The sequence below is a fragment of the Plecotus auritus genome (assembly GCF_963455305.1).
Source record: "Plecotus auritus genome assembly, chromosome: 9".
NCBI classification, from domain to species: domain Eukaryota; kingdom Metazoa; phylum Chordata; class Mammalia; order Chiroptera; family Vespertilionidae; genus Plecotus; species Plecotus auritus.
Window position 1 is genome coordinate 114,731,435 of NC_137783.1, and position 121,896 is coordinate 114,853,330.

The following is a 121,896-nucleotide window of genomic DNA, read 5'->3' on the forward strand; positions in this document are numbered from 1 at the left end:
CTTCCCATCCATTGAGACAGCCACTGTGTATGGAAAAGAAGAGTGCCCTGGGGCTTTGCCAGATCTTAATTAAAGCTGGAGATAAAAGAGATAGAAAAGTATAGTAAAAAATGCAGAGAAGCTTACTAACCATGGAGTGAATTCGAGAGGGCACCATGGAAAGCCTGGGAAGAAGAAACACAATGGCCCTGGTCAGTGTTAGCTGATGGTTAGAGTGTCGATCCCCACACTGAAGGGTTACAGGTTCTATTCCTGGTCAAGGGCACGTACTTGGGTTGCTGTTTTGATTCCTGGCCCAGTTGGGGTGCGTGCAAGAGGCAACCAATTGATTTGTCTCTCTCACATCAATGTTTCTCTCTCCCTCCCTCCCTTCCTCCCTTCTACTCTCTAAAAATCAATGGGAAAAAATATCCTTCGGCCTGGCCAGCATGGCTCAGTGGTTGAGCATCAACCTATGAACCAGAAGGTCATGGTTCAATTCTCGGTCAGGGTACATGCCCAGGTTTCAGGCTTAATCCCTAGTGTGGGGCAGACAGGAGTCAGCCAATCAATGATTCTTTCTCATCATTGATCTTTCTCTCTCTCTCTTTCTCACCCCCTCTCCCTTCCTCTCTGAAATAAATAAAAATATATAATAAATAAATAAATAAATAAATAAATAAATAAATAAATAAATAAAAACTCTAAAATCACCTGGACTCATATATAAAAAATAAAGAGGCAATGTGCAAATTGACCCTCACAAGATTGCTGCCTATGACCAGACCGGCAGGGGGTTAGTGAGGGATGACCAAATGACTGAACAAGCAGGCTGCGTGGGGGGTTAGTGAGGGACAACCAGGCCGGCAGGGGGGGTTAGTGAGGGACAACCAAACGACTGAACAGCAGGCTGCGTGGGGGGTTAGTGAGGGACAACCAGGCCGGCAGGGGGGGTTAGTGAGGGACAACCAAACGACTGAACAGCAGGCTGCGTGAGGCAACCAGGCCGACTGGGGTGGGGCCGTGAGGGATGACCAAACGACTGAACAGTAGGCTGCGTGGGGCAACCAGGCCAGCAAGGGGGGGCTGTGAGGGGCGACCAGGCCAGCAGGGGGGGGCAATTGGGGGCGATCAGGTCAGCAGGGGGGGCAGTTAAGGGAGACCAGGCTGGCAGAGGGGGGAAGTTGGGGGCAACCAGGCTGGCAGAGGGGGGAAATTAGGAGCGACCAGGCCGGCGGGGATGGGGGGGCAGTTAGGAGCGACCAGGCCAGCAGCGGGGGAGCAGTTAGGGGCGACCAGGCAGGCAGGTGAGCAATTAGGAGCCAGCAGTCCAGGATTGTGAGAGGGATGTCCGACTGCTGGTTTAGGCCCGATTCCTGGGATCAGGCCTAAACCGGCAGTTGGACATCCCCCAAGGGGTCCTGGATTGGAGAGGGTTCAGGCTGGGCTGAGGGGACCCCCCCCCCATGCATGAATTTCATGCACCAGGCCTCTAATATATATATATATATATATATATATATATATATATATATATATATATATAATCCTTAAGTGAGGATTAACTAAAAAAAATAGACTCAATGATGAAGGGGGAAAGGGGCCATGGAGCAGTTGGAGGTGAAATTCCTCTCCTTCAAACTCCTATCCAATCCATCAGCAAGTCCTACAGACTCATGTCTTCTCAATATTTTTAATCTGCTCACTTCTCTTTATTTCGATCACCACCCAGTGTCCAGGTCTTCATGATTTACCACCTGGACTACAGCATCAACCTCCTCAGTGGTTTCTCACAGCCACTGTTGTCGGCTTTCACCCAGTATCCACTCTGCAGGAGTCAAAGGAATCTCATCATCCTTGTCTAAAATCCCCCACTAGGTCTCCATTGTCCCAAAGATAGACAAAATCCATGCTTCCTAGCCTGATATGGAACACACACACACACACACACCCATGAGTTGAGAAGCCCCTGCCTCCTTTTGCAGCCTCAGCTCCCACCAGCCCTTCATTCATCCCTAGTTGTGGCTACCTCTTCTCCCCTGGTTTTTCTTTGCTTGTGTTGCCTCCTCTGCCTGTACCGCTCCCTGGCATGGTAGAATTTATATTTGCTAAAGGAATTACATACATTCTACTCATCTTGTACATTTCAGCTCAGGTGTTATGTCATCTATGAGGCCTTTCCTAACCCACTCTCCATTCCAGGTATTACTGGCTCTGCTCTCCTTTGTATATATAGACTTCCACCTTAATGTCTCGCTCACTTATTGCATTTATCTGAAGTCCCCTCCTGACTGTGATAGAGTGGCAGATTCTTGAAAGTAGGCATTGCCCAATTCATCTTGTTACTCTATTACCTGACACAGTGCTCTGCACATGGGAGGTGTTAAGTGAGTGGATGAAAGAAGCATGAATTGAGCCTTTTATGGGAGTTCTTTGGAGACAAGTTAGAGGCTTCCTTGTAACAGAGCAGGTGGCAGAAGAGAAGAAAGAGGAGACGGTGCTCCCCCTTATGAGGAGGAAGTTAACCTTGAGTACCAGAGTTGCTGGATCACTAGAGGTGTTTAGACACCTCTAGACTCCCTAGCATGATGCAGCAATGGCCCAAATGTAGTATATGGACTGAATAAGGCCCAAATCTGAGACTTGGGCCTTGTCCTCACCTCTTAGACTGAAGGAGGAGAACCATCCAGGCACCATCAGGAATGAAGGGGAAAGCTCAAGATACTTCTTGGCAGTGGACCCCACAGCCCTGGTGCCTGGCCTCTAACCTCTGTTCCTAGCTTCAGCCAACCTCAAGTCCTGGGTGGAACCTCTGAGACCTAGTTTCATCCCTGGGTGCCCCCCCCCCCTCCCAACTCATCAAGGCTGGTGAAGGGCCCTTAGGCAGTTCTCCTGAACCAGAGGAGCCTGGTGTTTATCAGGAGCAACTCTATGGCATGGCCTCCCAGTGTAAAGCCCAGTGTATCAGTGGAGCTTGTCAGTGTACCATTCTACCCACAAGTAAGGGGCCACAGGTCAGGAGGGGCTAACTGCAAACCAGATGAGGCCATGGACCAGAGTTTGGGTCTACTTCCAGGGCCCCTTCCTGACAGAATCCAAGGGATGGGTTTGAGTCGATATTCTTTGCCATTGGGATATGAGTAATATTACACCTATTTTATGGATGAGGTCATTGAAGTGAGGATATAAAAAGTCAGAGTAAGGGTCCCCTGCTAGAGTCTGAGACCATTTTTTGAGTCTAAAACAAACTAATTAACCTCTGCTGGCTTGAAAAGGTAGAGGAGGGAAAAGGGTCTTACCTGAGATACAGTTGCCTGTGGTCCAGACACAGTCCCCAGTCAAATGGTTGTCAGTAAGTTTGGAGACTAAAGTCTTGGCCCATTTATGATCAGAAAAGAATCAACAACTATAACCTTTACCAACACTGCACCATCTAGGCCTACATTCATGGAGGCTAAAGGGTAGCCAGCAGGACCACCCAGTGTTCTACAAATGTGTTCATGGTGCCAGATCCCTGAATGGTTCCACCTTCCCTCTCCCCAGCTTGCCTCTGACACACATCTGGCCTCTCCCTGTTTCCCCACCTCAACTTCCCTTTGTTATACCTAACTCATGGCAATGAAAGCCTCATTTTCTGGTGCAGTGCTAGCTGAACCACCTGAAACCACAGTTTGAGGGCTTAAATGGCCCTCAAATGGCAACCTTGAGCCAATCCATTTGGCACATGAATATCTGCCCCCAGCCCTATTTTCCTGATGTCTGGAGGCATGCTGTGGTCAGTTATTAGCAGGCTGGGTCAGAGTCCCTGCACTGCCTCTTACTTGTTGTGTAAGCATACCAGTTCCTTTTCGGACTTGTGGTCCTCTGTTTCCTTCTTTGTTTAATAGTCCAGAAGAAGCCAGTTCAGAATCTGGATTTAGGATCATCTGGGCAGAAATGAGGTTTGTCCCTCAGCCTTTCCCTTCCTTGCCTCCTACAGCCTCATTTGAGCTAGAAAGCCTCAAAGGAAATGTTACTACCTCTCAATTTAAAGAAGGAAATGAGATTGTTCCACAACCAGGGCCCCTTGATTCAAGCCAAGAAGTCCTCTGGTTTTATTGTAAAGAAAATGGGGAGAAGGGTCTGGGCCAGATTCACATCAGAAGCCCTGTCAGTGACTGCAGCCCAGGAGGCTATTCATTCTCTGGGGCTGGGGAAGGGCTTTGGTTGCACTCAGTTCCTCCACATTGCTGTAGCAGTACAAATCGGAGCCATCGATGAGGTACAAGCCGGAGCCATTGGCAGAACATGAATTGGGGCCAAGTGACTTTTCCATGCACAGGGCCCCATCAACCTTCTTATGGGGCCAAGGAAGCTCTGTCCATGTCGCTTGAGCTCCTAACTTCATGTCCAGCCACCACAGCTGTTGTCCTGGGAAGAAGGCACCAGATATAACATGGCTTCCACATCATGGGGATCCTGACCTAACCCTTCTCAGGCCCTGATGGTGATACGTGCTATGGAGAAGTAGTAGAACAAGCCACCCCTTAGCACCAGATGCCCCTCACCTGCCATGACGTGGAGTCGAGAAGATCCAGGACAGATAAAGGCTGCATCCACAGCCAAAAGGCTGATCCCAGGAGGGCTCCCTAATTCCTTCTCCAGCCGTTTTGGATATCCATCTACTAGGGTATAGCCTCCCTTTGTCAGGAAGATATAGATCTGAGTGCCCTGGAGAATAAGAGATGTTAATCAGCATAGAGCTGGATATTCTCCCAGTCTTTGCCTCAAGCCTCTCTCCCTCCTAACACATACCTGGACCAGATAGAGTTTATCATCCCAGGAAAAGGCAGCATCCACTGTTGAAGGACCCTTGGGCCACTGATGGACAATGGGCCAGCTATGCCACCCATCCTTGCTGTTGTCCAAACGCCAGTAGTGGGACCCTGTGGAGTATCAAAGGCACCTGTAGTGCTGGTGGTAAAAGGCCAGGCAGTGAAGAGGCAAGTGACAGATGTAGGGGTGAGTCCTGAGAGGAAGGAGAGAATGCATCCAGAGGCCAAGAGGGAAGAAGACACATAAGAGAAAGTAGAGAAGGACTTGATTGGCAAAATTGGGCATTGTGGCCTGATTGGAACTGGAGTCAGCAGGGGCCTGACAGAAGGGCAAGAATAAAGAACAGTGGCCAAGTTGCCTGGTAAGGCCAATGTCATGGGGTTTGTTGGGGCTTCCTACAAAGCTCAGATGTCCATGTGCAGAGATGTTATAGACAAGGAGAGAGTGACCAGAAGTTAAAAGGGAAGCACCACAGCAAGCTTCCAAACTTCCATGGAGTGTTCTCACTCTGGCTATATTCTCTAATCTGGGGGCGGGGGTAGCAGGGAGAGGATAGTAGGAGAGTGAGGGAGTAGCCAGAGCAGCACTCTAATTTTCTTTTCTCCTTTCCATAGCAACTTACTAAACGACTTGTCTAAGCTCTCATTTACCTTCACTTTCTCAACCTACTTCACTTACACTTCTGTTTCCCTCCTCTGTTGAAATTGTTCAAGGGCACCAGTATCCTCCAACTTGCCAAATCTACTGGTCCATGGTTCATTCTCTATCTCTCAGCAACATTTGACTGTTGACAACTCCTTCTTTAAATATCTTTTTTTAGATCTTGACTCCTGTGATACCAGACTCTCCCATGTTCCTCTTGTCTTGTTGACTATTCTTCTCTTCAGCCTGATGTCTCATACTGAAATCCTCTAGTTTGTCCCTCTTCTCTACACTCACTCTCTTGGTGATTTCACCCAGTCCAAGGCTTTAAATCCATCTACATACTGATGACTTTCAAGCTGTTCTCTTCAGCTCTATAGGACTCTCCTTTGAATGTTAGGTTCAAACATAACTGCCTACTTGACCTGTCCATTTGGGGCCACTAGGCACCAAAAACCAAATATGTCTAAACTGATTGCTGCTCCCACCAAACACACACACACACACACACACACACACACACACACACACACACACTTATTCCTTCCATAATCTTTCCTAATTTTAGAGAAAGGAACCACTAATCACCTAGCTAGTCACAAAAAAACTGTCATTCTTTTAAATAAATTTTTAAATCCTCACCTGAAGATATACTTTCCTTATTTATTTTTAAAGAGAAGATGGAGAGAGATAAAGAAAGAGAGAGAGAGAGAGAGAAACATTGATCAGTTTCCTCCCATACATGTCCCAATCAAGGATGGAAACTGAAACCTAGGGGAACATACCTAATACTGTACTTTTGATTTAGGAGTTCAGCTGCATTCTATTCATAGCCACATGGCCTTAAGGTTCTATGATCTCTCTACATCTGTGTGTGGTCCCTGTGACCCTGTTTTCTCTCTATCTCTCTCTTCGTGTGTGTGTGTGTGTGTGTGTGTGTGTGTGTGTGTGTGTGTGTCCTCCCAGTGGTCCCATGCACTCACCATAGCTGCATGCTCTCCTGATACTTAAGAGGTTTGACTCTGGCATATATTTTCAGTATAGGTCTATATTTTTCACTGCAGGTATGTATTTCATAGTGGATGTATGTTCTCATTACAGCATGCATTCCTGTTGTGATGATATGATCTTGTGACTGTCTTTTTCATTATAGCTTGGTAGTCAAAGTATTTTTGCTCCTCCATGTTCTCACCTCTATTTTATGTTTGTATCTGATCATACATGTGTCTTGGGCTGAGTGTAATGTGGTTGTTTACTCTTTCTCTTGGAACTGTTCTTGAGTGTGGATCAACACCTGTCACTACCTGCCCGACTAACCCCAGAGCATCCCAAGGTATCATTAGATGGCTTTTACCAATTAACGCTGTTAGTCTGGAGAGAGGTTTCTCCATTGGTCACTCTGAGGGGAAACCTCCTTGGGCCAGTGAAGCTATCTCTAAAGGTCTGAGGGACCTAACAGTTCTTGGCTAGTTTTTGGTACTGGAACATCTCATACCCAGGTAATGCTGTTCCCAGAGCCTGGACAGGAGCTTCTGGGAACCTGGAAAAAGATTGAGCTTCTGAAGATAAGCTCAGGGGGCACCAGAGGACCCAGCAAGACATGCAAGGGCAAAGGTAATATGAGGAGTCAAAGGGACCCAGAGAGGTCAGGAGAGGTCACAGGCCTGGGAGTAGATAGGACTGGGTGGCAGAAGTTAGAGGCCTGGGCAATGAGGGGCAAGTTGAACAATATACACCAGAGGAGAAGGGGAAGGAAAAAAGACATGCTAAGGATGGGAGCTGAGGGACAAAGTAAGGGACACAGTGGTGAAAATGAAGGAACTGTATCAGAGATGGCAGACACATGAAAGAAGTGAGAGATGCAGAGGGGAGAGATGGGGGACTTAGGGATATCTCTTACCACTGAAGGCATAGGTGGCACCATGGTTGTCAGACAGCAGTGCAGACAAGACTACATCTGGGTTACAGCGTACCTCCTTATAGCCATGGTGGGTACCATTTCCATGGCCGGTCCTGTTCCTGTGTCCATGGCCTTGAGTAAAAATAGGCAAGGGGAAACAAAGACAGAGGCCAGAGGTCAAAATGAAATCTGAGGTGGAAGAGATGATTGGGGTTAATGGGGTGTAGGCTTCCATCAGATGAGGACAACTGGGAAGAGCCAGGATAGAAATGGGGCTAGGGCAAGGGCCAAGGTCTTACACCACAAAGGTAAGGTGGGAGCTGGGCATATGGATAGATTCCAGTGAGTCCCAGGGGCTGGGGCTTTCTCACCTCTGCCAGGGCAGGGCATAAAGTAGTCTCGGACATCCAGTGGGTACTTCGGAAGCACCTCTCCCGTGACAGGGTTGAAGCGTAGGAATTGGTTACCCCGGAAGCAGAAGTAGCGGCCAATCCATCGAATGGCAGAGGAGCAGTTCCCAACAGCTGGCCAGTCACGTTCCTTTTTGGTTTTTGTAGCCAAGTCCCAGAACCATGTGTGGTTACCTTTGTCCAATCAATCAACAAGCATTTGGTGAGGCCAGCCTGTTCCCTCCTTTATGCTTTACTGGGTTCCAGGGTGGACCAGACATGGTCCTGGCTACATGAAGCTCATAGCCCAGCAAGGAAACAGTTGAAGAGAATGATCATACAGTAAAATTCCACAGCAAAGTGCACATGATCAGCTCAGCAAGGGCAGTGGGAAGGGTCAGGGAAAAATTCCCAGAGGTGATACTTAAACTAAAATCTGATGCAGGAGTTATAAGGCAGACAGGAGGAGGAGACATAACTCCAGATAGAGGAAAGCCTGAAGCACGAAGGAAATTGGGTGTACAGGGAACAGCATGGAGCTTCTGGAGCTTCATATTCAAGGTAAGGGTATGATGAGAGTCAAGGCTGGAGGGTCAATAGGGTCTTGGTCATGGAGAACTTTGTATGTAAGACTCAGGAACATACAAAGATTTGTCTGAAGGGTCATGGGGAACAATGAGTAATTTTTAGTAGAATTTTACCCAGATACCTTCACTAGGATAACTTCCTCTACTTGACCTTTAGATCCTAACTGACCTATTTCATTCCTTCCTTGGGGAGCCATATAGTGAATCCACCACCACCACCACCACTGTTCCTACCACTACCTCTGTCACCACCAACCCACCATTACTCCAGCCTCTCTCATTCTGGACTGACCTTGGAAGAAGAGGATGCCCTCACTGTTGCATTCTCCACGGTGACATTCCACAGCTGCATCCACTGGGGATGGGATTCCAGGAAACTCATCTTGGAGCAACTTTGGGTATTCCTCCTCTTTCTCCTTAGGAGGGTACACCCAGACTTTGTCCCCCTGCATATAAAAGCACTCTTTATTGAACTATGCTCCCCACATACTGCCATCCTGCATTTACACACAGCATCTTTGATCTGTTGCACTTACACAATATCCTCCTGCAGCCCCACACACTTCCAGTCTATCTGTAGATGGACTGTCCCCATACCCATCACTATTACTATAACACACACATCTGGCTTTGTACAACGGACACTCCATGGCACACTTACTTGTAACACCATTAGTGTTGGAAAACATCCAAAATTAGTGATCCTGTAATCACTCATCTATGTATACATGCATTTGTTCATTTATCTATTTATTCAATCATTTATTAATTCAAGAATGACCACAGATATAGGGGGTAAAGGCATGACAAGGCTCTGTCTCTGCCTTCAAGGAGTTCCCTGTACAAGTGCAGAAAAGATCCACCATCCGAGCCATGCAGCCACCAAAGTGGATGTGAAGTGCACTGGGACTATAGGGAGAATGCCTGATCTACCTAGAGAATTCCTGGAAAACTTCACAGAGGAGGACACATTTGGGTCAAGAATTGAAAACTGAGCAGGAATTTTCCAGGTAGACAAGTGTGAAAAGGGTATCGAGCAGCATATACAGAGCATGCTCAGAGAAATACATGTAGTGTCATGAGTCTAGTACAGTGAATGTGGTGGGGATGGGAAATAAACCTGAAAAGATAAACAAGGGCCAGATCCTGAGACCCACATGCACCTGGCTTGCAGGAACCGGCATGTGGTGGTGCCATTTACTGAAATAGGGAACATAGGAGGAGGGGGTCCCTGTGTAAGAAAGATACTAAGTTTAGTTTGGGTGATGCACGTATGGAACTATGTAAGTTGAAGATGTCTGCCATGAAATTGGAAAGACATGCCTGGAGCTCCAGGGAGAAATCCAGATCTGGTGTCCACAACAGCCTCCTCAAAGCCATGGCATTAGTATACATCACCAAGGGAGAGTGTATGGAAGAGTTGGGATGGATCTCTGAGGAACATTTGAGGACTGACTAAGGATAAGAAGCCTGAGAAAGAGCAGGAAAAGAAGCAGGAGGGAAAACAAAGCTGCCAGTGAGGCCCACCCCAACCTCACAGCACCTTTGTGCAAGTGAGGAGAAGATACCCTTTCCTCTGAGCAGACACAGCCTGGGCCAGGGCACATGACTTGGTGAGCACAGTAGGCTGGAGTTCATCCGTCACTCACCCCCTAGGCTGCATTTCATCTGTCACTCACCCTCTAGGCTGGGTCTTATCCGTCACTCACCCTCTGAGTTTCATCTGTCATGCAATTGCGTTGTGTACAACCTAGCCATCATATGAAGAGGCCCAGATGCAGGGTCATGGAAGCCAAGGGAAGAAATTGCCATGAAGGAAAGGATGGCCAAGAGTGTGAGGAGTGGCAAAGAGGTCTGGACGAAAATCAAAACTAAAAAATAGCCTTGGATACAGTACCTTCCAAGCTCACATGCACACACTGCCTTAGCCTGAGCTTTTTCAGGAAGGGAAGGCACAGGGGGAGGAAACCTGGAACTTATTGGTAAGGGCTGCTTGCCAGGGCCACTTGGGGGAAAGTCTCTCATGTAGATTCCAGCACTTCTTGGTCCAGCCCTGACCTTGACCCAGCAGTACCTTGATCACGAAGACACTGTCATGACCAAGGCGAAAGGCGGCATCCACGGAGCTGGTCTTCCACTTCTCTGAAATCAACTCCCAGCCCCAGTGGTGAGCTGTCCACATGTACTCCCCTGAAAAATGCACTCACTGAGAGACCAAGAACAAAGTTTTGGTCTACTGAGATAGTTACAGAGAAGCTGTGGGCGATATTCTCAGGTAATTCCTAAGATCTCCCACGGGTGGATACACCCTTGGTGAAGGGGAGTACCAAGTCTGAGGTCTCAAATGCCCCAACCCCAGCCTCTCCTTACCTTTAAAAAACAGCATGGTCCCATTTTCACTCAGAGTAGTAGCATCAAAGCTCCAGCCATCTGAGCAGAGTTCTGAGGTGGAGGTGGGGAGATGACAAAGTAAAAGACCAGTCAGATGATAAAATGCAGAGACACAGACAAATAGACACACTCAGGGAGTCGGGGCCTCACCAAGCATGTCTGGGACCAGCTGGTTCCTATTCCCACCTTCAGCTCCACTCCCAGAGGCACTAGTCCTAGAGAGAAGGCAGAGAGAGGTCTTTCTTAGCTCCTGACCCCAACTTGCCCAGGCCTAAAACCTGGCTCTGTCCAGCTCTAGCCCAGACCCCAGTCCTCCTTCCCCAGCATCAGCTTTACTCACGAAGTAACAGGGTGGGCAATGGCCAGAGACCAGTATAGGCCCAACAGCCCCAGGGCAACTAGTGTTCCCAGTGCCCGAGCCATGCTGAGCTGGAGAGGCCACAGGACAGCTCTCGTCACCTGGCTGAACCCCCTTTATAGAGATGGCAACAGTACCGCCCCACCTCCAAGCCTGCTGGGAATGAGCTATCTCTAAGGTTTAGGCCAATATTGGCTGATTACATCAGTGTAAATAAGGTCAGGGTCCAGGCAGAAATCTGAGTCCAAGACTAACTGTTCCCGGCAGGAGGCCCCCTCCCCCTCCAATGACTTTTTTAAAAATATATATTTTTACTAGTGACCCAGTGCACAGATTCGTGCACGTTGAAAGGAAATTAATTAGAAGGTGGCCAGTGGGACGGGACTGTGTGAGATGGGCCAGACATGCCCTGGAGCTAACCTCCCTCAGTCCCTCCCTGCCATCTGCAGAGTGATGAGGGTCCCTCCAGCAGGTGGGGTCCCTCAGCCTGGCCTGCAGGGATCGGGCCGAAACCAGCTCTCCATCATCCCCCAAGGGGTCCTGGAGTGCGAGAGAGCACTCTGCAAAGTTGCTGTCATACAGGATGTGGAACGCAAATGCAAGTGTGCAGTAAACCAGATTCAGGGCTGACAGTGCCCCAGCAACAACATAACCCACAGTCAAGGTGAAATCGTGCAGTCCCACAAGGAATCGGGTCCCTCCTCTCTGGTTTTGGGGTGCGTCACCCAAGAACCTCCGCTGCCAAGTCACTGCAGCTCAGCAGCTCCTGCATTGAGCGTCTGCCCCCTGGTGGTCAGTGCACATCATAGCAACCAGTCAGATGGTGGGAGAGACACTTAGCATATTAGCCTTTTATATATGGAGATTGATTTCAGAGAGGAAGGGAAAGGGAGAGAGAGATAGAAACATCAATGATGAGAGAGAATCATTGATTGGTTGCCTCCTGCACATCCCCTACTGGTGATTGAGCCTGCAACCTGGGCTTGTGCCCTTGACTGGAATCAAACCTGGGGCCTCCAGTCCACAGGCTGATGCTCTATCCACTGAGCCAAGCCAGCTATGGCTTCAATGACTTTTGAGCCGTGACTAGCCCATGCCACTGATGCCCAGTTGTGACTCTCATCACCTTGGTGATGGATCTGGTTGCCCATTAGATCAAGGAAGTGGGTAGATTGATTGAAGATCACCTTCTGTGGTTAGATTTACCTCTATAATGGGGAGGAGAGAAGAGGACACTAACATTTTTGTGTACTGGGTGTCAAGCCCTGCTCCAAGACAGCTAAAGACACTGGTACTTATATATACTTAGCAAGCACACGCACAAACATACTTAGAAACGCACAGAGAATAGCTATTTCCAAGTTCCACTAAGGGCCTTTCTGGGGCATTCACAAGCATTATCAGCCTTTTCTTTCCCCTTTTCTTTTCCTTTTGTTTTCTTTTCTGTGCCCCAAACATGAAACAGCTCTGGCCACCAAGACAGGCAACAAACTAGAATGAACTAAGGACTGTACATCTGCTTTGCCCCTGACTAATATAAGAGCACCACCACCAAACAGGTGTCTCCTTGCCCATTGGGTCATCAGCTTTGCCCTTGAAAAGTCATTAAGATTTCACCATCAATGTCCAAGTCCCACCCCGGCCCCACTCCCACTGGCAAAGAACTTTACAAAAAAATCACTGGGAGGGAAGGGGCTGACCGTAATGGGACAGGAAAAGTTGTTTCTCTTCCAGAGAGCACTGCTAGTAATTACTCTTTCTTGGTACTTTTCATAATAAGGGAAAAGTGCTTTATTTGCCCATCATAGAATAAATAGAACTGTCATGGGTTTCACAATATTTACAGCCGATTCTTGCTGAAATGCTATCTTCTCAATGAAGCCCTTCATGACCATCTCATCCAGCCATTTCAAACCCACATTTGTTTCCTTTATGTCACTTATTAAAATTTGAAATTATTTTATCTGTCTACTTATTTGTATACTATTACATTCTCTCCACCACAAATAGTACCTGGCATATAATAGGTGCTCAGTAATATTTGTTGAATGAAAAAAATGGATTTCAAGTACTGACTAGTGTTGCAGCCAAATTTCTGGCAATTTTCCTCCTAGGGTAAGGGGAAATATCAGGGCCTGGGCAGGGGCTGTTATGATGGAAGGCATATTGTGATCGAGGGGTCACAGGTTCCCTTGTCACTGTCTCTAGTCTTATGGTGTAGTTTCTCTTTCCTGTGCACATGTTGGCCATCCTGGTGCTGGTTACGGGGCTCAGTGTCCCAGCCCCACATCCCTCTCTTCCTCTAGTCCTGGGAACTCACCTGGGATCTCTAGGACCTACTGTCTTCAGTACTCCCCAGGGCCTCTCCCAAAGCCTGCCCCATTCCCATCTGAGACTCCCTGCTGAGGCCAAAGACAAATATAAGCAGATCAGCTATGGGCCAGGCTGACTGGTTCCAGGACCCCTATTTCCTTAGTCCAACCCGAAAGGGTCCTGATCCCTTTCAGATGGTCCTGTGCCCTCCTGCCATCACACTATACAACCTTAGCAAAGGTCTCACATCCCTTTTGTACTCTGCAAATGCTCCCCCAACTGGAAAACAAAGATTTCTGGGACCTCTGGAACAACATGTCATCGGCCTCTGCCATCGCACTCAGTGTCCTCTCCAGACTTACAGATGTGCCTTGTTAGCCTCATTCCTCCCCATTGGTTAGTGGACAAAGCTGGACTCCCTAGCCCTTGGCAGCATGGGCAATGCCATGGCTCCTACGGCAGATGCCCAACACCCACTCTCTCCCCTCTGCAGGTTCACCCTGGCTGGACCTGCTCCACCCTGGCAGCTGGGCACCGGGCCCTGGAAACCGCTACTCCCAGGCTCCCCCTCACCTCTTCTTTTACTCTCCGCCTCTAAAATCTTATAGAACTTTCCTGGGACTCTTGCACCTCCTGAGCCCCTTGCACCAGCAACACCCTCAGCAACTGTTTTTAGCTCCAGAACGGTGTCTGTGTGTCCTACAGCTTTCACTGAGCCTCCTTCGGGAGATGGAAGCTTTCACACAGAGTCACTAACAGCACTCCCCTCCCCCCACAAAAAACCCCCCCCACACAGTGAAGGTCTTCAGTAGTCATTTCATCAGGGCCCTGCTCAGACCTGCTGGTGCAGGGGCGCGGCCTCCCCCTGGCCTGGCACAGCTCTTCAAGGGGAGAAAGCACATGCACTGTATGAGGGGTTTTCCACTTGGCCTCTTCCCCACACAGCTCTGGTTCCCTCACCCCTGAACTATCGCAGAAGAGGGCTTTATGTTCTCTTTTCACTGTTTCCTAATTTGCTTGTCTACCCTAAAATGGCTTATATACCAATATATGAGACTTCCTGCCCACCCCAGGAGTAGTTCAGCAGAGATTTCTGCAGGGCAGGCAGCTCAGGGGGAAGCTCAAGTTCTGAGCAGGAGCCAAGAGGCAGAGGACTATCCATTTGGAAACCAAGTTGTGGATATGTTGTCCATCTGGTGCTGGTCACAGGGCACAAGGCAACTCTTCTCAGAGGATCCGAGATTGGGCTGGCCTTGCTTGTCTTCTCGGTTGAGGTGGAATTTATTCTTGTCCTGGAGTCCTTCCCAGCTCTCTGACCTGAGCTGAAGAGAGTGTCCTCACTAGGTCCTGAGCGCCCCCTGGAGGCTGCAGGTGTGTGCGCTCCCACCCTTCAACCGGAGACAGAGCCCAAGAGTTTTTCCTCCCAGAAACGGGCTCTCACGGTCTTTCTCCCTCACTCCCCTCAGTGGCACAACCTCTTCCTCTGCAAATCTCTGCTGCCCAGGGTAGGTTGGGGGCCTTCGGTCTCTTGTTTGATTTTCTGGGCAACTCAAGCCCTGAAAAATCCAACTATCTGCTTTTCCATGTAGTCTTCTCAGTCCTCCTGACTGGTAGCTTTCTGCTTCCCCTATAGAGGGTCTGCACGGACAGAGCTTCCTCTTGCATTGCCAGTGCCACATATAAGCTGGACCCACTGTCCCTTGTAATGGCCACATCCAGCCTGCACTGCTGCTGATCCACACTCTCTGACCCCAGTCATTTCCCCTGGGCTGCTGAGTGCTCGTGTGCTGGCCTGCTGCACGGCTGTGTGCTCCAGGAAGCAGAGACTGGACCCGTCCTTTCTCCAAACTGAGAGAGCTTAGGGGTAAAGTTCCAGGCACCAAAAGAGGTCACTGCTCCCAAATGAGTCTTCCAACATGTGCATTTTTACTGACTCTGTCTATAATCCATTCTTGCTTCTCTATGAATAAATCATTGTAATAATAACTAGTTGACCTGGTGCACGGATTCGTGCACATTTAAAGGAAATTAATTAGAAGGTGGCCGTCAGGATGGGACTGTGTGAGATGGGCCAGATGCGCCCTGGAGCCAACCTCCCTCAGTCCCTCCCTGCCATCTGTAGAGTGAGCGGGGTCCCTCCGGTAGGTGAGGTCCCTCAGCCTGGCCTGCAGGGATCGGCCCAAAACCAGCTCTCTGACATCCCCCAAGGGGTCCTGGAGTGCAAGAGGGCACTCTGCAAAGTTGCTGTCATACAGGATGTGGAACACAAATGCAAGTGTGCAGTAAAACAGATTCGGGGCCGACAGTGCCCCAGCAACAACATACCCCACGGAATCGCATGGCCACATGAGGAATCGGGCTCCCTTCTCTCTGGTTTTGGGATGCATCACCGGAGAACCACTGCTGCCAAGTCACTGCAGCTCAGCAGCTCCTGCATTGAGCGTCTGCCCCCTGGTGGTCAGTGTGCATCATAGCAACCAGTCAGATGGTCAGACACTTAGCATATTAGCCTTTTATATATATAGATTTGCTCATATCTATGGGCACATGTATGTGCCTGGCACTGTGCTAAGCACTTAATAGGGATTATCTCATTACTAGTAAATCACACATACACACACACACACACATATGATAACATTAATCCCACTTTACAAATGAGGACAGACACTGTTATTAGGTATGTTAGCGAAGTCCCTCTGTTATCAAGTGGTAGAGCCACGATGAAGCTCTGCTGCCTGACTCCTGGGAGTGCACTCCACCCTGGCATATTGAGAGGACTCATCTCGGTCAGCCTTTACCTTCGTCCCACCAGTCACGTGACAGATGGTTTCCTTGCCAGAAAGATCGGTAACATGAACAAAGGTGTCATGGAAGTACGTAAAGGCGTGTGCTGGTACATGTTTCAGGGCCAGCTCTCCAGAAGGATAAAGGGCCGGTTTGCAGCATTTGTTAATTTCTGTGGTGTAAATATCACAGCCATCTTCAAGCTACCAACAAGACATCCAAATGGCAGTTGAAAGAAAATGTAGCTCAGTAACATGCTACTTCCGATATAGTATTTCCACCAGGCAGACCCGACAGATGTAAATAAGCTCAAGAGCACAGGTCAGAGTAAAGTGCAGCAAAAAATTAGGAAGTGATAGGTTTTGAGTATTATCTTTTACTTTTTTGTTGTTGTTGTTAATCCCCACCTGAGGATATTTTCCCATTGATTTTTAGAGAGAGTGGGAGGCAGGGAGGGAGAGGGGAGAACATCAATGTGAGAGAGACACATTGATTAGTTGCCTTCTGCATGTGTCGCATCTGGGGCCAGGGATGAACCTGCAACCCAGGTATGTGCCCTTCACCAGGAATAGAACTCACGACCCTTTGGTGTGCAGACCGACACACTAACCACTGAGCCACAAGAGCCATGGCTATTATCTTTGACTTTAACAGACTGTATTTAAGTTTACATAACTCAATTTTTAATAATGGCTGGTTTTCAACAACCAGCTGTCAAAATGCCTGAAAATGTGACGAGCTCTCATAAGCCAGTACAAACCAGCTTCAGCACCCCACTGTCCACCACACTGCCTTAATGAACAGGACAGGATTTTATCTGATTTATTCACTTCTATATCTTTAGTACCTAGCACAATGCCTGAAACACTGTATGTGTTTAATGAGTATTGAATCTTGTTGTTCCTACTTCCTAATTAGACCTAAAATCTGTCCACCTCTCCCTGCCTCCCTCATAGTGCAAACACCATCATTTCTCTTCTAACCACTAAAATAGCCCTGTCTCTCTGCTTCGCCTTCCCCTCTACAATTTATTCTTTGTAGCAACCACGGTCATCTTCAAAAGCATATCTGAAACCATCTTATACTCCTACTTAAAAGACTTCTTTCTTGAAGATAAAAGTCAGTTTTAATTCTACTAACCAGAGGATACCACTATTCACATTTTATCTATTCCAGCCTTTTTCTATTCTTACAACATCCTTTTTAAAAGGAAGATATGAGCCCTAACCAGTTTGGCTCAGTGGATAGAGTGTCAGCCTGCGGACTGAAGGGTCCCAGGTTCGATTCCGGTCAAGGGCATGTACCTTGGTTGTGGGCACATCCCCAGTAGGGAGTGTGCAGGAGGCAGCTGATCGATGTTTCTAACTCTCTATCCCTCTCCCTTCCTCTCTGTAAAAAATCAATAAAATATATTTTAATAAATAAAATGAAGATATGATTTTATAAAACTTCATTGTCTTAACAGTGTATCTCAGATATCAGCATTTTTAAAGGGTACATACAATTCCATTATATGTTTAAGCAAAACTTTATACTAGTATAACCATTTCTAGCAGATGGACATTTAGGCTTTGCGGGGGGGGGCGGGTATTTTACTATTTTAGGTAAAGCTGTAATAAACATGGGTGCATGCACTTTTTTGTGCCTTTGCCCAACTCTTTTCTTGGAAAATATTCCTAGAACTGGAATTCCATAGGTGGTTTTAAGGTATCCACGGTCTTCAAAAGGAGTTTAGAGATGTTCAATTTTCTTATGCTTTTCATCCTCACTTTTTCCCCACCCCACAGAGTCACTGTCTAGCTGCCAGTTCATCCCATTAGGCATCCTTTCATCCTTATCACTCAAACCTTTCCACGGTTTCCTGTTATACTCCAAATCAATCCAAACTTTACCTGAGTTAAATGATCCAACTCAGGCCTGACTCCAAACGGGTTGCTTTTCTTATTCCACTCTCCTTCCTCTCCAATCACCCTGGCCTCCTTTTGGGTCATTCAACACCCAGATCTTGATCCCTCGGGACCTTTGTTCCTGTTCTTCCTTTGTCTGGAAATCTCGACCTCCTTTTTTTTTTTTTTTTTTTTTTTTTTTTTTTTAGCTCATACAAAGGCAATTTATTAACAGAAACCAATAATTTGAAGAGTCCTGTTCACAGTGACATAGGTGACCTGCCTTCCTGTGGGTGCCATTGGAGGGGATGAGTGATATCTTCAATGTGCCATCTTCGTCCTTAGTGGGCAAGGGCTCTGAGAGCTGATTGGGCCCCTGGTCCAGGGGATCCTGGTCCTATTTCCTCCTGTGGCCTGGAGTTCAATGTGGCCAACTCCTTGCACCTCTGGGCCACACCTGGGTAGCCAACAGGGTGGCATATTGAGAGGACTCATCTCGGTCAGCCTTTACCTTCGTCCCACCAGTCACGTGACAGATGGTTTCCTTGCCAGAAAGATCGGTGACATGGACAAAAGTGTCATGGAAGTACGTAAAGATGTGGCAAACACCAAATACATTTTCTCTTTCAGCCACCTAAGACCTGTTCATCCTCCTTTCTCTTCCCCTTGCGAGATGCCATTTCTGCGCATCTTCTCCAGACTCCGCCATTGGAAAGAGAGCTCTAGCTCTTCTTATCACAGCTGGTTCCCTCCCCACCCTGTCTCCCCCAACCTGCAGGTCACTGCTCCAGGAGGCTCTCCTTGCCCACCCTCCTTAACACCATATCCTTTATATTACTTATTGCATCCTATTCCTTCATGGCTTTAACACAACTGTCATTGCACATTTAGTTCCATGTGTTTACTTGGTTGCCTGCCTTCCCCAGTAAATTACAAGCACCAGGCTGGGTGCAGGGGGCAGAAGAATGAGTAAGTGCTGCAACTTACCAGTTAGGCGTACAACAGCTACAGATGCAGGTCTGGGCTCTGCTCTTCATCAGCAACATGCCCTATTTCTCTGAGCCTCAGCCTTTTGTAGAGAGAGAATCATAGTTCCCACCTCCCAAATCAGAGTGCTGGTTATAATTAGCTCTGGAATTGGCAGCCAAACCCTGGCAGACCAGAGCTCAGGAGTTGGTGCTAGAACCCTCATTCCAATGTGGGGAAAGGGCAGCAATCTTGGAATGGAGAGCAGGAGGATGGAACAGGGCTTCAGGGCTTCTGGACCAAGCTCTAAAATTGGCCATGGAGCCTCCCACAGCCAGCTTCCATCTGGGCCAGCCCCAGGTCTCCAACCCAGGCCTGGGCATCAAGGATTGCTGGCATACCAGACTGTTCTTTCTACTGTGTTCAGGGCAAGGACCATTTTCCCAGGCTCCTCTCAGCACCAGGGCAGGGAGACACAGGACTTACTATTTCTACAGAAGATGCAGGGCCTGCGATGGGGATTTGGCAGGTGGCTCAGGCTCCAGGGGTTCACCCTCCCTTGCTCTCCCCTCCTGAAGCTTCAAAACATGAGGACCCATTTAGGAATCTGGGTGCCATGCCTGCCTGCTTGCCTACTTTTTAGTCCAGAGCTAGTCCCGCCATCCCATGCCCTCACAGCCCCACTCCACAAGAAAGCAACAAAACCACGTGGCGAACACATTTATTTAATATGGGGGTGGGGTATTGCTGTCTCTGTCAGTGTGTATGGGTGGTAGGGAGACAACCAGAGGGACTTCTGCCCTGGAGTAAGAGGCGTGCTGGCCCCAGGCTGGGGTTGGGAGCAGACTGAGGGGACGGTGGAGGTGTGTAAAGGGGGGGAGGGTGAAGCTCTGCACACGTCCTTGGAACCACAGTCCAGGCCCACCCAGTCACCAAAGCAAGAACCGAATAAATAAAGTGCAACCGTGGGGGTGGGAGATGGGGAGAGGGAGGGCACCGGGCGCACCCACGCCCACAGCCCACATTCAGTGCTGCCAGGTCTGGCCCAGCTGTGGGCCAGACACTCCTGTCCAATCACCCCTATGTCCGTCCCTCCATGAGCCAGGCAGGGCCCCAGTGCAGCTACTGGAGGTAGCGATAGGCCTTAAAGCAGTGGTTGCCGGCATCGGCCACCACCACGTGGCCATCCGAGGTCAGTGCCAGGCCCTGTGGGCCGTACAGTGGCTCTGCAGATGTGTTGATGTAGGACAGGAAGGAGCCAGAGCTGTCGAATACCTGGGGATGGGTGGAGAATGAGGGAGAGCTGAGATCAGGCTGGTGAGATGCATATTGGGGGGAGGGGGTGTGTGCATGGGGAACAGCCTGAAACCTCACCTTCATGCCATCCCTGGGCTTTACTCACCTGGATGCGGCTGTTGCCCCAGTCAGCCACGATGATGTTCCCATTGGAGTCCACAGCTACTCCCGTGGGAGCATTGAACTGCCCGTTGCCCTCACCATGGGAGCCAAACTTGAAGAGGAACTCTCCGTCGGCACTGTACACCTGGCAGGGCAAAGGCTGGGGACTGGGGACCTGGCCTCAGACAGAGGGCAGGGCCTTTGAGGAGGGTGGGGGAAGCCCCAGGGCTGAGAACCCCCAGGTCTGCAGCTACAGCTCAGTTCTTTCCAGGCTTCCCATCCATGCACCCCACTGCTACTGGACATCTCCAGCTGATGTCCCTCAGACATATCAAATCTAATAGTCCATTTTCCCAGGAAAGCAGTTCTGACTTCTCTTTCAGTGACTGGCAACACCCATTTGGCCATGAGTCATTGTCGACTGCATCGTCTCCTCTGCTCGACAGCCAGTGAATTGACACAATCATTGATTTTACCCCAAGTCTGTATCATATATATATATATATATATATATATATATATATATATATATATGCCATAGCAATGGTCCTTATCTGGATTATTGCGAAGGTAGATCTTCCTGCCTCTAGTCTTGCCCCAGTCAAAATGATCTTTCTAAGACACACAGGATTGTATCACCCCACCTGTCTGCAATCCTCAGTGACTCCCAGAACTCTTAGGAAGAGATCAAGCTCCTTAAAGGCCACACAAGACTCATCCCTGCAAACCCAGTCTGAACTACTTGTAGTTTCTTGAACACACCATAGGGTTCCCAGCTCCAGTTCTCGGCTCCTCTGGTCCCCTTTGCCTCAAATCCTCCTCTCCTTCTCTACCTTCTGGTTAATTCCCACTGGTGCTTTAGGTAATTCTCTCTCACCTGAGCCAAATGCTCCTGCTATGCCCTCACATTTCCCTACACTTCCTTATCACAGAATGTATCACATGAAATTGTAACATGCCAGCTAACTCTTCTCTTCTCTACTAGACTATAATTAAGAAGACAGGGAAAATATTTGCTTGATTCATGACTGTATTCCCATCACTTCTAACATAGTGCCTGGGTCAAAGTAGCCACGCCATAAATGTTTACAGTGCAAATGAATGTTCTGGGGGAAAGGGGTGGGAAGGGAAGACACTGACCTTTACTGAATGGTTATGGAAATCCGTCACTACAATCTCATTCTTGTTGTTCACAGCCACAAAATGGGGCCCTGAAAATATAAAGTGGTCTCTAGGGCAGTAGCTGGGATACTGGGGTGGGAAAGAATACCTGTGATGATAAAGCTGGGGTGTTAAGAGAGGGGTGTGGTCTCTGGGATGATGGTGCTAAGGCCCAATGAAGGGAGGGGGTTCTCTAGGGCCAAGACACAGGAGGAGGGGTCTTTAGAGTTGGGATCCCCCGGGGTTCTCTGGGACTGGGGAATCAGAATAGATGTCTGACTTGTCTCCTCATACCTGCGAAGTGACGGTCAGTGGCTCCACGGCCCCCAAAACGGCCAACCAGCTTTCCATTGGGTTGGAAGGTGAAGACACAGCAAGACTTATTGTCGACCACAATGATATGTCCATTACGGTCTACAGCCACCCCCTTGGGGCCCATGAGGCGGCCAGCTCCAATCTTGGTCTGGAAGGAGATGAGCATTAGGGTCTTTATCCTGCCTGGTGGGGAGAACAGTCCCAGCCTGGCACCAAAGCAGAATCTTGGGCTGGGGATGGACCAATCCTGGCCCAACCACCAGGGGACACTAGAATAGTCACTTCAGCTGATCACCAGGGGTGCAAAGTGTAGTGATAGTAAGTTTCTCACCTTGAACTTGCCCTCAGGGGAGAAGATGCTGACCCAACGGTTGTCATAGTCTGCAACGATAATGTCTCCATTGGTGTCCACTGCCACACCTGTGGGGCGTTGCAGCTGTCCAGGCGAGCGCCCTCGGACCCCAAAGCGGAACTTGAACTGGCCTTCATTGGAGAAAACCTGGAGCACAGGATCAAGGGAGGGAGGGGAAGGAGGGGAGAGACTGTGGGCACAAAGGGAAGGGAGCAGGATCCTGAGGGAGGAGACCCCCATTCATTCAGTCATTCAGCAAGGACTAATGACACCATGTCAGGGTACAGAGAAGAATCAGACATGGCCACAGACCTAGCAGACATGCAGCAGAGGTGTGAATGGGACAGTAGGAATATGAAAGGATTGAGGGGGAGTGACCAGGAAGGGTTCCAGAAGAGGATATCTGAGCTAATAGACAAAATGGGTGCTGACAGATGAACCAAAGTTGGCCAGTAAAGAAGCAGGAGACAAGGCATTTAAGCAGAGTGGACAGTGTGTAAAAGGCACAGAGTCCAGCATGGGTCCTGCTCATCCATGTACAACATAGGTCAGGTTTTATCCTGGATGTAATGGGGATTCACTGAAAATATGTGGGCAGGGAGTGACAAGATGAGATTTGCTTTTGTGGTATAATAAGACATTTATTTGGTCTTTGTCCCCCGTGCCTGTCACAGAGCTCCTCAAAGCCTGGGAATTTCCTGAGTGATAGGATTGTCTTTTGTCATTCATAAGGGGCCCCTTTTGAGCTTAGGCAACTGCAGTGACTTAGGGTGGGGACCCCAGATAGCCTCAGGATAAAGCTGGTCATTAGAAAGACCAAATGATTAAAGGATTGGAATTTACAGCCCTATCCAACCTCTGGGAAGAGTTGTGCTTGTGTGCACACACAAACTAAGCTCTATGAAAACTCCTGAACAACAAGATTTGATGAGCTTATGGGTTGGTACTGAGAGGATGGAGCACCCCAGTTCCACAGAGACAGAAGTTCCTGCACTAGGGACTCTTCTGGACCTCGCCCTCTGTACCTCTTCATCTAGCTGCTCATCTGTGTCCTTGATCAGATCCTTTACAGTAAACTGGTAAACCTAAGCAAATGTTTCTCTGAGTTCTGTGAGCCTATCTAATTAATCGAACCCAAAGAGGGGGTTGTGGGACCTTCCAATTTATAGCAGGTCGGTCAATGCCCAGGTGACAACCTGACTTGCAACTGGTGTCTGAGTGGGTGCAGTCTTATGGGTCTGAGCCCTTAACCTCAGGGATGTAATACTATCTCCTGGTACATAGTGTCAGAATTGAGTTAAATTCAAAGAAAACATGGTCAATGTCCACTGGAATTAGAGAACTGTTTGGTAGTGTTTGGAAAAAACACCTTGGAGTTTGTAAGAAAGAGCACTCTGGTTTCAGGGAGGAGTCAAGACTGGATGCTGGCCAAGCAGTCAGAGGCTGCTGCGGCAGTCCAGGTGTGAAATGATGATGGCTTGACCAGGGCACTGCTAGAGGGCAGCAGATGGACTCAAGAGACATATACCGTAGTAGGTAGATTCAACAAACTTGGTAGCAGACAAGGGAGGGAGGGAGGTGAGGGAAATGGACCAGGATTAGCCCTTCCAGGCTATGGGGCTGACCGGGCAACCTTCCTCCTGGACAGAGTGAACCTTTCAACCTCTCTCACTCTTCTACCTCCTTGACCTCCTTTAATGCTCCTTTCCTCTACAGCTAAGCCTTCCTGCTTCTCCTCCTTTGCAGCCAAGACATTACTCACCACTCACTGCATAAGTCCCACACACTGCTTTGTTATAGGCTCTGGGGACATAAGAGGAATCAGAGCCAGGAGCAGCCTTGGCTAACTCAAGTTCTGGGCCTTGGCCTTAGTTTATCCAAACCTGCTCCCTCCTTAGTGGACTGGGCCCCTGTCCTCACCCCATCCCCATCTCTCAGGCCTGCAGGGCTGTTTGAACTGGTCCCACCAAGAGATATCACTCCCTCCTAATGTAGACCTTCTATTATGCCCTCACCCCTTCTGCTCTAGTCCCCTGCGATGGGACAGCACTTGCTAGCATGAGAAGGGAAGGACCACAGAATGGAGAGCTGATGTGAGAGAGACTAAAAGGTTCTCCCAGATAAGCAGTGAGATTATGCATGTGCCTTCTCCAGTCTGAGAAGCTCAATTTCCAGCTCAAAACTCAGAGGCTTGTGGGGTGTGGGGGACGTCTTACTCTTCCTGTCCTATCCTATCCCACCCCTTACATCTGGCCAACTCCTATTCATCTTTCAATTCTCAGAATTTCCAGGTCACTTCTTCAGAGAAGCCTTTAACGACCAACTCCATCCCCTGAATCAATGTATACACATACAGGTAGGTCTCTGTGATATATGTCTTATAGTTCTCATCATAACAACCATCGCTTCTGTAACTAAATATCTTTGTCCCCTTCTAAGAAAGTTCCAGGCGGGGCAGGAACTGTGTCTGTTCTTTGCTGCTGCATTTGTAGGTAAAGCAATTGGCACATAACAGACATTCAACAAATGAATGAATTCCCCAGCTCAATCTCGGATCACAGCTAGACATCTCCACTTGAATGACACACAGCAATCTCAAACTCAACACGTGCAAAAGGGAATTCATCAACTTATATCTAGACCTGCTCCTGAATGGCAACACCACCGACCCAGTGCACCAAGTCCTGCCCTCCTTCTCCCTTGACATCTGATGGCTCATCAAAACCTGCCATATTTGCTTCCTTAACATCTCTGGAATCTGCTGGTGCCCTAGTTTGGTCTTTAACATATCTCTGCTATATCACAGTAGCACTAAGTAACTTCGGGACCTGAGCCTAGTAGGGGAAAGAGACTAAAACAAAATTAAACAAGCCGGTGATTCTGGTAAAGTCTGAAAGTGTTTATAGCAAAAGGTTGAGGAGCTCAGAGGAGAATGTGATTAATATTCTGCCTGAAGGAAATGAGCTGATAAAATTTCTGGACTAAGACAGTTACTCAAATTGTCAAACCAAACATACAAATTGAATTCTTCACTCAGCCTCCACCATACATGGGTCCAAAGGAGGAAAAGTTCACGCGGAGCCCAATTCTCATGAACTGAGGAGTGCAGGTCACAGTCCATCTGGGGGCTCAGCACATACCAGGCCTGAGGTCCCCAAAGTAAGAGAAGCAGAAACTCCGCTTTAGAATCCAAGTCAGGTTCCTAGCAACTGGGAAGTTGGAGTGCAGGTAGGAGTGGGAGCAAGGGAGACTGCTAGAGGACTATTAAGTGTTTGGAAGGGAGGGGACTACATCAGGCCCTACCTCTCAATTCCCCCCACCCTGAAACAGTGGACAAGCACAGCTCCTCATCAAAGAGACAAAGTGGCACATGTCACTCTGCATGTGAGCACTCGTGTGCACACACAGTAGGGAAGTTTTCCCAAATCTCAGCATTTGTGCCAGAAAGCATCCCTGGCAGAAGGAGCAGGGAAAGAGTTAGAGGGTAGAGGAAGTCACTGAGTAGGGCCTCAGCACCACCCCCACTCCCATCTCCTCTTCACTATCCAGGCTATGTCCAAACACCTCCCTGTGCTGAACTGGGCCCCTCCATTCCTCCGCTCCTAGGAATAGGGTGGGAATAAAGGCTGGCTGGAAATACAGGACTGAGAAAATGGTCATGGAAGAGCTCATGGCACTTGCAGCCTGGTAGGTGGAATGCAGGAGCCAGGTGGGATCTGACATTGAAGCGACAGGCCTTTGGCAGAGCTGGATCTAGGATGGGGTGCTCAGGCTGGGTCAGGAAGAAGTGTAAATTTACAGGTGTTGCGAAGTAAGGATCTTCAGGGAACAGTTTTGCTCTCTGATAAAGTGTTTCCATGAACTGAAGCTCAGGATAGTCACAAACAATCCCATACAGCATAAACTCAATGTGACCTCAGCTACTTGGCTCCTAAGAGTAATCTACCTCCAGCTCCTTTGGGAATCCTTCCAGTTCCCTGTACAACCCCCTCCAGCACTCCCCACCTCCTGGCTTTTGTTGACAGCCGCCACCTGGACAGTGATATTTTTAACTAACATTAGAAGGCTCACTAGGTGTCAGGCACAGTACATTATGCCATTTAATGCTTCCAGCGACCCTCTGAGGTATTCTTTTCCTAATTTTACACATGAGTTAACTGAAGCTGAGAGAGGTCACATGACTTGTCAGTAAGTGGCAGAGCTAGGATTCAAGCCCAGGTGTCTGGTTTCAGAGCCCGAGCTTTTAACTGCTCTGCTGTGTCTACCACACTGGGCTCTGGGTTTACTACAAGGAATAAAAAGAGAAAACCACATTTTCAGGCTTTGAAGAGCTTGAAGTGCAGCAGAGGCCATGTCTATTTGCGTGGCGGATGCCTTAATCAGGTGTGTGAGGGGCTGGGAGGGCCAGGGGCAGCACCACCTGTGAGCGTGCACTGTAGTCTAGCCACTGAAGACACCCCTTTTCACAAGTTAACCCCATTTGACTGTCTAGTCCACCGGATGTTTGCAGAGACTGGTGCAGACAAGATACATTCTGGAACCAGGAAGGTATGTTGGGACACAGCAGGGAAGGGCAGAGCCAGCATCCTGACCACGTGGTGGTGAAAAGGAGAGAAAGTCAGCCAGCCAGGTGGAGGCTCATGAGGAGACAGAGGGGAAGGAAGAATGAGCCTGACCTTTAAGGTCCAGGAGCTGGTCTGGGCTGAACCATGGCCTGGGAGGTGTAAACTGCCAGCACAGTGAACCTTGGTGCCTAACTGTGAACGTGGTTATCCTTGTGGCTAGCGGGGTGAGGTTACAAATGGGTGAGTAAAGGGCGGTGCTATGATTTATTGCTTTTTAAGAAATGGTACTATGTGCAAACCTGTTTTTTAAAGTAAGGCTTTGATTATTGTACATCTTTCAGGAGATCTATATTATATACAGTGTTTTTTGTTTGTTTGTTTCAGGAGGCTGTAGCTGGAGGACCTGTATTTTGGTGGTGTGGGAGCTGGACAAGCGCTCACCTGAATACATTGGTTGTTGCTGTCTGCTACCACTATGCGGCCACTGCTAGCTGCGGACACACCCTGTAAATTGGTGAATTCGCCTTTCTCCCTTCCACGACTGCCTGTGGGAAGGGGATGGGGGGGCGGGGGGAAACAAAAGAATTCACTCGCAGGTCATTTTGAAACTCCCTGCCCTCTCCGCCCGCCTCCTGCCTGAGCCCGCCCCTGCCTGGCTCCGCCCCCGGCCATCAGTACCGACACGGAACACGAGCTCATCCTCAATGGGGTTGTCCTTCCGTTTGCCGCTGGTGCTGTACATGGAGCTGGGCCTCCGCACCGCCTTCTGGCGCACATGGCTGCCCGGGCCGCCAGGGGACTTAACGCGGCGCTTCACGTCGTCTGGGGAAGGTGGTAGGTCCCCGGGACGCAGGGCTCGCACGCGGAAGGGGCTACCGCGCACCGGCTGGCCATAGAGCAGCACGGAGAGGAGCAGCTCGCCCTCGGAGCGCGCCGTGTAGACCAACTCATACGTGCCATTCTTGTGGTCCACCACTGGCACGGGCAGGCGCGTGCCGTCGGGGCCCGTGAGCTCCGCCCGCAGCTCGGCGCTGCCTGTGCGCACCAGCCGCCCATCTTTGTCTTTGGTAGTGACGGTGAGGGAAGCGGTCTGGCCCACCAGCGCCTGGCGCAGGCCTTCGCCCGTGGCCACCGTCTCGTGTGCAGTGGCACTCGTTGTGAGCAGTGCACCCAGATTGAGCACCGATCGGCGCAGCCCGTCGACCTCCAGGACCAGTTCCAGCTGCGCATTCTCGTGTGGCCGCTCTGGGAAGGCCTGCGCCGCCAAGGCGGCCAGGCGCTCTCGCATGTGCTTGCGGACCAGCAACACCTCCGGGGCTGAGCCCAGGCGCAGGGCCTGCTCTGCGAAGCTGCAGCTGCTGCCAATGTGTTCCTGACCCTGGCGCAGTGTGTCTAGCTGGGTCTGCAGCACCTGAGGGGTTAGGGGTGGGGTGGGTGAGAACACTGGCGCAGAGGTGGGTCTCTGTGATTTCTGGTGAATGGCATGAAAGGAATACAAGCGAGGGAGTGTGGAGAAGGGACACAGATGCCCACAGCACCTGCGGGGCCATGTCAGGAGGCAGAAACCGTTGACTAGGGAAAGGGGTGTGCACGTGTGGGAAGCAGGGATACATGGGGGCAATAAGGCAGGGAAGGGTGAACAAATGCACCTTCTGCTTCGCCCCACAAATGGCCTCCAGGTCATTGACCAGCGCCTGCTTGCGCTGCTGCAGCGCTTGCTCCAAGTCCTCGAAGGCTGCGCTGATCTGGGCCAGGGCCTCTGCCTTGCGCTCCTGCAGCTGCTGGCTGATGCCCCCCACTAAGGCGATTGCTGCGGACAGCTGTGGCAGCCTGGGGAGGGAAACAACTCATACCGGAGTGGCTTGAGGCGTCCTTACCAAACCATCCCTTCCACCTACTGCTGCCGTCCAGGAGATCCCCTACCTGAGGCCTCCCTGCTCTCTCACAGTTTTATCTGTACCCTGCCCTGGGTCCCTCCTCTGCCCCCGTTGAAACACCATCTCTGATGGCCCCACCAGCCCAGGTTCCCACCAGCGCCTACCTGCCGCGCACTGCCTCCAGCTGGCGCTGCAGGGCGGCCTTGTGCTGCTCCACCACGTCTCGCAGCAGCACCGTGCCGTGCTCCCGGTGCTCCCCTGCGCGGCACTCGCCGCACATGGCCGTCTCACAGGCCTCACAGTAAAACTCCATCGTCTGGCAGCATAAAGACTCCAGTTAGGCAATGGCTAGACACCACACTTCTTTTCCCCGCCCCTCCCCCACCTGCCCTCCTGTCCCCTCACCTTCCAGGTGTGCCCCCTACCTGGGCCACTTATTCCGAGAAACACCTCTCACCCACAAACACTCGGCCCCCTCCCCCAACCTCTCCCTCCCCTCCACCCCAAGTCCTGGCCTCACTGGGCCTGCTTGGGCCCACCTTGCCTTCATGGTTGGGGCAGGAGAGGGGGCGGCCAGCCACTGCACTGAGGGGGTGGGGGTCCTCCGGGTCGTGGGCCCCATCAGGTGCCTGCTGCATGGCCTCCATGAGGCTGCTGATGAAGAAGTTATTCTGCAGTGCAGAGACGCCCTGCTCAGGGAGGATGGACGTCTGCCGACAGACTGGACAGGACAGCGTCAGGCTCTGGGCAGGGATATAGTTCTGGAGGCATCTGGCCAGAGAGGGAAAGAGGGGGTGGGGCAGCATCAGTACACTCCTCCTCACACTTTCCCTGGGTGCTGATTCCTCTCCTCATAGGGGTGCCATTACACTTCATTTGGAAACCTCTCTGGTTGGCACACACATCTTGTCCTGCCAGCAGGTATAAAAGGCCTCATCTCATTTCTCACAACTGAGTAGAAACACATCCCTGACCTCTCAGAAGAGCTGACATATCCGCATTCCTCACCGTGTGCACAAATACAGGTTCACCTCCACAGGTGTTTACAAAACCTTCTCATAGAAAAATGTGCAACTAGCCCTTACTTTAATTAAACATTTACTGACTGCCTACTCTTGTCAAATTTGTGCCAAGCTCTGGGGATATAAAGATAAAGCACAGTGCATACCTCTAAAATACTTCGAGTCTACCCAGGAGTGTTTATAGAAGTACTGAAGTAGAGAGTCTATAGAAGTAAACAGTGTAATGGTTAAGGGTGTGGACCCTGGAGCTAGGCTGCCCGGGTTCAATCCCAGGTCAGTCATCTATTAAACAGTGACCCCTGACAAGTTACTTAACTTTGATGAGCCAGGGGTTCTTCCTTTGTAAGATGGAGACAGTACAGACTTCACAAAGTGTGAAGGATTAAATGTAAAGGGCTTCTATGCCTAACTCACAGAAAGCACTAAATATTATGGGCTCTGAGTATTTGCCTAACTCACAGAGAGTGCTATATATTGTAGGCTACTATTTGTCATTAATGAAAGGAATACAGTAGATGCACTGATAAGGAAATGCACTGAGGGGCACCTAGCCCAGGGTGGGTAGAGAGGGTAGCCAGGAAAGGCTTCCGAAGAGGTGATGTAAGCTCAATTTTCATAAGTAAATAATGTTAGCCTACCCAAAGGAAGGTGCAGGGGGAGGAGGAAGGGTGTTCCAGACACAGAAGGCATCCAGAAACAGCATAGTGTGGGTAGGGAATTATAAACAGCTCGATATGGCTGGAGAACAAATCCAAGACAAGGAATGGTAACAGGAGTCTGAAGAGAGACAGGAGCCAGTTTATGGAGGGCCTTATGGGCCACACCAAGGAGCTTAGAAGTCATTGCAACAGCCAAAGGGAGCCACTGGAGCATGGGACAGCCAGGTTTCCATTGTATCAAGCTCCTCTTCACTGCCTCTTTGGTGGAGGGCGAAAGAGAATGTGATGAGACAGCTGACGAGGGATTTTAACATCATCATCATCATCATCCAATTACCATTTATTAAGCACCATGTGCCAGGCGCTGTGCTTTACATTTTGTTTATGTATATAGACTCTGAAAGGGTAAGTAGTCCAAGGTAACAAAGCTAGTGAACACTGGAGCCTAGATCCAAATACAAGGCAAAGATACTCTTGCAATCATTTAGGCAAGAGATGAGAAGACCTGGATTTAGGCAGTAGTGATGTAGACTAAGGTGGAATAAATTTGAGAAGTACTGAAGAAGTGTAGCTAGTAGGGGGTACTGTCTGATTAGAAAGGGGGTTGAGAGATGAGTCTTGGTTGACTCCCAGATTCCTAACCTAGAGCACTGAGTGGATAGTAGCGGCATTCACAGGAAGAGGAGTGGTTTCTAAGGAAGTTCAGCTTGACCTGGCTGAGCTTACCGTAACAGTGGACATCCAAGTAGAGGGGACCTGTAGAGAGCTGGGGAGAAGACAGGTTAGAGATATAGATGAGGGTGCCGTCAACATTTACATGGCCTCTATAGCCCTGGGAAAGGATACAGCCAAGAAGGGGTTGGCAGTGGTAAGAGCAGGGCAGAGCACCCAGCAAATACTGAGCGAGGAGCAACAAGAGCCATGGGCAGAGCCAGTGACAGAGCAGCAAAGTGCACAGCGCAGTTCCAGGAGGGAAGGAGTAGTCATCAGTGTCCAAAGCAGCTGAGGAGTCAGGGAACATTAAGGACCAAGAAATGGCCATCAAATTTGGCAAATGTGAGAGTACTTTTGTCTGTAAGTAAAACAGAGACATCAGAGTGGTAGGGGAAGCAAAAACTTGACTGTTGCCAGTTGAAGAGTTAACAGGGGGAGGTTTGATAAAGAAGGGGGTTGAGGGACTGAATGACAGCTATCGGGGACAGAGACACAAACAGTTCTTATCTGTTTGTGATGGGAGCCTTGAGCATGTTTATAAATGGAGGAGCCAGTACAGAAGGAGAGATGGAAGAGACTAGAAGACGTGGGACAAAGTCTAGGGATGGGGAAATGGCTCAGATTGGTCTGAAGAGGAATGAACCATCTCCTCTGACTGAAGGAGGGAAGAGAGAGGTGGATGTACTTGAGCACAGGAGCAAAGTTAGGGAGCCTGTGCCTAACTTGCCTCAGGCAAGATCAGCTGCTGAGTGTGAAGGAGGGAGAGGATTCAGGAGAACAGGAAGGCTGGGATTAGTCACTGAAGGGTGGAGGAGAGGATGCTTACAGACTGACCAGACCACAAATCTGTGGAGGGAATATCTGCATGCTGCAAACTTTCCTATATCTTTGGTCTCTTCTGTTAACGTTCTCGATACCTCTAGATCTGAACTAATTAATTTTATTTATTTAACAAACAGTATATGCCAGGCACGATTCTAGGTGCTTCACAAATATTAACTTATTTGTGACCTAGTTTCTCCTGCAGTCCTCTCAAGTAGAGAGTTTTTTTGTCTCATACTCCACATTCCTTAGGGCCAGAAGGTGGGGTTGAGTCCTCCCCACCCCCAGATGAAACATTTCTAAACTATTCTTTAGCTCCTTGAAAGCTCAAGCCTTCTGTCTACACCACCCCTCCTTTTTATTGTCTCTGCTAACTTAATGGTTGCTTCCCCGGTCACTAAATTCTTTGGTCTGGCTTACTCTCTTCCTCTGCTAACTCCTGACCCATACCACACCCCAACCCCATAAACACACACACTCCGCCCATCAGTTCCAGTGGCTCTGACATCCACCAGGTGACCCATCCACTATCAAGATTTCTTAGTTCCTTGATCTCCTCACCCCAGTGATCTTTCCTTCCACTTCACCTCAGCAGTCCACTCCCATGCTCCCACCACCACCCTTATTATCCCATCACTTATCACTGCATCAAATCTACAATCTGCATTTCTACCATTCTACTCTATTCCCCTGTAGTTCTCTTCCCAGCTCATGGACTCTGGTGTCTCTCCTGCAAAATACCTTCGAACTCATCACGGCCTCCTTCCTTTTGTTGAGCATACGTGACTTACAATAGCTTCCTAACTGGATTCTTGTTTCCATTCTTACTTCTCTAAAATCCATTCTCAGCACAGCAGCCAGAGTGAGCTTTTTAAAATCTAATTTATGTCACATTATTTCCCTGCTAAAATAAATCCTCCAAGGGTATTCCACTGCATTTATAATAAAGTCCAAACACTTTCCTAAAACTGCCAAGCTACCCCATAACTGTCCTGACTCTTGTGCCTCATTTCATCTCACTTTCCTCCTCACTCAGCCACACTGGCTTCTTTTCTGGTCTCTGAACATGCCAGTTTACTCCTTCCTTAAGGCTTTGCATGGCACAATGCAGAGATTTTCCCATTGCCTGGAACTCATCCTCAGGTGTTAGGTCAAATATCACCTCAGCTAAGCCTTTCCTGATGACTCTATGTAGAATAGCCCCTGGCCCAACCACCCCCATTTACTCCCTGTTTATTTCCTGCAAAACACTTAGCACAAGCTGTGACTCACCTGTTTGATTATTTGCTTGCTTATTGTCTTTCATTTCCCACTAGAACGTAAGAGTGAAGACTCTACAGAATACTATACAAATTGGAAAACTTGGAAAAAATGCATAAATTCCTAAAAACACACAACCTTCAAAGGTAAATCATGAAGAAATATAAAATCCGAATAGACTGAGTACAAGTAATAATATTGAATTAGCAATTTACATCCCCCCACCCCCCAAAAAAAAACAAAGCCCAAAACCAGATGGCTTCACATGTGCGTTCTACCAAAGATTTAAAGAAGAGTTAACATCCATCTTTCTCAAATTATTCCAAAAATAATGAAAGAGGAGGAAAAGCTTTCAAACTCATTTTACGAGCCAGCAATACACTGATACCAAAACCAGACAGAAGCCACACACAAAAAGAAAATTATAGGCCAATATCCCTGATGAATATACTAGTAGATGCAAAATTCTCAACAAAATATTAGCAAACCAGATTCAAAACACATTAAACAATAAAAATTATATGTCAATTATATGTCAATATGATGCAGAAAAAGCATCTGACAAAATTCAACATCCATTTATTTATTTAAAAAAAAGTCTCTTGCCCAGCCGGTGTGGCTCAATGGTTGAGCGTCAACCTCTGAACCAGGAGGTCACGGTTCGATTCCTGGTCAGGGCACATGCCCAGGTTGCAGGTTCAATTCCCAGTAGGGGATGTGCAGGAGGCGGCCGATCGATGATTCTCTCTCATCATTGATGTTTCTATCTCTCTCTCCCTCTCCCTTCTTCTCTCTGAAATCAATAAAAACATATATTTTTAAAAAGAATTAAATCTTGACATTTGCAAAAGCATGGATGGACTTTGAGAGTATTATGCTACGTGAAATAAGGCAGAGAAGGACAAACACCATATAATTTCACTTACATGTGGAATCTAAAACACCTAAACAAAACAGAAATACACTCACAGACACAGAAAATAAACTGGTAGTTACCAGATTGTGAAGGGGTTAAAGAGGGAATGAAATAGGTGAAGGAGATTAAAAGGTACAAACTTCCAGTTGTAAAATAAGTCATGGGGATGTAAAGTATAGTATTGGGAATACATTCAATAATATTATAATAACTTTGTATGGTGACAGATAGTAACAAGATTTATTATAGAAATCATTTAGTAATGTATATAAATATTGAATCACTATGATATATACCTGAAACTATAGGATATTGTATGTCAAGTTTACATCAATCAAAACAAAAAGACTGAAGGGTCTGCAGTCAAACCTGGATTCAGACCTTGACTACTAACTGTGGAAACATTTCTTAATTACTTAATGACTCTAAACCCTCGTTTCTCCAAAATGGGGATAATAAAGTATCTATTATAAAGATTAAGTAAATCAATACATGCCAGTCCCTTGCAAATAGTAAATAATCAATACATAGCAGCTATTATTATAATTTCTCAGGCATTGATTTTCTCCAGGAGTATTCAGTGATCTGGGGGTAGGTGAAGGTACAGAGACATCTTACTGATCCAGCAATGAGCTTCTGCCACATGGGTTTAGAAAAGGACAAAGATGTGAGTGGATTGTGGCAGCCAGTCAGATGGACAGCCATAGGATCCAGGATGGGTAGGAAAGAAAGGCAGGCCAGGATGGATCTGGTGGCTGGGAAAAGAGGGAGCTGTCGAAGGGCCTGGATGTCTATAATCAGTCAAAGCTGGTGTAGTGGGAAGAGGGTAACAGGAGCAGGAGTGGGACAGTGGAGTTTATGACCACAGAAGAAGTGGTATTATTCTGGGTGATGGCAAGATGCAGCGCGTTGTTGGGAAAGAGTATGACTGATGTGGTATGGAGGACATCCCAGAGAAACAGACAAGAACCAAGAGGCATAAATGGGTCATAAAGTCATTCAAATTGATGGAAGAACTTGGAAAGGACAGGAGGGTGGAGTCTGTGTCCAGCTGATAAAGGGGAGAGAGCAGTAGAGCTGAAATCTGAAAGAACAGGACTGGAAGGGAAGCAGAGTCCCTGGGGCTGAGCCAGGTTTCAGTGAAGGCAGGAGGCAGAGGGAAGGCATGGGTGGACACAATGGTGAGAAGACCCAGAGACCAGGCCACTCAAGACAGAGCAATGAGGGATGAGGGCCGGAGAGAGAACATTGTCCAAATACAGATGTGATCATGTTTAAAACCCTGCAAAGGCTTCATGTGCAACATTCCCTAACAGGTCCACAAAGTTCCATGTGGTGTGGCCTCAACCTTCCTCTCTAGCTTCATCCCATGCCACTCTCAATCCTGCCTGGCCAGGCCTCCTCTAGGCCCACTGACCTGACACAGTCCCTCATGCCACATGGCTTTTTCCTATGTTCTTCCTTCTGTCTGCAATGCTCTTACCACTTCCTTCATTAGTTAACTCCTATTCATACTCAGCCTCCAGACTACACCTCAAGGAAGCTTTCCCTGATTCTTCAAACTATAAAATCCCATATGCTCAGCTCTCATAGCTTACACTTTATTTGCAGCACTTATTAAAGGTGCAATATTACATTTACCTGTTGCCTGGCTATATGATTATTTGATTACTTTCTCCTTCACTATATTATGAACTCTTTAAAAAAATTTTTTTAATTTATTGATTGATTTTAGAAAGGATGGGAGAGAGAGAGAAAAACATCGATTTGTTGTTTCACTTATTTATGCATTCATTGGTTGATTCTTATATGTGCCCTGACCCGGGATCAAACCCACAACCTTAGCATATTGGGACAATGCTCTAGCCAACTGAGCTACCTGGCCAGGACTATACTGTAAGCTCTTTAAGAACAAAGAGATATCTGCCTTTGTTTGTCACTGCATACAAGTGTAGTTGCTTGTTCATACTAGTGAATATTTGTTGATGAATGAATAATGGATAGAGCCTAGAGGCTGGAAGGGGTTGCCTTTCACTCAGTGCTCCAGGACAACAGGGACAGGCCTAGCTTCAAATATCCTCCCACTGGTCATAAACTTTTCTGGTGCCAGAGCTGGTTAAGAGTCTCAGCTCTATCTGATTTCTCTGATGCTGTGGAAGGCTGTCTTGGGGTTTGGGAAGGGAGCAGAAAAGGGCCTATTCTGGGCAGGGACCGTGGCCCAGTGTTAGGAGCTCCTGGTCCTCTCATGGGTTCTTGCATCAAACCCTCATCTCCTGCAGGGTGGGGTTTACCTGCTCCCCTGCACATGGGTACACAAATCTCCCTCACTTCTTACAGGTTTACACATGCCCCTCCCCTCTCAGGGAGCCCTGCAAGGCCTTCCTCCCTCCCAGGACACACACACCCTCACCTCTCACAGAAGGTATGCAGGCAAGGCAGAACCTTGGGGCACCGGTACCGATCCAGGCAGATGCTGCACACCAGGAACTGCTTGTCCATGGGCTGGACCTCCGGGCCAGGGCTGTCCTGCCTCTTCGCCATGGTGCCCACAGATGGCTCCCGCCACTCACACCAGCCTGTGTATGGAGAAATGGTCAGCAGCAGGGAAGTCAGCACTCCCTCCCCGACCTGATCCTCACCACTCAAATGCCCTGCAGAGAACTAGCCCCATTTCTTCCCTGCCAGGAGCAAGACAAGCAGATGTGAGGGAGCAAGGTGAAGTAGGTGGGCTGAGTAACCCATGGTTAAGAGCACAGACTTAGGGTTAAATTGGGGTCAAACCCAGCTCAGCCTCTTACCAGCTATGTGCCCTTGCATAATTCACAAAACATCTCTGAGCCTCCATTTCCTAATTTGCAATTATGGAAATAGCAATCCCTACTTCAAATGGTTATTCTGAGACTTGCAATAGTGCATGTCACGTGCATGGTACACGGATGCCCATTCTCACTGAGACACTCATCCTTTATCTCCTCTATCTCCCTCAAATCCTCCTCCAGGAGACCTTCCTGATGGAGTGTCTCTCCTCTGACCACCTACAGCCCCTCCTACCTCTGACTCTCCTCTCAGCACAACTGCCCAGGACTGCATTCTTTTCCACATCCAATCAGTAGGTAGGTCTGTGGATTCTGCCTCCTAAATATCTTATCCCCTTTTCGTCATCTACACAGCTACTGCCCCCATCAGGTCACCACCAATTCTCTCCTGAGATGCAGCAATAACCTTCTAACTGGTAGCCTTGTCTCCCCACTTATGCTTCTCCAACACAGATTCCATCTTGTCACTAACTTCCTGTTTAACTTCCTTCAACAGTTATCCATTGTCCAGAGGACAAAGTCCAAACTTCTTAAATTTGCCAACATGGCATAGCTTTGCCCACACCTCATGTCTTATGATTCTACAATTAGTAACACTGTCCTTTCTGTTCCTGGAAAACTCCTTCTTCTCTTTTACTACTGGGCAGTCACACATTCTATTCCTTCTGCCTAAGATCCTCTTCCAAGCTCCCCTTTGCCTGACTGACTCCCAATCGTCTTTCCAGTCACTATGTAAATGTCACTTCCTCCAGAAGGCCTTCCCTGATTTCTTGAAGTCTAGGTAAGGTGCTCCACCTTTGTGTCCCACTGCACCGTGTATTTCCTCCATCTTAACCCTTATGCCATACTATAATGTTCTTGTATAATAGCACAGAGCCTAACATAGGATCAATCTATATTTATTGAATTAATTCAATAATTCAACAAATATTTATTAAGTGCCTACTTTGTACAGATAAACAAATCAGACTAATGAACAAATCAGATATAGTCACTATAGTCACTATCCTTGTGGTAGAGAGGTGGTGACAGGTATTTTTTAAGTAAATAAACAAATAATTACAAATTGGGAGAGGGGCATGCTATAAAGAAGAAAAGGATGCTATGAAGAACACTTTTCTTACTGGTGATCAGGGAAGGCCTCTCCACGCAGGTGACTTTTAAGCAGAACTCTGAAAGATGGAAGGAAAATGGGAGGGATGAGGGTGGGAGCATCAGAGAGTGAGAGAGGGAAGTCATTCTGGGCTAAAGGAACAGCATGAATGAAATTCTTAGACAGAGGGCTCATTGAGAAATGGAAAGGACCATGTGGTGAGAGCAAAGTGAATAAAAGGCAAGCGGTGAGCTTGGGAAGGTGAACTTGGGAATAATATCAAGAAGGACCTTGATGTTAAGAATCTGGATTTTCTCCTAAATTGGGTGAGAAATGATACAATTTAGAAAAAAATAGAAATAAATTAAAAAGCTACTTTGGCAGCTATGAGGATTGAAGAGAAGTAAGTAGGAGAAGGGACACCAGTTAGGAGGCTACCCCAGTTCTTGTAAGATATTGGTTATTAGCAGAGCTATAGGTAAGAAGGTGGATTGATTTGGTAAATACTCTTGAGGTTGAATCAGAAGAACATCATTATGGATTCGATGTGAGAGGGGAAAGGAATGCCAATAATAATAACACCTCTCTCCCCACCCCCACCCCCACCCCCACCCATTTTCTCCCTTGAGCAAATGGTGGGCCATGTACAGAGACAGTGGGAGCTGATTTTGGACATTCTGTTTTATTTTATTTTTTTAAATATATTTTTATTGTTGTTAGAGAGGAAGGGAGAGAGATAGAAACATCAATGATGAGAGAATCATTGATTGGCTGTCTCCTGCATGTCCCCTACTGGGGATCGAGCCTGCAACCCAGGCATGTGCCCTTGGCCGGAATCAAACCTGGGACCCTTCAGTCCGCAGGCCGACACTCTATCCACTGAGCCAAACAGGCTAGAGCTGGACTTTCTGTTTTAGATACATTAAGTTTGAGGCGCCTGTGTGATATTCAGGTAGAGATGTCAAGTAAGGAATAGAATACAGGTGCTCAAGGGAGAAGTCTGCGCTGGTTATTAATTTAGAAACACTGGCATGACTTAAAGTAACAAGCAATGAGAATGGATGAGACCACCTAGGGAGAGAGAGTGGAGAGTGGAGAACCCAGAGCAAAGGGAAGAAAACCAGGGGAGTGTGTGATCAAGGGAATCAAGAGGAGGGAGTGGTTCAAGAAAGGAGTGGTGAGATAAGATGAAGACTGAAGAGCGTCCACCAGATTTGATTGTGGACAGGGGCAGAAGCCATGTTAGCGTGACTAAAGAATGAATGGAGGTGGCGAAATTAACACCGCAGATGTAGACAATTAATGAGAGAAATCTTGCCATGAAGAGAAGCGAAAGATAGCTGGAGTACTTCAAAACAGGCAGTGGCTAGGAGCAAGTCAACACTTTCTGTGCCTGCATCATGGGTCTCTCTACAGACAACATATGAACGAATGTTTATATGCATGCAGTGGGGCCAGTCCAGAGACTTCTCTGGGCTTGAGGAGGGACCAGAGAGAGGTTAGGCTGTATGTGCCTTCTGTTTGAGTGCGGGAGGCATGGGAAGCCTAGGAAGGGCATGGCTGAGAGCATTCTCTCCTGGTGTGGACACTGGGGTTCTGAGGTTCTCTCTAGAAGTGATGGGTTCTGAATCTGGAAACTTAATACAAGGACAACATAGCAGGAGGGAGGACAGATTGAGGGTTGGTGTAAGAAACAGGAGGCCAGAGCCAAGCTGAAGCTTCAGTCTGGTGAAGGGGAGGGCGGGAGGAAGAGTAGGAGTGGTCTACTGGGCAGCTGATGTCAGGCTCCGCCTCTCTCCAAGCCCAAGGGTCTCTCCCAGCCTGTTAGAAAGGGGCAGGGATTGGGCTACATCCCAGGTCTCACAGCTCCTCCCTCCCTTCCCCTTCCTGCTTCAGTTCCCCACCCAGGCTTGCCTGACAGGCAGCCTCTGAGGCCACAACCTTGCCTGGATAGCTCGATGCCCTTCTCCTAGATTTCTACTTCCAGCCCCCCATCCCACTGCGCCCTACAGATCTGCCCCCAAGGTCATATAGTCAATGGTTTAAGTGGACTGTTTATCACAGCAGACACTGGAGGACCTTGAACTCAGAGCTGAGATTTCACCCTCTTTCCTATTGCCATCCTGTATGCTTATGCCCGCCTCTGTTGTATGGCTCAGTTCGAAAGGCATCTCATTTCCTATTCAGCATTTCTTCAACAACTCTGCTAGGCCTGGGAATACAAAGATAAATAGTCACAGCTCAGCCTTCCTGGATTCCATAATCTAATAAATAGATCACTGTAGTGCAATATGGTGAGGGCTATGATGGGGAAGCACAGATTGCTCCAGGAGCACAGAGGTCACCTAACCTAGACTTGGGGTCAGGGATACTGGAAGTTGGAGGACAAGGAAATTCTCCTGAAGCAAGTGTCACTCAAGCTGAGATTTCCAGGGTGAATGAGAGTTACAGAGAGCATGGTGCCTCTGTATCAGGAAACTGAATCATACACTGGGACAGGGGAGGACAGTTAAGAAACAAGATGGGTTGGTAAGCAGGAACTAGATCACGCAATGCATTGCTGGCCTTATTAAGCAGTGTAGACTTTACCCTTCCCTTCTAAGGGATTAAGGCTTTATCCAAAGAGCAAAGGAAACATTTCTTGGGGGGTGGGAGATTCAAGTATAGAGTGATAGAGCCACAATAGTAAATTTTCTACTGCTGCGTGGAAAATAGTTTAGAGGGGACACAAGTGGAAAGTTAAGAGACTGCTGATATTCCAGAGGAGAGATGATAATGGTATTGACTAGCGAAGTAGCAAAGAGAAGGTTGAGAGAAGGGGATTTCATAGGGAGGAATCAATAGAACTTGATGGCTAGATGATTTGATGTGAAGAGTAGAGGGAGAAGAAAGAATTAGAGATGATTCCTAGTTTTCTTGCTTGAAAACTCTGGAAGAAGAGCAGTTTGGATGAGAGGGTGGTAAATTCAGTGTTTAATAAAATGACTCTGAGGTGCCTATGGGAGAGGTCCAGCTGGCAGTTGGAAAGATAGGCTGGAGCCTAGGAAAGGCGTCTGGCCTGGAGATAAAGATTTGGGATGGTGCCTGAAGCCATGGAAGTGGATGACATCACCCAGAGATGAGAAAGGAGACCCTGTGACTGTGTCCCAAGGAACCTCAACATTTAAGGGATAGGCCCAGGAAGCAAAGCCTGCAAGAAATGGAAAAGGTGTGGCCAGAGAGGCAGGAGAAGCAAAAAAGAGGGAGACTGCGAAGGCCAAGGGAGAATAAAGCTTCATGGACAAGGAAACGGTCTCATTGTGAAATGCTGGAGAAAGGTCCCATGATTTAAAGCCCAGGAGAAGCTGTGATTAACTTCAGAGAGTGTGGTTTCCAAGGGCCAGAGGAGAGGAAGCCAATCCCAGGGGCTGAGGAGGAAGTTGACTGTGAGCAAAGGAAGACAGCCAGTGCTGCTGACTCCACTAGATCCTTGTCATCTGCAAAGGATGTGTTTCAAGGCTTTTCAGTTTCTCCAAATTCTCAAACAGCATCTAATTTCCCCCATGACTTCCTCCTACAACCCCAGGAGAGTCCCAGATTTACACAGCTGTGAGTGGAGATAGGTAACCAAGGCATTGTTAAAAAGTGGATGCAAGAGGTCATCTAGGCTCACTTGCTTCCTAAGATGACTCACTCCTGTTCACTAGCCTCCAGGTGTATGTGATTATTTGAGGCCTCAGCAAAATGTCAAATGACTGCACAGTATAGTCTTTGAGGTTCCCCTGGAACAGATGAAGCATAGGAGAGGGTAAAGTCCTCAAAGTCAAAGAATCCTTTTCAGTAAGGTTGGCAAGGAAGGAAAGTGAAGAAATTCACAGTACCATCTCCCCCACCATTGCCAGACTGAGTAGATGAGTGAACTATTCGATCAGCTGATCAACCTACCAATCGAACTTCGCTGGGCATACTCTGGACCAGGCCCTTTAACTTAGAGCTGGAGATGCAAAGCTGAAAGAGATATATTACCGTCCTTCCAAGCTCTCAGACAAGTGTAGAAATGGATATGGAAATACATAACTACAATGTGATAAGTGTCCTGATATTGACATATTCAAACTGCTGTGGCAGCAAAGAGAAGGAAGTCTCTGAGTCAGAAGGTGGTGAAGGAGAATGAACAGGCCTCCAGAGGAAGGGATATCTGAGCTGGTTCTTATAGGACCAATAGGAGTATGATAGATACATTGGGAAAGCTGAGCAAAGGAACAGAAGCATGAAAAATTAAGAAACATGGACCAGATGGGCCAAAGAGCAAGACTCAAAAGGGTAGATAGAGGCTGTACCCAATGCTTTCATGAAAACTGAATTTGAGTTCTCCACTTGCTCCTTGGTTGCTCGGTCACTGCCCATTCCTTAAATGTCTAGTTCCCCAGGGCTTTGTTCTAGGGCCCTTCTCTCACTTTCATATTCTGCCAGGGAAATCTCATCATCTGCCAGGGTTTAGTTACTAACCACTTACTAACGACTCCCAGATCCTTATCTCCGGTGCAGAAAACTTTCTTGAGCCCCAGCCCTGTATATCCAACTGTATCTTGGACACGTCTACATGGGAGATGATTGGAGACTAACCTAAAACTGAATTCATTTTCCCCTGCGTTTCTCATCTCAAAAAAAGGGCACCATCATCCATCTAACCACACCAACCCTAGGAGTCCTCTCAGCTCATTCACCTTTCAGATACAAGCTATGACTATCCTTGATTCCGCCTCTGAAATGTGTCTAGGTTAGAAAAAGGTCAGGAGATCTAGAAGCTATTCTTGACTGACACTAATTTCACAAATGCAAGGTAAGATTGGGCAAGTTCCTACTCCATCCCCCCCCCCTTACTTGTAAACTGTGTGTGTGTGTGGGGGGGGTCCTTTTATTCCCCAAATCTGAGATGCCCAAGATTCTCTTTCCAGCCAAAAGTCCCTACAGATTGTAATATATGCCCATGCTTAATCCCCATCTTGTACTACCCTGAGGATTTGATTGTTGGTTTCCATGGTAAGGCTAGATGTGTTAGAGGGTGGTTGCAGTTGCCCCCACCTCCCTTCCAAAATAATGTTTGCTGAGTTTAGGGAACCCACGACACTCCCTCCTATCCTAGCCATATGGTTTTTCTCTGTCTTTCTGAACACAGGCTGTAATCCCAACTATGGGCCTTGGCTCAAGCTCTTCTCTCATCAAGAATGCCATTGTCCCCTAAGTGGCTGAGGCAGCACCTGACACACAGAGGGTGCTCAGTATACATCAGTGACAGGCGAGCCATGTTTAAATCACTGCAGTTTCCTCTCACCAGACAGAGACGCAAAAGCAAAGGTAATAAGGTAAGTGAACAAAGCTCCGAGGAAAAAGACCTCCACTTAACATAAAGAAGCTTTCCCACAGCATAAGGGAGTAAGTGCTCTGTCACTGGAGGCATACAAGACAAGAAAGGCAGGGCACCTGTCAGCCCTGCAGCTCTGATTCCAATTCCGCAGTAAATCAGAGCCCTGCTTAAGGGTTGAATGGGCACTGGTGAGCTGGACAGATAGGCAGGGACAGACCTGTGAAAAAGACCGCACCTGTTCCAACTTCCCAGACCTCATCTTCCTACTGGGGTCAATCCTCACTCCACCTGAGAGGACCGCCCCCCCCCCCCCCACACACACACACACCAGGAACAAGCCCAGGGCTGCCTTCCGTCAGAATGACCTCCCTGGGGTGCAGCCTGCCCCTCCAACCTGCAACCATCTGTCCCTGCAGGTTTGCAGCCCAGGATCTGTAGCCAAGTGGAGAGGGGAGGAGGCCAGACCAGGGAGGGGCCTGGGGTCCTCTAGGCAGGGCACAGGCTGCAAGGGAACGGCGGGGGGCGGAGGGGGGGGGGAGTCCTTTCCTACAAGAAACAGCCTCCGGATAGGGCTTCCTGTCCAGGGAGCAGTGCTAGAGGAGGAAAGTGTCCTCCATCCTGACCGGTGGGGCTTTTGGTGCCTGAGGAGGATGAAGGGGGTGGGGGTGGGGGGTAGGAGGGTGGGGGGAGCAAGGGGTAGAAGTGTTGGCACCAGGGAGAAAGGAACCCTTCAGACAGGCTGGGCCACAAGATTCCAGAGTCTCACTCAGCAACCCCACCCGCCCCCCTCCACCGCCACCGCCACCGCCCGCAGCGATCGACTCCCTCCGCCAACATACACAAGCTCCCAAACCCCGCGCTCCTCCGAGGAACCATCACCCATCCACCCGCGCCTGCCCCCCTCAAACATGGACCTCACGTGAGAGCCACAGCCCAAAGAATGCCCCCGCTGCTCCCACGGACATGGACACGCCTCACTTGCACGGAGGCAGTCACAGCTTTGGAAAGCATCTGTGCCCCCACCCACAGACGCTCCACAGACCCTCTGCCGCTCGGACCCGGCCCCAGACCAGGGCAGACAGGGATACAAACGCACCCCTGGGGACCGCCCGTCACACTCACCGCAGCGGAGCAGGATGGGAGGGCCAAGGCCCGGACTGAGGCCACTCCGAGGGGCCCGCGGCGCTGCCCGCGCTGCCCCCGCTGCCAGCGCCCGTCCGCCCGGCCCTGCCCGCGGCGCCGCCCCACGTCCCTCGCCTCCGCGGGTCCTCGCGCCGGCGCCGCCGCCGGACCCCGCCGCACAGGCCGGAGGGAGGGGCCGGGGCGGGGCTGCGGACCAGCCGGGGGAGGGGGCGGATCCAGGACTGAAGACCCACCCACGCCCCGCCCGCCCAGGGCAGGCCCCGCCTCCCCGCCCCGCCTGTCCCTGCTCCGAGCCTCTGGCAAGAACTGCCTCGCTTGCGGACTGGGGCACCCGAGAGCCGGATCCCGGATCCCGGATCCTCAGTCCCGGATCCTCGGCCCCAGGTCCCCGCCAGCTGCCTCAGGCTCCCAGCGGCTCCAGGGCAGGCGGCACAGTGGGTCTCAGAGACCGGAGGAGGCTCGGTCAAGAAAAGACAAGCTGGACAGCAGAGATTTCGGACTCTGGGAGCCGGTTCGGGCTGCCTCCTGGGGGTTCCCTGCCCGGCTTTCTCGGGGGGCTCCTACGGAATATGCTAGTGTGGTCCCCGTTGATCATGGGAGACAGGACTCATCCTGTACCTCGACACGGATCTCTGGGCGGCGAAGGGACCCAAGGTGCAAGGGCAGGACCCAGAGCTCTGGAAGGGGGTGACGGGGTAGGAAAGTGGGGGGACTTGATCCGGCTCTAGCTGCCTGGCTCTCCCTGAGGAGCACCCTGGCGAGGAAATTACGGTTCCAATCATCCAGCGACTCCCTTCCACACTCCAAAGACCAGAGCAATTCTCAGAATCATCGCATTGGGGAAAAGCTGCCCCCGTGGAAAATAATAAAAAATTATAACAACAGTTAACAGGGACTGAGTGCTTATATTGTGCCAGACACATAACGAACCTCTTTACATATATTATCTCTTTTAATACTCATATTGTTAATAGGTAGCTTCTTTTATAAGCCGTGTTATACAATGTAAGAAACCGAGGGCCCGGCTCCCTAGAATTAACCCTCATCACTCAGCTAGAAGGTGGTGTAACCAACGTTTGAGCTCTGTGAGAAGGTCCTGCCTCCTGTCACTTGGAGATTCATCAGTATCTTTCATGTTCAAAAATCCCCAGTGTTTCATAAAGTGGGGGTCACCCCTCCCTAATAATCAAGCTCCAGTCAGCTGATTGCAGGCTGACCAAAGCCCAGGAAGCCTGCCTGGAAGCTGCAGTATCTGTGACAAAGGGCGAAGTCGGCTGCACCTGGATCTCTGTGCTGGGAGAATCTGCTGACTGGGGTGTCCCCCCTTCCTCCAGCCCTCCACGCAGGTAGGGGAGTGTTGAAACATTCTGGGGCTCTCCTTAGCCAAGGAGCAGAGGTGATGGCACCTGAGCTCTGTAAAGTGCTGCTGGAGAGCTTTCCTGCCTCAGATTTTGGGCTCAACAGGGGCCCTGGAAACTGCCTCAACCTCTCATCCACCTGAGTTCAGGCCTCCAGCACAGGTGTTCCAGCGCTGTGATGCGCCTCAGGCAGGGCTCATGCTTGCTTTGGAGACTGGGCCAGAGGTACTGACTATCGACTACGAGGGAACTGGGGTCTGTGTTACACTAGTTTAAGCTTCACAAGGACTACTTTCCTCAACCCTAGACTTCTCCTATGCCATCAAACTTCTGCCAAAAAGGCCTCATGGTTCCTCTTCTCCAAAGGGCGAAAGTCTTTAATCAGCCTGAAGAAGCAGGCCTACCCTGATCTCTTATACCTTACCTCTATAGTCTTCCTCCAGCCACTCCCCTTCAGTTTCACCCAGTGAAACTCCATTAATTCCTCCAGATTCCTACTCAGGGCCTTCACATATTGGCCTCTCAGCCTATGATGCTCTTTCCTCTACTCTTCCTGGCTGTCTGAATACCCTTTGTCTCAGCTTTCAGAATGACATGCCCATCTCCACTCCAGTCTAGGAGTGAGGCCCCTCCTCTGTGCTCCCATAGCTCCCTGAACTTCTGTATCCTAGTACTTATCACCGTATTGTAGTTGCCTGGTTACTTGTCTCTATTCCTCACTAGACCATAAGCACTGTGGGAAGGGACTGTGCTTCATTCACTGATGTTTCCCCAGGGGCTAGGGCAGTGCCAGGCAAGTAAAAGCACTCAGTAAATATTTGCTGTATAAATGAATGCATGATGGTCAGCGGGCCCAACCCCCCTTGGGCCCTGTGCTCTTAAGATCCTTAGCTATCTTGGTGCTGGCCTAAAGGGCAAATGAAGCTTTTGCTCAAACTGGGTCTGGGGGAGGAGAGTGGGTCCTCAGACTGTTCTTGAAACCTCTGACTTCAGTTGTCTGTCCCCAGCTCTTCTGACTTGATAGGATTTTGGTGCATTAGACTGAGCATTTCTCTACCCAGCCCACCCTCCTAGAGTCCCCCACAAATTGACCTCACTGGGCCTGCTTTTATGAAAGGTTTATTCCTAGTGCTAGGTCCCAAACTTCCAGGGCTCTAAGCACAATTAAACTGGGTGGATAGGTGAGGGGATGCCCATTCTGATGCAGGGCCAGAAATGGGGCTCTCCATTATTCCCACCCCTTTGGTCCCAGTCCCTTTCTCTGCAATGGGCACGCATAGAGGAGGGACAAAGGGTATTGGAGGCAACATCATTGGCCCAGGGGAGCCCAAGAAGAGCTGCCTTTGGCTGACAGGGCCTTTTGAGGCTCTGCCATTGGTCGGGGGCACACCCCAGGAGCTGGGGATAGGCCTGAGCAATACCATTGGCCAGGGAGTAGTTTTGTCATAGCCTTTGGCTGTGGAGTGGAAGGAAAAGATCTGGGAACAAAGCCCAGTGGCCAGGAAGATAAGGGACAGGGCAGCTGCTGCTGGGCCTGCAGGCCCCATCCCTACCCACAGCAATGTGGGCAAAACTGGTATCAGTCCCCAGCAAGGAGAAAGGAGCCCACGCCTGAGGGCAGGTGGCAAGGGATGTCCCATGTCCGATCTCCCCCACCCTGGGACTGCCCCTCCCAGTGTCTTTATGATAGCCAGGTTGGTCTGGGAGCGGCTCACTGCTCCTCTAGCCAGGAGGGCTTCTCAGCTCCTGGAGGCCTCAGCTTGATGTTGAACTGCTGCAGGGTCTGCTCCAGTTGTTTCTGGTTCCCAGCAAAGTAGGCGGACACAGCATTGTGGAAGAGCAGCAGCTGCTTGTGCATCACCTTGATCTGGGGGTCCAGAGGGTCAGCTGAGGCTGGACTCAGATGCCCTTCTTGAGGGGCTGAGCCTGAGACCAGACCAGGGGCACATGCATTCTGCTCTGATGGTGCTTTGGGGGTGGGGTTTGAACTCCTCCAAGGGAATCAAAGGAGAAAGGTTAAGCTGATGGGAGAAACCTGACTTGATTTGCTGGGGCTGGGTTTCTGGTACCACAACTCAGGGTGTGATTTTTCTGTCATGATCCTAGGACCAGCAGTCAATTCTTCAACAGAAAAGGGCCAGGGATTGGAAGGAGGGAGACCCGGAAAGGTCCAGGGGTTAAGGGGGCTAAGAGAAGATCCCACTCCTTAGTCAGACTGCATTACTCCATCCAACGATGGGCAGGGTCTGGGGGGAGGGTCAGTGTTACAGAGGGGAAGATGGGCTGGGGTCAAAGGGATGGGGTTGGCACCTTGTTTTCTTCCAGGAACTTGAGCTTGATGGCCACATCTCCCCGCAGCTTCTCATATTTGTCCCGATGGGCCTGGAAAGTGGCCTGGGCATTCTCAAGTCGACCACGCGTCCCTGCATCCCGAGGGCCTAGGCTCAGCTCCTCTAAGTCTGTACGGTAGGCATCATATTCCAGCCTGGGGAGGGGGTGATATAGGCTCATCTCCACCCCTTTGTCCTCCACACTCTCCTTTCCTTCCTGAATTCTTATGACCCTAACCTCAAATTTCCACCCAAGCCAGCCAACTCCCAAAGCCCTAGGCCCTGCCAGTGCCCACACCTGGCAGCCTCATACTGTTTGACAGTCATGAGTGTGTCTTCCATGGTCTTGGTGACCAATGTGTTGATGCTAGAGACAAAGAAGTTCACAGCCCCTAGTAGTGTCTCTCCATTCTTGCACAGCAGCTTCTGTGTCTCTGCATTGTAGCCAAATTCCTCCTGAGGGCAGAAGGGAGGGACAGGCCTTAAGAAAGAGTCCCTACCTGACTGGAGCTGTAGGGCCCTTCATCCCCTCTTCCCCAGGGAGGAAGCAGCCATCAACTCTGAAACAACCAAGGTCTGCCTCCAGCAAGGCTCTCTTAGCCAGAAAGTTAGTGGGGCCACCCTGGGGATGCCTGGGGTGGGAATGTGGGGGTGGGGTTCTCAGATAAGTTCACAGGACTAGAACAGAGAAAGCTAGTGCAGCAGGCAAGGGAGGGGCTCGGATTAGGCTGAGCATCAAAGGCATTCTCACAAATGCAGAGAAGGGTTACTGGTGAGGCACCTAGTGTGCCGCCTCCCACAGCCCCTCCAACTTCTGGACCTCTGTACAAACCCTTAAGCTGCCTCCACAGGTGAGTGCTGCTGGGGGCAGGGCTGGGCCCACCCTGTAGGGGTTCTCCCTCTGGGCTGCAGGAGGGAGGGAGGGAGGCTGAGGGGTGACTGCCTGGGAGGGCCTGGGCCCAGTCCCCCCACCCTCGTTGGCCTGGCCGAGGCACCTGAAGCTCTGGGGACTTCTGGCTGAGGTCAGCAAAGGCGTCACCTAGTGCATGCTGGGTCTGCAGCAGGCTGTAGAGGTGGGCTGTCAGTGCCCGGCCCAGCTGCAGGACACTCTCATACTTGCGCTTCGTCTCACGCAGCAACTCAATCTGCAGCTCTAGCTCCAGGTCCACAGTCCGAGAGCCTCGGCCAAATCGTTCTGATAACAGCTGCTTTGTGCACTGATTGGGAAGTGGGGGAATCAGTCAGAGACCCTAACACCCTGCCCCCACAACAGGTATGTACCCCAGTATACCCAGACTCCTAGTCTCAGACATAGATGGAATATTAGGATCTGGGAGAAGGGGAAAGGTACCCATGGGGAGTTTGGGGGAAGGGAGAGGTGCTTGAATCCCACCTTATATGTGTTGATGCCCCATTTCTTGACGATGTCAAACTTCTCTCCAGCGATGCCCCGAGCCACCTCATCTCCGGGGCCAGCAGGAGTGGCACTGTGAGATGGATGGCGGCCAGACCCTAAAGGACCAAGTTCTCTGACACCAGCCTCTCTCAGTTACAACCAGACACCTCTGTGGCTCCACCCATACTTCCCTCCCAGCACCTGAAAAGGACTTTCCGGAAGAAGCAGAAGCTAGAGACAATTAGATTCTCCTACTCACTAGAAGGAACTCATGTCTTGTGCCCTGAAACCCAAATCCCAATATACATCTGGCCTCCTTCAAGAGGTGGTGGTGGGGATTAGAGGGGGAGGGAGGAGGGAGCTTCTGGTGGATAGGGGCAGAGGAAACAGAAGGAAATACACAGAGCGTGGGCTAGGAAGTCAAGGATGATGGGCCCTGATAACAGGAAACCTGGTTGACATTCCCATGTGGTATCACAGTCTGTGTGAGATTCAGGGCTATTTATTCCTCTAAATTTTAGAGTCTAAAGTAAAACTCTGAGAAGCCTCATAAAGATCCAAATCAGCATCAAGCTCTAGAGCAGGGGGAACTTCTGTGGAAGCATCCTTAATGTGACTCGGGTGGTGGCAGGAGAGAAAAAGGCTGCACCTCAGGGGAAATGGTAAATGGGAGCAGTTGGACAACCCTGGGAACTGGCCTTGGGGTGAGGACTCCATAGGGTTCATACTAGCAGGAGTTTCCAAGATCTCTAGAGATAATTCAAGTTTTCTTAGACATATCCTATGCTCCCCAGAACCATTCCTCTCCCCATCCTCACTCAAGTTTCCTGTCCTGTTCTGATCATTCATACCTGTGGGGATGAGTCCATCACCAGAGCCCCCATAGCCACCAGACACAACGCTGGTTTCATTGAGGTTGGGTCCTGACACCATCACCTGCTGGAGGTCCTATAGGCCAGAGAAGAGGGGGGCTTCAGGAACATAGGGGCAGCTGAAGCATTTTGGGGGTGAGAACAAGCTTGGATTGAAGCATCATAGAGAGAGCACACAAGGGAAGTCTGCACAGAATCAGAACGAAAATTTGTAAAAAGATTGAAGGGAGTTAGATAAGTTAGGGAAGGCGACTAAAATAGGGAGCCCAGGGTTTATGAGTTGGGATTCCTAAAATGAGACAATAAGGAGAAAAATCAAACAGAAGCACCTGCTCCAGCCCATCATCTTCAGGAAGCTGCCCAGCTTCGCCATTCCCATGGATGGGGATCTCCATTGTGGCTGCCTTCCCTAGGATCCCGTCCGTCATGGCTAGGGAAGGGACCGGAGTCAATGTCTCCACCCCAGCGCCCTGCAAAGCCCAACACAGACAGTTCTGGAAACTGGCCAGGGCTCCAGAAGAGAAAGGTCCCCCCTACCATTTCTGAGGTTTTAGATGTTTTCCCAGGGTTTGAGTGTCCTGATTTGGCTACCACTCCTTTCGTTAAGTAGCATATGTATCTCTCCCCTCCAAGGTGCATAGTTTTACACATGCACACCCAGGCCTCAGGTGTCTTCTCATGACTCTCCAAACCCACCAGGACTCCGTGATCATTCATGCATTCAATCATTCAATAGACACTGACTGAGTACCTACTATGTGCCATGCACTAGTTGAGGCCCTGGAAATACAGCAGTGAACAAAATAGATAAAGTCTGTATTCTCTTGGAGCTTATTCCCATGCAGGTGTTTCTCCCCATCAGGAGATGAACACCTTTCCAGGGCTCAGGTATGGCACCCAGGGCTTGATCTTGCACACTGCTTTGGTGTGTCTCCCCCTTCCCTTCAAGTGATCTCCCCCTCTCTACCCCATGCACCTTCTCTTCCTCGCCCTCTCCACCAGGCCTTAGTTGAATCAGTTGGTATATGTTCTCGGCCTCTGGGAAAAGCCTCTTTTTCCCAGGATAGAGTTGAACCCTTCCAAAGTCAGTTATGTCTCCCCAGGTGTGTTTCCCTATCCCCCCTACCCCCACCCCCACCCATACACCTGGGCATCAGGTGTGTCCTCATCCTTCCCTGAGCTCAGAGGTATCTTGCCCTCAGGACAGGTTCATGCGTTCAACTTCCACTTGACTAAGCATGCCCCTCTCACCTTGAGCTGGGCTGCTCTTCCCCTCCGGGCGCCAGGCCCGGTCCGCGCGGGGACCTCGGGCTCCAGTTCCCGTCGCGATCCTAGCAGCAGGTCAGGGATTCGGCGGAAGTGACGTCCCCACCCGGGCAGAAGAAGCCGGCCACGTCGCAGTTTGTAAGGGCGGAAGTGACATTAGAGCTGGGGGCATGGCGATCCTTGAACCAACCCTTCAGTTCTCGGGGAAATCTACCAGAGATTACTTCCGGGGCGTGACCGAGAAGCTGTAACGGAAGTAAGGGCGGGCTTGCTCTCGGGGCGGGATGGAGCAGCAGCAGCAGCAGCTGAGAAACGTGAGTAGCAGCTAGAAGTGGCTTCGGGAATTTACGTTCAGCTCGCATCCCCGTCCGCAGGGCGGGACCCCAGAGAGCCAGGGGTCCAAGGACTGGGGACATGGGCTGGGTGCGCGGTCCTGGGAAACGCCGAGGCGGCGCGGCCCGGCCCAGAATTGAGGTGTGAGCCCCCTTATCGCTGAGTCCTTGGTCCCCTTCTCTTCCAGTTGCGGGACTTCCTGTTGGTCTACAATCGGATGACGGAACTCTGCTTCCAGCGCTGCGTGCCCAGCCTGCACCACCGAGCTCTGGATGCTGAGGAGGTGGGGAACCGAGTAGGGAGCTACTCTTCCTCAGAGTTAGCCGCAGACTGCCTTCCTCCTCCCCCCGACTTCTTCCCTTAAACCTTTGTCCGAGTCTTTCCTTTACCCTCACCCCTAGGCTGGGAATGGGACGACAGGAGACGCACCTGACAGGCCACCTTTGGCCTCTACCTTCACCCTGTCTTTCCTCCAGGAGGCCTGTCTGCACAGCTGTGCTGGGAAGCTGATCCATTCCAGCCACCGCCTCATGGCCGCCTATGTGCAGCTCATGCCTGCCCTGGTGCAGCGCCGCATCGCAGACTATGAGGCTGCCTCAGCTGGGCTAGGTGCTGCTGCTGAACAGCCGGGAAACTCACCAACAGGCAGCTAGCCATCCCCAGCCCAGGAAGGGAGGCACTGGATGGACCCTCACATTGAAGGAGCCAGTGGACCTTGGGCTGGGTGCAGCCTGTATATAGAGTGAGGAGTTGCCTGAGAGCTGGGTACTGTTGCTCCTTTTTCTGGAGCTAATAAACCCGCTTTTATTCTGTTTGGTTTATGTTCTGGGCGGAGAAGCTTTGCCCACTTTATTAGCACCATCCTTTATTTGTCAGTGCATATCTGCTGGCTTCAACCCTGACAGCAGAGAAATGGCCTTCTATGTGTAGAAGGAAAACCTTAGCATTCATTCCCAGGCACCTGGTTAAACCAAGGTGTGTGGATGTAGTTTTTTAAGGTTGGTAATAGCAACGGGAAGGTGATTCCTGGCCAGATGACAGAAAGTAGGAGCTCTGTCTAGCTGTCAAATAAAATCTGTCTGACTTTAATGGCTCACTTGTGAGCTGGATATGCATTCATTCATAACTTTTTGTGTGTGTGGACTGTGTCTTGCAAGAGGGAATTCTGCTAGATTTAGAGAAAAGGGGACATCTAAGGACAACCTATCAAGAAATCGCAGGGTTTTGGGGGACTACCTCCTTATAAATCATTAACTCCAGAACAGATGAAACCTATAAGAATTCTGAATGTTCTGAAACTTCAACCATATCCCCAAGTTGTTACTTCTTTACTATTTTCTGTCTTCTTGAATGAGCAGTAAAACTTTAAGCACAGAAGGTCTTTTTTGCTTCAGGGACGATCAGAAAGGGGAAACTCGGGGGACCATATTCTGCAATATGGTCAGGCTTGAGAGAAGTGATGGTGGTGGTTGTGGAAAAGAAGAGATAAGCAAAATCTTCGGGATTTCTTTAATGTTACTTCCTGTCTCACTACTTATTTGTAATCTAATTCCAGCTCTTCCATCTTTACCCCATGTTCCCACTCTGCCTGTTCTATGATTTCTATTTCCAGCCTATCCATTCTTTTTATTTCCTCCCTGTTGTGGAATTTACTTCTGCTTTCAGCAGTGTGAATGACCTATCACACCATCACCACATTTTCTTGCTGCTCTTTTGTCCTTTTATATCATTCCAGCTGTTTAATCTTTTCTGTTCCTCCATTCAAACTGCTAGAGGAAAACAGCTATGTAATGAATGTCACTAAGTATTTAAGGTTCCAACCTCAACCAAGCCATCATTACCAACAAGCAAACCCTTTGTGGGTTCCTGGTTTATTCACTGTCCTTAACATGGCAGTTATTTACACCTTACTGCTCTCCTTACTCCTTCACCTCACCTTCAAGTATTCCCCATCAGCTGACCATGTTTCATTTTTTTTTTTTTTTTTACAGTGGAAATGGAAGCTCGTAGACATTGGTTCCCACAATAATAGAAATAACTTCCTACAACCACCCACAAAGCACACAGTTTTCTCCCTTGTGTAGCTCAGGAGTTTGAAATTCTCAATAGTAGACCCTGCATTAAAATAGAGATCTGACTTGCCCTGGCCAGATAGCTCAGTTGGTTAGAGCGTTGTGCTTGAAATATCACATGTGCTCATTATGCCAATGGCAAGACCTGAGGGAGACTCTAGCGATGATGTTCCAAGGTGGAGATGCAATCCTGAGTCAGGGCACATATAAGAATTAACCATGAGTGCATAAATATGTGGAACAACAAATCAGTGTTTCTCCTTTCTCTAAAATAAAAAAACAAACAGATCTGACTTTAAAATCCATGTTTTTGTTTTTATACTATAACAGGCTACCTCAAAAAAAAAAAAAATACCTATTGAGCCCCTACTTTGTATAGGTTCTGATGTTGATATATGTCATGCTTTATCTTAGTTAATCTTTATGACAAAAGTACAAGTAAAAGTGGCTCCTGTTAGCTTTGTGTCTTTTAGCTAGCTGCTGTCCCTTGAACAAATCTTGAATAGGTTTATTAGAAAGTAAAAGTTGCTGACCAGCAACATCCTTACCAAGTGGCTTCATACCTACCCAATAAAATTCTTTTCTTGGAAAGTATAAATGCAGGTAATCAGCTTGTGCACTTCCCAATTTCCAGATACAAGGAGATGGGGACCCAGGATATTGTACTGCTGGTGGAAGGATTTTTCCACATCAACATTTTTGGGTGTCCTTGCAACAAACTTCCATGTAATTACACTGCCAGATGATTGTGAATGATCTGTGTTTCCAAGTCATGTAATTAATAATTACTGGAGAAGGGCTAGAAACATAGAAGGCCTTTGAACTTCAGAGCTTCTATTTGCTTATTCATCTGCACCAAACCTCTCCCCAGGCATGGAGTAACAAGTGTCCCTCATTCTGATCCATCAATTAGTCCCTTAAATTTCCATTCTCTTCTGTCCTGGTTCTGTTAATATTTATAAGAACCTTATTCCTACCATCCATCTTCCATTATTGCTGGAGTCTCCCTCAGGTCTTGCCATTGGCATAATGAGCATATGTGATGTTTCAAGCACAATGAGAATAAAGGTTGACAAAACTATCTGATTACTACAGACACTGGAGAGAGGGTTAGTGTTCCTGTCATTCTGGCTTCAGAGCATACCTGACCATTCCTTTGCAAAGTCTGATTTCTTTGAGGCTATTCAAGTGTACCACCCTCTCGTTATTTGTCCTTAGTAACTACCACTCTCCTACATTCCTCTCAGGAGCTACCCCTTAGTCTTCCTATCTGCTCATTGATACTTTTATGTTTATGTGGACACTCCAATATTTTGATCTCTTAGTTCTCTGACACAATCTAGCGATTTCCACTTTCTTGGGCATCCACTCCCATAGTTATGTCCTGGCCATTGTCTTCACCCCCAACTGCTCTTATCTTCAAAACACTATTACTTGCATCTTATTCACTGACTATATTACTTTCACTTGATTGAACTATTCCTCTATTATCATTCTTGGATTCACTGGAGCAGTCAGGCCATTGCTTCTGCCTTCTCTTGATTACTATGGAGCTTAAATTCTAGTGATTCTCTTGGAATAGACTGTGTTTCCTTACCTTTCATCTCTTGGATGCATAGATAAAATGAAACATTTGTCTGTCTGCATTTGGTCACCCAATGAAATCACTATAAAGCAGATTTATATTACTATAGATCCATAGTTACCAACTTCAAATGGAGTCTGAGCCCCTATAATCCCACTGGATTTTTCCAGTCATCTCTGCTGCGTAAAGCTGTCAGTTGAGAACTCTCACATCTGGTCACCCACCTACATCTGCATCATTCTCCTCTGAACTATCTAAACAGGCCTAGCATTCTTCTAAAGGCCAGTGCCTATTCCTGTGCCCTGAATCCTAGTCCTTCCTTCTTTGGGAATGGCTGACTTTTCCCCACTTTACTAAATTCTCATCAGTGTTTAAACATGCTAAACACTCCCCTGATAGAAAACCAAACCACTCCGTACCTCATTTCCTCTCCAGCTACCAACCTGTTTTTCCACTTTATACTGAAAGCAGTTGAATACTTTGGCTCTCTCCATCCCATTCCTCCACCCAGTCTGGTGTTTGTTTTTTGTTAATCCTCATCTGAGGATATTTTTCCCATTGATTTTTAGAGAGAGTGGAAGGAAGGGAGGCGAAGAGAGAGAGAAACAAAGATTAGTTGCCTCCTGCACATGCCCCAACTGGGGCTCGGGATCAAACCTGCAACCCAGGTATGTGCCCTTGACTGGGAATTGAACCCATGACCCTTAGGTGCTCTGTCAACTGAGTCACATTGGCCAGGGCCACCCAGTCTGTTTTGACTTCTACAACCTTTATTCTATTGAAATAGTTCATACTGAGGTCACACTGGCTCACCACATGACCTTCACATTCCTAAACTCAGTGGCTATTTCCCAGTCCTCAGCTTACTTCCCTTCTCAGTAGCATCTGGTAGTATTGACTAGTTTCTCATCAACAGTCTTCCCCTAGCATCTGCGATTCCACTCACATACTTTAACTACTACCTCTTTGGCTGCAGCTTCTTAGCCTCCTTTGCAGGCTCACCCCTCATCAGCCTTTAAATCTAAAAGTTTCTCTGGGTCCTATTCTTTCTCAGCCTATTTTTTCTAGGATTATTTCATCCCCACTCTGAGCTTTGGTTACTGATGACTCCCATATCCCTTCTCCGAGCCACTTGATTGACCTCTCCACTTAGGTATTTCAAAAACATCCTTGCCCTACCTAGCCGGTTTGGCTCAGTGGATAGAGTTGTCTGCCTGCAGACTGAAAGGTCCTGGGTTCAGTTCAGGTCAAGGGCACATGCCCAGGTTGCGGGCTCCATCCCCAGTAGGGGGCGTGCGGGAGGCAGCCGATCAATGATTCTTTCTCATCACTGATGTTTTTATATCTCTCTCCCTTTCCCTTCCTCTTTGAAATGAATAAAAATATATATTTTTAAAAATCCTCAGCTCTACATATTTCCTCATAAACTTTTCTCCTGTGCCTGGAAGAAAGAGTCCTTCAGTTGCAGAAGCTAGAAACCTAACTCATCCCTTCATTCAATTGACAAATCCTATTTCTAAATATCCCTGGATTCTGTCTGTTTCTCTCCATCTTCACAGTCTCCCACCAGGATTATTGCAATTGCTGCTTCTCCCTATATCCACTTTTGCACCCCTCCAATAGACCAGAAAACACAAACTGATGCTTAAAACTTGGCAATAGCTTCCCATTCTTAGGATAAAAACTGACATTCTGCACATGACTTACAAGGCCCTGCATGATCTAGCTCCTGCCCCCCTCAGCTGTGTCTTATCAGTGACTCAAACACTGGACTGTCAATATTGTTTGTTGAATTGGACTAAAACCACACCTCACTCTCTCCTCTCTGCTCTAACCACACTGGCCTTTTGATTCCTCTTACAACTCAAGGCCTTTGTACCTGCTGTTTTCTGGCTTGCAATGCTTTCCCTCCACCTACTGAATTACTCATTCTTGAGTACCTAATTCAAATACTCTTTCCTCAAAGAACTCTTTCCAGACTGCAGCTCCCATAATTCCTCATGTTTTTGGCATGCACTTCTATCAGTTGCTCATGCGGTCAGAGTCCATGTTTGTATTATTCACCATTGCTTTCTTATCACAGTTCCCGGCACATAATAAATGCTTGACAAATATTTGTTGGATGAACATCTTTCAGTCTCCTCCCAGCTCAATCTACTATTCATATAACAAAAGGAAGACTTTTTATTAGAAGAGACAGAAGTGAATCTGAATTTAACCTCTGCTCTATTTTTTCCATAGTGTTATCATGCTATCACGTATATAGTTTACTCATTTTGTTTATTATTTATTACTTGTGTCCTCCACTAGAATGTAAGCTTCATAATTCAGTTTTTGTCAATGTTAGCATTTTGTACACTGAGATAACCACCTAAAATAGTGTCCAACACAGTTGATGCTCAGTAAATATTTGTTTGTTGAATGAAGGAAGAGAGAATAGTTACAGAGCAAAGGTTTAGAGCTTGGCTTTAGGGAGGGAAAGAATGTGAAATGGATGAAAGCAGATCTAAGTAGTTTTTGATATAATTTTGGGAGATTGAGAGTTCCTTGTAAATAGCATGTGTGATGGCTAGTTTTACATGTCAACTTGACTAAGTTATAGTACCCAGTTACTTCATCAAACACGATTCTAGGTATTGCCGTGAAAGTATTTTATAGATGTGATTAAAATCTACAATTGATTGACTTTAAGTAAAAGAAATTACCCTTAATAATGTGGGTGGGCTTCACCCAATCAGTTGAAGGCCTTAAAAGTAAAAACTGAGATTTCCCTGAGAAGAAATTGTGCCTCAAGATTGAGGCATTAACTCCTACTTGAGTTCCTAGCATGCTGACCTACCCTACAGAATTTGGACTTGCCAGCCCCAAACAATCATTTGAGCCCATTCCTTAAAATAAGTCTCTGTATACCTGTATCCTATTGGTTCTGTTTCTCTGGAGAACCCTGATTGATATAGCATCTGTTCTTTTTTTTTTTTTTTTTTTTTTTTTTTTTTTAATAGGAGCTGAAGTTATCAGAGAGTAAAATAGAAGAAAATGGAAGATGAGAGAGTGCAGGAGGTTAGAATGTTTGAGATAGTCTTTGCACAAAATGAAAGAATGAACTGACAAAAGAAACAAGTAGAATTTTAGGTGAAGCTGAGGGCTCAGTAGAGGTTACTGAACAGAATTCCCTTCTGTCCTTGTCTATCTGGAAAACCAGTGTGTGTGTGTGTGTGTGTGTGTGTGTGTGTGTGTGTGTTTATTAATCCTCATTGGAGGATATTTTTTCCATTGATTTTTAGAGAGAGTGGAAGGGAGTGGAAAAGACAGAAACAGTGATGGGTTGCCTCCCACACCCGCCTCTGCAACCAAGGTACATGCCCTTGACTGGAATCAAACCTGCAACCTCAGTCCACGGGCCGACATTCTAATCACTGGGCGAAACTAGCTAGCGCTGGAAAACCATTGTTTTAAGGCCTTCAGCTTTAAGGCCTACCGCAACTCTGTGACTCTGTCCTGTCCAGAAGGGTTGCCTGTACCCTTATTTAAGCTATCACTGAACCCTATTATGGCTTGTTCATCATTATGGCAACAGCACTTTTTAGGGTGCCATAAACAACAACAAAAACACACAGCTAACACATATCATTACATCAAGTGGTTATTATCCACCAGGCTCTGTCTGAGCATTGTATACACATTAACTCATTTAGGCTCACAACAAACCTACAGGTAGATACTGTTATTATCATCTTCATTTTACAAAAAAATGAAACAGGTAAAACATCCCACAACTAGTAAGTGGTGGAGTCAGGTGTTCAATCCAGGCATCTGACTCGAATCTATCCTTTCTCACTTATGAAGATTGCTATACATTTATGCATTTGTTCCACAAATATTTTCTGATCACCTACTCATGGTGCCTAGTACGGGGGCTGGAGAGAGCAGAGAGCAATCAGAATCTGCCACCATGGAGGTGATTTTTTAGTCAGGGAAACAGATAGCAAGCAATTAAATATTTATATGGGATGGTAATAAGTGCTATGGAAAAAACTAATGCAGGGTAAGAAGGATAAGGAAGGTGGGGAGAGTCGTTTTATATTATATTAGGTGGTCAGAGAAGAACTCAATAATATGTTCTCTGAGCAGAGACTTGAAAGGAGGGAATAAGCCTCATGTACATCTGGACGAAGAATGTTCACTGTAGTTTAAGCCTCTAGTTGTCCCCAGTATCCATTGTCCCCTTCTTTCTTTACTAGTAGAACCCCTGACTTTTCCAAGCACATGGCATTTGAAAATAAAGATTTATAATTAACAAAATAAACTGAGGTGGGGGCAGGCTAGAAGGGGTAAGTTGGGGGGCGGGAAGGAGGACATATGTAGTACTTTCAACAATAAAGATTTTTTTAAAAATAAAATACTTAGATTTTTGCAGCTTTCCTTGAAGTTAGGTGTGTCTGTGTGATTGAGTGATGTGTGCATTGCCAGATTGTGCTCTTAAAAGGGCATTTTCTCCTTTCTCTATTCCCCCATCTCACTAGTTGGGATGGGCCTAGCAGATGTGGTGGTAAACTCTCTTGGACCTTGCAGACCAGGACTATTTCTTTGGAGAAGCAGAACAATTAACTAAAAGGCTGACATATTAGTCCTGATTATACTTGGACAGTTATGTGAGAGAGAAAAAATGAACTATCATATCTAAGTAATTGTATATTTTGGTCTTTTTGTTATTATAGTATATGTGTGGTAGGAAGAATTTTAAGATGGTCCACAAGGCCCTACCTGGTTTGGCTCAGTAAATAGAGCATCAGCCTATAGACTGAAGGGTCCCAGGTTCGATTCCAGTCAAGGGCACATGCTGGGGTTGTGGGCTCAAACCCTAATAGGAGATGTGCAGGAGGCAGCCAATCAATGATTCTCTCTCATCATTGATGTTTCTATCTTTCCCTCTCCCTTTCTCTCTGAAATCAATTAAAAAAAAAAAAAAAGATGGTCCATAAGATTTCCCACTCCCTGGGTACATACCCTACCCTGCATAATCCCTAGAACTTTGAATCTGATAGAGTTTACTTCTGTAATTAGTTTATATTATATGGCATACTTGACTATAAGAAAGGGAGATTATCTGGTGGGCCTGACCTAATCACATGAACTTTTAAGAGCAGGAAGTATTCTTTGGCTGGTTGCAGAAGAGGACATCAAAAATATTTGAAGCATGAGAAGTGCTTGAAGAACTGTTGCTGGCTTAAACATGGAGGGGGCATATAGCAAGCCTGTAGGACTTGAGAGTGGCCCCTGGCTAATGGCCAGGAGGGAACCTGGGACCTCAGTCCTACAACCACAAGGAAATGAATCCTGTCAACAACAGGAATGATCTTAGACGAAGGTTGTAGCACTTAAAGTAGTGAGAAGCAGTTGGATTCTGGTATTTTTTAGGTGATAGCCAACAAGATTTGCTCAAGGATAAGACATGAGATGTGGAGATTGGAGGGGGAGAGAGGGAGAGAAGTCAAAGGTGACTCCAAGGTTTTAATCTGAGCAACTGGAAAAATTGCCTTACCATTTACTGAGATGGGGAAGACAGTGAAAGAAACAGCAGATTTCTTTGGGGCAGGGGGAGAAAGAGTAGGAAGCAGTTAGGAGTCTGGTTTTGGACATTTTAAGTTTTTAAATTTGAGAAACTCATCAGACATCCAAGCGGAGACATTTAAAATAGCACTATTTTTGTTTTAATCATTCAGCCCCAGCCCCACCCCCTATTTTGAGCTTATTGTGATCAAGACTTTTGTCTTGCTAGGAGTTGGGGGTGGGTGGGTCGGTGGGGTAGGTGGATATGGCGGAGGTGGGGTGCGGGGGTTGGGAGGGTCTCAAAGACAGGTCGTTGGTGCCTGGCGCTGGTTTAGCCGCTCGGTGAACAAACAGGCGCAAGGATTACACCAGCCACGCTGACCCTCCAAGCGGTGCAGGCAGCCAGCACGTTCGGCCTGGCCCTGCCCCCTCATCTCTGCGTAACCGACCTGGGACCCCATCCTCCTGGGCGCTCCAGGCGGCAGCGCTGAGCCTCACGCGAGGGATCTAGTAACCGTTCTAACCCCTGTGAGGAGACGGACCGCTTCCCTTCCCCCGGGGGGACCACTCTTGGGCTGTCCCCTGGGAGGCCCCCTCCTCACACGCTCCCAAGGATCCCTCCTTCCTTCTCTCCCCCCTCCTCCCGCCCTCCCGACAAGCAGTTCTCTGTGGCCACTCCTGCCCCGTCCTCAGCGGCCCCTCCGGTGCAGATAGGACTGGGCTTTGCTGCCTCCCGTGGCGACCCGCTCCCCCTCCTCAGAAGGTCGCAGGCTGCACCCCCAGGGACGGCTCCTCAGTTACCGGGTTCTCTGGGCGGGTTTTCCGTGTGTGTATCCGTTGGCCTCTGCAGAGGTCACAGGCTTGTCCGTCTGCCAGTCTCTCTGCGTGCGGGTGGCTGTGAGCAGTGGTCTGTGCCCGGGAGCCAACTCCAAGTTCGTCCATTTGCCCAACAGGTGCTCCCTGATGAAACCTCATCGGCAGATCTATCTCCCTTCCCTTACCTTGCCTCCTATACCCTTCCGGCCAGGTGAGGGGGCAGTGGCCTGGCTGGTGGGAAGGAACCTGTGCAGGGAGGGCTCCCACCTCTGTCCTGGGGGGTGAGGGGCCTTCTTACCAGAGTCTCTGCAGAGGCTGTCGGTAGGGTTGAGGGTCCCAGGAAAGGCCCTCTGCTGGCCTGACTCTGCCCTGCAGCTCCCATTTCCCTGTCCTAAGTCCCTCCTCTCTTCCTTCCCCAATCCCTTGACCCTGACCATCCCTTGACCAGAGCCTAAGGCCCCCTTCTCTTGCTCCTTTCCTGGGCTGGGCCAAGCAGGTGAGGCCCAGCAGCCAGGAACCTGGAACTGGCAGTCGGAGCCTGGGCAGTGGGCTAGGTCGGTTCGCCAGCAGTTGGATGCCCAGCTCCGCGTGGTCCTGGAGACGAGGGTAGACTCATCTCCCAGAGATGTATCATATGATGCCCTGGAGTCTCAGCACCAGCAGAGGCTACAGAGGCAGTTCCTGCAGGCACTGACTCAGGCACTGCCAGGCCTGCGGCGCCTGGTCACTGAGCTCCGCACTCTGTTCTCAGCTGTGCTCCAGGACGGCAGCCTTGCGGCCTGGCACTACCTGCACGCAGTGCTGCGCCTGCTGCCTCCATACCGCACACTGCTAGTGGGCCACCTGGACTTGCTGCCCTTCCTGGAGCAGCTGTACCGCTGGGCACCCTGGGTCCAAACCCAACTCCAGCTGGACCTGCTCAATGCCATAGACCAGGCCTTTCCCCGAGACACCTCTTTGTTAGAGAGCGCCTCCCATGTTGACTGCTGTCTTCAGAAGCAGAGGTTCCGGCATGGGCCCCCACTCCCAGCATGCCCTTTTGTGCGGGCCAGGAGGAGTGGGCAGCAAGGAGAGGAAAAGTTAGCCACGTGGCTGCGACCACTGACTCTGCCTGAGCTGCAGCACAGCCTGGGCATTGTGGGTGCCGAGGTGGCTCTGGATGAGGCACAGTGGCGAGATGGCCTTGGCCTCCTGCCCTTGGCACTGGCAACGGACATCCCAGTACAGTACGAAAGCGATGGCACTGATGACGCAGAGGAGGAGCCTGTTGGAAGAAGAAAGACTAAGTAAGTGAGGGACCCAGTCTGGGGTTCTGAGCGGAGCAGAGAAAGAAGCCAGTTTATGGGTACCTCCTGGGGGGTTTGGTTGTCAAAAGGCAGCTCTCTATTGATTTTAGTGATTAGCCTAACCCCAAACCAACCCGGTGTGAGGCTGCTCCTCTCCTTTTTAAAAAAAATATATATTTTTTTTATTGATTTCAGAGAGGAAGGGAGAGGGATAGAGAGATAGAAACATCAATGATGAGAGCCAATCATTGATCGGCTGCCTCCTGCATGCCCCCTACTGGGGATCAAGCCTGCAACCCAGGCATGTGCCCTTGGCTGGAATCGAACCTGGGACCCTTCAGTCCACAGGCTGATGCTCTAGCCACTGAGCAAAACCAGCTAGGACTCCTCTCTTCCTTTTTGCTGCAAAATTAACCCAGTGGTCTTAGTATTAATTCCCACAGGAAAATGCAGAAACATGAAAATCAAGTCATGAGGAAGCCAAAGCTTCAGAGGACAGCTTGAGTTTCCAGACTTTTTTCTCAGATGGTGCTGGAAGCCTCCTTAGTTTTTTTCTCACTCATTCATAATCCCTGAGCCTCACCTCTGGACTGCCCTAGTGCTGGGTGCTAGATGCTGGGTACAGGTCTTCCCCTCAGGATGTTTCTGGGTGAATGCTTGTCTGGAGGCCTTTCCAATCAGGTCAGCATGAGCTAAGCCATCTCCAGGGCAGCTTCAAGTTGCCAGCACTGCCGGAGGGGACTTTTATGATCCTCCCAGGGTCTTCTTTCTGCCTTGCCAGTGTGGGTATCCTGGCCCCTCTAGTGATGACCCCTCTCCTGCCTCCCCCGAATCTGGCTCTTATTGTTTTCTTCAGGATTTCAGAATGCCAACAGAGACCTCCTTTTCTGAGAGCTCTCTAACTCTAGTCTTGGAATTCCTCCCCAATTCTCTGGATTAATTTTCTTGGATATATATCTATATATATAAAAGCCTAAGTGACCGTTAGGACTGGACGATCAGAAGACTGGCTGGTGCACTGACTACCAGGGTGCAGACGCTCAATGCAGGAGCTGCCCCCTGGTGGTCAGTGTGCTCTCACAGTGAACCTCCCATGGTCCCTCCCCATGGCCGGTCCCATCAGGACTGGGGGAAATGGCCCAATTGGCCCTGATCGCCGGCCAGGCCGAGGGACCCCACCCATGCACAAATTCATGCACTGAACCTCCTGGTTCATAGGTTAATGCTCAATCCCTGAGCCATGCCGGCTGGTCATGGGTTGATTTTCTAAGTGCTTTGCAGCTTATGTGTGACACATTCATGATCTGGTTAGTTTTACCTTTAATCTAGCTCGACTTTGTCAGTTTTTGCTCTAAGGTAATAGCTGGGTCAAGTTTTCCCTGAAGCCTTAGAGCCCTAATGGTGGACAGAGAGGCAGGCTCCTGGAGGCTCTGATGGCAGGTGGCCAGCACCTACAATTTATGCCTTCAATAACCCCAGCCGGCTTCCTTTTACACTGTGCCCCTGTGTAAGTTTCCTTTCCTGGGGGAACTTAACTGAAGTGAAAATGGGCTGAGATGTAAGGAAGGAATCAAGTTTTCTCTGCCCTCTTTGGACTTGGCTGCAAACCTCTGAGGCCTAGCTAATGTGGCTTAATTTGCATGAAGTTTTCCAGGACTGATCTCTAAGGCATTCATTCATTCAGTAAGTATTATGGATGTTTAATATATAGTAGGAGCTGCTAGATGCTGAGGATACAAAAGTGAACAAAATGGACTCCATCTCCTCCCTTGAGTCTTATAGCTTAGTTAGGGGGATAAATGTTATATAAGTTGATACAAGGAACATATAATTACAAATTGTGCTAAGCGCTATAAAATCTGGCTGCTCCTCTAGTGTGTGTGTGTGTACAGTCAGGGGAAAGCACATCAGAGAAGGAGGAGGTTGGTGAGAGCCCTTTCAGTGGGATTGCGTGAGGAGGAAGCCAGACTGTAATGCATTCAGGAGTGAATGGGAGATGAAGTAGAAATCACATTTTACTATTCTGTCATGATGTTTGGCTTGAAAGGGAGAGAGAGATACAGTAGGACAGAAGATTGAAAGAAGAGTAGTGTCTGGGCTGAACTCTTAAAAAAAAATGGGGGGGGGATGGAGAGATGTTCATAGCCCTTAAGAAAGTGCTTGAGAAGTGGGTGTTCGATAAATACATGTAGAGCAAATGAATAAATATAGGCTAATGATAAGGAGAACAGATTGAAAATTCCTCATGAAGAGGGGATAGGGGATCCAGAGGGACTGGCCTTGTAAGAGAAGAAAGGACACCCCTTCCTCTCAAATTGGGGGACAAGTTTAACATGGGAGCACATACAGATAAATATGCGGGAAGTTAGTCCATGGCTGAAAGCCTCAGTTTTCTCTGGGCAGAGAGGGGAGGGGCTGGGCAGCGTTGGGCATAGGGTGGGGGTTGGTGGAGGCCTGGCCAGCAGCTGAGGACACAGAAAGAGTCAGCTGGCTGAGGGCCGGTCCTAAGACATCAGAGCAGAGTGAGCCCACAGTGGAGATTGGACACCAGAAACAGAGAAAGGAGCCAATATTCCTGGTTCTGTGATCTTCTGAACCTACTTAGATCACAGAGGACTTTAATTGTTAAGGAAGTGAACCTTCAATAGCAGTTACACCATTGCAAGGATGTCCTGATCCAACCTCAAGGTCATAAACCCTATGGTTGATATGAACTTTAGAATAGGATGGTACTGTGTTTGGGTCAATTAGCAACACTGGTATACTTTGACTGGTTAAGTCTAAGTTTAATTATTCAGAGGGGTGTATGTGTGTGTGTGTGCGCGCGCGCGCCCTCGAGGTCACTCCAACCAAAACTATTAGTGCAGGTAAAATTTTTCATATCCATTCTGTTGACTGGTGTGGTAGAAGTGTAAGAAGAGTGAGGGGGGTTGAAGGATGCACCATTGGGTCCTGGCTGGAATGGAAAGGATGTGAAGCTAGAGGTTGGGAAGAGCAAGAAAGAGTCACAGGCATGGAGATCAGGTAGGGTTGGAAAGCAGGGAGGTATAAAGGGAGCAAAGATAGGAGGTCTAGAAGGTTAGGAATTCTGCCAGAGAGGAGAAATCCAGGGCTTGGGTCTGCAAGGCGATGAGCTGGGAAAATAAAAGTACTCCCCTTACTTTTACTCAGTACTACAAAATACCTACTTCACAGGAAATGCAATCAATCTGGAGTGACGAGTCATTTATCAGAGAGGAAGGAGTTGTCCGTGCACACATCTGTGTGAACGTAGTTGCCATGGACTGGGTATGCTCGCATAGGTGGCAGAAAGGCTCAGACAGTGCCACACCAGGTCCTCTCAGCACCAGGCTGACCCAGCTCCTCCTCTCACAGCCAACAGTGGCATCCTGACCCCTTTGCTCTGCCTCATCTCCCCTGACTTTTTCTCATCCAGGTCTCGGCTTGACTCTGAAGTTTCTGGAAAGACCCTCAAAAAGAGCAGCACTGGCGGCTTCCCTCCGACTTCCCTCCTGGGTAGCCAGGCGATGGCCATTCTGAAGACAGAGAGATACCTGAAGAAGATCCACTTCCTCTACCTCAATGTGGCTCCTAGCCGGTACTTTAGGTAAGAGCCTAACCCTAGACCTCATCTCCTTCCACTCCCTGGTTTCCTCCCATGTTCTCTCTCCATCCTCTCTGCTCTCCTGCACTTTCTCCCCCCCCCCCCCGCCCCCAACCACCCCCATTTCTCCTGTCTCCCAGTATCCCGCCCCCTTCCCTTCACCTCAGCCTCACAGCCTTTTGTCTGAGTCATCCTTTTCCACCTTTGGCTCTGTCTGCTTTATTCTATCCTTGAATGATAGAAGCGTTCAGTCATTACCTCAGAAAGGAATTTAATGGTGACCTCTCCAAACTCCAGTGCATGAATCGGGTGTTTGTTTAAATCTTTATAGTGTCAGGGAAGTTTTATGTTTCCCAAAGCATCCTGCTCCTTAGACTGAACCAAAATCTGCTCTCTTGTAACAATTACCTCTCAGTCCTAGTTTGATCTCTGAGGCTATAAAAACGAGTCTCCTCCTCCCGCATGACTCCAGAGGCATTCATTCACTTTCTTCCATTAGATCCAAATCTTACATATTTTCAAAAGCCCTGTTCAAGTCCCATCTCTTCTCAGAAGTAATAATAATAATTACCATTAATTGAGCTTTCCTGTATACCAGGCATTCTGTTAACAAGCCCATGAGATGTGTTATTTAATCCTCACCATATTATTTCCATATATGAAATGAGTAGACTGATATATAGGGAGGTTAAGTGACTTGTCCAAAAAGCCACAGTGGTGGAAACAGGACTTACGCCTAGGACTGTCTTAATTTATTTATTTTTAATATATTTTTATTGATTTCAGAAAGGAAGGGATAGGGAGAGATAGAAACATCAATGATGAGAAAGAATCTGATTGGCTGCCTTCTGCATGCCCCACCCTGGAGATCGAGCCCGCAACCTAGGCATGTGCCCTGACTGGGAATTGAACTGTGACCCCTTGGTTCGTAGGCCAACCACTGAGCCACACGGGCCGGGCTGGACTGGCTCATGCTTTTAAGCAGTATCTGAGCGTCTTATTTCCATATACACTGATCTCTTTCTCCTGAACTTACATAGCACTATTGATCTGTATCATCCATTCATTTACTGATCAATTCATTAACAAACGTTCACTGAGAACATTGTGCCAGTTATTAAGCAGTTGTGTCTTGGTTCTCATTTTACTCTTCTCTCTCTGCTTTGTGATACTTGGGCTGAGACTGTGAGCTTCATTTCTTATTTTTCAGCTGGCCTCCTGTTAGGCTTGATTAAAGGGGGTGCTAGGAGGAGGCTGAACCGCAGGATAAGAGGAGAAGGGCCTTTCTCCTTCCTTTGCTTGCTCTTCCTGTCAGCATTGCACCAAGCTGCTTCACCCTGACAGCAGCCGGCACTTTCTGCATCAGCCTCTTTGTGATCCTGGGAGGTACCAATGCCAGCCAGGTGGTACCTTCCCAACAGAATTCCAAGTCGCAACTCTGCAAGGCCCCTCCTCCAAAATACTTAGGTACTGGTAGCAGCCAGGAAATTCAACTTCTAACTCTATAACCCCTCCTCTAAGCTCACAGCTTCTAGGACCCCAAACATCTTTCCTTTGCTCCTCTACTTCTGGCGCTGGCATCCATTTCCTGCAGTTATGATCTCTCTGTTACCTTAGTGTTCCTTTTTAGCTTTCTCAATTCTCTGATACTAAAAATCACATTCTCACCCTGGCCGATGTGGCTCAATGGTTGGAGCATCTGCCCACACACCAAAGGGTCTTGGGTTCAATTCCCAATCAAGGGCACATACCTGGGTTTCAGGTTCAATTCCCAACCCCAGTCAGGGCACATGAGGGAGGCAGCTGATCAATGTGTTTCATTTACATCAATGTTTCTTTCTCTCTCTCCTCCCCCTTCTATTTTCTCTACAAAATCAATGGGAAAAATGCCCTCATATGAGGATTAAAAAACAAAACAAAACAAACACACACACACAAAAACACATTCTCTCGATTGGATTCACTTTGTTGTACTGTCTACTGTGGTTTCGGTTTTTCTGATGGGACCCTGAAAGATACAGTACTTGGTATCATGAGTAGTTCCAGGAAATGAGCTCCTTGCCAATGGGAAATACTAGTGGGATACTAGTAATCCATGGCATGTAGTGCCATCACAAATAATTAAAATGATCACTTTTGGTGGAATGTGATGAGCTACCTACTGCCACCTAGTGGCGGATACACATGATTGTCTGGCAGTAATGTTAGTAATGGTAATGATGTGGGATGAGATGCCAGTTGGCCATGGTGGAAAGCTAACTAGTTTACTGCAACAAGATAGAGCTGTTATATAGCTACATATAAGTTGTTTTGAAGGTGGAATGTAGGTGCATTTCTCTGCAGTAAGAGGAGCTAGTGGGATTGTAAGATAGCTCTGGAGGTGCCCTGTTCACGAGGTGGCAGTTTTCCTCTTTTTGGCCTGTGTCTAGTCTTCTCATGGTCCCTGCGTTTCCCCATTCTCAATTACTCCAAGTGGCGTTCCGTGATTATCTCTGATGTTATTTCAGTGTCTAGAGATTTATGAATTTTATCATTTCCAAGCTGCACATTTTTTTTCCCCACATTTCGACACCTCTGAAATTGCAAAGTATCTTACAGATCGATGGAGTATCATATTGGGAGCATTTTTTTTTTCATTAAAAAATGCTGCATCTTACAATGAATGGCTATCTTATATCTGATGGGATGTAAGGTATCCATGTCCGGAGATATGAACTTGGAATTGTCTAGGTGCCTCTCTTTTTCTTTCCATCTATCCTTGGCTTCTATTTATTCTTAATAATAGTTGATCCTTCTGTCTATTTTGAAGATCATTCTGCTATTTTACCCCTCTGCCCTCTCCTACAGCTTTCTTTCCTGCCTCCTTAAAAAAAAAAAAATCTCCCCTCCCTTCTTTTGTCCCTTCCTGAAGCCTGTACAAGTTCCCAGGGCTCCCACTGATCAGAGCCACTTTTTAAAGGCCCTACAGCCTGGTGGTGGTGCCACCAAATAAGGTGAATCCTGAGCACTACATCTTCTCGCCCTTTGGGATCCTGCATGTACACCCTGAGGAGGCCACCGAGACAATGACGCTGGGTACCTGGCACCGCCACTTCGTCCTCTGGCAACAGCTCCAGCTCATTCCATTCTTCAAGTATTGCCTCTTACGCAAGGCCTGGGCCTGGTAGGCGACGATGGGTGTGGGATTGGGGGGAAGTGTTGCAGAGAGCAAGCTGCATGTCGCCATTCCCTCTGATCCGTAGCTGGAGGAAGACCGTGAAGTTTCAGGGGCTGCACCGGTGCCGGACTTTCCTGGGGAGGCATCTGCTCTTTGCCGTGCCCCACTTTGGAGTGGCGCTGCTCCACATCAGCAGGTGAGGTCTTCAAAACACAGCTTCAGTGGACTTTTAAAAATCATTTTTAGATAAAGGAATAACATGTTCCTTGTAGAAATTTTGGAAAATACAAAGAAGCACGAAGGAAAATCAGTTTTAATCCCTCCACCCATAAGTAACCACTATGAACATTTTGTTGCATATTCTTCTCTTTTTTCTATCACACATACAATTGTGATCAGACTTTACATATTGTTAAGTAACCCGTTGTTTGTTTTACCCCTGGATAACATATTCTGAACATATCACTGTGTACTTGTGCATTCCTACATCAGGTTACCCCAGATCACACAATTATTAAGTATCACATCTGGGGACCTAGCTCAGGTGTTTGACTCCACAGTATTACTTGGGTTCTTTCTTTGGGAAAGCTTAGTTGTCTCCATTTTGAGTACACTCGTGCGTTCTCTGCTCTCCTCAGCCACTCCAATTATCTTCTGTGACAGGAGTTGCAATCTCAAATGCCTAGGGCCCCAAACAGGAGCTATGGAAGAAATGCAGTGGGTTAGATGCAAGACATGACAAATTGTGGGGACTGGAATCTGGAGATGGCATTGGAAGAGAACAGTCATGCTCGGTTCTCATGGACTGTTGCCATTGGGAACAGAGGTCCAGCATGTCAGCCACCTTATTTTTCAGGATTTCCTGGAAATCCACATTTTGTTGTAAAATTTCTTAATTTTACCTGGTTAGCTCAAATTTTTATTAAAACACCATTTCAGTTGGAATGTGGCCCGTGGGCTGCCAGTTTGTAACCTATACGCTGGGCATCCTCCAGCCTAGCCTAATCATCATGTTGTTAATTAACAGCAGAAGGGCTTGGAGGCTGGACTGATCTGAATTTAAATCCTGAACACTAGCAAGGGGCTTGACTCTTTGAACCTCAGTTTCCTGACCTGAATAGCGATAAAGATTTCTGCTACACAGCTGTAGTGAGAATTAAATGAGATTGCGAATATAAAATACCATGTTCAGTGCCTCATAATAGGTACCGAATAAATGACACTCATTAGGATCATCCTCTGCTCATTGGAGGTCTTTCTCTCTCTCTCTCTCTCTCTCTCTCTCTCTCTCTCTCTCTCTCTGTCTCTCTCTCTCTCTCTCTCTGTCTCTCTCGTCTCTTCTAAGGATGTTTAGAGATGTGGTATTTTCAGGGTGGGTGGTGGGGAATGGGTAACAGAAGTGCGATTCCTCAGGGATAGTCAGCCTATAGGGGAGTGGCAGGTCCATCACCTTTGATCTTTAAACTCCCTATCCATTTAGACTTTTAGGGCCCTCAGCTTCCCCTAGTCCAAGGAGGAAGCCTCTGCAGTCTCTCCTTCTAAGTCGGACCTTGGGCTCTATTTGACCCTTTCTCCTGGCAGAAAGGTCACTCAGGGTAAACATTTGCACATGCCCCAGGCCTCTCCCAAAGAATTCCCCAGCCAGCAACTTCCTGGGCTTGGATTCTTCCAAAGAATTCTCAAGAGGGAGCTGTGGCTGTCCGTCACTGGGATATTATAATCTTTCTAAACCTTTGCTCATTCTGAGGTGAGCTGAGCTAGTAAGAGGTCAAATATGTCCAAGGAGAGAGGGCTGAGAAGTGGCTCTGACCAGAGTGGCCCTTGATTCCAGGCTTCTGCAGGAGCTGCACTCTGTGTCCTGGCTCCCCCAGGAGCCAGACCAGTGCTATGAGCTGCTGGACCTGCAGCGGGCTCTAACCCAGGAGAACCAGAGGGCCCTGAAGCTGCTTTCTCGCTGCCTGCACCTCTGCAAGTCCATCCTTGACATGGTAAGAGGCTCCAGTGTATTGTGACCCCTTTCTCCAAGCTGAGCTGTCAGAGTTCCAGCCCCCTCTTGGCTTGAGCTTCTCCTGGGATCCCCTGGGTGGCCTGGGCTCTGCAGTTGGTTCAGCCATTGTTCTGCCCAGCAACAGCAGCCTCTGCCCCGGGCTGGCTGGATCAGTAACAGGTGGGCAGAGACTTGGACTCAGCCTTTCCCTAAGGGTTGGTCCTGGCCTTGAGCAGGGAGGAGAAGGAACATAACAACATCTATTTTTCAGTTGTTTATGCCAGGGGCACTAGGAAATTTGAGAGTTGGAATCCTGATCTTTCATACTGCGAGGCTTATCTTTGAACCAATCTTGCAACTTTGGCAGGTGCTGTGGCTAGTAGAAGCACCCAAAGACAGCATCCTTCCTAACTTTGCCTACTTTGCATCTGCGGTGCATGCCCCCTGCCAAGGGGCCTGGGAGGCCCTGCTGTGTACTTGCCTCTTCCCCATGACCTATCATCATGTTTTTTTTGTCTGTCAGGTGGGGCTGGATGATTTACAAAGTTCTCCAGCTAATCACCATCTATAGATAGTCCAGTTCTGAGAGAGAGGGCCCACCCAGATTTTGTGAAAATGAGAAATGATGTGAAGGAGGCCCTTGGTACATTCATACAGGGAAATGGTCTTTAGCCTCCTGACAACAATAGCTGGACCTGGCATTGCACTGAACTGAATGGGGCGAAAGGCAGGGGTGAGGTGCTCCATGGCCTTTCCCTGCCTCCAGTTCCTAATTCTACCTTTGTTTTAATGTTATGAAACTAGTTATAACTTTCCTATAGTCAGTAGTTTATACATAGATATATAGATATAGATATAGATTTATTTATTTATTTATTTTTCACCCAAGGATATTTTCTCCACTGATTTTTAGAGAGAGTGTAAGGGAGGGAGAGACAGAGAGAGAGATAAACATTGATGTGAGAGAGACACATCAATCGGTTGCCTCCCACACACACCCTGGCAGGGATTGAGCCCGTAACCAAGGTATGTGCCCTGGACCAGAATTGAACCCAGAACCCTTCAGTCCCGGGCCCTAGTGCTTATTATAGGTTATGCTGTATAGTAGGTGCTCAGTGAGTATTTTTTGAATGAATGAATAAATGTCAAGTGTGAATTTGTATCCATATCTTTCTCCCAAGCAATATAAGAACCTTAGCACTCTCCTAATTTCCTTCCTCTCTTCTTTCTCTCTTCACCATCTATCCTTTCTATTGTGCTCATATTAATATCTCTTGGGAATTTAAATTGATTTCTTATGAACATTCTTGTTTTACAGCCTACCCATTTAGAATTAACAATATGTTTCACAAATTTCTGTGCTCATTAAATCTACTCATAGACCATTTCATCCTCTTGTATTCATTTATTTCTCTGTCAGAAATATACTATTGTTATTGGGTTTGGTTGTTTCTTTAAGAGAAAATCTGTAAATAGTAAATGAGTGGAGTGTTTATATATCTAAAAATGTCTTTACATTCTCAAACATCAGTGATACTGAGGCTAGATTCAGAATTCCAGGTTTAAAAATGTCCTCAGAACTTTGAAGATACTGCCCCTAGTGGTGAGGTTTTAAATTGTGTTCTGATTATGTTGTGTTGTAATAAATACTGTTCGTCTGGTTTTATCTGAACGGGCACTCAGCGAGCTCTTTAATGCAAGGTGACAGATTTCTTTCACAAATATTTACTGTGGAACTGCCAGTGCCCAGCACTGGGTTAAGGCTTAAGCAATAGAGAAGTAAAATGTGTGCCGGAGGCCTCCTCCTCAAAGATTTTACAGTGCCACGGGCGAGTCACACAAGTAACTAGATAATGAAGACGCATTGGACTCGGGGCCCTGAAGTGGGAAGCACTTGGCACTGAGAGCACTTTTTTCTTCATGTTCAATTTTGTTTGTTTGTTTGTTGAAACTATTACATGTCTCCTTTTTTCCCCGATTAACACCCCCGCCCCCCGTCACTCCCACCCCCAAAGGCAAGCCCCTACCACCCCGGTGTCTGTGTCCATTGGTCATGCTAATATGCATGCATACGAGTCCTTTGGTTGATCTCTAATCCCCACCCCCCCACCCCGCTTTCTCCCCAAGGTTTGACGTCTACTCAGTGCCACCTTGTCTCTGGATCCATTTTTGTTCATCAGTTTATGTTGATCATTATATCCCACATATAAGTGAGATCATGTGATATTTATCTTTCTCTGACTGGCTTATTTCACTTAGCATAATGCTTTGAGAGCATTTAAAAAAAATATATTTTTTTATTGATTTCAGGGAGAGGGAGAGAATGATGAGAGAGAATCATTGATCAGCTGCCTCCTGTACACCCCCTACTGGGGATCAAGTCCAGTAGCTCTGACCAGGAATGGAACCCTGACCTCCTGGTTCATGGATCGATGCTCAACCACTGAGCACACTGGCCGAGCGGTATTCAGAGTATTGCTGGAGCACAGAAGAGGCTGTCTCGCCAAGTCTGAGGGCACGTGTGTGTGATATGCCCAGCTTAAGCCTCAACTGCCTATGTCTGGGTCTCAAAATACTTGGATTTGAGCTCAGGATTAGCAGAAAACAGTTCATAGTCACCAGTTCGTGTTTTTTTTTTTGTTTGTTTGTTTGTTTTTTTAATATATTTTATTGATTTTTTTACAGAGAGAAAGGAAGAGGGATAGAGAGTTAGAAACATCGATCAGCTGCCTCTTGCACACCTCCAACTGGGGATGTGCCCGCAACCAAGTTACTTGCCCTTGACCGGAATCGAACCTGGGACCTTTCAGTCCACAGGCTGATGCTCTATCCACTGAGCCAAACCGGTTTTAGCACCAGTTCGTTTTAATTACAAGCTCTATGGAGCATCAAAAAGGACAAGAGAGCAACAAGGACAAAATGTCCATTCGGCCAAGAATATCTTTCTGGTATCTCCCCTCTGCTCCTCAACAGGATGGGCCCCAAGAGGTGGTACCTGTCAGCAGCCTTTGTAGAATGAGGCCCCTCCCAGATGTGAGAAGAACCCACAGAGAAGCTCCCAGACTTTTTTTTTTTTTTAAATATATTTTATTGATTTTTTTACAGAGAGGAAAGGAGAGGGATAGAAAGCTAGAAACATCGATGAGAGAGAAACATCGATCAGCTGCCTCCTGCACACCTCCCACCGGGGATGTGCCCGCAACCAAGGTACATGCCCTTGACCGGAATCAAACCTGGGCCCTTTCAGTCCGCAGGCCGACGCTCTATCCACTGAGCCAAACCGGTTTCGGCGAAGCTCCCAGACTTTTATCTCACATACCCCCACCTCCCACAGAAAGTCTGAGTCGGTACACAAAGACAGCTTCTGCTCTCACATAAGGCAGTGTTCTGCTGGTCAACAGGCCACACCACCCAGCCCAGTGATTAGAGTCTATCTCCTGGAATTATTGTGGCCTTACCAACCTTTCTCTTTTTTTGTCTCATCTGTGCCATGAGGAACTCTCTGTTTACACATGCACAAATTGTCCTACTTGAGTTCCTCCCTCGGGGCTTTTAGTAGACAGGCCTGACCTATCAAAATAATACATTGTGGCCTCTCAATATATATTCTCAATTTCACTTCTTCCCTGGTCACTTAAAGATGTCTGGGGCTATCTCCACTAAAAAGCAGCCCTCTGTGTGTAAATGTAGGTCTTAGGGTTCTGGCTCCAAGACCTGAGCATTTTTTTTTTAATTTCTTTATTGATTAAGGTATCACATATTTGTCCTCATCCCCCCATTCCCATCCCAAACCCCTCCCCACACATGCTCCCACCCCCCTGTTGTCCGTGACCACTGGTTAGGCTTCTATGCATGTATACAAGTCCTTTGGTTGATCTCTCCCCCTTACCCCCACCCTCCCCTACCTTCCCCTGAGGTTTGACAGTCTGATCGATGCTTCCCTGTCTCCGGGTCTATTTTTGTTCATCAGTTTATGTTCATTATTTCCCTTAGATGAGTGAGATCATGTGATACTAGAAATACACATATAAGAACAGAAAATGAGACAAGCAATAATGGTTATGCTGAGAGGCAAATGAATCAGTCTGTAGTGAGTTTCTTTCTGGGCCAACAGTTCTTTTGAGTTCCAATTTCAATGTCAAACAGTTCCTTATGTGTACATGTCAGCAATGATATTTCAGTTCTGGATGGTGGACAAATGGTGGTAATGTAGGTCCGACCCTCTCTAGTTTGGTCCTGGGCAACCTGCAGCAACGCACAGCTGCTGACTGCTAGTATGGCAAGGCGTCATCAGCGTCTTCCATCTCTGGACTGTTTCTCTTCTCTCTTCATGGCTGGAGCAGTCCTGTCTATTCCTCTCGGTTGCAGGAATCCACATGGTCTTGGAGTTGTTTTCTGAAAATATACAAACATATTCTCAACCAAAAGTTAATAAAGGAATCTTTTCTATAAATTTGACTTGGGATCCTCTTTCATTTTTTGCCCAAATGATTTTCCTTTGGCTTGTTTTGACACCATGTGTATTTTTCATGGGTGTCTTGCTGTTAAGACCTGAGCATTTTGCACAGACCAGTGGGTCACCAGTTTGCTCTTTATCCCTCATTCTTTTTCTTTTTTTAATAAATATTTATTGTTCAGATTATTACAATTGTTCCTCTTTTTTCCCCCCATAGCTCCCCTCCACCCGGTTCCCACCCCACCCTCTGCCCTTACCCACCCCCCCGCACTGTCCTCATCCATAGGTGTACAATTTTTGTCCAGTCTCTTCCTGAACCCCCCATACCCCTTTCCCCCTGAGAATTATCAGTCCACTCCCTTTCTATGCCCCTGATTCTATTATATTCACCAGTTTATTCTGTTCCTCAGGTTATTTATTCACTTGATTTTTAGATTCACTTGTTGATAGATATGTATTTGTTGTTCATAATTTTTATCTTTACCTTTTTCTTCTCCCTCTTCTTAAAGAATACCTTTCAGCATTTCATATAATACTGGTTTGGCAGTGATGAACTCCTTTAGCTTTTTCTTATCTGTGAAGCTCTTTATCTGACCTTCAATTCTGAATGACAGCTTTGCTGGATAGAGTAATCTTGGTTGTAGGTTCTTTCTATTCATCACTTTGAATATTTCTTGCCACTCCCGTCTGGCCTGCATAGTTTCTGTTGAGAAATCAGCTGACAATCTTATGGGTACTCCCTTGTAGGTAACTAATTGTTTTTCTCTTGCGGCTTTTAATATTCTCTCTTTGTCTTTTGCTCTTGGCATTTTAATTATGATGTGTCTTAGTGTGGTCCTCTGGATTCCTTTTGTTTGGGATTCTCTGCACTTCCTGGACTTGTAAGTCTATTTCTTTCACCAGGTGGGGGAAGTTTTCTGTCATTATTTCTTCAAATAGGTTTTCAATATCTTGCTCTCTCTCTTCTTCTGGCACCCCCATAATTCAGATGTTGGTATGCTTGAAGTTGTCCCAGAGGCTCCTTACACTAGCTTCATATTTTTGCATTCTTTTCTATTTTTGCTTTTCCGGTTGGGTGTTTTTTGCTTCTTCGCATTTCAAATCTTTGACTTGACTCTTGTGATCCTTTAGTCTGCTGTTGGATCTCTGTATATTATTTTTTATTTCAGTCAGTGTATGCTTAATTTCTAGTTGGTCCTTTTTCATATCCTTGAGGGTCTCACTAAATTTATTGGCCTTTTCTAGAAAATTCTTGACAAACCTTATAACCGTGGTTTTGAACTCTATATCCAGTAGTTTGCTTTCCTCCATTTCTTTCATTTGTGACCTGTTTCTTTGTCTCCGCATTTTGGCTGCTTCCCTGAGTTGATAGAGTGGCTATGTGTGCTAGGTGTCCTATAGGGCCCAGTGGCTTAGCCTCCCCAGTTACCTGAGGTGGACACTCTTGGTGCACCCCTTTGTGGGCTGTGTGCACAGTCTTGTTGTAGTTAAGTCTTGATTGTTGTTGGTATCCCTGGGAGGAATTGACCTCCAGGCCAGTTGGCTGTGAGGATCAGCTGTGTCTACGATGGGAGAACTTCTGTGCTGGAGACACCCTTATGAGGCAAGACTTGCTTCAGTGGGGCTTTGGTGCTCACTGAGTCTGCCCCTGAGTGTGCCCCTTATGGATCTGAGGAGTTGTAATCTGGATGGTCCTACTCTGACCTCTGGGTACACTGGCTTTTGGATCTCCAAGGAGGTGCTAATTTAGTCTCTGCCTGAGGCCACCCAGCAGGAGCTAAGGAGAGATCTGCAGATTCCTCTTCTTTGTTTGGGTTTTGGAGGTGCCCAGATGAGGCCCAGCTGTGAAGCAATGCAAACTGCTACGGGACCTTGGGCCTTCTTTTGGATGTTCTGGGTCTTTCTTTTTTTTTTTTTTTTTAATAAATCTTTATTCAGATTATTACAATTGTTTCTCCTTTTTCCCCCCATAGCTCCCCTCCACCCGGTTCCCACCCCACCTTCTGCCCTTACCTCCCCCCCCCCACTGTCCTCATCCATAGGTGTATGATTTTTGTCCAGTCTCTTCCTGAACCCCCCATACCCCTTTCCCCCTGAGAATTATCAGTCCACTCCCTTTCTATGCCCCTGATTCTATTATATTCACCAGATTATTCTGTTCCTCAGGTTTTTAATTCACTTGATTTTTAGGTTCACTTGTTGATAGATATGTATTTGTTGTTCATAATTTTTATCTTTACCTTTTTCTTCTCCCTCTTCTTTAAGAATACCTTTCAGCATTTCATATAATACTGGTTTGGTGGTGATGAACTCCTTTAGCTTTTTCTTATCTGTGAAGCTCTTTATCTGCCCTTCAATTCTGAATGATAGCTTTGCTGGGTAGAGTAATCTTGGTTGTAGGTTCTTGCTATTCATCACATTGAAAATTTCTTGCCACTCCCGTCTGGCCTGCATAGTTTCTGTTGAGAAATCAGCTGACAGTCGTATGGGTGCTCCCTTGTAGGTAATTAACTATTTTTCTCTTGCTGCTTTTAATATTCTCTCTTTGTCTTTTGCTCTTGGCATTTTAATTATGATGTGTCTTGGTGTGGTCCTCTTTGGATTCCTTTTGTTTGGGGTTCTGTGTGCTTCCTGGACTTGTAAGTCTATTTCTTTCACCAGGTGGGGGAAGTTTTCGGTCATTATTTCTTCAAATAGGTTTTCAGTATCTTGCTCTCTCTCTTCTTCTGGCACCCCCATAATTCTGATGTTGGTACGCTTGAAGTTGTCCCAGAGTCTTCTTACACTATCTTCAACTTTTTGGATTTTTTTTTTTGCTTTTTGCTTTTTCGGTTGAGTGTTTTTTGCTTCTTTGTATTTTAATTCTTTGACTTGATTCTTGTGTTCCTCTAGTCTGTTTTTGGGTCTCTGTATAATATTTTTTATTTCAGTCAGTGTATGTTTAATTTCTAGTTGGTCCTTTTTCATATCTTCGAGGGTCTCGTTATATTTATCGGCCTTTTCTAGGATATTCTTGAAAAGCCTTATAACCGTGGTTTTGAATTCTATATCCAGTCGTTTGTTTTCCTCCATTTCTTTCGTTTGTGATCTGTTTCTTTGACGCCGCATTTTCACTGCTTCACTGAGTTGGTAGAATAAATTTGTGTGCTAGGTTTCCTAGATGGCCCAGTGGGTCGGCCTCCCCAGTTAACCTGAGGTGGACACTCTTGGTGCACCCCTTTGTGGACTGTGTGTACAGCCTTGTTGTAATTAAGTCTTGATTGTTGTTGGTATCACTGGGAGGAATTGACTTCCAGGCCAGTTGGCTGTAAGGATCAGCTGTGTCTATGCTGGGAGAAGTTCGGTGCTGGAGACAGCCTTATAGGATTAGACTTGCCAAATTGCAATAGCCTCTGTGCTCAGCTTGGATGGGGTGGAGTCTCAGGGCGGAGCAGACAGTCTTGGCTTCTAGTCAGCCTTGCCCTTGTGCGCACGCGTAGACCTCTGCCTTCCCCAGCTCCCGAGTCTCCGCCCAAGAGTCCAGACTCCCCCCACAAGAGCGTGGGTCCCCAGGGGCTCGCCTGGAACCGGGGTTCAGTGCAGTCAGAACTGGGGCCCAGTGCAGTCAGGAGCCTCTGACTCCCTTCCACTAGGGAAAGCCTGTGGCAACCTCCGCAGCCTTTGTGTGCACTGGCACACGTGCTCCTTCAGACCTCTGCCTTCCCCAGCTCCGGAGTCTCCGCCCGAGAGTCCAGACTCCCCCTGTAAGAGCATGGGTCCCCAGGGGCTCGCCCGGAACTGGGGTTCAGTGCAGTCAGAACTGAGGTTCAGTGTGGTCGGGGCTTCCTTCCCCCTTCCGCCAGAGAAAGTCAGCCAGGCTCTCAGCCGCCCTTCCTCTCTGTGCGCACAAAGACCCTTTGCCGTACCTCCAATTCTCTGTGAGCTTTTCTCTTTCCTTCTAGTTGTAGAATTTTCACTCAGCCAGCTTTCCTGTGGTTCTGGATGGTGTCCGTTCTGTCTTTTAGTTGTAGTTTTTAAATTGTTGTGCGAGGCAGCAGTTTAGGTGCTTACCTATGCCGCCATCTTGGTTTCTCTGTTCTGGGTCTTTCTGACTCAGCTGCAGTTTGATACGTAAGTTTAGATTTCAAAGGACCAGGCCATTCATATGCAAAAGCCTCTGCGCACAGCTTGCATGGGGCGGAGTCTCAGGGTAGAGCATACAGTAATGGCTTCCCGTCAGCCCTGCCCTAAGAGGCCCCCAGGTCTCAGTGTCCCTTGGTAATCACTGCAAGCACCTCTGAGAGAAAGCCTCTCTTGAGTTCCACCCACTGCCAGACAGTCCAGTATCTCCCCGTATGGGTCTGGGTCCCCAGAGTCTTGTCCGGAACAGGAGTTCAGAGCAGTCGGGAGCTTTTGTCTCCCTCCCAATTGAGAAAGCCAGCCACGTACTCAGATGCCAGCCCTCTCCACATGCACGCGTGCGCACCTCCATACCTTTGCCTTTACTTCCACAGCTCCTCTGAGTATCAGTGTGCTTTTCTCTTTCCTTCTAGTTGTAGAATTTCCACTTAGCCAGCCTTTCTGTGGTTCTGGATGATGTCCGTTTTGTCTTTAAGTTGTAGTTTTGAAGTTGTTGTGCAAGGCAGCCATTCAGGTGTTTACCTATGTCGCCATCTTGGTTTCTCTATCCCTCATTCTTATCTTTAAATTTTTTTTTAATTGATTTCAGAGAGGAAGGGAAAAAGGGAGAGACAGATAGAAACATCGATGATGAGACAGAATCATTGATTGGCTGCCTCCTACATGCCCCCCACGCGGGATCAAGATCTCAACCTAGGCGTATGCCCTGACCCAGGAATAGAACCCTGACCTCCTGTTTCAGCCACTAAGCCACCCCAGCTGGCCCATCCCTCTTTCTCCAGTGAGTTTTCCACTCTCTGTGCTGGCAGGTTCATGAGGATACATATCAAATGCAACAGGGCCTGCAGGAGCGAGTGAGGAACTGCGAGAGGGTCAGAACAGACCAAGGCTCCATATACCTGCAGAAGGTTCAGGGCCAGCAGCTGGAGCAGAAGCTGAAGCGAGTAGAGACCTGGCTGCTGCAGCTGGGACAGCTGGCCCGCCTGGTGCACTACATGATTTGCCAGAAGCTCGTGTCTATCATAGAGGAGAAGATAACCTCCTTTGTGGCCAACATCCTGAAAGTGAGGTGGTGGTGGCATGTGTGGAGGGGACCGACAGTCGAGGGCCAACTGGTGGGGAGTGGATACTGACATCTAGCCCCATGACCTCTCCTGACCCTTCTTTATAGGCCCCGAGGCAGAATCCCTTTCTCTTGGCCCAGCTGGTCTTTGACAGTTGTGGCCAGCTGTCTCATGAGCCCTGTATTGAAGACATAATCCAGATTATAACTGGGGGCCTACAGTTTGTCAAGGCTTCTGCTCTGAAGGTGTGCTGGTTGGGCAAGGGGCCGGCTGTAGGAATTCCCAAATTTTATCCTCTATAATCGGAAGCTTTCAGCCTGGTTCTAACCCTCATTGTTTTCCATTTCTGCCCCTTCACCATATGGTGACATGCAGGTAATGAAGTCTACAGACCTGAAGAGCTCTGAGGATTCCCTGAATTCTGAAGGTATTTAAGGAGACTTAGGCCGAGGGTAGGAAGAGGGGAAGAAGGGGGGAGGGCACATGCAGCATGCTAATGGCATTGCCAGAGAGTCAGGCCTTGGGTGTGGATGGAGCATTTCTAACCTGAGCACTTCCTTACCTGTAAGAGGGGTCAAACAATGAAAATAAGAAGTCACAAGGTAGGTGCTTCCAGGCTAGGTCCAGTGGCTCAAAAACACCAGCAAAAAGTACCAGGCTCTTTATATCCTTCCCCAACTCCTTCCTGGGTTTAGCTATAGGTGAGGGCAGATCTGCTTAGAGGCGTGTGTGTGGTAAGAGAGGCTTCAATCACAAACGTCTTTTCATCCTCTGGCTTACTGCCACGTAACTGCAAGATGAGCAGCAGTTCTAAGCATCCCATCCTCAAGCAAAATCAGGGGAAAGGGGGAGGCAAGGGAGAGAGACAAGAGCCGAAGTAGGGAGGTGAGGTAGAAGAGTATTGCCAACAAGACAATGAGATTTGATGGGCTGGGCAGAGGGGCAGGCAGTGGTAGAGATGGAGAGAATGGGTTGGATTCTGGATATATTTTTAATGTAGAGCCAACGGGATTTTGTGATAGCTGGGTGTGTGTTGAGAGAGGGAAGAGTCAAAGACTAAAATTTCTGACTGGAGCAACTGGGAGAATGGAGTTCCCATTTGCTGAGGTTGGAAGACTGCAGGAAGAGCAGTTTTGGGAGGGAGAAATCAGAGCTCATTTTTGGTCCTATTTGAGGTACATATTAGACATCCAAGTGGAGAGGTAGAGTAGGCAGTTGTTTACACGGGATTGGCATTCAGGGAGAGATCTGAGCTAAAGATAAATTTGGAAGCCAATAGATGGTATTTAAAACCATGACACTGGATGAGCTCACTTAAAAAGTGAGTACAGATAAGAGATCTGAGCACCGTGTGTGGGGGGCAGGGGCGGGGGGGAGAAGGCACTATAATGTTACGTGTTGCTAGTAAGGATCTAATTTATAAACATTTTGATGCTTTTCCCCCCTTTTTAATAACGTTTTTTGTTGTTGTTAATCCTTACCTGAGGATATTTTTTCCCCACTGATTTTTAGAGAGAGTGGAAGACAGGGGGAGAAACAGAGAGAAATATCTATGTGAAAGAGACACATCGATTGGTTGCCTCAGCACAGGGCTGGAGATTGAGCCTGCAACTGAGGTGTGCCCTTGAGCAGAATCAAACCCTAGACCCTTCAGTTGGTGGGCCGATGTTCTAACCACTGAGCAAACCACTAGGGCTAAAGTTTTAATGCAAATACAGACTTTGTCAATTAACCAGTTCCTAAGAAGTTACAAGGGAGGCCAGGTTTAAGGATCCTTGAGGAGGATGAGTACTGACACGCTCAACATCCTTTCCCACCTCCTCCTACAAACTGCACTTCCCAGACCCCCTTGCAGCCAGTGTTTTTCAGCTCTTCTGTGTATTCACAACCCACTTAGTGTTCTATAATATCCTTCCCGCTTACACTAGCTGGAGTAACTCTCTTCTCTCCACCTGAACCCTAACTAATGAATTCCTCCTTGGGTCTGGTGCACTGTTTGTAATATAGTCACTCATGAGCAGGGTGTGTGTGTGTGTGGACACATTTTAGAGAGAGAGGTCGTGTGGGGGCCCTGGAGGGCACTCACGGACAATTGTGGCATGTGTCCCACTAGAAGAAGAAGAAGAAGAGGGCTCGAACACAGAAATCCTGATGCCCAGGTCCCAGGGTGATGCCGTGCAGATCTTCTGTGGCCCGAATGTGGGATTGGTGTGGCCCTGGAAGTCTCACACAATCACTGAAGCACTGGAGGTCCGTGGGTACCGGCTGCGGAGCCAGTACTTGCCCCCCAATTACAAGCAGCTGCAAGAGGACCTGAATAACAACCCTCGAATCCAGCAGGCACTGGCTGTAAAACAGGCCCTGCTGGAGGTGAGAACAGAGACATAAGAAGTGGGAGGATGCCTGCCAAGCCCCATCACAGTCACCCGCCTCTGCCCTAAGCACCTTGTCTGCCCCTAGGACATGCTGTGGGAGGTGCAGGAATTCTGCAGGGAATATCACTGGATGACAGGCATTTATAAGTTTCTGCAAGCCTGGGGGCCTCAGAAGCTGGAGTCTATGAGAGGTTGTCCTATCAGCAACTATGAGATGCTGGTGAGCCACCTGGACGTTTGGCAGGCCCGTGTCTCCCGTATACCTACCGAGTTGATCACAAAAGGCAAGTTGCTGCTGCTGAGCTGCCGCGATATACAGGCCGACCTGGGTGAGTGCCGCTCCCCCTCCCTCCTTTTCCTTCCGCCTCCTTACCTCATTCACGTGGTGTTCCTGGTGTCTGGAATGTCCGCCAGGGACCTTAGCTGCAGGCCCCTCATTGGAGCTGCAGAGCTTCCCAGAGCCCCAGGTCCCAGCCCCTTCCCTGTGCAACTGCAGGTGTGACCCCTGAAGAGGACAGCCTCTCCATCTGTTTTGGCTCTGCCCCTTCCCCATTCTCCTTCGGAACCACGGAACCACGTTCCTGTCACCTGATGCTTTCTGTTCTTATGGTGTGGAGTTCAACCAAATGCAACTGAGAAAAATCTTAGTGTCCACTTCCTGCAGGGACGAGATAATATCGGACCTATGCTTTCTCTGTGAAGGTGGGAGGCCATGGAGCTGGGGCCTGAAAGAGTTTGCCTGAAAGTACTTGCCTGCCCTGCCCTCCCTGCCTTTGCTCTTCAACCGATGAAGCACTTGCCTAAAGTGCTCCCCTCCCCCACTCCCCCTGTCCTAAATGTACAGGGGGTTAAGCTGGCAGGGAAGGAACAGGGAGGGCCTGTGATTGGCCTGCTTTTGTTCTGACCCTGTTCGGGGCAACCTTTGCTCCACTGTTACTTGGAGAGCCTGTGTCCTTTCTAGTTTGTTAGCTTCTTGATTCTCAGTCCAGAATCAACTGGCTTCTTCAAAAAGAGCGGATGGAGAGAGAAAGCATGGGGTTCAGAATCCTGGCTCTGTTTTCCACTGCTGTGTGGGACATCAGGTCACTGAGCCTCAGAGTTATTTGTAACATGGGCAAAATAATGAGTCACTCCCAGGGTCACGGCAGGGAAGATTGAACGAGATATCATGTGTGATATTCCCAGCATTGAGTATGGCATGCAGTGGGTGCTTAATTTTTTCATGTCACCTTATCCTCTTCTGTCTGCTCTAATCCTTCTGGCTGAATTTACCTTTTTATCCTCCCACTCTGCTCCTCTTCTCACTGGGCTCCCTTGAACAGTGGATGATATAATTACCCACTATGGTGAGTTGTTCTTATCAAAAATTTAACTTCATCCTTTACTCTTTCCTTTCCCTAACTCCACCACATCCAACCTGTCACCAAATCATTTCTGTTCTTCTGTCTCCTAAATACCTCTCAAATCAGTTTTCCCCATCCATTTCCAACTTTAGCCTAAAGAACCGTGGCACTTTATTAGTCCATTGCTCCTTTGTGCCACACCGTGTCGCTGTTGAGCTCCCCTCTGCCTTCACTGCCTGATGCTGCAGGTCCAAAAGCAGCACCATTGCCAAAACCGGTTTGGCTCAGTGGATAGAGCGTTGGCCTGTGGACTGAAAGGTCCCGGGTTCAATTCCGGTCAAGGGCATGTACCTTGGTTGCAGGCACATCCTCAGTGGGAGGTGTGCAGGAGGCAGCTGATCGATGTTTCTCTCTCATCGATGTTTCTAGCTCTCTATCCCTCTCCCTTCCTCTCTGTGAAATATCAATAAAATATATTTAAAAAAAAAAAAAAAAAAAAAAAAAGCAGCACCATGGCAATGGCCTAGCTCCTGTCATAGGCCAGAGGGATAGTTTGAAAAGGATCAGTTTGCATCCTTGTGTTCTCTTCTACCTTGGGTGCTCCTCAATAGTTCCCTTTCTCTTGGTTTTCTCAGCTCTTGGTACCCAGTCCTCTTGGTTACATCCTCCAAGACTCCAAAAGGGCCATTCCCAGTATATCTCTTTTTTTTGTTTTTGTTAAAAAATATATTTTATTGATTTTTTATAGAGAGGAAGGGAGAGGGATAGAGAGTTAGAAACATCGATGAGAGAAAAACATCAATCAGCTGCCTCCTGCACACCCCCTACTGGGGATGTGCCCGCAACCAAGGTACATTCCCTTGACTGGAATCGAACCTGGGACCTTTCAGTCCGCAGGCCGACACTGTATCCACTGAGCCAAACCAGCTAAGGCATTCCCAGTATATATCTCAATTATGTGTCCCTGGAACTCACGGTCCCCCTTTGCAGTGGGAGAGATGCTCATAGGGCAGTGGTCAGCAAACTCATTAGTCAACAGAGCCAAATATCAACAGTACAAAGATTGAAATTTCTTTTGAGAGCCAAATTTTTTTAACTTAAACTTCTTCTAAAGCCACTTCTTCAAAATAGACTCGCCCAGGCCGTGGTATTTTGTGGAAGAGCCACACTCAAGGGGCCAAAGAGCCGCATGTGGCTTGCGAGCCGCGGTTTGCCAACCACTGTCATAGGGGATAAGCTGATTTACTTTTCACCCCTCAAAACAAAATAATATATAACAGAGTGGAGCCAGGCTGCCTGAGTTTGAATCCTTGCGCTGCCACTGTGTGATGTTGATAGTTACTTAACCACTCTGAGCCTCAGTTTGCTTATCTGTAAGATAGGGACAATAATAGTATATACCTCAAAGGGGTTTTTGTGAGGATTAAATGGGTTAAAACAGGTAAAGTAGTTGACATTGTATCTGGCATGTAGTGATACTGTATTTTGTGGTATAGTTTATACCATATTTCTATGTTCTTCTGTGCATTATTTTAACATCTCTGAACTTAAGGGGTATATTAAGATGGATGGCATGTCAGAGTTTAGATGGCATCACTTTTTTCTTTTTTGTGGTCTATAAAATAATGGTGCCTCCTACAATTGGTAGTATCTTAGATTTGATGAGGTCCCATCTTGATATTATTCATGCCCTCAAAAAAATAGGCTTGTTCATAGCCCCATATCTTCTTTCCTTACACCCTTAAAAACAAAAGGCAGATTACCCACTCCTCTCACCATCTCTTCTATCAGAGCAGAAGCAGTAAGACTCCCCAGGCAGAAGGCCCGTGTCTGTGGTAGGGCATTCTGCTATTCACGATCATGTCATCCCCATGCCTTTGCACATGTTTCATCTGTGTGCTGTGCCTTTGCCCCTTGGAGCATGAACTGCTTAACACATTCAGCTCCAATGTCCCCCTCTCTGAGGAGGTTTTTCCCAGCCTCCTCAGGCCTTGCCTCTCACTATGCCAGGTTGAGGACTCATGGGCACTTATCACAGTGGTTTTTGATTATCTGTTTATATATCTGTCTCTGCCACCATACTGTAAGCTTCCTTGGCTGGAAACCCTTTCTGTCTCACTCACTCACGCACTCACTCACTCATTCTTGGTGTACCCGGGCCCAGCACAGGCCCCGGTGCATAGCAGGGCTCTAGTAAGTGTTCAGTGAGTGAGGGAATGAATTCATGGTCTGGCATCCCCTTCCCACTCCCACTCTGGGCCCACAGCACTCCCTCAGCACCCCTTTTGCTGTGCACCCTTTAACACCTCACCCTCCTTTGTGTTCAGAATCCAAGCTGGAGAACATCAGGAAGGAAATTCTTGAGCATGTCCAGGGTGAGAGCTGGAGCCGCAGCCAGCAACTGATGAAGGAGCTCACAGATTTCATTGAGGCCTTCCAAACCATCAACTCCGACATTCACACCATTGCCCGGTGCTCCCAGAAGGTGGGCCCTCCCGCTCCTTCCTTCCCAGCATACAGGGGCCCATCCAGCTCAAACGCTCAGCAGGACTCAGCTGAGCTCCCAGCAGGGCCCAATGCTCTTAGACTGCGCTCACATGGGTGACCTGCCCCTGCTACCTCTCGCCCTGCTCTCCTGGCTCAGTTTCCCCAGGGCAGGGGGAGGCCCCCAGGAGAAGAGAGAGACACTGCCCTGCTTTCAGAGAAAAGGTCTGCTCCTGTCCAGTCAGATAGGGATCGGTTGCCCTGTCGCAGGGTAATGATGTGAAGGGGGAGGAGCCGTGCTGTCTGCAGAGAGGCCTGGCTGAGACGGGGCGTGACCTCAGACTGCCCCTGCTCCCAGTCTGGAGCCTCCAGCAGGTGGGCGTGCCCCTCGGGGTGCTGCAGGGTTGTGGCGAGGGTGCCGGCCTCATGCTGCGGCCCCTGCAGTTGAACAAGGCCCATGAGCAGTACAGCGAGTTGGAGGAGCGGATGGAATACATACGGGCCCTCCACGAGCTCATCCGCAACCACTTCAGCCTCTTCAGTGCGGAGACCGAGACGCTGGACATCTCGGTGAGAAGGCAACTCCGGGAGTCACCCCTCCCTCCCGGCTCTCCTCCCCCACAAGCACGCGGACCTGACTGCCCTCTGCTTGCCCCCCAGCTCCTGGATCTGTGGGAGGCATTTCAGTTTGAGAGAAGCCAGGCCTCGGAGTTCCTGCTCAGCAAGCGACATGCCATCGTGCCCAAGCTGCAGCAGCTGATGGCGGCAGCGCTGGCCGAGCTGGAAGGGCTGATTGGGAAGGCCCTGTCCAGCCCCTTCATGGACCCTGCACAGGAGCAGAAGAGCATGGAGAACCAGCTCATCGCCCTGGGGCATCAGTTCCAGGACACCACCAGCTACCTCAGCGAACTGCACCACGCCTACACCACCTTCACTGGTACCCAGGTTTCCCACTCCCTCCACCCCACCCTGTGAGCAACCCCCAGCTGATAGAAGGGGTTGGACTCAAGGTCCTGTGTCCTGCGTGCCCCTAAGCAAGTTCCAGGGATCTCACACCTTTATCGGTCTCTTATATATGAAAATTGCAGGATAGAATCTTCATACAATGGATACAGTGCAGTGCTTACGGTGGGGAGATGGGACTCCCAGTCTGGGAGGGCAGACAGACTGGAGAATGTTCCGTTAGGATGTGATGGGGTCAGAGGGCTAAACCTGTGCAGGAGAATGCGAAGGTGTCCCTATTGTAGTACCAGCCTTTGTGTAGCCCTGTTCAACCCAGCCCCACACTGGGCAGCAGGCCCCAGGGAACATGGTCTTCATGCTTCCAGCCAGTGTGGTGCAGTCAGCTGCTGGGCCTCATTAGCCCACAGCACAGAACTACTGGTCTTAACGTCTTCCATGCAGCGGCGCCGCTCCTTCCCTTCTGCCTGTAAAGAAAAGTGTGGGCTCAAGTTCTTTTTGTCCTCAGGTGCAGTCACTTCTATCAGTCACTTCTGTCCATTCAAAGGCACATTGCTTCTCAGTTGCATCTTGGCCAACCTCACTATGACCACCTCTCCCTGTGGTCCTCCCAAGTTCAGGGCTGTCGGCCAAGTGTGAGATGTTGGACACTGGGACCATCCTCAAGCAAGGGGCTTTTCCTTTAGCTAAGTATTGGGAGACCCTCATCCTCTACTCTGACCTTGACCGCGGACCTTGACCTTTCCTGCTAGGTTTGGAGATGTTTGTGAAAAAGCACAGCAGTGGATGCAGGCCCTGTAGTGTGAGGCCCAGGAAACCCCACAGCATGGCTTTTACTTCTTTCTTCCCTCCCTGTCTCCTCACCAGACTCCCAGGTTTTGTTAAAATAATCTGGGGTCGCCCTAACCAGTTTGGCTCAGTGGATAGAGCCTCGGCCTGCAGACTGAAGGGTCCCAGGTTTGATTCCGGTCAAGGGCATGTACCATGGTTGTGGGCACATCCCCAGTGGGAGGTGTGCAGGAGGCAGCTGATCGATGTTTCTCTCTCATCGATGTTTCTAACTCTCTATCCCTCTCCCTTCCTCTCTGTAAAAAATCAATAAAATATATATTTTTAAAAAATCATCTGGGGTCTTAGATCTAGATAATTAAAACTACCTTTATTTTTCATTATGCATCTTTTACTCTTTACTTTTGACCTTTGCTTTGTTGTATAACCATGTTAACACCTATTTTGACATCTAAGGATTCCTGGTTTTTATGAATTACCATTTTTAAAAACACCACATCTTTTCATTATTTTTATTCTTTCTTTGGATGGCTGTCATGTTTGAGGTGTTTTTTTTTTTTCTAAGAAGAAAATTAGAGGGGTTAACATTTCTAAGTTTCTATGTTGAAAATGTTCTTTCTAATTGTCCTTATCTAACAGCTTGGCTAAATATTGAATTCTGAGGTTTTCCTCAAATTTGGTATCACATCACTGTCTTCAACATGTAGCATTGTGGACAAATCTGATATCAATCTGACTTCCCACTTCTTAGATGATATGTTTATCGATTACTTGAAATGGTTCTTATGTTTGCTCTGGACTCCTTCCAGAATTCTTATTTGTATATTGGATTTTCTGGATCTCTCCTCCATTTTTTATCTTCTTTATCATCACCTCTTCCTTCCTTCCTTCCTTCCTTCCTTCCTTCCTTCCTTCCTTCCTTCCTTTCTTTCTTTCTTTCTTTCTTTCTTTCCTTCTTTCTTTCTTTAGTTCTGGGGAAATATTGTGACCTTGTCTTATAAGATTCCACTTTCTGTACTATCTACTCTATAATTTCCATTGCATTTTAAAACACATTCACATGTTGCATGTGTGTGCGTGTTTATGTGCACATGAACAAGGATATAAGCGTGTGTCCATAATAGCAAGGTACCACACTGTGCCCGGTCGTGGTTTCTAATATTGCCGTAGAAAGGAACCAGGGCTCCTCAGGGAATGGATGATCCCAGGGCTGTGACAGGGCAGGTATAAGATGAGCCTGGAATATCTTTTAAACCAGAAAGTAAGGAAATGTTAGCTTCTTTTAAAAAGTGATGGGAGAATGTCACAAGGACACAGAAGGGATACCAACTGGCCAAATCTGGGACAATTTGATCACCAAAGTTCAAATTAAACGACTGGAAAAAACGGAATGTATTATCCACACTAATAATAAGAAAGGCTGTGGGGAATGTTCTTAAAGGGGTGGGCTGCCTAGGTCTCATTAAGGAGAGTTCTGAGTAAGGACTTGAATTTGGTGAGCACAGGAGCACCTGGTTTTCTGAGGGAACAGTGCTCCAGAATGATCTGTCAGTCAAGGACCCTCAGCAGGAGGGAGCACCTGGGTACCTGAGCCACAGTAAGGAGCCTGCTGTGGCCTGAGTGGGGTGAATGAGATGGAGACTAATGGAAGAGGAGCCCTTCCCTTGTACTGCCATTGGGTTGTCTTAGATAGCCTATCCTTGGGACAACTGTCCCTTGGATTGTCCCCACCTCCATTGTTCTACTAAACAATTTTGGACCCCCCCATCCTGACACTTTTGGGACCTACCTTCTGTCATCATGGGCTCTTGACTGACCATCCCCCACCAGGCCCCCGCCCCTGCCCCCACACATATCTGAGGCCTCAGCCAGCCCTGTCTCACAGGGGATGAGAGTCCTGTGCCCTTGCCAATCTGTGGGATCCATCCTATCCTGCAGCAGCAGAGCATCTGGCACCTGTACCGAGTCATCTCTGAACACATCAGTGATTGGAAGTGCATGGCTTTTGCCAAGGTGCTGACACCCTTCCTTGGAGCTCCTGCCTAGGAACGGAGAGCCTGCAGGGGGGTGGGGTGGGGGAGGGTCTCCAGCTGACACTGAGCCCTTCTCCCTACAGTTCAGCCTGCCTATGGCCCAGGAGAAGATAGAGGGCTGGCTGACAGAGGCAGCCCAGATAAATGCCACCGTGGGCCTGCACAGCCCGGTCCTACAGTACTGCATACGCATTCTGGAGGAGTTTCGCAGCTACCTGCCCTTGCTTACCAAGCTGAGCAGCCTCCAGCTGCATGGCCTCAACTTCCAAGGCCTCGTTCGAGGTGTGTTTATAAGGAGAGTCAGAGAGAGGAGGGGAAGGGAAGGACATAGGAGTTAGAACAATGCAACAGCTCAATCACTCTTGTTGGGAACATCTTCCCTCCCTGGGTTGCTCCCTGCCACCCCCAAAGCACCATGTGGGTCCTTCCTGCTAACCTGGGCTGGCTCAGGCTGGAGTCTGAGCTCTGGGCTCCGCACTGTGCGCTGGACTTTGGGTTCGGGGTTCTTGGCTCTATATTGCACTCAGATCTGCCGTCTGGGAGCTGGGCTGGGCTGGGCTGGGCTCTGGGTCCCGGACCTGCCATGTACTGGTGTTGCTCTGACTTGTTGTCCCTTCTACCTCTAGCCTTAGGGCTGGGCAGTCTCAACGTAGAACTCCTAACACTGGGCCAGCTGCTCACTTGTCCACTGCTGGACTTTGCAGATCAAATCAATCAGGTGGGGGCCCCTGGAGGGAGGGAGGTGGTCCCAGGTTCTGTTTGCTAAGCTCTAATAGAGTTAAGGTCCCCTTGAGACAAGGGGGTAATAGATACTGGCTTGTGGGTGGGTGGGGTTGGGAGTGAGATTGATGGCCTGCCTGGAGCATATGGGGATCTGATGGGCGGTTCAGACTCTGTGAGACTGAGAGTATGCACCAGCCCCACCAGGGGAAAGAAGTAGGTGGCAGCCCCAAAGTTGTGGGCACACAGGATGGCAGATGACCCCCAACACTTACTCTGCCCCAAAAGAGCACGAGAACCAGCTGGAGTCTTGCAACATAGTGGGCTTCAGGGCAGCAGCCTAGGTCAGAGTGTGCTGCTGATGGCCCGTCTCTGAAGCCTGCTGGTCCCACTCTCCGTCTCTGAGACCTGCACACCCTGAGCCTGGCCCTTGAGTCCCAGCTCCAGTGCTATTCCCTGAGCCCTTGCCCAGTCCTGGTTTCTGAGTCCCAGCTCTTGCAGATCTGGCGGAATGAAAACGAACACATTCATGCCCAAGAGGCCCTGCAGCAGCTGCAGCAGGTCTGGGAAGCGCGACAGCTGCGCCTGCTCAACTTCATCCTGCACGTGCCCTGCGAGCCCTCCGCCCCGGGGCGCTCCAAGAGGCAAATGCTCCGCAGGGACATAATGGCCCAGGATAGTGGCACCTTCATCCTTTCAGGTGAGACCCAGCCCTTGTGGCCCGGTGAGAGTCCCCCGCTGGGGGCCATATTCATCCACCACATCCACCGAGCCCGGCCAGATCTGGCTTCTCTAGCCCAGGTCCCCATCCTTGCTGGAACGCCTGCGACATCATTCTGTTCTGAGACAATGTCTTTCATGGAGCTCCCAGCCCCTCACTCCCAAGCAACGCCTGGCTTCTTCAGCAGAGATCCTCCCCTTTCTGAGTGAATTAAGAAACGCCTCATGGTCATGTCTCTCCACCTTTCCATCTTCTGTCCTCTAGCATGTGCCCTGCTGTCTGACCTTGTGCCCTGCTGTCTGACCTTGTGTCCTGCTGTCTGACCTTGTGCCCTGCTGTCTGACCTTGTGTCCTGCTGTCTGACCTTGTGCCCTGCTGTCTGACCTTGTGCCCTGCTCACTCATTCCTTTTTCACTTCCTCATCAAACCCACCTGCCTCCGCTGAACCAAACACAGGAGACCCTGAGATTTCCAGACAGAAGTCCTGTCTCTTAGGAGCTCCCAGTCCAGTGAGAGAGAGAGAGAGAGAGAGAGAGCAGAGAGAGGTGCATGGTGGAGCACCTAACTGAGGGCAGTCGAATCTCAGAAAGCAGCTTCAAAGGACCAGGGAGAGTCAGAGAAACTCCCCTTCCCTTAGGGCAGCAGTTCTCAACCTGTGGGTTGCAACCCCTTTGGGGGTCGAACAACCCTTTCACAGGGGTCGCCTAAGACCATCGGAAAACACAGATATTTACATTATGATTCATAACAGTAGCAAAATTACAGTTATGAAGTACCAATGAAAATAATTTTATGTTTGGGGGTCACCACAACATGAGGAACTGTATTAAAGGGTCACGGCATTAGAAAGGTTGAGAACCACTGCCTTAGGGGGAGGCCTTTTGCTGACTTTTGAAGGAGGAGGAGTTTTCTCAAATTGCAAGGGGAGAAAGGCATGCCAGGGAGAGGGAACAGCATGGGTACAGACACTCAAGGTGGTATTAGTTAGGGAATTGGCAGAAGTCTCTCACTTCCTTTCTTGCACTCATGCATTGTCTACTATTTCCAGTTTCAGTTTCTTTGTAAAGTTGAGCAATGCCATGAAGACATTTGTGAAGTTACCTGAGACCAGAACTTTTCTAGATTTTTATTATAATTTCCCAGTTTTTGAAAATTGGCTGGCCTATACCTAATACGTTATCAACTCACCTTTCCTGAAGCCTTCCATGGTTTCCATAGAACCAATAGCTCTTTTCCCCACCCATATATCTCAGTGGTTAACATGATATTAGATTAAATTCTGTAATTGAAATTATAACTCACATAAGCAGGTTTTCCAACACACTGTGGCTCTTGGTGAGCCTACAGCTCAACTAGTGGCAGAAAAGAAATGGTTGGGTCTTCTAGAAAATAGCTGGAGATCTGTGACCGTGAATTTGGGGCCTTAGCCACTCCTGCCCTTGCCTCATCTGACTGCCAGCTCAGCTCAGCTGAGCCCACCCTTTCTTAGATTACAACAGCCTGCAGGATTCTGCCCAGGAGAGTCTTCAGGTGTTGTTCAAGATCCTGGCCATCCAGAAGTCAGGAGACCTTTACCAAAGAGCTGTGGAGTGGATGACCATCTTGCATGACTTGAGTGAGTGCAGGCTTCTAGCTGGGCTTATGTGTGGGACCTGCAGTGGGATGGCCCAGAGGGGATGGGGCGAGAGGTGGGGACTGGGTGGGGAAGATCTGAAAGGCAGAGTGAGGACCTCCTTCAGGGCTACTGCATGGGCCGAGGGGACCGCATCTTTATTCACAGTGAAAGTTTTCTCTCCTCCTCCAGGTGAGGTCCTTGGGTCCTGCTGAGTAGAATATTTTGGGGTGGGGCAACCTGAGAGGTCAGGAACAGGCTGGACCCCATTGCCACAACCCTAGTATTCCCCCAGCATTGCTCTGGCTGCTCACACAGGTGACATACTGGAGGTGTGGGTGACTTTCCAGCAGAAGTGGATTTTTCTGAATAAAGTTCTGCATGAGTTGAAGATCCAGTTTCCCAGTTCTGATCTGGTAGGGAAGGGGAGTGAGCAGAGTGGATAGAGGCTGCTGAGCAGTGGGATGCAGTGGTGGGGGGGAAGTGCCTCTTCACATCCGCCCTCACTTTTACCCTTTCCCTCACCACAGAACTCCCGTTTCAATGCCATGGATGATCAGTATCGGACCCTGATGCAGACCTCTGTGGCTGACCCCCTGGTTCTGTCACTCGTAGTGCCCAGTGGCCAGCGGAACTCTTCCTTCCAAGGCCAGAAGCTGCAACAGATGCTGCAAGCAGGCTCAGTGGAGCTGGAGTGCATCATTACGGCTATGAAGAGCGTGCTCTATGAGTTCTGTGTTCATTTCCCCCGCCTTTTCTTCCTCAGTGACAGTGAGCTGGTGGATCTCCTGGTCGCCCGACTGGAGCCAGGTGAGGCCCAGATATGGGTACGACGCTGTTTTCCTCACGTGCTGGCTGTGAGCTTCCAGTCCAGCCTGACTGGTGAGCACATGGATGCCCCGGAGTCAAGGCCATGCCTACAGACTCAGGTGGAGGGCCTTGCAGTACTCGGCGCCGGTGGGGAGAAGGTGAAGCTGCAGCAGCCCCTTCTTCTGCATCCGGATCTCCCCAGGTGGCTGGCCTCTCTGGAGAAGGGTCTGCGTTTGGCACTGGTGCATATGCTGCAGGGCTGTGTGGCTGCCCGTCTGCAGCGCAGTGTGGCTCTGGCTCCATCCCTAGACAAGGAGCTGCCCCAGCGAAGCCAGTTGTCCTCACAAATGTATGTCTACCACTGGCTGGATTTAGTCAAGGCCTTCCCATGGCAGTGTGTGCTGGTGGCAGAGGAGGTAGTATGGCGGGCCGAGATGGAGGAGGCTTTGCTTGAGGGGCAGACCCTGACCATGGTGCACACACATGTGTGCAAGCTGGAGGTACTGGTGCATTTTGTACGGACCCAGAAGGCCTCCCAGGGTGGGCAGCCCCTGCCCTCTGTCCGCGAGACCAGCCTGCTCAGTGCCCTAGTGGCCATGGCCGTGACTCACCGGGATATAGCACAGCTGCTGAAGGAGCACGAGGTCAGTGATCTGGCAGACTTCCACTGGGCCCGCCAACTCAAGTACCACCTGGGTTCATCTCACATCATCTCCCAAAGCCCCTTACAAAGTCTCAGGACCATTGCATCTACAGACACCTCTCTGTCACCAGCTGCATGCTGGATAGATGTGCTGGGCCGGTCCTTCCTGTACAATTATGAGTACCTGGGTCCCAGGCTGGGGTCTCTGCCCAGCTTGCTGCCTGAGTGGCCAGCCCTGGCACTATTATTGGCCCTGGAGGAGGTGGCCTGTGGGACCCTACTGGGACCTGATGGCATGGGCAAGGCAGCCATGGTGAAGAGCCTGGCACAGGCCCTGGGGCGCCAGCTGGTGATGATACCCTGCTTGCCTCAGATAGGGGCCCAAAGTCTGAGCAACTACCTGAACGGCGCCCTGCAGGGTGGCGCCTGGCTGCTGCTGGAGGCCGCTCAGCACCTGCCGCTCGGCTTGCTCTCTGCCCTGGGCCAGCGCCTGGCTGAGCTGCACAGCCTCTATGCCCCGCTGTACCGGCAGGTTTCCCGAAGCACCAGTACCATCGACCCAACCCACCCCCGGCTCCTTGGCAGGGGTTTCTTTGAGAAAAACCACGTGGACATGCGCCTTGGCTATGGCTGTCTCCTGACGCTACGTTCCCTGAGCCCTGCTGTGCCTGCCAACCTGCGCCTGCTGCTGCGGCCTGTGGCACTGACGCTGCCGAACCTACAGCAAGTGGCAGAGCTGACTCTGCTGGGCGCAGGGATGCGGGAGGCCTCCCTCCTGGCTACCCGCCTATCCAAATTCTTCTCCCTGGAGCGTGAGCTGGTGTCTGGGCCCCTGCCCTGCCGCTTGCCACTGCTCAAGCGGGTCCTTGCAGACACGGTACAGGCTCTAAATGTGGCCAAGGAGGAGCCCAAGCCCCAGCTGCCCCTCAGCCTTGCTGCTGCCCAGGAGAGGACCCTACTGCGTGCCCTGCTACGCTCACCTCTGTTTAGCATCGTCGACGGGGTCCGCCTTCACCACCTCCGAGAGCTGCTCTGTGGGACCTTCCCCAGAGCCAGACAAGTGCTGGCAGAGCCCGTGACCCCCAGGCTGAGGAAGCCACTGCTGGTGGAGGAATTGCAGCAGGCGGGCTTGCATCCCAGCACTGATATTTTGGGTTCCCTGGAGCAGCTGAGCCAGGCCCTGGGCCAGACCTCGGGCATTTTGCTCCTGGGCCCTGCAGGCTGCGGCAAGACCACTTGCTGGCACAGCCTGTTTACGATTCAGAATCGGCTGGCGGCCATGGAGGACACCTCAACACAGGGCTGTCTGCCTGTGGAAATTACACACCTGTATCCCAGTGTCCTCAGCCCCGAGGAGTTCCTGGGATGGTCAGAGGGCCCCTGCTGGCACCAAGGCATCCTCCCCAGGCTGCTTCGTGCAACCAGTCAGTGCAGGATTGTGGACCCAAAGAGCAAGGCCCGGGGATCGGTGAGGACCCAGCACTGGGTAATATGTGATGGGGTCTCCAGTGCTGCTTGGCTGGACTCTGTCACTTGCCTGCTGCGTGACCCCCCCCAGCTTATCCTCCCCAGTGGTCAGCAGGTAGAACGACCCCCGGATACTTTTCTCCTGATGGAGGTGGGAGATGCCACAGGAATGCCCCCCGCAGTGGTGGGCCGCTGTGCCCTAGTCTGGTGTGGTGGGGAGCAGACGTGGAAGGGGATGCTTAAAGCCCTGATGGCAGCCCTGCCCCAGGAGTACTGCCTGCAACCCCAGACGGTCACCGAACTCAACCACCTGGCTGAAGTGCTGGTGCCTGCAACGTTCCGATTCCTCACCCGCCAGGGTGCCAGCTCCGTGCTGCAGGCACATGGGCAGAAGGCTGTTTGCCCGGGTGTGGCTGAAATCACCAGCCTGGCTCGCCTCTTGCGTTGCCTGCTTGACCCCCATCTACCAGGTGAAGAGACACATGTCCCAGGTGAAGGGAAGGGAAAGAGAGGGCTGGCTTGAGATCTCTGAGGCCTGGAGGTTAGATGGCATATGGCTGGAGCCTGCGGGGGTGGGGTCTTTGGTGGACTTGGGCTTGGGGACCAAAAGTGAGAAGTAATCGAGCCAACTCTCCTCCCCATCCCCACTTCTTACTGGGGCTCCTATTCTGGCCACAGTGAACTTTGCAGAAGACCTCAGTCATAGTGATTCTGGAACCCCGAGCTTCAAGTCCTCGAAAAGCAGCTCTCTGACCCGGTCCCAGGCTGACAGCAGTGATGTGCCTAATAAGCGCAGGGAGCACTTGCTGGTGGTCAGCAGCTTTCTCTTTGCCTTGATCTGGGGCTTTGGAGCCCACCTTCCCTCCAGGTATCTACAGGGATGGGGAGTGGTGGATGCAGAGGGCTGAGATGGACTGGCCGGTCAGAGTCAAACCCAGGGAATCACTGTCCGGGAGGGTGGAGTGTGTCACAAATGGAGATGTTGTAACTCTCTGACACTTCTGCCTGTGTGTCCCTCTGAGCAGGCTCTGGTCCGTCTTTGATACCTTCCTGAGGGATTCTATTAGTTACCTCCCCAACTATCCCGAGCCATCGCCCTCAGCCTCGGTGTTTGATCTTCATTTATGCCCTGAAGATGGGACACTGGTCCCCTTCACCGGGCAATACGTGGGCAGCCGCATCAAGGGATCTCTGGGCACCTTCAGTCCTTCTCCCCAGGTGTGAGGACAGTGGCTGGGGTTGGGGCTTAAGGGGCTCTCCTGGGAGAGTCCACGTTCTAGGCCCAGCTGAGGCCTATTTGCTCCCTTTCTTGGCTATGTTTTCACACTTGCAAGAATACACGAAGTATTATGCAAGTAGAGCTTTAAGACAAGATCCCTAGACCTTTCCTTTCAGCTGGATTACTGTCCGGAGCTGCCACAGTAAGCCCTGCTCCTGTCCTGCAGATTGAACGACTCTTGTATGTGGTGGACCTGCTTCTGACAGAGGGACACCCAGTGCTGCTGGCTGGAGAGGCAGCAACAGGGAAGTCAGCCTTTGTGGAGGTGCTAGTGGAACCACATCACCCTTACATCTACACCCCCATCCACCCTGCCTTCAGTACCACCCACCTTCGCCTTCTGCTGAGCCGAGGGGTCCAGAGCCAATCACGAACCAGCCTGAGGTCTGGGCAGCACCTGAATGCTAAAGGCTCCCTCCTCTTCCTGCTGGAGGATCTGCACCTGGCTGCTTCTGGTGAGGAGCTGGGAGGAGGGAAAGGAGGCAATATCTCCAGGAAGCCTGAACCTCCAGGCATAAAAACTGATAAATAGGTCATTGCAATAGAATAGAGATCCAAGAAATAAATCCTCACTTATATTGTCAATTAATTTATGACAAAGGAGGGAAAGATATACAATGGTGTAAAGACATTCTCTTTGATAAGTAGTATTTATTGCCCAAACTGGACAGATACATGCCATAGACAGAAAATATTCATGATACACATATCTGACAAAGAACTTAAATTCAGAATATATAAAATAATGTACAACTCAATAAGAAAACAAACGCCATTTTTAAAAATGTACAAAAGAACAGACACTTCCTTCACGAAAGAAAGATATGGCACCAATTAGCACATGAAAAGATTCTCCATGCTATTAGGCATCAGTGAACTGCAAATTAAAACCACCATGAGATAGTAGTTCAAACCTTCTAGAAAGAGTACAGTTAGAAAGACTGAGAATAGAAAGTGTTGGGAAATGCAGAGCAACTAAAACTCTCACACTTTGTTGATGGGACTGTAAAATGATATAACCACTATGAAAAGAGTGTGGCAGTTCCTTATCAAATTAAATATATACTTACCATAAGACCCAGCAATTCTATTTGTAAGTATTTACTCAAGTGAAATAAAATCATATTTATGTTCTCAAACGTATACGTGAATGTTCAAAGCAGCATTATCCTGAATAGTCAAAATGCAGAAACCTAAATGCCCTCAATATGTCTGTCAATGGATTTACAAATTGTGGTATTTTCTTTTCTTTTTTTAAAATATATTTTATTGATTTTTCACAGAGAGGAAGGGAGAGGGATAGAGAGTTAGAAACATCGATGAGAGAGAAACATCGATCAGCTGCCTCCTGCACACCCACTACTGGGGATGTGCTCGCAACCAAGGTACATGCCCTTGACCGAAATCGAACCTGGGACCCTTCAGTCTGCAGGCCGATGCTCTATCCACTGAGCCAAACCAGTTAGGGCCAAATTGTGGTATTTTCATAGTAGACTACTACTCAGCAACCAAATGGAACAATCTACTGGTACACACAAAACATGAATGAATCTCAGAATCATGCTGAGCAAAAGAAGCCAGAATGGTAAATTGCATATAGTGTATGATTCCCCTTATATGAAGTTCTAGAATAGGTAAACTAATCTATAGTGATAGAAATTAGATCAGATAGAAATTCCTGGGACAGTGAGGTGGGGGGATTGACTGCAAGGGGCATGAAGGAACTTCTGGGGTGGTAAAAATGTTCTAAATATCATCAGGTTGGTGGTTACACAGGTACATACATTTGTCAAAGTTCATTGAACTATACTTTTAAAATAACTACATTTTATTTTATACTAGAGGCCTGGTGCATGAATTTGTACAAGGGTAGGGTCCCTAGGCCTGGCCGGCAATCAGAGCCAATCAGGGCCTTCCCACTGCCAGTTGGGGCCTCCCTTCCCCAGCTGCGGGCCACCAGCTGGGCCTTCCTTCATTCTGTGCCATCCCCTGGTGGTCAGTTCACATCATAGTGAGTGATCGGTCTCCCAGTCAAACTCCTGTGGGGACAATTTGCATATTAGGCTTTTATATATATACTAGAGGCCCGGTGCACAAAATTCATGCACGGGGGAGTGTGTCCCTCAGCCCAGGCTGCACCCTCTCCAATCTGGGACCCTTTGAGGGATGTCTGACTGCCCGTTTAGGCCCGATCCTACGTGGATCCTACGTGGATCGGGCCTAATGGGCATTCGGACATCCCTCTCACAATCCAGGACTGCTGGCTCCCAACTGCTCGCCTACCTGCCTTCCTGATTGCCCCTAACCACTTCTGCCTGCCAGCCTGATCACCCCCTAACCACTCCTCTGCCAGCCTGATTGATGCCTAACTGCTCCCCTGCCAGCCTGTTTGCCCCTAACTGCTCTCCCCTGCAGGTCTGGTCACCCCTAACTGCCCTCCCTTGCAGGCCTGGTCCCCCCCAACTGCTCTCCCCTGAAGGCCTGGGTCCCCCCGCAACTGCCCTTCCCTGTGGGTCCGGTCGCCCCCAACTTCCCTCCTCTGCCGGCCTGGTCACCCCTAACTGCCCTCCCCTGCAGGCTTGATCACCCCCAATTGCCCTCCCTTGCAGGCCTGGTCCCTCCCAACTGCCCTCCCCTGCCGGCCATCTTGTGGCAGTCATCTTTGACCACATGGGGGCAGCCATCTTGTGTGTTGGAGTGATCGTCAATTTGCATATTATTCTTTTTTTAGATAGGATAGAGGCCTGGTGCATGGGTGGGGGCTGGTTGGTTTGCCCTGAAGGGTGTACCGGATCAGGGTGGGGGTTCCCTTGGGGCATGGGGTGGCCTGGGCAAGGGGCCTGTGATGGTTTGCAGGCCAGCCACGCCCCCCGGCGACCCAAGCGGAGGCCCTGGGATCTAGGATTTCTTTTTCTTCTATAATTGAAACTCTGTAGCCTTGAGCGGAGGCCTGGGCCCGCTAGGGCAGGTGGAAAGTTGGCTCCCTCCATTGCCAGGGAAACCCAAGCCTCCTGCTCTCTCCGTGGCCGCAGCCATCTTGGTTGGGTTAATTTGCATACTTGGTCCTGATTGGCTGGTGGGTGTGGCTTGTGGGTGTAGTGGAGGTACGGTCGATTTGCATATTACTCTTTTATTAGATAGGACTAGAGACCCAGTGCATGACAATTCGTGCACCGCCCCCCCCCCCCCCGGGGGGAGCCTTCAGCCCAGCCTGCGCCCTCTTGCAGTCCGGGAGCCCTTGCTCCTTACCGCCTGCCTGCTCACTGCTCTTTACTGCTCAGCACCCTGCTCCTTAGTGCTGCCTCGGAGGTGGGAGAGGCTCCCGCCACCGCTACTGCGCTCGCCTGGCTTCTGTCTATGGCATGTATCTGGTGGTCAGTATGCGTCGTAGTGACTGGCCGTTCAGTCGATTTGCAAATTACCCTTTTATTATATAGGGTACCTATATTTTAATCGTATTTTAATAAAGTTGATTTTATGAAAGTGTGCATGTGCTATAACTCCACACTCTCTGTGATGACTGCATTTCCCCACTGCCCCCCACTAATTTGGTCAGATTAGGTTTACAACCATCTCAGCTTCCAAACTTGCCTATTCATTAATCTTCAGTTAATGAATAATTGGCCATAAAGGTAGGATTTGGGGGAGAAGAGAGAAGAAATTACTCACTTTTAGGGAAAGTGTGTGGGAGAGAGAACAACTTAGACATGACCAAACCCCAGCACATCAGATGCACAAAATTCCTTCAGAATCCTATGTATTCAGAAGTAAACTGAGTGAGGCAGAGATAGAGGAACAGGGTGACACTGCCATATGGACTTAAGCATGTCCTCACTGTTATTCTTAATGTTCCACAGACCCAGAGAAGAGCTGTCAGCCAGTGTTGGAGACTCTACGCCAGGCCATGAATGGCACTGTGTGTGCCCACAACACCTTGGAACTGCAGACACTACAGCCTATAGTCAACTTCCTTGCCACAGCTACAGTGCCAGGCTTTTGTGAGTGCCCACTGTGTCCCCGCCTCTTTCGACTGTTTACAGTGCTGGCCCTGGCCGACATGACTCAGGCCATGCTGCTGAGCAGGCACACACCTATCATCCAGGCCTGGCTTGAACGCTTCCCCTGTGTGGAGCGGGAGGGTGTTTTAGCAAGAGCCCTCATCTGTGCCTCCATGGAGGCCTGGGAGATTGTGAGCAGATGTTTTTTGCCTTCACCACTCCACCCACATTACCGCTTTTCCCTGCACTCTGTGAGCCAACTACTGGGAAGCCTGCAGCTGCTGCCAACCAGAACAGGCTCCCGAGGTTTTCTGGATTATCCCAACCACCAGGAGCATTTGCGCCGGGTGTCAGGCTTGCGTGGTACCCGCCTGATGACTATGATGGCCATGCGCAACATGGTGCGCCTTTGGCTGCATGAGGCACAGAGAACCTTCTGTGATAGGCTGGACAGCCCTAGGGAACGTGACTACTGTGCCAAGCTACTCCTAGAAGTAGCTCAGAGTGTCTTCTGCTGTGGGCCAGTGCCCCAAAGCCTGGACAAGGGCTATGAAGAGGAGGAGGAGAGGGTGCCTGAAGTGGAGTCTGAAGGGGAGTTGGCTCAGTGGGAGGACTTAAGCAATAGCAGCAGTGAGACAGAAGAGGAGGACACTTATGACCTTTGGGTCACCATAGGCCCACCCTCCAGTGATTCAAGTCGTGCATCATCCATTGCCCCAGTAGAGAGGGAGAGCACAGAGAACATAAGTCAAAAGATAAATCAGGAGGAAGACACAAGGGCCTCCAGTTACAAACTTCAAATAAAGAGATCCAAGAATTGGTGGCAGAAGACATCCCAGTTGGACCTGGACTCACCCCTATTGCTACCAGTGCTACTACTCTGTCCCCAGGAAAAGCCCTCAGACCTGATCTTCAGTCAGGAGCTGATAGTGGGTTCCAACTCTGAGTGCCCCAACATGTACCTGGAACGGCAGTGGGAGAACCTGGAGGAGCAGCTGGCCACATCAGCCGCTCAGCTAAAGCTGAGTCCCCACCTTGCCCGGTGCCACTCAATGGCCCAGCATGTGGCCCGCCTGGTCCGGGTGCTGGCCAGGCCCCGGCAGCATGGCCTTCTGCTCTCAGAGGCTCTGGGCACTGGGCGCTGTACTGCCATCATTCTGGCAGCTAACATTTGTCAGGCCCGTATCTTCTATCTGCCATGTCAGTCAGAGAAGGCCATTCTCCAGTGTCTATGGGATGCCAGCTGGCATGCTGGCATGTTAGGTCAGCCAGTGGCCCTTCTGGTGCCCAACGGTGTGGATCTTACCACTCTTCATCGTCTGTTGGCCTTGGCAAGCTCAGGCAGTTTCCCTGACCAGTACACAGAAGCACATCTGGAAAAAATTGAAGAACATCTCCTCAGAGATGTCAAGCAGACCATCAGGAAGGAAATGCTTTTGCAGAGGTGAGGCCAAGAGCCCCATTCTAGGGGCTGCTCTGCTCTTTCTCCATTCTGGCCAAAAGGCCAAAAAAAGAAAAGTAGGGGTTGCTGTGAGGGCTCAGAAGGTCAGAGCTAAGGGTTCAGGATTGGGACTGGGGCATGCATGGGCAAATAGAGATAAAGGGGAGGACAGTATCTGAGCTCCTGGCCCACAGGTTCTACCAGCAAGTGTGCAGCCACCTGCACATGTTCATCCTGATCGGAGATGACCAAGCCCACAAACAACTGCCCTCCACCCTTTTCTGGAGACTCCTTCAACTGGCCATCACCAGCATTGATCACTATGAACCCTGGGACCAAGACTCCCTGATCAGTGTGGCTCGGCACCATCTGGACAGTGCTCAGAATCTACCGCTTGGTGATGGTGAGCACTTTCTACCTGTCTGTGCCTCATCTCAACCAGACTCTGTAGAGGATTATTACTTAGCGCTCTCTCTCTCTCTCTCTCTCTCTCTCTCTCTCTCTCTCTCATCTAGTGAATCCCCTTCACCTTTTCTGCCCTCTTGTCTGAGCCAGGAGAGGGTCCCTTTCTTTTCCTATTCCTCTAAAAGCTCACTAGCCCAGGCTAAAGTCATGCCTGTTGCAGATACCTTGAAGTACCCAGACCTCCAGGCCTCAATTCCCAGTGTAGCCAAAGCCATGGCTTTCATCCACCTTTCGGCTGCCAGCTACCATGGGCACCTGTGCCCTGAATTGCCACTCGTCACCCCCAAGACCTTCTTAGACTTCCTGGAGACCTTCATGCTGCTGCAACAACAGATGATCCTACAGATGAAGAACAAGGCTCAGAGGTGAGTGGTCCTATTCCCTGCCCTGTACTTCCTTCTGCTCCCTCAGATACACTGATTGGGTCACTGTATCTCCAGGTTCAACAATGCCCTGGGGAATCTGACAACAATATTTGAGCAACACAGTATCCAAACCAACCAGGTCTCCAACTTGAAACAGGAGATGATAGACTCCCACAAGGTAAGAGGGGAAGACTATGGTCCAAAGCAGAAGCCCGAAAGGGGACTTTGGAGGAACCAACCAAACTGAACCTTAGTTCTTGACTCTGGAGTCCCCCTTCCGCCATAAGGTCTCTCTGATCCATGCTGCCTCCTCCTTTAGAATTTAGACTCAAAACTCCCCATAACACATCTGAGACCTGGCTGATTCTTCTAAACACATGAAACCCAAGTGTAGCTTCTGGTTTCCCCTAGTAGCTTGACAGTGTGAAGTTCAGAATGCTCCCCAAGGTCTCTGTAGATTTCATCAGGAATGGGGCAGGGATTACAGTCTCATGGTCACCTCTCCCTCTGAACCTCCTCTTTTCCTGAATGCTCTATCAGTGTCAGATCTCTTGCTCATTCACTCAACAGCCATGATAAGTGTGTGCTTCTCTCAATATTCCCCACCCCAGGAAATGGCACTATCATTCACTTAGCCACTTAAGCCAAATCCCGGAAGGTATTCTGGACAACTCTATCTCTTTTCTCTCTCATATTCAGTTGGTTCATTTATTCATTACTGTACTCAACAAAAATTAATTGAAGTCCACATTTTTTTTTGTCCAGGCATTCATTAATATTTATGTCTATGTCTACATCTACATATTATGTTTACATCTAGATGGATGGATAGATAGATAAATAGGTAGGTAGGTAGATAGATAGATAGATAGATAGATAGATAGATAGAATCCTTGCCACAAGTTTCTGAGGTGGCTATTTTCCCCCCCATTTTACAGATGAGAAAACGGAAATCTAGAGAGCTTTAGAATGAGCATTAAATAAGATCTTACATGTAAAGCATTTAAAAATGCTGGCACATAGTAAGAGTTTCAATAAATGTTAACTACTATTATTAATATTAGGTTAGAGTGCCTCCTAATAAGAAAGATAAGGCAGTCCTTGCTTTTATGGTGCCGAGTTTACTAGAAGATATAAATGAGTCCAAGCAATTAAAACAGTGTGTAATGACAGAGTAAGTCCAGGATACTCTGAAGTATCAAGAAAGACTTTCTAAAGAAAGCATAGTGCCACAGTAGGCACTCAAAAACATTCTTTAAATATGTAAACAAATGAATGAAGTACATCAAAGTTGATAGCTGAAGATTAAGTAAGATTTTGCATAAATGGGGGTGGAGAGGAAGAATGTCACAGGCTGAAGTAACAGCATATGCAAAGGCCCAGAAGCAAAAGAATGTGTGCCACATTGGAGGAACTGAGAGTCAGGAATGGCCTGGAGAGTAGTGTAATGGGAAAGGAAAAGGTGAAGTTGGAAAGATGAGTAGAGGCTTTCTGGTCATGGAGGCATTGTAAACCAAATGAAAGAATGGCAGGTGTGGTAAGGGACATGATGATGACGATATTTGGTTTTTAGAAAACCAGTCAGGCTCCAGCATGGAAAATGATTAGAGGAGGGGATTAAGAGTAGAAGCCAGAATAGCAGGTCAGAGTAAAGAGAGCATAGGCATAAGTGATGGGTATTGGGGATGGGAGTAGACATGAGCGACGTTAGGAGGTATAATTGAAAGGGAATGCGCTGGGTTTGAGGGGAAGGGAAGAGATGGAGTCAGGGTAGCAATTAGGTTTGGGAAACTTGGGTGTATTTTGCCACAATTCTAAGAAAAAGAACACATGAATGGATGAGTAAGATTGCAAGAAATCTGAGCAGGCCAATATATACATTTTTCGACATGTGGAGTCTGAGGGGCCTGTGAGACAATGAAGAGGAAGTTTCTACTAAGCACATGGATACAAGGGTGAAGGGTTTCGAGGGGGGGGGGGCGGAATCTGGCTAGAGATAGAGACTTGGGAGTTGTTAAAATATAAATGGTAATAAAAGCCATGAGATTAGGGAGGACACATTGAAATAGGGGGTGAGGAGAGAAGGGGACCTGTAAAAATTTGCTGAGGAATATTTAAGGGATGACAGAGGAAAAGACTGAGAAAGAGCAGCCACAGAAGTTAGAGAAAGCTAAAGGAGAGCATGGTATCATGAAACTCAGGGAGGAAAATGTTTCAAGAGGAAGGGTACTGCCTCTGTGACAAATGCCACTAATGGGTCTAGTAAGAGAAAAGGTTAGCATAATGGTGAACCATGTAGGCGTCGAATTCAGATTGCCTGGATCTGTATGGCAGGTCAGGAGAAGCAACCACCAACTTGGGGCTGCATCATCACTCACAGACCAGGAAGTGACAGCTCCAGAGCTCAGTCTATATCAGTGGCTTACTTGGAGTTCAACTTGATCACTCTGACTATTAAGTGAAGTGTATGCTGGAGTTCCAAGCCCATGGAGTCTTCCCTGGGGTAATTCCACCTGGTCTAGGATCTGGAGTTGCAGCCTGGGTCTCTGTTCACAGAAACTGAGCATATTGCGTCAGCAACTAGAGCAAAGCAAGATCCTGCACAAGCGGCAACTAGCAGAGTGTCGGCAGCAGGAGACCCTCATTAGGAACCTGACCAAGCAGTGGGATGCCCTGCGGGCTCAGCATGAGGCTTTCCTGGAGCAGGTGGGCTCTTCCTGTCGCCTGGCCTGAACTGCTCTTTTCTTGGGAGAGGACAGCTCCTGATAGGATGCCCAGAGGAGAGGATGGGGTGATTTGTCATGGAGTCTCCTGGGGGAGGGGACAACAGTAATAAGATGGCTTGAGGAACGGCCCCTTTATGGGGACTCCTAAGAGGAGATGATCCCTCTTGACAATGCCTTGAACAAAGAGGGCATTTTAAGAGCTCACTTCAAGAGTGAATTTGTCCTCATTTAGATGGGCAAGGCATTTCTTGGGCCCCTGAGCCAGCTGAAGGTGACTGATTTTGAGGAGATACGAAGCTATCGAGCACCACCAGAATCTGTGATCCAGGTGACCAATGCACTGTGTGACCTGTTCCACCGTGAAAGAGGCTGGGCCAGTGCCAAGCAGCTGTTATGCACCGAAGATTTTTATCAGGTAGGGAATGTGGGGCATAATGGATGAGGAGAGCAGAGACGTAAAAGGGACACTAGACAAGGTAAGAATGTTGGAGTAAGGTTCCGAGCATCTATGTCATCTCTCCCCCCCCTCCCCATTCCTTTTAACATAAACTCTCCCAGGAGCTGGTGTTCTTCCCCAAGGAGAAGATGACGGACTCAGAGATAATAAACTTAAGCGTTGCTCTGAAGGCTCCAGGTATGAGTGACGCAGCTTTGCGGGCAGTAAGCACACCTGCAGCAAGCCTGGCAGCCTGGCTCTGGGCTGTTCTGCGCTATAGGCTGGCACAACACCGAGGACTGCCCACCGGCCTGCTGCTGCGGCAGGTAGAGGCAACACTGGCTCGGGAGCAGGCCCAACTGGCCTACTACCAGTTCCAGGCTAAGGAGATCCTGGAGCGCAATTTGGCCCTGACTAAGCAGCTGGAAGATATCCAGGCTTCCCACAACCATCTGGTAGAGAGTCTCAGTTGGACTCAGACTGACCAGTATCACACGTGGCCCATAAAGACTGCATTGCTCACGCCCATGCATTCCTGGACTGCAGAGCTCCAGGTAACCAGCCCCTCCCAGATTTCCCCCCAAAGTTCATTTCTGCACCACTGCCCGCATTCCTCCTCCTCTCAGTGCCCTCAATGCCTCCCTCTGTCCCACTCTGCCCCCTTGCTCCCTATCTGCTAGACCCTCTGCCTCTACCATCCTCACTGGCCTGCACACCCTCTCGTCTTCCCTTCCACACCAGAAGTTGAAGAGGCAGTGCATGACTGTGTTTGGCGATGCCCTCCTGTGTTCAGCTGCCATCGTTTACCTGGGTCCCTTCCCACCATTACGGCGCCAGGAGCTACTGGCAAAGTGGCTGGCTCTGTGTAAGGGCTTTCAGGAGACTCTGGGCCCAGATGATGTGGCACAGGCCCTGAAGCAGAATCAGAAATCTGTCATCACACCACCAAAAAAGCCCCTGCTCTCCACGTGCTCTCCCTTTAGCCTTCTGTCCTTACTGAGCTCTGAATCCGAACAGTTCCAGTGGGACCGAGACCTGAAGCCCCAGGCAAAGTCAGCTCGCCTGGCAGGCCTGCTTCTGCGAAGTTGCACCCACTACTTCAGTTGCCGTTGGCCTCTGGTTCTTGACCCCAGCAAGCAGGCCCTCATCTGGCTGAACCCACTGCCTCTGGAACATACTAGATGGATGGCCCCAGTTCCCACCAAGGACAGAGGTAAAGCCAGGGATAATAATCATAGTGTTTCTCGGGTGTCTGAAATGCCTGGCACCGGAGCCATAGTGATATTCCCTTTCATAATTACATTTTTGTGGCCAAGGAATCTCAGATTTCACCAGCCTATTAAATCAGGTCACATTTACATCTTTTGGCCCAAATGGCAATGATTCTGAATCTATGTGTCTGAGCATCCATGATCTTCCACTTCCCTGGTCTGCTTAGCACTACTGGAAACTTGGCTAACAACTTAGAGCTTTACAACCCAAATTTGTCCCTGTGTCCAGGAATTCTGGGGAAGTATTTCTCTTGGTTCTGCTTGGATCGGAGAGCCATCTGAGTGGAGTATGAGAAGGAACATTTTCTAAGGGAGGGAGGGAGGGAGGGTGTTTATTTCCCAGAAAAAAAGAGTTAAGGATGAGAATAGCAGATATCTCTAATGGAAGGTGTATGATAAAGGGGTCTGTAACATAGGCTCTATAATCAGACTATCTGGGTAAATCATTTGTCCCTTGCTAGCTTTTGACCTAAGGAAAGTTACTTAATCTCTCTAAGTCTGTTTATTTGGCAATAAATTGAGGGTCTTAGTTATACCCATCTCATAGTGTTGTGAGTATTAAGTATGGTAATTCATATAAAAGGGATTCGCACAGTGCCTAATATACAGGGTGTCCCCGCAAAATGTACATACACTTTATTTATTTTATTTTATTTTATTTTTTAAAATATCTTTTTATTGATTTCAGAGAGAAAGGGAGAGGGAGAGAGAGATAGAAACATCAATGATGAGAGAGAATCATTGATTGGCTGCCTCCTGCACACCCTCCACTGGGGATCGAGCCCGCAACCTGGGCATATGTGCCTGACCAGGAATCGAACCGGTGACCTCTTGGTTCTTGAGTCGATGCTCAACTGCTGAGCAGCTGGGCATAATGTACAAACACTTTAACAGTTGATAGCTCAATTTTTAAAATGAAATGTATTTTAATAAACACTGCCTTTAGAATTATGCTAAGTGTGTGTATACATTAGTATACATTTTTGGGGGGAACACTCTATATAATAAGTTCTCTAAAATGTTAGTCTTCATTACTACTAATATATTACTGCTACCATTATTACAGTCCATCCCTTGGCTATTCAGCATTATTTTCCATTGTGCCCTTGCACCATTATAAAACTTCCCATTATAGAACAATCACATGTGTAACTCTAATGAATTCACCACCTAACAGACACTCTTTTGCATACAATTCTGAGTCCAGGAACTCTGAATGGTATTCATTGCTCTTGATTAGATCTGGATGTGGATCCTTGTGATTTCTTAACCTATGATAGATTACATGCCATCTCACCAAACCAACATACCTGATATACAAAGTGAAGCAAAATCAAATCAAGATAGCTACTATAAACTTCCTGCTTAGAAACTGGGCAAGGGTAAGAAACACTCTATATTAGTCTCTAGCTTGTACTGTATATCAGATAGAGAGATAGTAAGGCAAATAATTAGCATTATTTCACTGGCTATGGAATTCTTGGACAGCCTGGTCAGCTGCCCTGGGTTCTGATAACTAGTATAATTTTTTTTGCCCATTGCCCTCAGGGCTACCTATGAAAGGAAAGTTGAGTAAGAAGTCCCCCGTTTGTAGCTGGTTTGCCTTAAATGTATGGGAACTTAGGATTTGCCTTAAAATTATGCAGACCCAGATCACTTGTTACCAGATGGGAGATTTTTCTGGCTAACCCCCTTAAATATCTCATCTTTTTACTACAGATTTCATTCGTAATGACTCTATTAGCTATTAGAGAATGCAAGAAGCCTTGGTACATTCTCAGTCTTGAATTTAAACCATACCTTCCAACTTCTGTCTCTTAACATTGGTTCTGGGGGCTCCACCAATTTCACTAAGCCTTGGTATAATTGTCATCCATCTAAATCTCGGCCTTGACCTCAGAGTTGTAAGTAAGAAAATAGTCTGAGTAGTGAGCTGAGCCTGGTTGGCCATGGAATTTAGCCCCTATTACTTTGGGCTGTATCCAGATCCAAAGGATTTATCTTTGTCAAGCAGGGAGTGCATAGAGAGAAGTACTTGGGATGGACCTAGAGAATCAGGAAGCCCATAATATCCTATTCCATGCAACATGAGTTAGAGGATCATTTTTACAACTCAGCCAGAGGTATGACTATCTTATCATCTGTGGTCTGAAATTGCTTGCTTTGAGCAGAAAGTAATTTCCTTAAAGTTTCTCTCATGTAAGTAGAGAAGTAACCAGCACACTCCAATATCTTCTAATAAATCCACTAAAGTTCAGTGAGCACATAGTCTAAGTCTCATGAGATAAACCAGCCTCTTACCTACCACATAGCCCAGCCACCTTCCCAGTAGGAAAAAGAAAAACCCTCATTGCTTCCTCCAACCCCCATCTTGCTGTATCAGTTAGGAATGCTATCACTGCCAATAACAAAAACCCAACTTACCATGGCTTAATAGGGATTTGTTTAACTCACATTATAATAAGTATGAGATAAGTACAGGGCTTCCGTGTTGCCTTCAAGCACCCAAATTCTTCCATCTTTCTGCTCTATGATCTTTAGCATGTTGGCTTATCACATTGTAGTGGATTGAATGGTGGACCCCCAAAATATATATCCACATCCTAACCCCTGGAACCTATAAAAGTGACCTTATTTGGAAAAAGAGTATTTGCAGATATAGTTAAGAACTTTGAAATGAAACCACTCTAGACTGAGTTGACCATATATGTAATGACAAGTATCCTTATAAGAGACAGAAGAGCCCGGCCGGCATGGCTCGGTGGTTAAGCGTTGACCTATGAACCAGGAGGTCATGGTTTGATTCCCAGTCAGGGCACATGCCTGGGTTTCGGGCTCTGTCCCCAGTATGGGGCATGCAGGAGGCAGCCAATGAATGATTCTCTCTCATTACTGTTGTTTCAATCTCTCTATAACTCTCCCTTCCTCTCTGAAATAAATAAAAAGTAACATTTTAAAGAAAAAAAGAGACAGAAGAGAAGGCATAAGTACACAGAGGGAAAGCCATGTGAAGATGGAGACAAATAGTGGTGTTATGTAGCTACAAGCCAAGGAACTCCTGAAGCCACTGGAAGCTGGAGGAGGCAAGGAAGGAGTTTCCCTTAAAGCCTTCAGAGGGAGGGCAGTCTTGCCAATGCCTTGATTTTGGACTTCTGGCTCCCAGAACTATGAGAGAATAAGTTTCTGTTGTTTTAAGCCACTGTATTTGTGGTAATCTGTTACCTAGTTGGCTGCTATCCCTCTAAGCATCATGTCAGAATCGCTGATAGTCATTCCATTTGTCAGGAAAACAAAACATCTTTCAGAAGTCTGAATAGCCAGATGTGATAGGCAGAATTTGGGCTCTCATGACCTTTGCCCCTCCCCCACCCCCCGGTGTTACACTCATAATTATGTTCTGTTACATGGCAAGAGAGACTGTGCAGATGTAATTAAGGTTACTAGTCAATCAACTTTAAGACAGAGATATTATCCTGGATTATCTCTCGGTTGCCTCAATGTAAACACTTGTGCCCTTCAAAGAAAAAAGGAGCAAAGAAGAGAAAGAAAGATCTGAAACACAAGAAGGATTGAACGAACCGTTGCTGCCTTGAAGGTGCAGTGGGCTACTGGGAAAGAGTGGGAAGGAAACCATAAGCCTGGAAGAGGCCCAAGTCCCAGATGAGAACTCCAGTTAAATACCTTGATTTTAGCCCAGTGTAACCCTGAGCATCCAGCCATGTTGTGCTGGGCTTCTAACCTACAGAACTGAGATAATAAACAGGTATTGTTTTTGTTTGTTTGGAGAGAGAGAAAGAAACATCCATGTGAGAAAGAAACATCCATTTGGTTACCGCCCATACATACCCTGACCAGGGATCAAACCTGCAATCCAGGTATGTACCCTGACCGGAAATTGATCCCACAACCTTTCAGTTCATGAGACAATGCTTCCACCAACTGAGCCACATTGGCCAGGGCACAGGTGTCTTTTTAAGCTGCTAAGTTTGTGGTCATTTGTTAAGCAATAGAAAATAAATATACCCAACTGTAGACCTGGCAACCTCCACCTGCCCGCTTCTTAAATGTGTGATACTTTAAAAAAAATCTTAAATTTCTTAATAGTTAAAAAATAATAAGTATTCTTTTTTTCCAGCCCCTGCAGTAGGGGAGGCAAAGGAGACAGGTTTGGGATGGCTGTTGGCTAGCCAAATGTCTGTGTCCACCACACTGCCCATGACTTGGCTAATTCCGCAGTTAATGGCCTTTAACTTACAAGCACTGATTTCTGTATTAGTGACAACTCTTCTGGTTGTTAGTCACAGATTAGCTTTGGCAAAAAGGGGAATGCACTGGCTCTTCTACCCACAGAAGGGCAGAGATGGGTCAATTTCAGGACTGACCAGAATCCCTCCCTGGAATTTTAGAGTACCAATAACCATAGCTAACATTTATTGACTGCTTACGAGGTGCCAGCTAAGTGCTTCCTATGTGTTATTTCATGTCATCTTCACAGTAACCTTTTAGGGCTCCCTGATAGCAACCCCATTTTGCAGATAAGGAAACTGAGTCCCAAGGAACCTAAGTGATGTCCCTCATGAGATGGAGCCCTTGGGTGGAAAGTGCTGCCTAGCAGGTTAATTCCTCCTCTGAGAAAAGCTCCTCTGCATCTTTCTGCACAGGGAAGGGCGACAGAAGTCAAGAAAAAGTGTATAAAGAGGATGCAGAGGAGGAAGATAACGATAGTGAAAAGAGTCCCAAGGCTAAAGAGCAGAAGGCAGAGGAAAAGGGAAAGGAGGAGGTGATAGACAAGGAAGAGAAGCAAGAGCAAGAGAACAAGGAGGATGAGACAGAGAGGCAGGAGTCAAGGCCAGCCTCTGAGACCCAGTCTCCGCCCTTTCCCTACCTCAGTGTACTCTCAGGCTCTGACCCAGACCTGGGTCCTCAGCTCCTAGAGGCAGCTGCCAAAGGTAAGAACTGGTCCCTGCCCACCACGTCTCCCTTCTGTCCTCCCCCAACTCTGTGGACCCACAGGCTTCTCATAGCCCAGTCTGACCTTAGCTCCCACTTTCATCCTGGACACTAACTCTGTTCAAGAGCCCTGAGGGAACCCCTGCTCAGTCAGAGGGGAGCTCATCAGAGCCAGATTTTGCACATGGGGGGCCTACGTGCTGGCATGGTGGGTAGAGAGTCCTTGCTTCCCCCTCACAGGCCTGCCTGTGCTACTGACCAATGTGGAGCTGGGACTAGGGTGCCAAGAACTGCCATGGCTACTGCAGCGGGAGCAGCTGAGCCCACCCCAGGTGCAGCCTGGCTTCTGTCTCTATCTGAGCACCACCCTCCCCCTTGGTGCCTTGAAAAAAGGTGAGGGCCAGTGGGTAAGTTGCTAGCACAGCTTTGTGGACATACTAGGCCCCCAGCTTCACTCAATCTGGCCCAGAACCGGCTCAGGACTATAGCAGGGAACCACACTCTCTGTGCATCCCATCCTCTCTGCCAAGGGGAAGGGTTAAGGGTCTCCCATATCACCCCAAGTGCTAGGTTGTGAACTGCTCAAAGTGCTGAATGTGCTGGATCTGGGTCTGAACATGGACATCCTAGAAGAACAGATGCTGCATGAAATCCTGTGCACGGAGTGTCCCAAGTTCGAGAGCCGCTGGCAGAACCTCCAGATGAGAGCCTTGGATACCCTCGAAGCTGTGGAGGCTGCTGAGGTGCTCAGGGGACCGCTATATGGGCTGGGATGAGCTTTGCAGGGGCCCAGGTATGGGGGTGGGGAAGAGTGGAGACCACCGGGGACTGTGGGGGAAAGGGACAAATCCATGCAATGACTGTGTGCAGGAGCGGCTCCTGCTGAGGCTGCTGTCCAAGAACCCAACTAATCACCATCTAGCCAAGTTCCTGCGGGACATGGTAAGGAACCAGGCAGAACTATGTCAGCTGCTTGCCTACCGTGAGGAGCTAGAAGACCGGAGGCTGCAGGAGATGGTACAGTGGGCACCCTATCAGCATGTGGTCCAGCATGGGATAGCCATTATCAGGGCCCTTAGCCCACTGCAAGACCTGCTGCCACCTTTCCGTATGAGCCCAGAGAACTGGCTGGCAGCCACCAAGCGGGCTCTGAACAGCATGAAGCAGTGTGAGAATCATCCAGGGAAGGACTTAAACAGCCACCTGCTACAGCTGAAGACACAGCTGACCCGCCAGCTGCTGGGAAGCACCGTGGCTGCACTGGGCCTGACCCACATGCCCTTGGTAGGTGCCTTGGGTGCCTTGGCTCTGCTGTGTGAGACAAGGAAGGCACCACTTCTGGAGAGGCTGGCACTCTGCCCTGGACTGGAAGCCTCTCCCAGCATAGGCTCTAGCAAGCCAGTCCCAGGTGTGGTTCGACCAGCCTGGCTGGGGCTGAGAGCCTGGCACGAATGTGGAATGTTAGAGCTGCTGCCCCCATTTTCGGGGCTGCGTGTATCCCTGGCAGGCCACTCCAGCATTTGGCAGTCTTACCTGTCCCTGTCATCCACAGTGCTGGGGCCTGCACCTGGGCCTGGGCCCAATCTACTCAGCCTCCTCCAGAAGCTGATCCTGTGGCGTGTGCTGAGACCTGAGTGCCTTGCAGGTGCCTTGGCAGACTTCACCACCAGCCTCCTGGGCCGGCCCCTGGATGAGAACCTGAGTCCTTCCACCATACCCTTTGAACACAGTCAGGCTACTCAGCCCCTGCTGGTCTTGTTGCCACCACCTGGTCACCCCACAGCCACTTTGCATCCCCTGGCTGTCATCCAGAAACTGGCTGCCCAGCATGAGCAGGTTTGAACCAACCTCTTGGCCACAAAGCAACCAGGCTCCTATGGGCTAGGATGGGTTGGGGTGGGGCATCCCAACATTCTCATGGATCTTTCTGGATTACTCAGAGACTTTGGGGGTCATTGTGGCATTACTCAGAGTCCCTTGGGGCACCCCAGTATCACCTGGAGTTGTTCTGACATCTCTCTGTGGTTCTCAGGGGCAGAAGCATCTGGAGGTGATAGCCTTGGGCTCTGAGGCCTGGAACCCGGTCTCCGTTGTGGTCAGCACTCTATGCCAGGCTATGTACAAAGGGCACTGGCTGGTGCTGGAGAACTGTCACCTGATGCCTCACTGGCCAAAAGAACTGCTACAGCCCTTGCTGGGACTGCTGGATGGAGCCGAGGGTGAGTTTGTTGCTGAGAGATCATTCTTAGGACCCTTTCCTACACTTGGGCCTAAGCTTGAACTCTCAGGTCTCATGACCAATCCCTAGCTTCAAGCCTGTCCCCTGTATCTGACTCCTGAACCCTTAGCCTCAAGTCCAATCTCTAGACTTGTCTGACCCTCTTTACTCAGTGATTAATTTCAGTCCCATGTCTGACCCTTAGTAGTTTCAGACCTGGAGTTAGAACTGCTTTTAGCCCCATCTGCAAGCAGGAATATGGTCCACAAAGACTTCCGTCTTTGGCTTATTGTGTCTGCAGAATCTATTGCTTCCTTACCAGGTGAGGAGCCCTGCCCCAAAGGCTCTCAGATGGAAGGGGAGAGGGCAATTGTGCTGTGCTGACTCAGCACTCTCCTTCCTCTCCAGCTATGCTGACTCAGCACTGCATGCCTGTTTTCTGGGAGCAGTCCCTGGAACTGGGCCATGTCTTGCTTGACAATGTGGAGCTAGCCCAGCAAGAACTCTGTGTGCAACCCCTTACCAGGACGATGCCTCTGCTCCTCTTACATGGCCTCCTGCTACACCGGCAGCTCTATGGAATGAAGCTGCAGGCACACAGGGGCCACTGGTGAGCACCCCACCCATTCTGCTCAGTCAGTCCCGAAGCTGCGGGTCTATGTTTCTCGGCATCTAGAAGGGTTTCAGGAATCTGGAGAAGGGCTGCTGTAAATTATTAAAGAATTTAGAGATGAAACATAATTTTGGAAGGCATTTTGGGGGGCCAGAGAAGACTTAGCTAAAGAAACCAAGTCCAAGTCTTTCTGTCTCTCTGGACCCCTTGCTTTTTATTAACACAAATTGTCCTAAGGCAAAGTAGATATACAAATCAAAGGCAAGGTTTAGTATACAGAATCCATTGTCAGATTGGGGGAACTGCCTATGGCTGTTCAGGTGTTTGGCCAGTAGGAGGCAATAACATGTAGATTAAAATGCCTTTGGCTGTCTGGCAGCAAGCAATCATCTATGCAAATCTTTAGGTGTAGGGAAATGCCCTTAGCCACTTCCAGCAGGCAATCCTCAAGGTTCCATCAACCTTTTGATGAAACTTCTTGCATTTATGACATGCTGGAATTAGCTCCCAGCAGAAGCAAACATTGTTTTCCCACAGGCTGGATTCACCTCTGGGGAGCACCAAAGTGTGAGGGCAGGGGGAAGCCAAGGAAAGCTTCTCCAAGGACTTGGGGATCTCACTTTGATTTGAGTCTTATAAGCAGAGGAAGATTAAGTGGAGATGGGCTTTTCTGAGCAGAGGGAACTAAGCTCAGCAGGAGGGAGAAGACAACAGTGTGCCTACGGTGGACATGCTGGGGGTTGAGTGGGAGAGGTGAGGCTTGTAGTAAAGCGTCTTTAAGACCATGGCAAGGGGACTGATTTTATACTGAGGACAGTAGGAAACCACTGAAGGGTTTTAAGTAGGAGAAGAAATACAACCCTACTTGTCTGTTGGAAAGATCACTCTGGCTTCATTGTAGGGATGGGCCAGACAGGACTGTGCTGGAGGCAAGCAGAATAGCTTTAGAAGGCTCTGGAAGTCTCGAGGAAAGAGATCATGGTGGTAGGACTAGGGTAGTCATAGCAGTGGTAGAGAGTATATATTGGGTGAGGAAGAGAAGTAGTCAAAGGATGGCTCTCAGATTTCTGCCTTGAACAATTGGGTGGTGGGTGTGGAGGGAAATGATTTCTACTGAAAGCAAGTTGTATTTGAGTTGCCAAGTGGCAATGACTAGTGAGCCCGCATGAGTCAGGAGCTCAGGAGAGAGGAAAGATGTGAGTCCTCAGAATATAAATAGTTTTGAAACCCTACTTCCTTCTCCCCTCCCCCAGGAATCAAGTGACCCTGACCCAGGTCCTTCAGATGCAAGACCAGCTGTGGGCCAGCCTTAGCAATCCCCATGCTGCCATGGAGGAGTTGGCTGGTGAGACCCTTCCTGTCCCCCATGTAGTCATCTGCCCCCAGGACAGCTCTGGAAAGGGGTGGAGGTGGGAGTACTGAGACTGGCACATCATTTATAGTTTTGGTTTGGGAAGTGGTTGAAACTGGAGGGTCTGGAACTGAGGGCTCTACCCTCATCTTCAGCTTCGGTTTTCTATGGGGGTCCTGTGGGAGACAACAAGGACAGGGAGGCCCTGATTAGCCTCATACATGCCTGCCTGAGACCCAGCAGGGGGAGTTGGGACCAACCACACACACCCCAGTATCTGCTGGCCACTCTGATACCCAGCCCAGGTAAGCTCTATCAGGTATCTGTGTTGGGGTGGGGAAAGGCAGTGTAGTGCCATCCTCCTGGGAATGTGAACAGCATGGCAACAAAGGAGTAGGAGGGGGCGGTATTCATATAGTTGTGGGGAGATGGCTGAACCTATCAGAGGAAGGCCTACTCCCTTGGGTCTGGGGTGGGTTGAGACCACCTTGTCTCTCACTCCTTACCTCCATCTCCAAGATCTAGAGGAGCTGGATGCTATGTCAGAATGCAAGGCCCAGATGCACCAACTGCCCACACCACCTGAACCCAGGACCTGTGGACTGAGTGCTGGACCCCAGGCCTGGCTGTTGCGACGCCGGAGTCGCGCTCTCCTGCGTGCCCTGCAACAGTGTTCACTCACTTGGGTGTGTGCGCCAGATGACTCCAGACACACCGAAAGGCAAAGGCGGCTGCGGCAGCGCCTGGTTCTAGCCAAGCAGACATTGGAGTCGCTGCAGGCTCTGCTGACCCAGACCACTCGCCAAGAGTCTGGTGCCTCTGGTGCCAGGTGGTTGGAGATGGGGTCCAATGCGGGGCGGGCCGTGGAAGGCTTCCTTCAGATAGAAGTGCAGGAACTGAGCCAGCTGGTGAGCATGCTGCAGGAGGACTTCAACTGCCTGTTACAACAGCTGGAAGGAGCACCCCCGTGCCTCTCCCAACGCTGTGTAGCGGTGGCCAATGCTCTATGGACTGGCCGCCTACCCCTACCTTGGAGACGCCATGCACCTGCCTGGCTGCAGCCGCCCTGGCACTGGCTGCGACAGCTGTCGCGCCGTGGGCAGCTGCTAGTTCGCTACCTGGGCGTGGGCACTGCAGCACCAAAGCGCAGCTTTCACCTATCAGCCTTTCGCCACCCACACCGCCTGCTGCTGTCACTGCGCTGGGAGGCTGCCTTTGCTATGGTCCCCCTTGACCACAATGTGCCCGGCTCGAATGTGCCTGGTGACGAAGGCCTCAGTTCTAGGCATTTTCGCCATAAACATCAGGAGCTGAACAGCAACCCTTTGCACCTTCAGGTATCTTCCAGCAGCCCCTTCATTTCTAATTCCGCCCCCTCAACCTTCCTGATTACACTTGGAAGCTAACTTACTTTGCCTCTTGGTGATCCTGTCCCCTCAGTGGCCCCATCTGCTTCCCTGATCCCACTCTAGGAAAACCCCTTAGCTTCCTAGCCTTGCCTGACCAGCTTCTGGTGTCCCCAGGTGGTGAGCAGCCCAAAGCCCACGGTTCCAGAGACAGGAACCGTGCTGCTGATTGGGCTACAGCTCTGGAATGCCCAGTGGGATCCACTAGCAGGAGCTTTGAAGGATGGTCCCACCAGCCAGCCCAGTCCTCTGCCTCCAGTCAGCGTCAGTACCCAGGCCCGGGACACTAATGACCTGCCACCCACCGCCGGCCTGGCTGTATATTCCTGTCCTGTGTACATGGAAGGGCCCCTGGGCACTGCTAGGCTGCATAGCAAGAACATCCTGATGTACCTGCCCATGCCCACAAAGCTCAGCCCCGCCATCTGTGTTCAACGGAGAGTCCATGTGTGCAGCCCACCCTTATCCTGAGCCCTCAACCAAAATAAAGTTGAAGTAATTCAGTGAGAGTTGAGATTTATATGAGTGTCTGTGTATACACACTGAGGGTGTGACACATGAGGGTGTGGCACACTGAGGGCAAAGCAGTGTGCACAACAGAGGCGAGATGTGCTCACACAGAAGGTAGAAGAAAGAGGGTGTGTGCCTGGCAACAGGGAGGGTAGTGTGGGGACTATGTAGAGTCCTTGCCCAGCTCTCTACTGTGGTCTCAGCACTTGTGCTAAATCCACAAAGGGTACTTTTAAAGGTATGACATTAGAACTCAAAATTATTTATTATGGCACTTAGTGATATTATTGGGACAGCCCCAATCCTGCCCTACCAGTCATCCCTTCCTCTACAATGGATTCTCTGAGTGAGCCATACACCCAAAAAACAAGCAAAATAAGATACAAGGTCCTACATCCGTTCAACAATTATTTGTTGAGTGCCCCTTTGAACCAGGTGCTCTTCCAGGCACTAATGAGGTTGTTCTAATAGAGACTGACAATGAAAGGCCAACATAGGCTGGCCCGTGTGGCTCAGTGGTTGAACATCAACCCATGCACTAAGAGGTCACCAGTTCAATTCCCGGTCAGGTTGTGCCCAGGAGGCAGCTGATAGATGTTACTTTCTCATCAATGTTTCTCTCCCTCTCTCCCCTTCCCTTCTTTTCTCTAAAAATCAATAAAACATTAAAAAAAAAAAAGGGCTAACATTTAAATAAGTTGAATTTGATGATTTTTAAGTTCTATAAGGAAAATAAAATAGGCTGGTATGTTAGAGGGTGATTAGAGGGGAGCAGTTAATACAGTTTGGGTGGTATATTTGAAAGGAAGGAGTATTTCTGGTACAGTGCTCAGTAGGTACAAAGGTTGTTTTTTCTTTAAATGTCTTTTTAAAAATATATTTTTATTGATTTCAGAGAGTAAGGGAAAGGGGGAGAGAGAGATAGAAACATCAATGATGAGAGAGAATCATCGATCGGCTGCCTCCTGCACACCCCACACTGGGGATCGAGCCTGCAACGTGGGCACATGTCCTGACCAGGAATTGAACTGCAACCTCCCGGTTCTTAGGTTGACACTCAATCACTGAGCCACACCGGCTGGGCAGGTACAAAGGTCTTGAGGCAAAGCAAGCCTGGGGTGTTCAAGGACCAGAACGTGTAGCTGGAGCATGGTCAGTGAGAGTCAAGAGGATGGAGAGGTATGGA

At 48.8% G+C, this 121,896-nt stretch overlaps 5 protein-coding genes across 6 annotated transcripts; 2 read left to right on the top strand and 3 right to left on the bottom strand.

Annotated features, from left to right (window-relative positions):
* Positions 1 to 3,104: 3,104 nt before the first annotated feature.
* On the bottom strand, positions 3,105 to 11,272 carry HPX (hemopexin). The gene is made up of 10 exons (XM_080642422.1): positions 11,044 to 11,272; positions 10,854 to 10,918; positions 10,683 to 10,754; positions 10,387 to 10,502; positions 8,605 to 8,758; positions 7,708 to 7,920; positions 7,337 to 7,468; positions 4,774 to 4,904; positions 4,527 to 4,689; positions 3,105 to 4,389 (listed from the first exon to the last, which is right to left on the bottom strand). Exons 1-10 carry the CDS (start codon positions 11,124 to 11,126, stop codon positions 4,130 to 4,132), a joined length of 1,389 nt encoding a protein of 462 aa, XP_080498548.1. The 5' UTR covers positions 11,127 to 11,272; the 3' UTR covers positions 3,105 to 4,129.
* An 8,446-nt stretch (positions 11,273 to 19,718) lies between these two features.
* On the bottom strand, positions 19,719 to 44,579 carry TRIM3 (tripartite motif containing 3). Its single transcript, XM_080642414.1, has 12 exons — positions 44,453 to 44,579; positions 36,485 to 36,650; positions 29,221 to 29,452; positions 28,846 to 28,997; positions 28,454 to 28,634; positions 27,483 to 28,215; positions 27,246 to 27,349; positions 22,219 to 22,386; positions 21,867 to 22,035; positions 21,552 to 21,622; positions 20,416 to 20,556; positions 19,719 to 20,288 (listed from the first exon to the last, which is right to left on the bottom strand). Exons 2-12 carry the CDS (start codon positions 36,613 to 36,615, stop codon positions 20,136 to 20,138), a joined length of 2,235 nt encoding a protein of 744 aa, XP_080498540.1. The 5' UTR covers positions 36,616 to 36,650; positions 44,453 to 44,579; the 3' UTR covers positions 19,719 to 20,135.
* A 2,355-nt stretch (positions 44,580 to 46,934) lies between these two features.
* Positions 46,935 to 51,796, bottom strand: ARFIP2 (ARF interacting protein 2). Of its 2 annotated transcripts, none has more exons than XM_080642424.1 (8): positions 51,681 to 51,796; positions 50,759 to 50,899; positions 50,409 to 50,615; positions 49,555 to 49,673; positions 49,157 to 49,378; positions 48,460 to 48,617; positions 48,142 to 48,316; positions 46,935 to 47,698 (listed from the first exon to the last, which is right to left on the bottom strand). In XM_080642424.1, the coding sequence occupies exons 3-8, from the start codon at positions 50,488 to 50,490 to the stop codon at positions 47,543 to 47,545; spliced, it is 912 nt and encodes a 303-aa protein (XP_080498550.1). In that variant the 5' UTR covers positions 50,491 to 50,615; positions 50,759 to 50,899; positions 51,681 to 51,796; the 3' UTR covers positions 46,935 to 47,542. The 2 variants fall into 2 exon arrangements, with proteins under 2 accessions (XP_080498550.1, XP_080498549.1); XM_080642423.1 differs by having other exon boundaries at positions 50,409 to 50,505; positions 51,681 to 51,793.
* Positions 51,797 to 51,920: 124 nt separating this feature from the next.
* TIMM10B (translocase of inner mitochondrial membrane 10B) lies at positions 51,921 to 54,438 on the top strand. Its single transcript, XM_080687810.1, has 3 exons — positions 51,921 to 52,009; positions 52,216 to 52,311; positions 52,505 to 54,438. Exons 1-3 carry the CDS (start codon positions 51,980 to 51,982, stop codon positions 52,679 to 52,681), a joined length of 303 nt encoding a protein of 100 aa, XP_080543936.1. The 5' UTR covers positions 51,921 to 51,979; the 3' UTR covers positions 52,682 to 54,438.
* Positions 54,439 to 61,500: 7,062 nt separating this feature from the next.
* On the top strand, positions 61,501 to 120,698 carry DNHD1 (dynein heavy chain domain 1; the record flags this gene model as incomplete). Its single annotated transcript, XM_080640658.1, has 43 exons — positions 61,501 to 61,514; positions 62,189 to 62,262; positions 62,548 to 63,337; positions 66,774 to 66,944; positions 69,901 to 70,104; positions 70,184 to 70,294; positions 71,930 to 72,086; positions 81,470 to 81,724; positions 81,832 to 81,969; positions 82,100 to 82,151; positions 83,838 to 84,094; positions 84,185 to 84,428; positions 87,770 to 87,927; positions 88,371 to 88,863; positions 91,561 to 91,688; positions 91,792 to 91,990; positions 92,335 to 92,426; positions 92,930 to 93,128; positions 94,639 to 94,764; positions 95,080 to 95,177; positions 95,292 to 98,172; positions 98,360 to 98,549; positions 98,707 to 98,899; positions 99,127 to 99,415; positions 102,818 to 104,402; positions 104,594 to 104,802; positions 105,025 to 105,229; positions 105,305 to 105,467; positions 107,786 to 107,935; positions 108,188 to 108,370; positions 108,514 to 108,945; positions 109,133 to 109,628; positions 114,450 to 114,611; positions 114,853 to 115,005; positions 115,177 to 115,355; positions 115,483 to 116,448; positions 116,645 to 116,831; positions 117,036 to 117,152; positions 117,239 to 117,440; positions 118,697 to 118,788; positions 118,950 to 119,099; positions 119,314 to 120,131; positions 120,318 to 120,698. The coding sequence occupies 43 exons, from the start codon at positions 61,501 to 61,503 to the stop codon at positions 120,669 to 120,671; spliced, it is 14,316 nt and encodes a 4,771-aa protein (XP_080496784.1). The 3' UTR covers positions 120,672 to 120,698.
* Positions 120,699 to 121,896: the final 1,198 nt, after the last annotated feature.

Coding starts and splice junctions, on each gene's coding strand:
- ARFIP2 (XM_080642423.1), bottom strand. CDS start 50,857: ATGACGGACGGGATCCTAGGGAAGGCAGCCACAATGGAGATCCCCATC. Junction 50,506..50,758: donor AAGATGATGGGCTGGAGCAG/GTGCTTCTGTTT, acceptor TCTGGCCTATAG/GACCTCCAGCAGGTGATGGT. Junction 48,618..49,156: donor AGAAGTCCCCAGAGCTTCAG/GTGCCTCGGCCA, acceptor TTCTGCCCTCAG/GAGGAATTTGGCTACAATGC.
- HPX (XM_080642422.1), bottom strand. CDS start 11,126: ATGGCTCGGGCACTGGGAACACTAGTTGCCCTGGGGCTGTTGGGCCTA. Junction 10,503..10,682: donor GACCATGCTGTTTTTTAAAG/GTAAGGAGAGGC, acceptor TGCATTTTTCAG/GGGAGTACATGTGGACAGCT. Junction 7,469..7,707: donor TATGCCCTGCCCTGGCAGAG/GTGAGAAAGCCC, acceptor TTTTTACTCAAG/GCCATGGACACAGGAACAGG.
- TRIM3 (XM_080642414.1), bottom strand. CDS start 36,615: ATGGCGAAGAGGCAGGACAGCCCTGGCCCGGAGGTCCAGCCCATGGAC. Junction 22,036..22,218: donor CCCCTGAGGGCAAGTTCAAG/GTGAGAAACTTA, acceptor ATCTCCTTCCAG/ACCAAGATTGGAGCTGGCCG. Junction 20,289..20,415: donor GGGGCAACAGCCGCATCCAG/GTGAGTAAAGCC, acceptor ACCCATCCCCAG/GTATTCGACAGCTCTGGCTC.
- TIMM10B (XM_080687810.1), top strand. CDS start 51,980: ATGGAGCAGCAGCAGCAGCAGCTGAGAAAC. Junction 52,010..52,215: donor AGCAGCAGCAGCTGAGAAAC/GTGAGTAGCAGC, acceptor CTTCTCTTCCAG/TTGCGGGACTTCCTGTTGGT. Junction 52,312..52,504: donor GAGCTCTGGATGCTGAGGAG/GTGGGGAACCGA, acceptor TCTTTCCTCCAG/GAGGCCTGTCTGCACAGCTG.